Source organism: Vanessa atalanta, chromosome 14 (genome assembly GCF_905147765.1).
Source record: "Vanessa atalanta chromosome 14, ilVanAtal1.2, whole genome shotgun sequence".
Taxonomy (NCBI): domain Eukaryota; kingdom Metazoa; phylum Arthropoda; class Insecta; order Lepidoptera; family Nymphalidae; genus Vanessa; species Vanessa atalanta.
This window is the reverse complement of record NC_061884.1, coordinates 4,050,234-4,168,847: the sequence shown is the minus strand read 5'-3', so window position 1 is coordinate 4,168,847 and position 118,614 is coordinate 4,050,234. Positions and strand designations below refer to the sequence as shown.

The following is a 118,614-nucleotide window of genomic DNA, read 5'->3' as shown; positions in this document are numbered from 1 at the left end:
ACAATTGATTAAGTTTTTAAGTATATATAGATATTTAAACACAAAAATAGCACAAACGCCAATTAAAAAAAAGTTGTATAATATAAATATCAAAGTTCGTTTAAATATCTAATGAATGAATTAGTCTGTATGTAATAAGAGCACTTAAATCTTCGATAATAATCCAATGTTTGGTCCTGGATTTTCAAATCAAATTGAGTGGTACTATTATGGCAAAAACTCTTTGATTAAATTACGTATTCAAAAGTGAAAAAAAGTATTTAACGGTGTAACTTTTTAAATAATTTCAATGTTAAGGAGTAATTTTTATTAAAAAAAAATATTGTAAACAATATGCATCTTTAGAAATATAAAGATATATTATAAAAGTATTCGATGCCGTATTCCATTTTTTCTGAATATTGAATGTCTCAACATTTATTCAAAGAATTTTAGTAGATCAATCGATGAACTAACTCAACTCTACCCTTTGTCCTTTTATACTTTCCCGAAATATGACTTCCTCATAAAACCTCCACTTTCCCATCCACCAGTACCCGATGCGACGTCAAACGAACTCGGTAGTCTTAAAAGCCGGCCAATTATGGGCTAAAAGCACCTTCGGGCCGCGACGCGGTTTCGTTCTCTCATCAATTTTGTACGATACACTCTCTTAGCTCGGAAACTTTTCCTGTATAGAAAAATGCAGCATATAATTTCGTGTTCTCTGTTTACATTTGCGAGTTACATATTGAATAATTAAAATTATTTATATACATAGTAATATATAAAAAGATAAAAAAAAATGTATTTCAGGTGGTATAATAAAAGTTCTTCTAAATACTTTTTATTTCAACAATATTTATGTGGAATAAAATAGTTTCCGAATCTTGACCTCTCACTCTAATTTATATTTGAATGTAAATCCAGTAAGTCTTATCAAAATAAATCTTAAATTTGCAATAGATCGACTCAGACGTTTTATCAAAAAATTAATCAAAGTTTCAATTAATCAAATTATATTTATGAAAATTTTTCAAGTTTCATAAATATAATTTATATATAGTAATGCTTAATCTTCTAGAAATTACTTATATTAGATTCACATTTTTCATAATAGCGGCGTGAGTTTTCCGTCGTTTTTCATACTCAGGTAAGTGGCGTTGTGAATTATCTGACACTTTTCAAGATTAAATGAGCGGGAAAATGTTTTTCACCTTTTTCACATATTACGAGCACTCTATGGCAACACTTTACGCATTTTAGTGGTTGCGACGCTGTGATTCGTGGTATTTGTTACATATAGATACGAAGTAGGCGAGTCTCAATTTATATTTGGATGTATTTTCCTGTACAAATAGAATATATATATATTACACATTTATCCATGTTTTATATTATATGTATAAAACAAAACATGGATAAAATAATTTATATATAACTATATTTTGAAAAATGTCCTTAATTTACTAAAATACAGCTTGTCATCGATTTACAAAAAGTTTACAAATCAACAAAGTTTTCAATCACTGTACAAGAAAAAACAATATAATGAATAGTTATAATATATAATATCTATGTTATATCTATATATATGTGATACTTATGTTTGTATACTTATTTGAGACTGGGGTCATTCCTTTATTATTATTTATGTAACTCGCTATAACGACCAAATAAAAATAACAATATTTATATTTATTCGTTTCGTTTTATTCCGAAACATTTTCCATTACAGCGAGGCTTGAAACAAAAAGAACTTAAGAGCCACAAGCAAACCTTAAAAACTTCCTGACATGAAAGTTTAAAAGTGATCCGAGGGAGGCGAAGCGTTGCCTAGCAACCGCCCACCTCTAACACGGGTTACGCCACAAATCTCGGTCGCTGCCAGAAATACGAATATTTATTGTTTCATGCCAATTTCTATGTTACTTATTTTTCAGACGATAGCATTAAGATATATGTATTGATGAAAACTTGCATTAGATAATATTTAAAAAAAAATGCCTTCCCGTTTTTTCTTGTAGTAAAGGCTGTACGTACGTACGTTACGGTAGATCGATGAGTTGATCATAATAGAGCTCTGATCTTTAATATTATTTTATGGGTTCTGTAGTAGCTTTAAGTTCATATATAGAGCCTTTGAATGCACGTATTAATACGTATACCTATTCGTTAATTCTATTTGCGGCTTAAGCGCTGAAAACAGTATTTTCCTATTCGCGACGGCAAATGTTTGATTTATAAGGTCATCGATCTAATGTGTATAAAAAATATACATATTTTCATAAGATTAATCCATGCGATAGGAGGCCAACCAACTATCACGTTGTTTAAGTTTGAGACAATGTCAATGGGCTGTCTTTAGCGTGTTATTTTCTAATTTTATTATTATTTCGTTTATATTTGCATCAATTTGATCCTTATTTTCCCTTTATGAAGTATACGAGTTGATCCAGGTCGTAAGCTATACAAAGTTTCATTCAAATACAACTGGTGATTTCAGTGAGATACACAAACAAATAATATAATAAATAGCGTATGAACCCCTCGTTCGTCGCGGTATATATTAATTGCATGTATAGACGCGCTCTTGTATGCGAATAAATACAATACCCTAAATAAATAAAAGAACGAGAACTAGAAACGGCAAATTACTTTACTAAACTGCACTATAAAATCCGAGGCGACGTTAACTAGCTCCAATTTACGTCACACATACAAGACAAAAGGAATGTCCTGAGCGGTGAAGTCAATTAGCATGCAAATGTAAGAAAACGACCATTAGGGATGCCTTACGTACGGACCACGCAGCCCCCGATGTATTGATCATACGATCCCTCACACGCTTACATACGCCCGTCTCTTTTTAACTTCCCCACAACAGATCGCTATAAACATAAATATTTAAGTATTAAAACGACTTTTGTCTGAATCGTTTATCAGCAAAAAAATATCTTATATTAAGAGCCGTAAAAATATTTTCAGAATGGCTGCTGTAGTAGGCGTTTAAGCTGTTCTCCCTGCAAGGAAACCCCTTGTTGTGCCAGTAAATTCTGTTCCTATCTTTAAAGGAATAAAGATCTATTTCAGCGATGAGTTAAGAGAAAATGAATCGTATATCGTAATTTCAGAGGTTATTATCGATGAGAGAAGTAACGAACTGTTTTCAGTTGTTGACAAGTTTAAGTTTTGTAGAATCTACCTATCGTGTGTAAATAGCATCGCGAATTTTGTTATTGACATTATGTAATAAATTTGGTTGTGATAGTTTTGGTTATTTAACTATTCGACTATTCAGTTTGTGGGGCTATTTATGTTGCATTAGAATTTCGGAAAATCGTTTTATAGAAGAGCCTTTACAAGTTAGCCTTATTATGTATGTACAGTACTACTAGTTCTGCTATAGCCAAACAATAATGTTTGGCAACGTATTTCAAATCTAGAACTTAAGTGTATTCGTGTAGCAATATCGCTTTATTGGACCAAACATTTGGTTTGGTGTATTGGCAAATATTACAGACACGTTATCTACACATGAAGTAAACTTACAAATCGTTTTAACCAAAATATTTCCTTATATTTGTAGATCGAAACAAGTGGGCTTGCCTTACGCCAATATTTGCCGTATTGTATCTTAATTAACTAATAACTGATAGAATACTTATTTGCTCGCATTGTACGATTTGCTCCAAAATATGTACGTATCTATGCTGTTTATTGTATTTGTTTAAATTAAAGAAGTATATTAAAATAGAACTACTACCTGTATTTGGAAAAATATAAAATACTAGTTGTCGTCCGCGGCTTCGCTAGCTTCGCCTTTTAGGGGGTTTGTTATCATGTGCTAGGCAAAAAAGTAGCCTATAGTCCTTCCTTGGAGTTCAAGTTTGCTTCATACCAAATTTCATTCATTTTCGTTCATTGGTTTTTTAGTGAAAGAGCAACAGATAGACAGACAGAGTTTCTTTCACATTCATAATATTAGTAAAAGTTAAGCAGTATAGATTTCAAACACTCGAACAAGCTTCCCCAGTTCAATTGAAGGAATAAATGTTGAATACCTCACAATAAATGTTATATATACGACGATTGGTAGTCAAAACATTCTTTTTTTATGATATCGGTAGGCGGACGAGCGAATAGGTCACCTGATGGTAAGTAACTACCGCCCATAGACAATGGCGCTGTATGAAATATTAACCATTCCTTACATCACCAATGCGCCACCAACTTCGGGAACTAAGATGTTATGTCCTTTGTGCTAGTAGTTACACCGGCTCACTCACCTTCAAACCGGAACACAACAGTACTGAGTACTGCTGTTTGGCGGTAGAATATCTGATGATTATAGTATTATTTACATATATAAGTATATTAAGCATACGGGGAATTGTGAAATTTGCCATAGTTAGAGTTTCTATAGAAAATATTAAATTTGAATGCAATGCAATTAAAAGTTACACATAATATTTGTTAGTGATATATTTTATCATATAACTAGCTCGGATAGGTGTAATAATGGTCTATATACAACATTCAATTTTAAGAACAAACATAATTTTTTTTTCAGGCTAGGAATGTTGAAGTTCTCGGCTTATCTCTACTATATAAGATGCGTGTATTATACATATATGTAAATCTTCATCTTGAATTACTCTATTGATGCTTTTAGCTGTGTAGTTAAAAGGTCTAAGCATACAGTCGGCGAGAAGCGGCTTTATTTTATACTATGTAGAGAAGTAAAACATCCAAGGTTTACGTATATAAGGCCAATGATATATATGTCTTGCTAAACTTGGAAATCAACAAGACGGTTTATGATATTTCTTTTAAAATGTTTTATTGTAATAATGAGGTATCGTCCAACTGAGTCTAATTATTCCTATAATTATAATAATAAGGAGGAAAAGTTTGATTAGAGATTCATAATATGAAGGCTGTGCATACATTTTAAAATGATTTTTTTAAAAACTCATTCATGTAAAGGAATATAAAAATTGAATACAACCGAAACGACAATAAATAGTACTCACAAAATATCGCAGACAAAATTACTAGCGAGACCGCCTCAGCAAGACGAATACGTAAAATTAGATTATCTGTCGCCATTCGAATATGTTGATTCGCCGTTTCATACCCCTATCACATAAGAAATCTTTGGATATTTCCACACGTTCATACATTTATCTTTTTTTTCTATTTCATTTCTCTTTAGTAATATTTAATACATTCATCCGAATCAACAGCTCAAGTATTGATATAATGTCACGAATCTCGAGGTCCTGGGTTCAAACAATAGGTTAAATCGATAAAAAAATATTAGGTTATTCTGTCGAAAAAAAGTGTTGTAGTCGCCGTAGGTCCTGTGCCTGAATTATTTTCGATCGTGTCGGATTTGCCGTCCTATCGGATTATAAAACCTGTGTTTGTGCACATATTTGTGCACTAAATATAACGTAGTTGGCTGGAGCTATGTGGTTAGATATAGGTTCCAACTTATATCCAAAAACATAAGCAAATGGATTCGAATTAATAGGCATTGGTTCTGTTAGAAATATTAAGCATTCCTTAGATCGGCAATACGCAACCAACCTGGTTAACTAAGATATTGTGTCCGTCGGTCTTATAGTTACACTGGCTCACTCACTCTTCGAGCCGGAACACAACAATACAAAGTTTCGCTGTTTGACGGTAAAATGTCTGATGAGAGGGTGCTACTTACCCAAATGGGCTTGCTAACTACCACCACGTGATACACTGATGTGGTGAATTGTATAAGTCACATTCGGTGGTGACTTACATATATTTTAACCGAAGGTTAAAGGTTAAGGTTATAAGTTCGGTCAAGCAGTGCTGAATAAGTTATAAGAAAAGCTTTATAAGGAAAATTCCATCCAAGGAGGATACAAATTCGACACTTGTATATTTAGATAATATCATGGATGGGCCATTGTATCACCACCCATCATCACGTGGTGGTAGTGTGCATACGTGACATAGAAAGAACAGGTGCATATTAAACGAAGACTAAATAAGCCTCATAAACTTCGTTGGGCGAACACAGGTTAGTCCAACAGCCTTGAGGCTACTTTGTGTTTCTATTTCATACCGTGCTTAGCGATGCGGGTAATGTGCAAATTCATTCGGGTGAAATGTCACCATTGTGCTAACTGGCAATGAAGCAATAAGGTCCAAGTGTACTCCTTACTACACTAAAAATCAAATATATTTTTATATTCTATAGTTTAGATCTCTTATCATTGACCAGGCAATATTAACCAGATTTTCAAAAAAAAATTTTAGGAATCAATCATAAAAAGTAGAGCCGTGTGTTTTACAAATTGTTTGGTATTCAATTATTTTAGGTATTGGTAATGCCATCTATTGAGAGCAGAAAACATCACGTTAGATGTGAGTAAAAGACGGCTGAAAGTCATGCGCTGAAAATTATAAAACTCTTCAATCTAATTTATACTTTATGTTAAGGGATCAAAGTACATTTTAAATTCAATTATCTGCGCTTGCGCCGTAACATTGATTTCCAGTGGCATTTGACAGACGCACTGTTATTGAAAAGGGGTCAATGTTGAAGAAATATTATTTGTTATCGAAAATAAACGAAGGCCCCTAGTAATGTGAAAGAAATGAGAACTGAAGGTAAGAAATACTTTTATTAATTTAAAACCCATAATAATTAAAACTAAGCTTTAGAAAAATTACAAGGTTTTTGTACAATGATATATTTCCTTAAAACAATCTAGTATTTTTTAAGTATTGTAGTTAAACTGAGCTCATTTATATACCTTGCAACTGTTTAAATTTTAACGATTCATGCCGCTGAGATGCCCGATATAACAATTATACATCTATCAATAAAATTTTAAATGAATATTTCTGTTAATTAAAATGCGAATAGTGACTATTTCTCGCTCTATGTGCGAAATGTAACCAGAGCTTTGTGACGAATAAAGGAATTCGTGATCCGAGTATAGTATGCATTGTAATCGCATAGGATTAGGGTGTTATCGAGTGATAATATGGTGGGCTGGCGGCCGACTTTTATGTGCGAGACACACGAACTTTTACAAAGAGAAACATTTTTCTAATATTGCACTGATTAAAAATAAAATGTTTATTTTTATTTAGGTTGGTATCAAGGTATCATGAAATATTTATATAGGTTGGTATCATATTCAGAAATCACAAAAATGTTACCTTTATACACAAAGAGTAAATTCGACACAAATTTAATTTATTCCAACAGATATTTTATACAAAAGAGAATCCTTATGTTAAGAACGATCTGGAATCTATATCGTTGTTTTTAAATTATTCTTATGAGAATTCTATAAAACATTTTTATTCGTCGTTCTTCATACCCGTGTGTGTCGAATGTCAACGCTTGTGACGGACACCGTGACATACGGAGCGCACTTGTCACCGCGAGCGCATAATTTGTCCTCCATTACGGCTTCATTTTATACACTATACTCTATAATAAAGTAGGGTCCGATTAAAGACCAGTCTCGTCTTTCTACAGAACAACTGTTCAATTTGGTCGAGGGGACGAAAATAAATTATTCATTCGATGTATTGAAAGTAAATTGTAATATATTTTTTGAAAGGGTACTCTTAAGACACCTGTTTGTTGTTTGCTGAATTTACAGAAATATTATAGAACTGTTTTATATCGTTTTATACTTATTCAGAAGTTAATGCTCTTGAAAAAACAGCGACGCTGTTGACGAGGATTGGGTAGCCTTATGAGTTTTTTATTGAGATTCAACGTCGACTTTTGTTTGATGTACAGTGTAGTTTTTTCATTACCTGCCATCTTTTTAAATCCCGCTATTGAATATATGATGAAAAATGGAACGGACAGACAAAAATTAAAAATATACGGTTTTTCTTTTGATATTTTCTAAAATGAAACAAAATAATTTATCCAGTGGCTTATAATTATGCTATTTGTTTATAATAAACGCACAAACAACTTCATTAATAAATAATCACTACGTCAAAGAAAATGGTCGCAGAAAGTAATTAATACCAAATAAATCATAGATTTTTTGCTTCATTTTCTGGGCGCTGATAAATGAAATAGCCAGGGTACTTGTGAAATGAGGTGTGAATATTGCATCTCCGCGGGATGTATTCTACCCCGTGGACTGAGGCCCCAGGGGGGTGGGTCCCATCTGTCCGTCACCCCTACCCTTTATGCTCCGTAACAGTGCCCCTCAATTATACAGGTATAAGCTCCGATCTTGAATGTTGCTTTGTCAATTTATTTATCAATTGTCAAATTAATTGAGGACGTGTGGCGTTAGTTTTTGTATGTTTGTCGTAATCGTATATTAACAAGGTTTTATTTTATATATAATTTTGATTGAGGATATTAATTATGATAACTGATGATTTGATTCCCAAAGACATCTACTTGGGAAATTATATATTTTACGTAAAATTCTTTGCAACCAAATATTATAACCAGCTTGTAATATAGTCTTAATTTCGGAATAATGTACTTCATTGCATCCCAAGTAAATATTTACATTAAATACAAATATAACAAAATATATGGAAGAGCGATATTTTTTTACGCAACCTTACGGCTGAGGAAATGGTCTAATGGTCTACAAGTTTTACAGATAACATATTATTCTTATTGATTTCATCATGTTAAGGGTACAGGATTTTCCCGAAACCGAAAGACAAGTTTTATTAAAAAAAAAAAACACTATAATTTCAGCGTTTCTCATATTGATGTTAAATGGGCTAGCATCTTCCATGCGTCGGGGACCGCATCACCCGCACGGCCAACTACCAGTGGAACAGAAGCACCACCACTACAAGCCGAAATCTTCGGAGTCACTCACTAGGGACTCGCAACTGTTACACGATACTAAGTAATAGTAATTTCATTTATTTTGTAAATGAAGACAAATTATTATAATGAATTATGTATTTGTTAATCATATCTAAAATGACTCGCGTAATGATTTATGTTATTTTTTTCAGACATCTAGAGGAAGATAATATGGTGTTAACTCCTGAAGCCTTAGCCAAGATGTCACCGGAAGAATTAGAATTTCATTATTTTTCAGCTCACGATTATGATCGAAATTCTAAGCTGGATGGATTGGAAATGTTAAAGGTAACGGGATTATAAATATTAGAAGCATATCAAATAAAGGTTTAACGCTTAGTAAATAGCATGACAAGCTAAGCAGTAGTATTCAAATAGTCATATATTCAAATATGTTAAGAAATTGTCTTGAATTAGAGTTCAACCTTTTGTATGATAATTCCTGAGATAAATAATATAAATAGAAATAGAAATACCTCAGAACAAGAGTTGAATGAGCTCATCAGTTCATACGAGCTAATCGACAGTCAATTATCAAATTTAAGTTGGTACAACTTTGACAGTCTACATAAAATAAATAGTACTAGCATATATTATATTATCGAACGAGATTGTTATACTACGATGTATTTGACACCTCCTTGATGAGAAAAGTAGAATTTTCGAGAATACTACTGCTGTGGATTTTATTGTGGCTGTTATGATTTATTCTTGTATACATATTATATAACTTGTTTCATCACCTCGATACGGTACTGCTGGATCTAGTTCTCTTCTCTTGTTTATGAGCAATACATGTAGAAGGTGTTGAATGTTGATTTTATTCCACTACATTTTACGGTATATTAATGGATAAACATATGAGAGAAATAAAGTTTTATTAGTTGTTCCACCACTCATCAAATTATCAACACAAATAAAAAACTTTTTTTTTTTAAATATTTATATTTTTAGGCAGTATATCATACAATAGAACATGAAGCTCCCGATACTGACAATGATGACTCTATAGAACCGGAATCGAATAAGATTAATCTCTACATTGGTTCGTAAATGTCTTATTTTAAGTAATTAAAATATGAATAATTTTTATTTAGATAATTAATTCATTTAAAAACTGCATTCGAAAGCATAAGTAATATAAAATGTCTTGTCTTTGAATATATACTTATATATGTATGTATATGTTTTTGAACGATATATTGTTTTACAGCTCTTGTAGATAAGACGTTGGAATCGGATGACGGCGATAGGGATGGTTATATTTCATACTTAGAGTATCGCGCGGCTCGTCAAAACAGTTCAGCTGACAGAACTCCAAGAGTTATAGTATCTGGGAACTCTCCATCTTAACTTTGTAAGTAGAATGCATTCAGTCATTAGAATTCCTAAAATTCTACTGCTTGATAATAAGCACATGAAGGTGCAAAGAGGAAACATAAATGCAAATCATAGAAGAGATTCATCAAGGCACGAAAAATACTACTTTTGACATTTAACTAAAGGGAAAATATTTAATATTTTTAGTATATACGACATGGACGTACTATGAGACAGTATACAATAATAGCAATCTATTTTAATACTTGAAAGTCGTCATTAATTAATTTTTAGATTTTTTAGCTCGTCGAAATAAAACGGAACAAATGAAATAAATGCCGATCTTTATGCAAACGAAATCAAATGGAGATCACCATCGTATCAACATAGAAAATATTATTTTATTTATTTATATAATCGTTGGCAAAATATAATAAAATAAAGTTGAAGGGTACAGCGACAATTTAACATATGACTATAATTAAAACATAATACTTGACGTATGGATTCTTAAAATAAAATTCGTTTACAGAGTTTAAAATTTTTTGCAGGTCTAAGCTATAAAATAGTGCTATGCGCACTGGTAGCGCGTCTGACAAGGCAGCCCGCGTTCGCCCCATGTTGCAGCCTCTTTAATTCCGTTCGAAATGTCCTCGTAGGGCTCCAGGTCGATGCTGTTACTGTAATATATAAAACGAAATGAATTAAAGTAATTTTAAAAATATATCTATTTTTTAACTATAATGGTATTCATTACAACAATAAAAAACTATATAGTAGGATACCAAAGAAATATTTAAACAAATAAATTGCCTTCGGTATAGAATATTATACAAATATGAATTTTATACATTACTTATTGGAGATACAAACTCAGGTAGCACATAGAAGTACTATTTGCTCTATGAAAGTTGATACTTATTACTATAGTTGTGTACCATTGATAAAGATGTATGACTAATGTGTGTGAATTCTTAATGTTAATAGTTCTACATCCAAACATATATACCCTTGAAACAATTTAGTTCCCTGCAACAACAGTTCGGCGCCAGAAGCGTAGAGTGCTGCTTGATGTGGCTTCTGACAAGATAAGCGGTAGAGACACCCGTAATCCTGGCTCTGTTGTCCGGTGAGGTAGCTCAGGTACAACATAATTTCATCTTCAGTTAGATAGTTGGCATTTTTGTTTTCTAGGCAAAATAAGTAAACAAAAATAATAACAACTTCAATAACATTAAGAACTTATTATATCAACTATCTACAAAACCAGATTTTCTTATTGATAATGAGATAAAATGATTTCGTTAATCGCTGTCACGTTATGTAATTTTAATTGAATGCAAGATACTAAAACAAATGCTTGTTATAGTAAAATAAAAGTTACTAATGTTCCTCCATCGCCTGAAATTTGACTATGATGAAGAAAACAAATTAATTTACATAATTCAAACATTTTTTTTTTCTACAACAATTTCCAATTTTTCAGTATTTGTGTTTATTGAGAATACTAAATCCTACCATTTTTACTTACAAATACTATAATATACAAAGGAAATAGTTTGACTCACAGATATTACGTGTTACAGATATTGTCATACAAATATAAGTGTGTCTGGCTATTTAAATACGCAGAGGTTCTTTTTTTTGTATAGTGCACAGCTTTTAGTTATTATTCATTATTCTTATTTTAAAGCAGTTGGTCATTTAGGTGGTAAAGTCCACTGACGGTCAGATAATCCTTCTTAAATAGGATTACATTTAGGATACCCGATGGACATGACAAACGCATCACGTGCTATTGGATTTACTGTAAGTACCCTTAGTGACTATTAGTGAAAAAAAAACAGTAGTCACAATAGTTTGAAGGAAAATAGAACGAGTTGTAACGAAATAGTTCTCAAATTGCTGTCACAAATTGGTACGAATGGAAAAAAATATGTTGAAATTTCAAGGTGTCACGCGTTGGCAGATGCAGTGTTTAGAGAAGCGATGTTCTACCGTTTTGCGGTAGTTCCACTTCAATAAACCATTATGTGAGAGTAATTAAAAAAAAAATCGGTAAATTTTGTGAAATTATTGCTTCATGATTTTTTCTTTTTTTAATTGTAGCTAATTTATTCTTCCTCCCTGTTTATATTCCTCACTTAACGATAAAATAATATTTAAATTATATCGAATCGTATAAATATATCACGAAGCTCTTTAAAAATCGAGAATAAAAAATATTAAAAAAAATGTCTAAAAAATTACACATAGAAAGAAATTGGTAACGAATAAATTAACAGTTAATGATTACCTTCCAAGCTTCTTCCATAATGATTTCCTTTCCAAGCACCGGCTCCGAAGAAACCAGCCGCTAGTATCAATGCTTTGAGCACGATCAGTATCACCAGGTTAGTTAGGTTCAGACTAAGAACCTAAAAATGAATGAATTTAACGAATTGAAAACATTTTAAGACTATTTGATTACAAGATTTGTACTAGACGATTTTTCTCTAAAATCAAAGTCATTCATCGCAGTGTCATTAGTCATAGCAGACATTACTATTTTTTTTTAATTGGTAAAAATACATTTCAATGACAAAGTAAAGTAAGAGCCTGTAAGTGTCCCACTGCTGGGCAAGCGACTTTTGTCTTTATGAGTAGGTTTCGAGTTTATTCAATTACGGAGCACCGTTACATGTTTGATTAAATTTCATATGATACACGCCGTGCTCCTTTATTTTTACCACCAAGCATTAAACACAGAAATTAAGTTAATGAAAATTCAGCAATCCTCGCCTATATATTGTTTAATTATAAATAATAAATAGCTTAAAGATAGCTTCAATAATATTTTTACCAATATTATGAATAAAAAAGTAAAAAAGCTGTCTTATTTTCTTTTGTATAGTTTGTTCATCAATTAAGAAAATAATTTGGCAGACCTATTTGTGTTGGTAGTAAACAATCTATGCCTTACTTACTCATAAAATCTTCTTCCTTAAAGCAGTAAAATTTATTTACTTTTAAGAATGATTCATACAGTCCTTCGAAAAATATACCATTGAATTGTTTATGACTCACTCTTATAGTTTTGTTGAATCTTATCTCTGTCAAGCGTCATTGGAATGCGTGCAATTTGAAATTTTAAGTGCGATACGAACCTGCGACATGCAGTCAAAACCAACCTGGCTACTCCCCGTGGATCTGGCAATGAAGTCCTTAGCCAGGCTCGACACAACTTGACCTCCGGTCCCGCTTAGGAAGTTTCCAGCCGTATCAAGGAACGAAGATCTTGCGTAATTTGACGTATCGTTAGCATCAATGTCGTATCTATCGGCTGCGCTTTGACTCTTGAAATTTGATGCAGTCTCTTTGGGCAAAAACGCGCTCGAATCGTAGTTCTTTGGATACATCTTCTTCGCATATTGCGGCGATGAGTACGCCCCGGAATGTTCCGTGGAAGCGACAATAGGGATCAGCAGTAGTAAGTAGATAGCAACCATTTTGGGAGGCGGACGGAAGACAACTGGAAGGAAACAGGTAGTGTTCTTGTGCATTTTGCGTCGGTCTTTGTATTTCGCTATTTTATCTCTTCCAACTCTCTTTTGTTTATTGCACGCACGATGACATCCCTTAATGGAGCTATTGTTGTTGCGCTTAAGAGGTAGTTCTTTTTATCGTAAGAAAAATTCTATGAAATATTTCAATATAATGTTTGCTCTATAAGATATACTTTTTATTTTCTGCATGTTTTAAGAATTAGTCAAAGCCTTTCTTAACTGAATAGACCAGACTAGTCTATTAATAGTGATTTAAAAGCTTATTCTTTAGTTTTCTTAATTGTCAACGTTTTTTTAGTAATTTGTTTCATATGTTAGGGAATATTGGCGCTGCAGTTACTCCTTAAAATATTATATAGGATTTACTTAATTATATATAAGCTCATTGTTATAGGAAGGCACTAATGTCGACGACATGTCGATCTTGTCCCGTCATAGTTTCTTGTAATAGCAAAGTTATTTTGGTAATAAAGCTATGATATAATATTAAATTTCTTTGATATGTATTCTACGGTTCTTAACCATTATGCAATATTTTTACAATGTCATGTCCGTTACATAATTGATGGTTTGGAAGAAATGTCTTTTTTAGCAAATGGTCAGCCATTGTGCAACAATCTGTACCATGTATTTTGTATTCTTTGTTTTCGCCATAGTGTGCAATAAAGTATATTTAATCTGTATCACTACTAAGTACATGAATACACAGTTCTCCAGAGATATAATAACGTATTATTTGATTTGATGTCACATTGAGTTATTATTAAAGATGAATTAATATTTTTTGTACGTTGTGATTTTGTGTTGCGTTTTTTTTAAGTTCGTATTAATGGTTTTCAAAATAAGATTGTCGTATGTGTAGGTCTGAATAGAAAGTCTATGCTGTGAGCACACCAAATAGTAGAATTTTTATATATGTATTTTATATCTTTATTTGTTTTATTCTGGGAGGACAGAGGAGGAAATGGGTCCTGATTGTAAGTAGTCACCTTAACCTATACTTACTTAATATCATCATAAAAAAAGTTTGTAGAATAGAACTGTAACATACGAACACCAAGAAAATAATCAAAATGAATTTATTTGCTTTAAACATAATATACTTATTTATTGACTGTATTATGGTCATAGAAATATTTTAATTCGAATAGATGAAACATGAAAACGCTAAATCTTACTAATATTATAAATTTGAAAGTTTTTATGAACGGACGTTTATAACTCGATCACGCCCGAACGACTGAACGGACCCGAATGAAATTTGGCCCAGAGGTAGATTTTTGTCTAGAATATCACATACATACAATACTTTTTATCTCGTAAAATATACCTAAAACCTGCTCCCTACTCCTTTCTCTTTAACGCGGGCGCAGCCGCGCTTGGAACCTAGTATTATAAGGGTACAAGTCAGATATTCACCTATTGGAAATCTTAGAAGTACAATATCCCTTTCATTGAGTGAAAGTAAGGTTATTGTGACAAATTGACATAAAGAGACAATTTTCCTCTTGGTTGATTGTGAATATGAAAGACTAGCTCGGTCAAACGATCACACTATTCTAGGAGTAAATAAATTAAACTATAACAATACCGTATCAACTTAAAATAAATAAAAAGGTATCCTTGATGTGCTGTGGAATAGATACCTAAGAGAGGTACTCAATTTTTTTAAAATCTTTCCAGGTGATTCCATTGCAGAACAAATTTCTATAATATTATCTATTAAGGAATGACATGGCTTAGCATGCTATGTTTTAAATAACTTGTTTATTGTTATAAAGATATTGAAATAATTTTTTTTCAAAAATTAGTTGTGATTTACTTTTTCATGTTTATAATATTGTACCTTACAAAACTTATCTAACTTCTATCTACATATAAATCAATCTCGTGAACATAAAATTATTCGCTGATCTGCGTATTCAGTGTGCTGCTATGAATTTGGTTTAATTAAATCCGAAATTATGAAAAATCACAATAAAACTTCTTTCTTGTTATAATAACATTCGTTTTTGGTTAATATCAAGAAACTACTACTAGATAACTATTTACGATCGGCATTTTCCGCACCTAAATAAAATTAGATACGACGATAATGTGCGCCGCACTGAATGGGTTAAAACAATAAACGCTTAGACATACTCTGGCGAGCAAGTGGCACGTTATGTCATATTGTTATGATTATTATTATTATAATGATGCTTGTTCTACTTCCCTAAAAATAAATGCATTGTTCCGGTAACAACGCTCTTGCCTATGACGCGATTGCACGGTAGTAAAGTTTTTTATTGTATGTTCGATTTTCGAAATAAAATTATCATCAAAAATTAAAATATTTAATTGGTTCTGATAATTGACTAGATATAATCGCTTTATGTTTCTAATGTTCCTATCAAATAATAAGAAAAATGGGTAATCCATAATTAAAGATTATAAGCTATAGAATTGTGCCAGTCTATGTTTTAACATTTTAATTGATACATTTTATTTCAATGTTATTTCGACTCTGCTCTCTATCTCGACAACGGTCATATTAATACAATATTGCTTTAGACCAGTCAACAGTTTTAGTACTTTAATATTGGTGGTAGGGCTTTGTGCAAGCCCGTCTGGGTAGGTACCAGCCACTCATCAGATATTCTACCGCCAAATAACAGTACTCTGTATGTTGTGTTCCGGCTAGAAGGGTGAGTGAGCCAGTGTAATCACAGGCACAAGGGACATAACATCTTAGTTCCCGAGGTTGGTGGTGATGTAAGGAATGATTAAAATTTCTTACACCGTCTTTGTCTATGGGCGGTGGTGACCACTTACCATCAGGTGGCCCATATGCTCGTCCGCCAACCAATTACATAAAAAAATATATTTTACAAATTATCAAATTGTAAAACATATAATTTGATAAAAAATTATGTGCGTTCCTTGTACTTGGAATTTCACGGACACGAGATTCTATGAGAAATAAAGAATATTAAAAGATTTATATCGGTACAAGCTTTTAATAGAACTGATTAAAAAGGAATAAATGTTGAAAATTATAGTTTAAGAAATTTCCCTGACGTAATTAGATTGTAATCTATATAGTAAATACTAGCACCAAGAGTAAATGCAAAATAATTTTGAGTGATTCATACATACAATGATGTTCTAGTAAAATATCATTGGATTAATATATATATATTTCATATACTACCTTATTACTTAACGCTTATGACATAATTATTATTTATGAATGAATTACTTGTGCCTACACCAAAACCTTTCGTAATAATCAGAATCTACTATTAACTAATTATAGTCGGAAATTATGAACGTATTTCGCAAAAAAACGGTTTTCATTTTTAAAAGCTTTTATAATTTTATACCTTGAATAAGATCCAATATATTCGAATATTTTAAGTCGGTTGGCTTCTAGTCCAGTCATGATGTACAAAAAACAAGCCGAGAAAAGCAAATAAACCGAGAGAGCTGTTTTTTTTTATATTTTGTTTAGAAACGTTCGCGCACGATATCTCAATAAACATCAATAGTGGGTTAAAATATAAAGGATCTAAATTGTAGACCGTAAATTAAGCACTAAGAAGTATCTTATCATAATGCTCGTATCACTCACAACCGAGTTATGGCCAAAAAAAAAAAACAAAATTCACCCTTTTTTCAAGATGGCGGCGAACGCCCAAAAAATCGAGGTCGACGATTTCAGATTAAGTTTTTGTGAGCCAATAGCCATTCCTACAACATATACATAAATCAGCAGTCTCGGTTCATTTCCATTTTCAAATGTTTTTTTTTTATTCTGGCTTTTATTTGTGCCAAGAAGGCACAGATTATTTCGCCAATTTTCAAATGTTATAGACATTTGTAAGTGACTGGACTATTATTTGAACTTTATAAATTGGTTCTGTAACGTACCGCTAGATGACATTGTACACATTTCAATTCGAGAAACAGTGACATCTGTTAAAACCTTACTGTATTAAGTTAAAACCGTATAACCTAGATGGCGCTAAACAAAATTCGAAATTATTTAATAGTAAAAGGTTTGAGGCATAGATGTCGCTTTTATCTATTCGTAACCACAAAATAAGGTTAAAATTAGTTACCGTTTTTAGATTATTGAATCATTACGATTCAATACGCGGTTCAAATAACTACAATTATTACAAAATAAATAAAGTACATTTTTTTTGTGTATTTATAAATAAATTTAATTAACATTCCATATTATTTTTTAACTTCAACACATTTTCAATAAACTTCTTAATAAAAACACTTGTTTGTAATATAAAATTATTAATGTATTTTCATTCAAAGTTCACTTGAATGAAAAAGCTGCTCTACGAGTTTTTAAACTTTGGCCTCAGTTCTTGATAAGAGCAGACATTTTCAGTTTTCCACTTTTCATCTCTTCTCATAAATTATAAGCGTACCTAAGGCTAATTACTTTTCTCTAATGACGTCTCTGACAAACACGTCATTTATTAACTTATAAATAATTCAACTTCAACATTATTTGCCGCTATGTTGTTATTAAAAAAATATACAAATAAGTTGGTTTTAATATAACTTCTGGATAGAACTTAATAAATATTAAAGTATTTTTCAATAAAGCGAACTTTTAAATAAATTTTGTTATTTATTATATTATATTATATTAAATATATCAGCTATTGTGGCTTCTGATCAGTATTGGAAAAGTGTGACCATAGTCCACCATGCTGGTCGTGGACTATGGCCACCTGTGTTGGTTGAAGTTACTGAAGACATTACTTTGAACACTCGGAGGTGCGTAGCGTGTGTTCAAACTTTTGTATTGCAGGCCAACAGTCTCCACACTAGAATCATCTTGCTTCCCAATAAGTTATATATTTTTATCTATAATTTAAATATGCTTTATTATTATAAAATAACCTAAGCTTAAAAATATAATGATGGTAATGGATTTTCGTGACAAGCTAAATTTTACGCGGATGATATCGCGAATTCAGCTAGAACTTACGTACATATTTAAATATGGTAATTTTAATGTTTATTACATTTTGGTAAATAATATAGTTGTATATAATGGTTACCTATGTTTAAATGTTAGGTTTAGCATTCTTATCTTGTTATATATAAATATACATATATGTGTAGGTATACCATTGGCTGAAACGTTCTGAGTACCATATGCAAGCGGAAAGCAGGGTTTACAAGTTATATAAGATAAATATATTGTGAACTGCCGTTAATAGACCTATTTCATTAAAATTTTCGCGTAATGATGTCCTAGAACTAATATTGTGAATAGTTCTTTTCTGCAGAATCAATACAATTTCAATATCTGCGACATTACCCCATAACAACATTTCATATGACATAAAACTATGAAAATTACTAAAATCACTTGGCCTAGCGGTATAATGGCCTTAAAATAACATATATTTTACAAGTTGCAACACAAATTGCATAAAATATCTCTGCTCGGTCATTCCACTCTGTCGGTCGCAGTTCAATTGTTTTTTCGTAAGCATCGAGTCAAATGCAGCGTCTTTTCACTGAATCACTGAGGCTGTGAACGTGAGAGCGGTGAAATTGTTTTGGTAGCAAAAAGTGAAACCGGGCCTTGACCGTCACGACCGCAACGCTGTGGAGTCGCTTTGACTATTACTAATAGTTATGATAATAATTCATATTGTATACACTTTTAATTTAATGTTACGTACTTGCTTCATTATATTACTGTTTTTTTTTTAACATTTTGTGTCTCTCGTGTCTACATTAAATGTTATGTAATAAGTATGTTGAATTTTTACGATAACTTTGTGTATTGACAAAATTTGGGACGTTGATTGTTATCTATTATGTTCAAGTTTGAATTTCTAATAATGTAATGTGTTTTTTTTATTATTATTATGATTGTAACTTATTCTCTGATACAATAAATAATGATAATATTTATCGTGAAAAAAAATGATCATTATTTTTTGTATAAGTGTATAAATCATTACAAAATTTACAATAATGTCCTAATAATGTATACTTAATGATTTTATGTTTGTATAGAAAATCAACTCTATACATTCCTCTGTCCTCACCTCAGTAAAATGTTTAGGCAAATCGAGGAAAGTGCTTTGTTACTATTATAAAACGGGGGGCCATTACGCTTTCGAACTTTACGGCCGTGATGCAACCGCGCTCAACTACAGTAAGTGTGACGGATACGTAAGAAGTGAACTAGAAAAACTATAGATAATAGTAAACAGTTATACACGAGTTAAAGTCTAACTGTTGATACTACCGTAAGAGGAAATAGACGGGTTTTATTTATTGAAAATAAAAAGAAAAAGCACTTCGGTCTAACTACATCATATAATGAAATGATTACGGAACATTAACGGGATAGCATCTGAATTTTTTTCCAAACAGATTTTCAGTACATCTCTGATGTTACTATATGCATATATGTATTTTTATGAAAATAGGCATTTTTATAAAGCAGAAAAATTTTAACAAAAACCAAGATTTACAGGGATAGTAAAAATATGTATTGTCATCGATGCAATCTAATAAATCCGATTCTACTAATTCAATACATTAAGTATTTTTTTTTTTAAATATTTTTAATAAACAGATATTAAAACAGGTACCGTGAAAAAAATATGGCCTGTAAATGTAACTTTGTTCTTATTAGCACTTTTAAATTGTCGTATAACCAGCTAGAATCTTCGTAGGTACTCTTTTTCTCAAGTAAAATGCATCGTTAAAATAACTATATAAAATTAAATTAATTTGTCCTCAACTAATAAGAACTCCACTCTTTAATAAGCCATTATAATCAATGGGTCACTTGGCAGCAAGTGGTCGCCACTGGCCATAGACATTGGTGCTGTTGGAGGATTTAGCAATTCGTTGCTTGACTAATGCGCCACCAAACCATAGAACTAAGATGTCTGTTATGCCTGTACACTGGCCCAATCACCCTACAACTCGGAACACAAAAATGCTAAGAATTGCTATTTGGCGGTATAGTAGGTAATGAGTGGGTGGTACTTACCCAATTGTATATTTTTGTATTGTGTAATCACAATGTTTGGAAATAATATGAATATATAGTTCATTTAAATGAATATGGAAACAATACAATTTATCGATAATGACACCCAATTGTTTTGTTTGAAATCAACCGATGCATATAATATGTTTACATTGATAAAAGAAACGGAAGGCTTCCTTGCTATTGTATCGCTATACAATTTTCTTCTTCCTCTAAACTACTGTACTAAGAGTATGGTATTTCATATTTTGTCGTGTATAAGACAATAAAATTATAATTGCAGATTTTGTTAATTTGAACAGTACCAGTTTTTTAATAATAAGTAATTTAATAATTTAAAATTAAAAATGTAAATTCAACCACTTTTTCATAATAACAAAGCCACAGAAGTGAAATCAAAGAAATTGTCATCGAAACTAATTTTGTAAGTTTTAGAAAGCATAAAGGAACTGCGGGGCGTTAAATAAGAGAGTGCAGATAGAGAAAAGGTAGCACCGTGACCGGCTAGGAACAATAGTTACGTGGATTGAGTAATACATTTCTTTTACCAAGTATTTACGTGTAAAATGTATCCAACTTTTGGTTAATCCAAGTAATTGCAAATCCGAAATCACGTGTTTTTTGATCTCATCTCTCAATCCGGTGATTATGTTTTTCTGAAAAACCATGTGTTTCCGAAAATCGATTTTTAAATGTTTGTATACAAACGCAACTAGCGAATTATATTACACATCGTACGTATATATAAAGTACTTATATACTATTCCATATACGATATGGAAACGGAAAGAAAAATTATCTCGCGCCTCTGAATATCCTCCTTTGAAAAATGACCGCCGTTACTGACATCGGTTAGGAAGATAGGTACATATATACATATAATAGTAGATAAACAATATAAGCACTCAACCATTCTCTTAATCGGGTCTAATTTAAGCTAATTTAACTTTTGTCTCTTATGGTTAAAAGAAATAAAAAATATTTTTTGCTAGACTGATATGAATATATTTATTTAAGTTAAGTTATACTTAATAAAATTCATAAATGATTATTGTTTAGGTCAAGCAGCGGACGTTCTGTATAAAAATGAAAAAAAAAAGAACATATCTGGGTTATAAGCAGCATTTTCCGGTTATAAAAGGCTAATACGCTGCACGTACTTGTAATTATCTGGTATGTTAATAATAAATAATATCCTTGTCGCCTGTACCTTACAGCCGATAAATGTCACACTGATAAGTTTATTCCACCACCCTAATATAATGCGGTTTCGATAGGACGTCATCCGTTACACGGTTACATGGAAATTCACGCACTTGTTTCATTCACCGCGGAGCACTTTTCTTGCTCAGGTTTGAACTTGTAATTGTAGGTTTTGGCCACTGAGTCATTTCGTTCCAATTCGCGTAAACGAGCCCTTAAATGCATCGATTTATCAATTATTATAAGAAATATTAACATATATACTTGTTAAATCTACTATCACATATCAAAATATTATTGAGATAAAAAAAAATATCTAAATAATAGGACATTTACAATACCTATAAAATAAAATTAAAATAAACTTTTTTACGAACATACCCATACAAAATCACCTACTTTTTAAAATACAATGTTTGTATAAACATATCATTATAAAGAAATCGTACTTAATACTATAATCAACTTGTCTAGATTATCTTGATGGTCATGTCTACAGTATGATATTGTGATTTACCTAAATGTGATTTATGTTATTTTAATTTCATTTCAAAGTGAAAACGCATACGATATTATATTTATTTATATTCTCCCATATAGGTTTATGTCCATGTATTTACATCGAGATGGTTAATAAGTGGAGTTAGTATTCCTTTTCATAAGGAGGATATTTAAATTAAATTCATATACCTTTACCATTTAATTTACCATCTATTTACTTTTTTCCGGTTCTTCTCGATATAATCTCCATTCCTTTAGCAGCTTTACATTTAATACAATCTTGTAAAATGACGATTCAAAGGTGCGTTTGTATTTTGTATACGCTTTGTATTTGAGCGAACTATATTTTGACTTGGATTTATTAAAGGCAAAAACAAAAAGCAGCTGTTTCGGTTGAAAGCAGAATTGGCTAACTGACAAATGTTATGGTACAATATTGTACGATACCATCACCTTAAAAAGGTAAAAAAAATTTTATTTATATATAAGTTATAGTCTCCGAAACTAATGATTGAATTGTCTTTTTTCACTGGTCTGCTACATCGCGGTGTAAGAGTCAGATCGACGTATCTACATTTTCTCAATTTTACAGGAAATCAAAAATACTGTGAAAATTCCGCTATTTACACTTTACCAGCTTTTTAATACAGATAAAATACTAGTATGGGAAAAACACATTTTTTCTATGTATAGCCATACTATTAGAGCTTTAAAAAAAATAGTAATTATTTCTTTATATATGTTTACATAGACTCAATATATATATATTTAAAATTCGGTTGACATACGTTATTGTGGCCCTTAATTATTTTCAAACTTATGTTGTTATCAAACTTAAATACGTTATTTGTGAAGTTAAGTTATATTATGTCTATGTCATTGTAGTGATAAAATGAGTAATTAAATAGGCAATTAATCAATAATATTTATTTACTACTGAAATAAAATAGTACAATTTAAATAATAAAACCTGTAATCAGCATATCAGAGTTTAGTAAAATATTAATTATCTTCATCATCTGTTGTTGGAGTTCCAACTGAAAACCCTTTATAAAAATCATGGTATTGCGTTGGAATAATGCCTTGTCTGCATAAGTCTTGTAAATCGTCATACTTTTCACTAGAAATGGGTAAGGGTTTGTCATATGCATTTTTCAACACGATTTGTTCCACAGGTAGTCTTTTGCCTCTTCTGATAATTTTAATCATTTTAAAATCATCATCCTCCAGATCATATTTAAAATATATATGTTTATTGTCTTCTTTACGATATTGCAGCCATCTTATTTTTAACCAGTTGACAGCATTGCCATCACTGTCCACTTTAGCATTCTTAACTAATATAGTTTTTAGGTATTTAATGTCTACGAAGTCTTCTGTTCCCATTTCATGGACGTCATATGGATTTTTTCGAGAAGCTTTTCTTATAATTGTATAAAATCCAGATGGATGAAATAAAGGTATATTCTTCTTAGCCAGTTCAATAGTTGCATGGATGTTATCTGCTTCCATTTGACTGTGCCCAGGTTCAAAATACTTTTGGTTAATCTCTGGTATATTGAAAGCTTCAACGCAGTACAGTAGCAGTGCTGATATATATACATTACGACATTGGCTCGCACATGTATCTGACATAAATACAATTGGTTTACCATCAGCTTTGGTTTTCAGATATTTCAACAAACATGACCCGATTTCAACAGCCCCTTTTTTTCCAATACCTTCGTGCCAGCAATAACAGAAAACGTTACGCTTTTCTGTGTCAAAATCCAGCATAGTAAAGTTGTAAATTGCAATTCGCCGTTTGTAATAAATTAGCTTAGATGATGATGAAGGGCAATTACAAATGGCTTCCAAGTCATATTCAACGAAATGTATATCACCAGATTGTGCTAATATTTTTGCTTCATCACGATGTCGGCGTGCAGTAACTTTTCTTTTTATATGTTTTTCATATTCTTCTTTCTGCTTCTCTTTTTCTTCTGCGTTTGAATGTTGGAAAGTAAAACATTTATCACACAAATCTTTTCGTTGTCTATAGAAACCAATATTAAATTCTTTATTAAAAACCATACGGTAATAAGCTATGTCAACAGGTTCTCTTTGCTCTTCACAACATTTACTTATATAAAGCTCGTACATCTTGACTACATTCAAATCTTGGTCTATGAACTCTTTTTTGTATCTTTTCGGGAATAGTGTGCTGGCATTCGGGGAAATGATTTAATATGATCTCGTATGAACTGCCTGGTATCTTCAGACTTTTTATTATGAGGCACGTGTTTTCCCCGTCTATCAGCGTCAACAACATTAGTTTCAGTCAATTTTTTGAAACAAAATCTCACAAATGTTTCTGAGACACTCAATGTTGCTAAAAAGAATTTTTGACATACCTTTTCCTTTTCTGTGGCTCCACTTTTTTTAGAAAATATTTATTTGTCGCTGGCGTTTCCGATTTTGAAGACCAGGTATGACAGACTGAACCCCAGCAATATCGGTAGTATTCGTTTCTATGTTTGTATCAAGAGTATTACTAGAATGAGGAATGTTTTGGGTCATAATGTCATTTATTTGAACATTATTTCTTGTTTCTGAAATTGAAAAATCACTTGATGACAATATACATTCATCTGGCGCAGGCTCGCCACCATTGCTCGAATGTGATAAATACAAATCATCATTTAAATCAATAAGTGACACATTTTCCAATGTCAATAATTTTGTGGGTGACGGTCCAAGCTCGTCAAAAACAGAGAGAGAATCATTTTCTAATGTTGTCGTTAATCTACTAAAGGATGGTTGAGGACAAGGGCTTAAGCAATTGTTGATTTCTTCAACGGCAGCATTGCAAATGGTTTCGATTGAATGAGTTGGTTCCTGAGACAAAACGATACAAATATATTTAACTTTAAAAAAAATAATATCATTGCTGTAGGTATAGGTACTTAATATTGATTCTAATGAGTAAAATGGTTTGATTATATAATATTAATAAATTTAAATCGTAAATTACATACATTTTATAATAAAAATAATACAATATTATTATTAGTATTATTCGGTTTCAAACTCTTTTACACTAACCTTACGTACTTAGGAATCGAACCCTTACAACAGCACGCTTAATGCAAATTAATAAAAGTCAACACTAAAATATAGGTATAATATAGATAGATAACTCACCTGTTCAAAAATCTGATGGAATTCGTCGCGAACCTGAGATGGTTCTCTTCGTTTCAACGATTCTAAAATCTTCCAGTTTCTATTGTTTTTCTTCATTTTATTGAATCACAGTATTATTGTTACTTAAAATCACTATTACGAAGTAACAGCAAAAAAAGTAGTGTCCTAACTTCAAATCAGGGGGCTCCCCGCACTGCGTGTTTCTACTCGTTGAGACCTTACATCAACTTTTAAATGCCAAATTAACGTAAGTTTATATTTTGTCAATGGACTATAATACTAATCGAACAAAATAGTACTGCCACAAAAACGTAAATCGTAATACATCGTTTTGGCCATTGATTGTATTATTTATCTAACAAAAATGTTTGTGCCAATACAACGTAAATACACAAATGTTACTCTGGTTCTTTAAAATAAGCATCATTACAAAATTTTGTAATGACCAAAACAACGTATAAGCTTTTACGTTCTTATGGTTCGTATAATATTGCCAAACGAACTATATTCTAATCATAAAAACATTGTTTTTAGAAATACGTTCCTATAGCTCTAAAGAGGTAAGAAGATAATTAGAACTATTTAAACGGTATTCATAATACGTTTTTCTGGTTCCATTGAAAATTATTCTGAAGCTATTTAGTTTTTTTGGAATTTGATAAATATTGACTTTACCGTTACCTCGTTTTGGCAATTCATTAAGGACTATATTGTGAACCGTTTTATGAAATAAAACTTTTTTTGATTTTTTTGTAGATACGTTCATCTGGTTCTTATGCCGCGACATTATGTCTGCTAGAGGGTATAAATTATGTAAATATCATATAATTTGCTTTATTAATAAATTTCATCAGTGTGAAACCGGGGTGGAGTGCTAGTGAATTATATATAAGTATAGATAAATAGTTAATATAACGCTTCCCGTGTTTGTATACATTATGCCACTATCGCGAATTTAATATCCGCACGTGTAACATTAAATATTCATTTGTTCGTATTAAAAATAAAACTATTGTGTCAGTACGTTTGTATAAACCCAACGGAGAAAGTAGTAATAAAGCATTTTACGAATTACATCTTATGTAACTAAATCATAAACAAATTCCATTTGTTAAAAAAACCTATGCCTTTCGAATTGAATAGTTAATTCGTCACAAATTGAACTTTTGCATGTAGCCGTGTAATCTTGAAAGTAACCACGAACTATGTGAATGGTTCTCGGTTTTAATATAATTTAAACAACTTAAAACTCTTCCAGTTCACTATTTTAATCTCACTTCTGCTTCTCTCGACGTTTTCGCATAAATATTACCGAACATATTTTATATTTCACAAGTAAATAAGCGAACAATATATTTTTATATAGTATATAGGTGTGCTGTGTTAGATTGTACTCTTACGAGCTTAATACAATTCATCTATTGGTTTACGTTCATCAAGCTATTTTATTGAGATCTTAGCGTTAAATTATGAAACAAATAACCTACTAGATTTATCAATGAACGCACTTTCTCACTCGAAAGATATCTATAATAATTATTCAATTTGGACTGATAATAATTCTTGAGATTAAAGCATTCGCCATAACGACTCTCTGGTTTTAAAATATAACGGATAATATATTTTCTTAGTCTGATAATTATATGAATGAATATTTATTACTATTACCATTTCATACTTTTTTATCATTCCAAGCGATTTAACTTTTTTTATTCTTATTTGTTTATGCCTTGATATTAATAATTCTTATGTAAACTAATATTCGTATGTTAATAAAGTAATTATATATTTTTAAAATTCATCTTCTTGTTACTACAATTTTTGTTTATTATAAAATTTATCTCACTTTATTATAAATATGTGAATATGAAATGTGTCAATGTTTATCGCCTAACAAAGTTGCTTGTTTATAATTGGTATGCAAGTGCTGTTTATTTTCAAATAGCTGCGGCCTGCGAGATTGGCAGGTAAAATCACACAATTAGAGCGAAGTTGATCAAATGATAGGTTTATTGCGGGGAGAGAGCTGCACGCAGTAACTGCAATGACTATAGTTTTTTTTAATTCATCAATGCAATTACTATGAAACCAAAGGCTAAACTATTTTAAAATATAAAATAATATTTAATATAAATCGAATGGATTTCACTTTCGTTTAGAATGTTTGTTTTAACGTAACGTTATCAATTAGACTATTAAATATTTTGATATAATCGCTTAAAATAAATCATTTCAAATGTGAAAATAACATTAAAGCCTGTTTAGAAAATCAATAAATTCGAAATTCAAGCCTGTGAAACCTTTCAGTATTATTCGTTCTGAGAAAACATTGTACAAAATGAAAAACGTTTTCTCCGCGACTCAGGTCAGGGATCCGAGAGAGATGCGATAGTCAATTAAGATAAGCCGCTAGCAAACGACAGTCACAGTGCAATTATGTCGCTCATTCGTCGTGACCAAACTGAAATTACCATTGCATTAGAGAGCAGGGGAGGCGGTTATTGTGCATCTACTATCAAAACTATATCAGTAGAGTTTTGTTGCCGTCAGCGCTCAGTCTACACGCGCCTTGTCTGCGCGCTTACACGCGAACGAAAGAAAGTGAAATCTTTATAATGAAATTGATAGTGGTTCTACAAATTTGCTTTATTCATTTGACGCTTGGGAATCCAAATGACGAAATACGAAATAATGAAAATTTTAAAACATATCAGTTAGACGTTCCAGGAAAAGAACCGATTACGATCTTCGAATCTTCACCAATACGAGATGATATTCACAAAAAGTGGGATGTTACTGAAACGACATTAGATAATGATTCTGATATTAAAAATCTCATGACGCATTTAATGGACGATGTCCATGATAGTAGACCACGTTGCTATGGACCATCCTGTCAAGAAGGATTTATTGAGAATGAAGGACCTCAGGAAGATTTTGAAGATTATGTCATGGGGAATTCGGATAAATTAAAAGATTTCAGTGACTTCTCTAATGAGCGTTTGCAAGCTATAGCCGCATTAGCAGCAAAATTGAAAAAGCAAAAGGTGAAATCGGACCGTTTTTCTTCTACATCGAACCAAGAAGATGATAATGATGATAAAGTATTTACGTCATGGAATCGTCTCAAAGTAAAGCAACACAAGCATCCTTATGACGACAAAGATGGCTGGGTGACATTAGAACCTGTGGCTTGGTCTACGAGTAAAATATCGAAATGGAAACCAAATGTGAAAAAACAAAAGCCAAGTTACTGGAATGAAGACGAAGACACCAATTTTTCTAATGATGATCGATATACCCCTTACCAAGACATGGAGAGTAGCTACGTGTACCCACAAAAAAGACCAACTTTATCACGTCCCGGTTTCATTAATAATAAATTACATATACCACAAGAGTATGACACAGAACTACCCTCAAAACCATCTTGGATTAAAAATAAACCACAACAACAACAACAGCCAATGCAGACCTTCCAATCGACCTGGGCCACTGATGATAGCCGACGCCCCTACAGACCAAATTGCGATAAAGGTGAAGCTTACCCAAATGATGAATCAATGTATTACGGAATGTCAGATTCTGTCATGACTGATTCTCGTCCTTCTAATTTTCCATATGAATACGAAGCACTTCACCAGTCGTCGATGCAAAAGCGGCCACTACGAAGACCCACTCAAGTTGTTTACGCTGGTGAATCCGATATTGACAGTGATCGCTCATCGAGACCTCCAAACGGTGATGGCCAGTGGGTATTGCTATCAACCACGAAAGGATACAGACATAAAAAGCGACAAAGATCACTGGAAACACCTCATGATAAATCTGGTATTCCTTCAATAGTGTCACACCAAGCTGTAGCGCTTACTGTATTACCAGCTGATGATGCTTCTCAAGTAAATATGACTACGTCGCATGGAGGTTTATTGGAAGTCGAAAGAAGTTTTCAGACTGTAGAAGAATCTAAGAGGGATATGGATTTAAGAAACGATTTGGAAGTTGCCGCAAGTCAGTTAAGACCAGTTAAGACTAAAGTAATAAAAAAGAAAATATTTGGACACAAAAATCCGCTTGATAGTTCAACCGTTATGGCAGCTGTTGGTGCGGGTATGGTTCCTGCGACGATGGCTATGGTCGTGCCAATGATGCTTGGCAGACGTCGGAGACGAGATATCGACCTCAAGCACCAGAATTTGCATTTTGATAATATTGTGTATTGACATTAAGTCTTTAGGAATATTAATTTATTTATTGACATAGTTGTAAAGTAGAGGTATTAATGTCTGTGATTATTATTAGTATAGTTTTAATTTTGATGGACCTATTATTTAAACTATTATATTTCGTTCATATATTTAAATGATTTATTTCTGATTTTTCACCAATCATTTAGTTTGTTAATTTTTTTATTTTACATGCCGGTTAAATTTAATTGACTAAAATTCTGAATAGTTCCTTATATTTTTAACTGAAAATTTTCTTAGTTCATTTAGCCATAGATAATAGACAGAAACGCCGATAGAAAACTTTCATATTTATAAAATGTATCCAAGCATGATACACATATAATAACAATTTAATCGTAGTTGAAATTTGAAAGACTTTACTTGTCAAATTCACAAAAGTTTTGGTCTAATAATTTTTAAGTCGAAAGATTTTTTTTTAATATATGTAAATATAAATATATATCATTAGCTTGTGCTATTTTATATAGTGGTTATAATTTCTTAATTAAATTGCATTTAATTAAAATTTAATTATTTTACGCTTCGGAGAATCACTTTCGTTATACGGTAATATTTAATATATAGTAAAAGGCTAAATCTAGATTGTTTTATACGAAGCTATAGTCATATATAATACAAAGGTGATTTTTCTTTGTACGAAATAATAAAAAATTGCCTATCCCTAATTACTAACTTATTCAATAAATACATTTATGAGTAAATAAAGTATAGTATTCAACAATTTAACATCCTCGCATATATGTATTATTAAGAAAAATGGTTTCGAAAATCGCGTTCGCGTCCGTCTAAACTTGCGTATATTTATTAAAACTATTTTTTATTGTTATAGATTGAAAATAATTCATTGAAAAATATATCATCGTGCTCAATATTTATTAAGCAACGTATTTTAGGAATTAGTTTTACATGCTCACTAAAATAATGGAAAATAAATAAAAACTTATAACTTGCGCTCAAATTAAATCGCTTGGTTCAAATGCCAGTCAGTTGGCCGCGATGCCTTGTGAAGGACGGACTGCCTTTACATTACAAATAACTTTAGAACAGAGATTTCATAGATATTAATAATTATGTATAAAGCACATTTTTTTTATAAAATCTTATTTTTGTTTCGTATTCATTTGAATCGCGTTTAAATAATTTTGTGGGTATAGTAGCAGCTTGGAGTTACGAATTAGGTAGTATTGCTGTTGTTCTTGCACGCATTAACCACTATTTATACATTATCGTCATACTATCTATAAACTGATTTGACAGATCTATAAATATGGTATTCCTTTCTAACCTTATATGTAAGAGAGAAATAGCAATAGGCTTTTTTTTTGTTCAGCTTTAACCATCTGTTCTAACCCAACACCAACATAGTTAAAAAAAACAACAATTACTGAAACAAATCAAAAATTACTGACACAAATAACTTAATTATACCGAAATATACTTTTCAAGTACGTAAGTTACAAGCACTATTGAATCGTTTCTTTATTGAATTATACTAAATATGAACCTACCACCGTGACCGGTGAGAAATATACATATACATACATATTTTACCGAGAAGAACCGGCAAGAAACTCAGTAGATACTCTTTTCTAACACTCTAAATACAATTAAATCATGTTATACACTTGGTAATAGGGCTTTGTTTAGGATATTCTACCGCCAAACAGCTAAACTTAGTACTGTTGGTCCAGCTTGAAGTGTGCCAGTGTAACTGCAGGTAAGGGATATAAGATCCTATAGTTCTCAACGTTTGTGTCGCATTTGGTATGTAATGTTAATATTTCTTGCAGTGGGCCGTTGTGACGACGCGTTGAAAAAAAACCTAAATACAATTAAATTGATATAATATAGGGTATATTGACTGGTAGGCAACAAGTATTAACTCCACTCGTTTTTATCATCTATCTATATAGAAAGATAGATATTATTGAATTATCAAAGCCAAAAAACCAAACAAAAAACTTGAAAATTACTCTCTCTGGGCAAAAAGGGTTACATTAAAACACTCAACGCTTTAACAATAATCAAAAGATAATTTAATATAGTCTTATCATTAATAAGATAAATATTAAGATCTTATATAACTTATATAATATTAGTTATGTTTGCTTATAAATCATACATATGAAGTATGTAGAGATATAATTATTGTAACAAAAAATCTGTACAAGCATGAATATTCTCGGATGTTGATCGATCTGTCAAGGATTTTTGCCAAACACTTTAATCATACAATTTTATCGTTTCGAAGGTACTTGACTCGACTTTAAAATCCAATACTTTGGCATCAGCATTTCTCTCATCGTCCCATTCGATTTCAGCGCCTCCTCTAGTAGAGTATTGATTGGCAGAGTACTTTGGATGCAATACCCATAAGTCATATTTTATATGAATACTATAATATAATTTAATTTTAAATAGAACTCCGATAAATTTCCTGTATGAGTAAAAATCTACATACATAATTTCAGGCAATTGTTAAATAATATATTAGTACATTAAAAAACTTCTAATGCAAGTGGTACTAAGAATTTTTAAAACAGAACTATCAAAATCAAATTATTAAATCAGTAAATTTTTATATTTTATGTATAGTTTACTCCCTGTCTCCCCAGGACACTAAGGGCTCGTGGGCCCAGTTCAGAGCATCCTATACATTTACAAAGGATTGACATAAGGTCAAGCTCTGTGTGGTTAAGGGTATAGTGTTAAGCGGCCCTTGAAAGAAGGTTCAAAGATTTTAAATAATATCAATATCTTCCAGTTTCTGGGCGATGGTAGACTCTGCCGCTTTTCACAGCATCTATGAAATATTTAACGCCGAACAACGACGCCATCAAGATCACTGCAACGATTAAACATTCATATTAGATGTCATTATAATTATTAAAAATATACAATTATTTTATTACTGATAAAAATAAAAATATTGAAATAGAGTTTTATAAGTGTATTGAATTGGCAAGCTATCGCCTGTTAGAGATGTTAATTATATCGAACCGCATCGGCAATAGCCCAATAGTAACTCTGCTATAAAACTAACGTTTTATAAAATGGCAACGACAAATAAAATATTAAACGTCTTCTCTTCTACATATTGTTTATCGATAATGAAAATTATGTTCGTTTTTAATATATATTTTAAACATATTTTATATATTTACTGGCACAAATATTGTTTAAAAATATAAATAACAATCTTTGTATTAATACACTTTATACACATTTACAATATACATAAAATGTCATAACTAAAATTCCGTTATTTGTCGCATGACGTCACATAGAGTGAGAAGGGAACAAAATAACACAACTGGAATTCGCTGCGGTATTTCTATTTAATTGTAGCCGTTGAACTATAGAAAGTAGGCTATATGTTTGTAGAATTTATGATGTGACTATTATAATAAAAGAGGTGAGTTGTCACAGTGATTAGAACGCGTGCATCCACCAACCCGCATTTGAATAGCGTGGTGCTTTTATTTTAGCTTCAAAACTTTTCCTCAAAGAAAGTGGGGGCGTTAGCTCATACTGGGTCATTTACAGGCTGCTTGCTTTATTTATTTTTTATAGTACATTTAGGTGTTACTTGTGAGATGACGTCTGACAGAGAAGTATGGAAGAAGAAGACATGCTGCGCCGACCCCAAGTAAAATTGGGATAAGGGCAGGAGGATATAGTACATTTAGGTGTTAAAGAAGGTTGTTACGTGTTAAGTTTATTGGGAGATTTGAACACTTGTTGATTTCATAAATCGAGGAACATGAGGATAACAATAATCCTACGAAAAACCCGCTTCTTACTAGAGATAGATCTCATGATGGATTGGAAATGAGTTATTTGGCCATAACGCGTGTTGGCGTAAATTTAAGAAAATTTCCTCTAGCTTAATTTATTATATAACTATTCCATAATAAATTGCTAAGCGAAGGAGTACGAGGTGGAGCTAATAAAATAGGGCAGATATTTCTAATAAGGCGGTACGGGTAATAAATATATGACGTGAGAGATCCAACTATCAAAACTTTCCTGGTGGAACTACTAAATGATCCGACGATTAATATTAACCGTATAGACATAGCTGGTTTTACAGATTTATTTTAGCAGGTATATTTAAAAAGTTTTTATTGTTTTGGACTATGTATATCTAAAATAAAATATTGACCTTGGTTGAGGTTTTTAAATATATTAATAAATGTGCCATTTCATCCCCTATCAACTTAATAGACGCCGCCGTGTCGACAAGGTCATACATCAATAAAATAATGATGGAGGAATCTAGTCATAATATATTAAACTGTATATTTTTGAATAACTAACAATAAAAGTAATAATTCTTTGATTTATTTACCATCTGATACAGCTAGAACTCCCAGCATCCACCAATTTCTATTTAATGTCTCCCACGCGATCATAACAATAGTGAAGAAGATATGGATGAAGCTGTACACGAAGAAAGTCTTGATAGCTCTAAACCTCAACTGAAACAAACAAAGATTCTTTATTTAGTTTTAAAAAACATGTTTGTTACGAATTTATACTATCAACTGTTGTTTATGAATAATTTATTGTCTATATTTCGTTCACCACTACCTACAAATGTTGGGTTATTAATGTACACTATACATAGTTGTTCCCATAAAAAAAATTAAATTAAATTGTAGTGGTAACACTGATTATTTAACTGAGGCAACATTTATAAGAAATAATTACAATGAAAATTAAAAGATAAAAGTTATAAAATTTAACTTCCAATAAGAATTTAAAAATAACAAAACTATGATAGTAAATAACAATCATTTAAGGAATAAAAAAACCACTACATAAATTATATTTGTAACATTGTGTTAAGATTTAGTATAAATCTTATTTTATCCGATATTTACTCGAAAATGTCAATTTTAATTACCTTGTAAGCACCGATTGTAAATATTGTTGCAAACAGTGATAACAGGAATCCAATAGTTGCATATGTTACAAAATATGATACAACCATAATATAGTTTTTATTTTCAATGTTGCTCGAGTCCGTGTGATTATCATATAGGACCGTATATAGCTGGTATATTTCGAAGAGTAGTAAGGTTAAACCAAAGATCTGAAAACAGAAAATAAAATATTTAAGTTTGCCTCTTATATATAATCTATTTATACTGATACTAAGGGTTTATGTAGTTATTTGAAATTTTTAAAGGTCAATGAATCGTCAGCCATTACTAGTGGTAAATTTTTAGGTATCGTTACTTTTAATGACACTTATGAAAAAATATAGCAAATACGTGTATGGGATAGACTTTAATAAATTTTATCGTTTGATTTATTACGCGAAGAGTTTTAAATGATATAAATAGAATATGTTAGTTACAGTAAGTTTATTTTAAGGAGGTTTGACTGCTTTATAGGTTATTATGAATATATATAGTAGAATTCCATCTGATATATTTATATGTAAGCTTCCATACAACGTTTTCCTTCACCACCGCGCACGTGATTAATTATAAACATTAATTAAGCATATGAAAATTTAAAGGTGCTTGTTTGGATTTTAACTCGAAATCTTCGGTTCAAAGTCACGTGGTCTAACCACAGGACAATTGCGGCTTCTCGATTTTCTTTATCGAATCTCCTTTGAATTAACTCATAAACTAAGTCACTGCGTCACTTATCATTAGAATCTGAATATAATATAAATATAATAAATAAAACATGTATTTTGAATGTAATATAGAATTAAATTAGGTACTTACGATCACGATGTATCCAAACACGATGTTTCCCAGTCGAAGTGGAAAACAGAATAAAAATTTTCTAGACATATTCCGTCTTTTCGGGTTCTGGAAATGAGAAATATAAAAGAAATATTATGCCACTGCACTTTTAATTTCTTATTTATAAACAAGAATATGCTCCTAAAGAATTTATTTATACAAGAAACGAATAACTTTTGGGTCCTGTGATCGGTAAGTGAGATTTTTAGATGTACAGTTGTCTAAGCTAGGACTAAGATTATGGGACATTTAATTTAATAAGCTGACTGATATCATCACCCTAACACTGATCGCGTAATTTTTTGTTTATAGTATTTGTTTTTTCTATAAATATTTTACGCATAGTACACTTCTGTTACTTACAATTTCGAAACGATGCATTAAATTAGTTGCACTTTAAACTCCAAAATAAAAAAAGAAACAAACAGAAAAAAGTATTAAAATTAATCTAACAACACACCACGTGACACGACTCCCGTGTTCAGAACCGCTTTACAGTATGTTCAGGGGTTTAATGTTATCTACATGACCAGTGACCTTTAGCAAATCATTATTGACATTCACGTTAGGTCCCTTAAATACAAAAATCCGATTTTTATACGTACTATTTATACTTTTTGAAAATTTTCCGACAATGTGTTTCTTTAGTGCCAAATATAGCTATGTAGCTAAGTCTCGAACTATCGCTAGTCTTAGGTAGGTACCACCAATACAATATATAAAAAAAAAATGTTAACCTAATTAATATAACAGAGGTATTCATATTAGGTTAACTTGTTTCAGAGTTTACTTAAAAGAGCTAAAGTAAAAAAGATATTATCAAAATAAAATTAATTAGACGTGTTTTTCTGACGAACCGCGTTATTTTATTCGGCGCTGTACCAATAGGTAGTCTACATTTGCTAAAATTATGGGTAATACAGGAGAGCTTTTATATAAAAAAATATGATACAGGTTAATTTATGTGTAAATTTAATTTAATTTAATCAATATGCATTGGATTATAATTATTAAGCAAAAAATAATGTTGATTTAAGTGTCCTTAAAATTTTCAAACCACAATATATATTTTATTTTCATAAAAGTTAATTCAGAAATATTTTTTAGCATAGCTTAAGCGATGGATGGTCAGATTTAGTTAAAACAGACGTTCTCGGGTATCGCGTTATAAAGTAATCACACTAACATAATAATATAGATAATAATAAAACTCGATAAAGTTGTCGTTTACATCACAAAAAATGTGTTGTCGAACAAGATCAATTCATATTCAAATTATAATTTATTCAAATAGTCATACAATTGGCTACGGGTTCTGAGGAATGATCACAGATTATTCAGTCATATTTACGGCAAAAAACAAGCACATTCTACAATAAATTGAGACATATTCAACGTTTTTGTCTAAAAATATATTAGGTAATTACTTATACAAAGTACCGTACATAAGCCGGTTACCTTTTAAATCGTTGTAGTTTCAAAGTAAACTAATTCCTTGACGTCAAAAAATTATATAAATTACATAATACAAATGTGTTCATTGGTCACTTATATTTACACTAAGTATAATACATAAAGTTAAGAATAATTTTTTATGTGTATCTAAGCTTAAAAACATAGGTTCGAAGGCCATTGCAGGCAACTTTGTAGGCCTATTTTAAAAACGGGGTCTACAATGAAAAATCATAAGTATAACCTCAAGGTAGTACGTTGATGTTACAAAGATACGAAGAAAGTGAAAAAACCTTCTACTTTACCCATTACATGGAGGGGAAAGATATGACAAACTAGCTATGAGTGTGTGCGTGTGTGTGTGAGAGAGAGAGAGAGTGTAACGGCCAGAGATTACAAAACATTTGTTTACAATGAAAACAAAAATTTAAACAACAATATTTATGTATTGTATGGGGCTTTGTGCAAACCTGTCCGGTACTACCCACTCATCACATATTCTGTCGTCAAGCGGCAATACTTAGTAATGTTGTGGTCCGGCTTGATTGTGAGTGAGCCAGTGTTACTACAGGCACAAGGGACATAACATCTTAGTTTAGTTCCCAAGTTTGGTGGCGCATTGGCGAAGTAAGGGGTGGTTATTATTGCTAACGGCGCCAATGTCTATTGGCGGCGTTGGCCTCTTAACCTCAGGTGGCCCATTTGCCGGTCCGTCTATCTATTACAAAAAAAATGTGTGATCATATATTTTTTTTAATACTTCAAATAATGTAGTGTAAGTTCAGTTGAATAATATTCCTATATTTATTCAATTCGTGATGTTTATTGACATTAAAAATATAAACTATATTTGCTAAATTTTAGAACTAAATGTAAACATTTCCCTCATAGTTCTAAATATAAATTGAATAGAGATACGAGGTTTGTTCAAAAGGAAAGGTGAATTTTGATTTTTTTTTTAAAAGTATTTATTTATTCATCATTATCCATTTTGTCACCTTCAAAGTAATCCCCCTCAGATATACAGCACTTATGCCAGCGCTTCTTCCAATCCTCGAAGCACTTCTGAAATGCGTTTTTCGGTATGGCCATTAGCTCGTTCTTCGATTCCGACTTTGTCTCATCAATAGTAGCAAAACGCTTTCATTTAATTATTCTCTTCAGTTTTGGGAATAGAAAAAAGTTGCAGGGAGCCATATCTGGTGAATAAGGTGGTTGAGGCATGATTATGGTATTGTTTTTGGCCAAATAATCACGTGCAGTCATGAAGTGTGAGCTGGTGCATTATCGTGATGCAGAATCCATGATTTCTTTTTCCATAATTCCGATCGTTTGAGGCGAATTGCTTCACGTAAACGTTGCATAACTTCCTTGTAGTACTCCTTATTAACCGTACAACCTGTTTCCAAAACCATTTTCTTCACTGTTTCGATGGTTTCTTCATTTATTGACGTGATTGCAACTCCCGGACGCTCATCGTCTTCAGCATCTTCTCGGCCTTCTGTAAAGCGATTGTACCACTTATAAACACTTTTTTGTGACAAAGTAGACTCGCCAAATGCCACAGTCAACATTTTAAGTGCGTTGGAGCACTTTATTCCGTTTTTAACGCAAAATTTAATACAGATTCTTTGATCTATTTTTTTTTCAAAATTAAGAAATCGAAGAACACACAAAAACACTACTAACCTTTTCAGTTGTCAAAAACAAACACTAATCCAAAATGGCTGATAATGTCAACATATAAGAAACATATGTGTACCAACATAATAAAAAGAAAAAAACGATGATCGAGTGTACACTGCCCGAGAAAATTCAAAATTCACCTTTTCTTTTGAACAAACCTCGTATGTATGCATTGATCAATGTTAGTGTTCATTAAATAAACATTATCAAATAGGAATTACCTTAAATTAATAGTAGATTGATAATTATGATATTTTTTAATGACAATCAAATAAATACATTTTAAAAGTGGTAAAAAAAATAGCCTGAATACAATAATATTATTTTTAAAATTTTTTCAACTCGTTTGTATTTTGTATTTGACTTTGAATAAAATTTCAACAGAGAGGTAACTTAAAAAAAAATAGTAGGTCCTTAGTAGGGGCTAAAATTAATTTTATAATACACCTGTACGTTTTATGGTCAGCTGCGTTTGCCTTGACATTGTTTAAAAGGTCAATGGCTATGGTTTTTCTATATTAAAACCAGGCGTATTGATTAATACGAAGAACTTTTGCTAACTAATATTATTATTTTAGTAAATTGTTGAGAACATCCAATTGATATTAAATACGCTTTTGTTTGATTATATTGATTGTTTTTAATATTTATATTATTGATGAATCTTAAAAAATAACAATATAGAAGTCTCACTTACCTTATGGTGTTACAATTTAGAATATAATGTGTTTAAACACAAAATAAATAGAACATTAACTTATTTCACGTAGCACTTGGAACACACACAAAGGAAACATAACACACTTACAATTTGAAGTATTTACTTTGTATAAAAGAGTAAATTCGTTTAAACAATTTTTATATTTTATTTACTTTGCTCCTGCGCACGGTCTAACCTTAACGTCGGTTTGATCGAAACAGCGGGTTACGTCACGAAAGACGACAAGTCTTGCATCTCGCGATCTCGACTTGAATCGAGGACTCACATACATCGATCAAGGTCGGGGACGAATACTAGTCTGACTCAGTCTGTTTTTGTTTTAATGCCTCTAGAAAATGCCTTTATAAATTAAGTGAAATAAGATAAACTTCTAGAGAAAGATATTTCTGCACAATTTAAATTTACAAAATAATTAAAACATGTTACTGCTAAATACGTCCGTGCTATCGACTAACTGTCATTAAAAATAAAGTGATAATGTTTTCGTCGTTACCGCAGGTGTAAAGACTTCCAACGTATGAAATTGGAAAGCTTCAATATAATCTACTACAATTTGCATAAATATGGCTTCATTTAACGAACCCTTTTATTCCTAGTAAGGATTAAGCATTTTTGTAGCAGACTTAAAAAACGAGGGTTATTAAAAGCTAAATTGAACGGTAAAACAAGACGTATTTGGTATTCATATAGAATATTTGCGGATATATATTCTATTACTTGCTTTGGCATCTAATATATGACGAGTATATTTCTGTTAAATTAAAATACATTTACATTATTGTCCATATTTTTGAAAATTTGTTTATATGAAGCTAAAAATATAGCAATGCCTCACCATAGATTATATTTATCAGATGAGTACCCTCATTTTCATTATTAGTAATATTCCTTCTCAGCTCTATAATCTTCGCTCTTGGAGCCTCGTGAACGCAATAGAGGGTCATTAGATGACGTCATAACCGCCATTCCATTGATGATATGCCGTAAAGTAAATTAAAGGCTACACGATTATTGTACAGTAAAGGAACTATAGTGTGAAATTGCTTTATCATACATTTTTTGTGTAAACCTATGTAAGTCTAAATTATAATTAATATTACTTTTAGCTAAAGGCTTCAATATGTAAATTGATTAACATAAATACATTTTATGTGTAAATGCCCTCTGTATATTGAATAACCAGATCGAGTATTAAAGTAATATTATTTTAATATTAACAAATTACCTGTAAGACTTTATAATGACGTCTCATACTAGAATACACCGTATAGGATATTGTAAGTCTTTCTGCTTATTATTTTATTTCATATACCTTTTTTTAGAATTTCAACGGTTAATTAGTTAGCAATTGACATTTTGGAATAATTAATTAAAAAAAAAAAAATCGGTTGTTGTTGATGTGTAAAAAAAATGTGATATCTGTACTGAAATAAATAAAGTTTAGTACTAGTTTATAGTGTTACCAGATCCAAAAGTGGTTATAATATATCTGATCAATGGGAACTGGTTTAAAATTTATAAGAGGATTTTACGTACCTTGGACTGATACTGGTGAAGTAAAAGTAAAACAAACAATATACAAAAAATAAAAAAAATATATCATCCCTATTTCTAAGAAATACTAAAAATCCTTTTTAATTATTATAAACCATAGGTTTACAGCTTAAAGTGAGTTAATACCGCACGAATACTGGATAGAACTAGAGCCGTTGTACCGTAGCTTTATCTTTCAGCATTTGAGGTTTATATCAATTATAATATTCGCACATCGATAAACCGATTGAGTTCGAACTTTGTACAATTGTTTTTGGCACTTGTGTGAACGTTTTTGGCATTGATTCGCAAGCGTATTATGGTAGCGTACGTGTCTTACAAAACAATTAAAAAAGCCTTGCCAATCATGCGGTATTTAACTATTTATTATTATATATTTATTTGGTGTAGGGTTTTGTGCAGGCCCGTCTTGCAGCAGTAATACTTAATATTGATTTATACCGGTACGTAGGGGGGTAAGCCAGTGTAACCACAGGCACAAGGGACTTAACATATGTCTCCCAAAGTTGGCGGTGCATTGGCTAATGTCTATGGATGGAAGTGACCGCTAAACATCAGGTAGGTCATTTGCCCGTTTGCCTAACTATACCATTAAATATATAATTATCGATATTTGTAATATATTATTTTTATTTAAATTAAATATAACAAAGACAGACAGTACAAGTATTCCAATTGATGGCATTTATGTAATTCGAAGAGACATTGACTCTGAAATTATAATGTACTGTCGGAAAACGAGTACTTATATAATTCCTTGAGTTTATCAATATCATCAAAACAATGAATCGAAATTACAGCTGCTTATATGAAAACTACGGTCCGTAATCTTTTCTTAACTTAGTAAACAGATTAATAGTATTCCAAATGTCAAATTTGGGCATAAACTTAAAACATTCGTTACGCCTACTAGTGGCAAGAGTTTTATGTAGTTTAACTAGATAAAACTTTATTTAGACTTTGCACCAATATAGCAATAAGTTAACAAGATCGTAATAGCAGGAATACTTTCGATGTAAATTATGAAAGATTGTATAGCTTTCTAATGCGAATGCAACATATCTAGTTAGTGGTCTGACTCATGAGCTCCCAAGTGGTTCTTGAGTTAATTTTATATCGTGAAGATGATCATATTATCTTAAGATCTTTAATTAATTCAACCAACATAATATCATCTAACAACTAGAATATTGCCATTTAATCTAACTTGCCTGCTCTTCTGTATGACATAATTTGAAATGTTATAATTTTTAATTTGAATAATGATTTGTAGCGACAAATATTCTGTATGTTTTTTTTTTTCTTATTAAGTCTACTTTCAAAATTGTTTTAGTGACGTAACTGTGTCACCTTATTAAATATTCATGTCTTTAAAAAGCCCCCATATGTTCCAAACTTCATAAACAAGGATACGAAGGATGTGAATTTGTGGAAAGTTTCGTAAAAACTATATGAATGTAGACCTACTTAGATATTATTATCTATATAACATATTTTATACCAAGAAATATAATATGATTTTAATCGAATAATTTATAAAATTTACATAAGTAGACAAAACACATGAACACACGTTTTGCGAATAATATAAATGCCACAAAAATGTTCATGAGTTTTATTTAAAACTATTAAATAATAATCATTTTAACATAGTTACATATTTTTCTTCGATTCATATTCTTAAGTAGTTTGTCTATTACAGAAAACATATTAAAAACACACTAGAATATGATACTAGTGCGAACATGATTATATACATTGAAAACAAATTGATAACTTTATTACAATACAATATTGATTCATATTAAATAATAATATTGTTATTAGAAGTACCTTAGGTTAATAATCGCATTTATGATAATATTAATAGGTAGATTAATTAGTTTAAGATTGTGGAGCAGCAACCTCAGACAATTGTGTGGTAATGTGGGAAAAGCAGGGTCGTTCAACTTAGATGCTGCGAACGAGTTGCTTAGTTTAATAAAAACCAGTTAAGATCAAGTTCAACTTTCCATTATAGAGTTTCGTATGAGACTAAAAAGTTGATAGAAATTATATGTGACGGCTCTGTTGTGTTTGTACCTAACATGTATGATAAGCAGAATTTTATTAGCATACTATGGCGCAATGAAAATAAAATTACAAGGCCGAATTCGAGTGCGTTCAATAGGATACGTTTGTGACGTTTTACTTTTTCTCTTTTTTTTTTTGTTAGCGTGTTTGCTTTTGAGGTAATACTACCTATAGTCATCTTTGTTTAGCGTTTATTTTTTAAAAGAATATAAAATTATTATTAACCCAAAGAGCTCGGTAAGCATGATAATAGAATATCATAATCAGTTCTTCGACTACTCAAGAAAACACTGGTCTAAAAAATTTAAATTTTGTGTGCCTTTTAATTAAATACTATATACTGCTTTGAGGTTACTGAATACGAAAACATTAACATATTTTTTATATAGCTGTTCTTTTGAAAATATATCTAATATAGAAAATTTGACGTTAAAGTACCAAAACAATTTATTAATATATATTTTTATTTTTTACTTTTTATATAAAATTGAGATTTTCTCTTCTTTTTCATTTGTCTATTGTAATTGCTTTCCGATTCATTTATTTGAACCTAACGAACTTATTTTGCTGGAATCGTTCACCATGTTCATCACTTATTGACCGCTGTTATAAGGAAAAAAATCAAGGTAAGAATGAAGAAACAAAATTTTTAGAGACATATTACACACAAATTAATAATTTTGAAGGAGATTATTCACAAGTTTAAAATAATTTCCATTTATTTATTGCCCATAAACCAACTAACAAATACTCAAAAAACTTCCCATGCTTTTTTTCAAAGCTCTGTAAAATTGAATCAAAGGTTTTGGTTCTTTAGGATCTCCCTATTTTCAGGTCCGACAAAGATTCCTCCTTTTATTTTGGCGTCGCTTATTCGGGGTAATTTACTTCGCAGGTATTTGGATGCTTGAATTCTTGTTGAGAGCTTTCACAAAGTTTTTTCATTAGTCCCAATTCAATATGTAAAGCTGGTTGAAGATTTTTTTGGGAATTAACTAGAGAAAGGTGTTTGACGTTCTTTTCCTCAGGATTCAAGCTTAGTCTTGGATTTCAAACTTTTTTATTGTAAGATCTGGCCCAACAATCCCACTCACACAAAAACAACAATACTTGGTATAGCCCATTTGTTGTTGTATGAGCCCTGCCACCAAGTAATCCACTGTCCAATAACTGTTATTAAGCATCTTTGGTTAATATGGGTCGCCTTACCAGATATGTAGTAAAAGTTTTCTGCAATATTAACACATTCACGCGACATAATGGAAACTGTAGATATTTTACTAAAAATGTAAAAATAAAATGATGTCAATTTCACGTTTTAACCGGTAAACAACACACAGTCAGCGTGCAACAATCCAATAAATTTCCACGAGTAATCACAAAATATTAGGAATCATAATTATAGCGATAAATCTATCGCGCTACCCGCTATTATATTAAATGTGGTACAAATTAATAAGACGAGCTTTATCTTGAGCGAGTGAAATAATATCTATATAATTAAATTTCATGTAAAAGAAAAATTTGATGTAGACTAGTAAAATAAAAGTATAACTTTACTTTTTGTTACCCATGTGTTTTTTTACGTAATTTATGTCAACGTAGTTGGAGAGAGAGCTACATCTAATGTGCATTAAAATTGTTAATATTTATATTGTTTTAAATATTTGTTTTTCTTACTTTTTACTCTTAGCTCTTTTTTTGCGATAACCTCTCTGTTATCCGGACTCCGCTTACCCCGGTCGAAAAAATAATAATAGCTAATAGAGTTAAGCTAACATGCAAAGCTAACACCACTTAATGCGATTTACAAAGAAGACAATGGCTCGCTTACTTAAAGCAAGAACGGGCAGGGTTGAGGGCTTAAGAGGTCAAAGAGCCCTTCAGATGAGAGCTTGATGTTCAAAAGACCTAATACTATTTTCTTATTCAATATTAACTGATAATAAAAGTATGTTTGAAATATTTAATTTGACCTCAGGTGACCTTCTGAATGAAACTCGTTGATGCAAAGTAGTTCGAGCAAATACAGCTGCATGTTCATGTGCTTAATATGAGTTTGAAATTCATATTCATTAGTGATAAATGATAATATTGTTAAGAGACCTCGTCTCGTGAAATTGAATTTAATTTATTGGAAGATTGTTCAATTCAATTCAAATGGAGAAGACATGAATTAGATTGATCGGTACGGTTGAGATAAAAAACTCAATTAAATTTTGAAGACTAGTATAGTAGTAGTAATTTCCTTGTTAATCCTTAACCTAGAACAATACAAGCATTAAGATTTAATTATAGGGTAAATTAAAAGTATTCTAAACTATATATAATAAAATATGAGACTAAATAGGACTATTCACAGCTTAATTTTATTACATTTGATATATTTACATAAGAACGAACAAAATGGACTAAACACAAACGTCAACAAACATTCAACATTTATTGGGCGAGGGACTTTAGGAGGGATGTTGTAAATGGGATGAAATAATTTGGGACAAAGGAACAGGATATGGTATAGCGAGTGGTCACGAACTCTTATTTTTGCTAGATGAGTAGGTGTGCATGGATGGCCAAGAAAGAGACCCAACGGTCAGCGTGCCTGTGAAATGAAAACCAAAGTCGCCTCAGAATTGGATAGCAATCTTAGCATATGAGTCTGCCATCTCATTACCAGTAATACCTGAATGGTTAAGAATCCAAACCAGCAGAATTTGTAGACCTTGTTGATATAAGGAGAACAGGGCCTCTCAGATCATAAAAAATTATAAAAAGTTTTGATTTCCTACGAAAAGGATTTTCTTTAATGGCCAAAACACAGCTCAGTGAGTCACATAAAATAGTTGCTTATTTTATTTTGTGTGACTAGGCATACATTATAGCTTCCAATAAAGCAATGGCCTCATCGGAAAATATAGAGGTTTTAGTAGGGCATTTAAATAGAAGAGCTATTTTCAATTTAGGGATCCAACAGGCTGCGCCAACGCAGCCGGTCAGTGAGTGTTTAGAGGAATCAGTATGTATAGGGAGGTGATTTGGCCATTTTTGATGAAAAAATCTTTGAGTTAGACACTAGTACCAGGGGAACCTTTTATAAGACCGAGGTTTGTTATTTATATAGGAGGTTAATAAATAAGAGCTTTAAAGGAGAAGGAAAAAAGAGGATTAGAAGGAAAAGTGGTAAGGGGACGAGGAAGGTTTGTATACTTGAGGAAACTGTTTGTATATCTGAGGAATGAGGATGTCGGACTATCTGGGTTGCAAAGGTGGGATAGATTGTTTAATCTTATCAATAGAGGATGGGAAGATAGCTGTATCCATTTGATGACAATATGTAGAGGAGGTAATATGTTTTACTCAGTTATGTTTTGTTTTATTTATAATATTAGAGAATATACCCCGATGATAAAGGCATATTTAACACAAAGCAAAAACCATGTAAAACCATGTGAAGACGAATGGGTAGATAGTTAATCATATCGACGTTATTGATTGACTGTAAGGACGGAGATGATGGAGTGAGCAGAATTTTTATCTAATAACTTTATTACTTTATCAAAAATGAAATAAAGTGGGCGTTCGACTGCCTAAAGGGAGAAATTGGCGCCGCCTGACTTTTTGCTTTGGTACAAGTGAACATCTCACGCAAAACACTTATTTAAAAAATAAAGTTCTGCATTTTATTGCCCTTTGAATTATATATATTACATTTTATTATTTTATTAACAAAATATCTATATCAAATACATGACAATTATATTTCGTTCGGCACGCACGCACCTTGCACGGCAGACAATCCTGGTCTCAATAATAAAGACATTTCTAGTTCAATACAAAATGGGATAAAGATATATATTTTTTCATAATTGTGAGACGATGTATTATAAACGCAAAAATAGCACATGAAAACCCGTGGTAATTGCCGAGTTTTAACCTGCAATATTCAATGTCCTAAAATGTATATATTTTTTATACATATAGTACATGAGAATTAATACGATGATTGAGATACCGAGTAAATATTAATATATGTAGCCTTAATAAAAAACTCATTTTGTTAAGATAAACTCATACCAATATACCAAATCTTGGTCCATCGCCTCAAGGAAATGGAATGTTTACTCCACAACGAGATATTGAATCTCCGCAGCTTGAATATTTCTACGTGAACGATTTCATTTTACGGACGATTAGTTCATATTACTTCACGAAGCCCTTTTCTATTTATAGTTTTTTTTTTGTCTAATATATAGCAATTTTTTTTTAAATAAAAATTTTGATAATAACAATATAATAAAAATATTAATAAGAATATCAAGAATAAGGTCTTAATCCATAAATACTAAGTATGTTATTTTCTTCACATATGCACAATATACATTGTTAATAAATTGAGGAAGTATTCCTAAATAAGAAACAAACTAAGAGCAGAACACGAGCATGAAATATCGGATTGTGATATGCCATTTTGACTAGAGTAATTAAAATATATATAGGATAGACGTATCAAAATATATATCAGCGTAAGTCGGTTGTCAATATTTCACATGTGAGATACAAAGTGAATTCTTACAGAGTTGTACTTTAGAATAATAGTTTAATGGTTACAATGACCCTTTAAAATTTAAATATGATATAATCAGTATCGAATAAATCTCGATCTTTATGGTATGCTTCTTAGGGCATGCTCACGTGTTTTTTTCTTAAGTTTTATTCAAATATCTTACAAACAAATGTTTATTATAAAATAATAATAACCAATGAAACCAAGATACATAGTACTATATATTAGATAAACTCGTAGCTAACAACAGCGTTTTTCCATTTTCCCCCTTCAACCATAAACATTGATGTTTTCCTTTTTGTTGTCATTGCATTGCTTTACTTAAACACAGCAAAAGTATGTGTTGGTGGGATAACCGATGTTTGAATAACATAAACCCAGCCCGACTTACATACCCTCAAGTTATTTTCTGAATATCGTTTTGAGTAATGGTACAAACTTCGATAAAATATAACTTGAGTATATATAAACTTACTTTTAAGATTAGTTTTGTCAACATTGCTCGAAATATATATCAGGCGATTTTTTATTTTATTTGACTGAATAATATACCTTTGTCTATTTACTAATTTGCTGTAAAATAATTAAATAGAATGAATACTTTAATGTAAAGATCACGTATTCGTTATATTGAGAACTAGGGCTTAATTGATATGTAAGATTCGTTGCGTCGCCGGGAAATCAATCAGTGAGACGTGGTATGACTCATGATAAGAGTTTCATATTAGAATAATAACAATGGTAATTATTTTGTCATTACCAGGTGTGTTGCTAATAGTGAACTAGTTTTTTTCAGTTGCAGCAGCAGCAGAGTAGTTGCAGCATTTATTTTTTTACCAAATAAATAAATATATTATCGAAAATCTCCTCAAAAATAAAAATAAATAATATCAATATTTGTAGTAAAACGTTAATGGCAGTAGGTTGAGAATTATAGGAAAATGAAATATTAAATATGGTTACGCTCAACACAACCGCAATCTGTAAGTGAATATATGACATAATATATATATCTACATAAATGGCTGCTTTGTTCCGAATACGCTATTGGCTCTTAATATGTATAATTAAACAAATCACCTTGAACAATGATATAATAGTCTTCACAATTAAAAAAAAACAATATGTTTGATATATTATAAGAATATGAGTATTCCACACCCTGAAGTATCGAGTTACACTAGAGAGTATAACTCGATATTTCAGAGTGTGGAAGCACCGCATAATGTTCATCAATGTATTTAACGACTACTAAAGACGATGCTTGTAATGTTGACGAAGCAGAATATCGTGTAGCTTAGCATGTATTCAACGAGGACAATTAATTTGGTTGTCTAATTGAACAATATAAACTATATATACGGGTTTGTTAGATGAAAAGACATTTTTAGTGCTTTTTACTAGTGTTCCTCCTGTTTCCTGGTAAAATAAACTCTGCGATACCGTTATACACATCTATTTCTATCTCTATGCTTTTGACTGGTCTATACGAGCAAGCCCACAAAGGGAATCAACCACAATTGACACATCCATGTAGGAGACCAACAGCAGGTGATTGTACATTATTTATTGATTTCTAGCATTCATTACAGATGTGGTCTGTATTGAGATATCTATAGAAGAGAATGCTTATATAAAAGGAATTTATAAATTTTATATAAAATTTTTATGATTCTAAATCAAGGAGTACGACTTTCAGTTATATTCTTTATTCTCCAAACAATAAATAGAAAAAATATATTGGACCGCCTCGTTAGTCTACTGGCTACATATAAGGTTGCAGATTCGAGGACCTAGGTTCAAAGCTTTCTGTTTTTCATTTCAATAACTTTCTGGAGTTTGGAATTTGGAAATGTGTCCACTCACGTGCCTCGGAAAGCATGTTGAGCAGTACTCTTTTATCAAACTACGGTCTATTTAAAATAACATCAATTACTACTAAAACAAAAACTAGCTTATTAATATCATTGCGGATTTATAATAACATACAATAGTGACATAACGCTTATCTCTAAGGTTAAATCAGATGCACTGTTGAATAAATAGACCATTATAAATTCCAATGTTAAATATTCAGCGGTAGTTTTACTGCATCGCGTGAACTTACCCGTGGCCTTGTCTCTGATATATTTGGCAAAGCTTTACAGTCGATATTCTGACTCATCCTCAAGTTGTAACCCTGACTTTTTATTCAAAATACTTTCATCGTTATTTAATTTTATTTTTTAACATAATTTTTATTTTGGTGTTATCATGAAAGTAGATAAAACGAATGGATGTGACCATCTTTTTCAGACGTAATAAAACCAAAAAAAATAAAAGAAAAACATCTATATAATCTCTTTTGAAATTTAATTAAAGTACCTAAATTGTACTTTAAGAGACAAAAAAACTTACATTAATATGTACAATGTACTTATTTAAATGAAATGCTTTAAAAAATATGTAAAAAATGACTATGGCTAATGTTTAAATTAAATTTTAAAGTTCATAAGATTTACTTTCAAGTGGTTAACTCAACCAAAATTGTTAAAACATATATATATATTATATTTTTGATCTTTAATTCGAAGCTTTAGCGATAATAATTAAATGTGATGCCATTACGTTAAAATAAAAACTACTGGATGTATCGCTATGAAACGATGACCAATCGACGCAGGATTGTCCGTAGATATATATGTATATCTAGTGGGTTGGCTTAGTAGCGTAGTTAATGTTATATAAACAATTGAGGGTTTTCGAAACTGCTATTATATCAACCGTACAACACCATTCTATAGGTTAAGGCTGATTATTAGATCTCACGTAGTAATTAAGTAGTTTTATACAAGTAACAAATATTTTTCTTTCAAGTTTTTTTAAAGCTTGGCGATTTAGTAGTGATCGTGATAGGTTATTTCATAAATATTTTCTTGTAATTACATAAATGACGCAATATTCACTAAATTGTCCTTGAAAATATAGTACAAGTACAATATTCTGAACGCGTGCCAGATAGTTTTTCACGAGCAACGAAAGCCCTGTTTCGAAGACGCCACAATGACGCGGCGTCGCGGCGCCTCTGTCCTCTCATATAAAACCATTCTAGACATTCGAGTAAGCAATATCTCCTACATCCTTGCGATACTTTATTGTTCTTCATATAGATATTAAAAATAAATTAGTATTAGTTTTAATAATTCATGGAGATTAAACATAACGCTATTTTTCATTTTTATATGTATAAGTTTTTTTCTTTGTACGTAAATCATGCAAAAGCTACTGGATGTGTCGCTATGAAACGACACGGGATCGTCCCTAGATCGTTATATTCTATTAATTTTTAAATAAAAATGATTTTTTGTACGAATATCTTCTATGCTATCAAAATCATCGATGCAATTGTGATGGAACTTAGGTGAATTATTCTGCGTATGCCCGAGATGGTGACAATTTAAAAAAAAATGTATGCTCGTATACTTTAATAACGTTTTATTTCCAACCTTTTTACCCGTGCGAAGTCGGGACGAGTAGTAAGTAATAAAATTCAAAGTACCTAGCCATTCAGAGCCTTTCAGTCATTTTCTTCTAATGTATTCTGAAGTACATATCTCATTACTTTCAGTGCGCAATATTTATGCTTTAAATTATAAATGTTTTCTTTCTATATTAATACTTAAATGTTTTCTGAAAGCCCCTTATTTCAATTAAGAAGACTCTTCGGAGTTTATTGAAATTCAGATGCGAATGAACTATATATATACCATTAAAGTATACATAATGTAGAATTATATGATATATTCACTTACTATTTCTGTTCGTAGCAATAAACGTCTTTCTTATTATTATAGTCTATTAGTCTTGAAACGTTGAAATCGAAAATTACTATGAGCAAAGTTCAAAATTCTTTTTATTACGATTAGAGTAGAATTTAAAAGATACATATTGTTGAAGAGACTACAATAAGCATATACAGATCAAAATTACCAACAGCTACTTTACTAATCCTGTTCACGTGGAGTAATGACAATAATGCTAGCAACGGGAACTCCCGTCATTGTAATTCCAATCCTAAAAAGATCATAGGCTGCTTCATATGTTTTATGAAAACAATAAACTATCAAACCAAGCTTCAAGTATTTCAATTGCAAACGGCACAAAGATATGATTTGGTTATAGAGACGAATATTTGCGCCGCTTGTTCGGTTGATCATTTTCCGTTGCGGGTACGACCCTTAACATTGTTTCCCTGAAATGAGACGGGGCCAGCATAGAATGGTACGTATATAGTACGAATATATTACTATACGAACGTACGCTATCCCTTCTTGGAAATATCCATATATATAAATATAAAGGAATTGAATGATTTTTGTATAATTATGTTGAATAAATGAATTATAATTGAGGAGCCTATTATATTTATTTATAAATCCCGAAACGGAAGTTTTAGACTAAATAAGTAACTAATCGAGCGTGGTATATTTTACATGGTTATAATGTACGATTACATACTTAATATTATAATACAATATTAAATTATATTGTTATTATATATATATTTATAATCCAGTGATACTTGATGCTGATTAATGATAATTCTGACTTAAGACGTAGCACGGTAGAGTACTTACTTTATTCCTCAGACCTGGTATGGCTTTGATTCATCTAGCAGCCTTTAAAATAAAAGGAGAGGTCTCTTAACTTCTATAGAGACACGTGATATCACTTGATGCGGCGTGGTCACTAAATACTGTATTATGCGTTTTAGTATTTGCAATGTAAGTATTAAAAGAAGAAAAGATGTAGAGTAGCTATGGAAAATGATGTTAATGCTTTATATTCATTTAAATGTTTAATGTATAATAATGTCTTATACAAAAATATATATATATAAAGTATATATTATATATTAAATGATCAAAATGTTTTAATCTAATGCTATTTTCTAATACGTGGGCTTTTTGTCTAAGCCGTCTTTATTCGCCACGAGAGTTACCATTATAGTAAAGATTTATAAATGGTGTCTTGCTTACACTATCCTCGTCTCATCATATACAATTTTATTTACGGTTTTAAAAACCTTCGCAAGTATCAATTTTATTATAATTGTTTTAATTGCACTCACAACAAATCTTTCTTTGCATATTTATTATTGGTTATTAATTTACCTAATGGAATTTATTTTTATTTAATGAGAAACTAGCACAAGTTATTTATGTTTTATTATAGTTGTTGGTCACAGAGACCGATTAATTTCTACAGTTCAAACAACATCAAAGTTAACATTAGAGCCTGGAGGGCAAGTCATCGTCTTTTGAAAGTATTTTACAGGCATTTGGCTTTTCTATACATAAAAGCCGCTCCAGTTTTACTAACACAAAGATAAAGCTCTGCAATTTTCGTCATAATAAAAGACGAAATAGCTCATATAACAAAAATTGTGTAGCTAAAGGAACGTGGATTTGAAATAATATCGTTTTCAATTTAATCGCATACATATGCATAAAATAGTGCCTACATTTGTATATAAAAAACCTGGTCGCGATTTAATTAGCTCACAAGCTCGACTAATCTTACTTCTATTATTAATATAAAAGTTACTATAGATCTGTTCACTGACGAAAGTGCGCCCTCCACGCTAAATTATCTGTGTGGATTAATATACGTGATTACAAGATGTGTTAGTATGCGAGAGATGACTAATGTAAGAATAAACACAGCCAAAAATTAGGTAGGTGCAGCTGAACGTGGAAGCTTGTATACATAAAATTAATTCATGTATGTCAGATAAAATAAAATATTTAGGAGTCAATAAAAATAAAAACGTCTCCTTGTTTATCTACAGAACCCTCATAAATGATATTGCAGGTTAAAGGACAGTTAGTGCAAACAAGCGACTACAAAGGTTGTGTGGCCTTTGAGCCTCAATCGAAGCTCGCTTGTATCTATAAATTCACGGCACGAAATAGTAGATATCTTAAATCAGCTACAGTAAAACAACCGTTTAATTTTGTCTTTTTAATAGCTATAAAGTAAAGTGCTTTGGGATAAAAAAAAACATTAACTGTAAATCAATGCTCTATTTATGTGTTATTTCGTTATAAATAAAATAAAATACTTACAAAAAAGCAATTTGGTATATTTTGTAGGATGTAGTTTAGACGTAAAGTAATAAAATGTTGGCATTCCAAAGTTATACGAAATTATTTAATAAAATCATTTCAATTAATTCATAAAATCATAACAGTGATTAATATTTCTGACAATACTATGTTCTGTGCGAGAATGTGTTCACCACACTATTTAGCTTGTCAATGATCCTGTAACAAACTAGCAAACATTGTTTTCCACATATACTAAGGATTTTAAGTATTTTTTAAATTAAATGAGTGTAAAGTCGTCCTTACAAGCATACATAAAAATAATCTTGTCATTTTGGCACTTTTTAATGTTGGTCAGAGAAAAACAATAACATAATTCAAAAAAGCAGATAGCTTAGTCTGAACTAGCTGCTACTCCAACAGGGTTGCTACTATGAATAAATAAAAAATTGAAAAATTTGCAGCCTACAAGTGTCCTAGCCTACAAGTCAAGGTTTGGAGTATTCGGCATTGAAATAGCCGTATGAATTGATTCTACAAATACCACAACGCTATTTCAATGTCGAATATATCGAAAAACTGTTGTGGAATTAACTATAAAAATCTTCTCCTTGGGAGAAAATAAGGATTTCAGCTAAGCATAGATATTTTTGACATAAATATTTAGGAAAACCATTTAAAAGATCACAACTATTTCTCAAAAATCTTTAAAAGCTAAAAATGAAGTTTATAAAGGTGATGTTGGTCAGATCAATGGTGATCCAATACATTAACACACATTATACTTACTTAACACAAAATTCAAAGACAATCATCACCGAGACTTATCTTTCACCAATTTCTGCCATTTAACCAATTGATTTAGAAGTTAAGACGTGAAAGCATTACGAACAAATAAATAAATAAACTCATTTTCGCATTTATAATATTGATACGAATTTTTGAATACAGAGGCAACCCTTACGAAGCTAGCAGATTAATGCAACGAGACACGAGCATTTGAGCATTAACGTTATGGGATTCCACCTCGACTGTAATACCTCTAATTTGTTATTCCGACGAGATTTATTTTTAGATCCTTTCTTTTGTCTTCTTTTAAGCCTCTTTTTACTAAACATTGTCTGTAACATTGTCTAAAGAGAACCTTAATTCTGTTTATTATTATTGCTCTACAGTTCACGCTAATCTAATGGTTATGCTGAGTGGAACAAAAATGTTTGTATCGAGTATTGTTGTGATGGAAACCTCTTTTGACTGAAATCTATTTTGACTGATAAAATTATTGCTTTTATTCAAACAATGAAAAGAGATAATTCTTATTTTTCTTTGCTGAAGTGAATCTAATCCATAAAATTAAGCGTTTTATTTCTTCAAATTTTATGATTAATGCTAAAAGGTAAAAAATTAACCCAAGTTTCTCTTACTCTTGATAAACTCGACTTTCCGTAACATCTTTTTGTATCCGCACAAACTCGGCGCGTTTCAGAGTTGAATTATGAAATGTTTTCCCGGACAAAGGATGTTCTTTTACCATTTTTATGATACAAAATGAAATTTCTTTTTTTTTCATTATTTTTTTATAAAAAAAAACTGTATAAGCAAAGTGCTTCTGTGTTTTCTATATTTTAATACGAGCAGACCAGCGTTAGCGTGGTATTTGGATTTTAACATTTTGATCATTTATTATAGAATTAAACATTACTTGTGAGTAAAAAAAATATATGTGAAAAATTAATATACTTATCTAATTGTAGAACACATTTTCTCTACCTTTATTTTACTACTGATTGTATGTATCTTTACATACTGTATCCGTAGTAGTCATGATTTTAACGAGATTCGACCTTATTTTTCGTAAACTAATATAACTTGTACGCATGGCGACGACGACGACATACATTTTGATTAATTGGAATGAAAATATATAAATCATTAAATTTGTTTATATAAACAGACAATTCTTCTTTATAAAACTCTAACACTGACTACCTAACATTGGTTTTAACGAGCATTAAGGAAGGTGTAGCGCAGGAGTCAATTTGTATGGAAGATCGTCAATCAAAGATATACAAATATAAATTTTTGTCTACACTTCTATTTATAAAAGTAAAAAGTCAGTGTTAAAAATTTAGTATTTAAGTATTTTTACAGAAAAAAATTACTGACTACATACAATGTTACAAACATTTAATATTCAAAGGATCAGTTTTTGTGGAAAAAATGAAAGTACATTCATAAATAGAGTTTGCAGTTTCTATTTATCTAAATTTTGTATAAGTATCCCTAATACTGTGATTGGTTTTTAAAAAGGTTAAAATTATAATATAGGAGGGTTCTATCAGTCAAAGTAAGACCTATGCGTTGCTATAGTTACCAGACGCCGCAGTACTTCTGCCCGCCCTCCGCAGTAAGCTCCCGCATTTCATTCCGTACGGACATATTATTCGATGCGCTTCGAAGTCCCTCGATGTTATTTTAAATTTTATCAATAAAATATATTTAAAAAAAAATCTTTATGAATTAAAAAATATTGGTACATACTTTTTCGAATTAAAAAATATATTAATTGATTATTAGTTGCAATGTTTCAAACAGGACGCGTAAGTTTAAACGGTCGACTTTGGATGCAGTTGTTGTGTTATTCTGTGATGGTCCACAGTGTGCTGTGCTAGTGAGCCATGAGGCTTTTCTCCGTACATTTATTGTGTGTGTTCTCACAGCCATGACGTCACAGGAGCGTAACAACATTTTCTCCGACGATGACGAGGATTTGGTGAGATTTCGCGCTATGATTATGTAAGCAGGTGTATTAAGTTTTGGGTCCGGTCCAAGAGCCCGCTGTTACATAAACTACATCTGCAGTACTCGGTGGAGTTAATATTTTAATACATTAAGCTGATGCTGCGATTTTAGGATTGTATTTGAATAATTTTCAATACGTAAAAAAAATAAACCTCACTTTCTTTAGTCAGTTTAACTTCAAAACATTTATAAAAATGTTACCGTGATCGTTTAGTTTATAAAAATATTGAATACTTATTAATTTTAATATACACACATATTTCAGCTGTAAAAAAGTTAAGCAGGTAAATTGTTGACATTACTCATGAATGTGGTAAGATAGCTCAGCGGCTGGAACACGTGAATCTTAACAGAATTGCGGGTACAAATCCTCGGACCCTGAATTCTGTTCCAAGCTTTCTCAAGAGGAGAGAAAGAATGTTTATGGGCTTAACTTTACTGCTACATTAGCGATCCGTGCGAAGCGATCCGGGTGGCTTCGCACGGTTACAATTTATTAATAAAAAAAATATATGATATAAATATAATTTGCACTCGGAAATAAAGTTGCTTCCTACCAGCGAAAACAGTTTTGGAATTGGATCATTCGTTTCGGAAATTAACTACAACTTACAAACAAATTTTTGTTTATTTTTATTATTTCACGTTATTTCAAAAACTCACTGTTATTTTTGTACTCTTAGACACGATTACTAATGTCCTACAACGATTTCCATTTAATTTGTTTACCTATACAAATAACTGTCCTGAGCAGAAATCGAGTTTACGATTCTTGGAATATAGATTAACTGTCGCCGAACAGACGTCAGTCCATAAAATATTTAATAAATCAATAAAACCATAATGACATACGACCTACGTATTTGTAATAATAACACTAAGCGAATAAAGTATGAACTAAATGAAAATTAGTCTGAAAAAGATATAAGTATAACCTTTATAGACTTAGATTTTTTTTAATTCTAAATAATAAACATAAAATGTAATTTGATGGTGTATTGTATATTACGACCTGAAAGAATAATCGCCGATATTTAATTTTTGAAAATATTTAATTTATATTAAGGCAACGTACAGGTTCAAAACTCAAAATTATCTGTTCACCAATGATTTCTCAATAGAGCCATTGTTTCGGGTGATGAGTGTCTATTCGGTTACGTATTATCCAAAAACGTACGCTAAGATTCTAATTTGCGGATGCACTAATAGAATAAGGCTCCGTCAATGATGCACACCATAGGCTTGAAGTACTCGAAAAATATTTATTACAGAACGATTTTGATTTTTGTAAAACTGAATGATTTGAAGACGTCGTTACAAATGTGGACTTGTTGTTAAATATAATTTTTTTCCTTTTCTGGTGATTATCTGTACTAGTTGAGCACAAAATATTTTGCCAATGTCACGTGTATAATCATGATGAATTGTCGAGCAATCATTAATAATAATAAGATATGAGTATAATATCTATCACTCTAAGACTCTTCAGTCTTTGAAAAACTGGTTGAAATTAATCACTCGTTATTTACTAATATATAAATATATAATAATTTCCGCCATGCGTATCTTTTTAATTTGTTCGAAATGTGTGCCTATTATGTACTGTACTCGACTGCATAGAATAAGTAATTCTTTTGTAGCGCGTTACGAGAATATACGATTTTACAACAGGACCCAAGAAAGCGTACAAACGGCACTTAATTTTAAAGCAACGTTTGCGTGCAAAATCTTATTACACAGTTAATAAATTATAGCACACCTTGATAATAAATCATTTGCCTCCTTGATTTCACATCATATTAAATGAATTGAAATGATTGTACAGTATTATATGTTTGTCGAGAGTTTCTTTTGCCTCGTATCTTATGAAAAAAGGACGATTTCGATACCAATCCTAATTTGACCGACGCGTCGTAATATAATGAACATATAAAATTATTTTATTAATAGTTAAAAAAAATCCGCATAAAAGGTAAAGTGACTCGACGCCCATAAATGCAATTTTTACAGGCGTAACGGATGAACCTGTACGAAAAAAGTAATTCATTTCTAAAATCCGGATCCGGATTCCGATTTTACAATTTTCCGGATTTTGAAACTGGATTACTCTTTTAGTATAGGTATCTGTTGCGAGTGTAAAAAATGCATTTATTGGATTACATGCCACTTTGAGAAATTATATTTATAATTCATTTTGTGTTCAGCAAAGGGAAACGTGAGGAAGCACGTGACTGATGAAAATCTGCCACATTTGTATCTATTTCACCGTGGTGAGCAGCGTGGTGATATAATCTCTATTCTTAAAGAAGTGAGGAGGCTTTTGAACAGGAGATAAGATATATAATTGTGACTATCATTAAAATGAAATAAAACTATTTCAATATTTTGAAGTCAAATTGGCGGTAGATTCCTTGCACACGCTGCTAGAAGTCTATCCAATTTGAGAAGCTTATTTTGAACGAACAACGTAAACTTTCTGTTTAAGAAGCAACCTTGTTATGAAATATGAAATTGCCTTATTTTTAAGGGGTGTCCATAAAATATATTGATTAATTGAACAAACTTGGACCTGTCTTGAAAAGAAAAATTTCTTATCTGAAATGAATAATGAGATGGTGTGAGAGAGAGTATTGCCTGCCTCGTGGGTTTCGTACTTATCTTTTGAGAACCGGCTTTTGAATACTGGACCATTAAAAAAAGTATTGGTTTTTCTATCAAAAAAATCTTAGTACCCACCCGGAGTTTAAAAGTTGTCCGTGTTTACACTCAATGCAAACTTTCGTGCCTCGGAAAGAATATGAAGCCATTGCCCCTGCGCCAAGACTCTCCTATCGTGTCGGATTGATCCCGTCATAGGATATCATCATGACTCGAATAAATAAAATCGTAGATCCTATTAAATTATTATGATGTCTATAGTCCTTATGTGACCGTATTTTTTTATTAAAATGCCTCTACAGATATGTGGATCTGTATCTCGAGTTACCTTTTATTCTTAATTGTTCTTAGATTTGCTCCATGATGATCAACTAAAGAAGGTGTCAATAGACAACTGTAAGAACTCCTATAAGAATGGGCATTGATGTTACACACCATTATCATATCGAATTTTATGTAAAACCTCATTGTAAAAAAACATTGATGCTTGTCAATTTTGCTTTTTATTAAAAACATATTGTCCGATAAAAGTCATTTAACTCAATTCTAAAAAAAATATCGTTCGTAAGAAAACACTTACAGAAATCCGAATAGGTTGAAACAAACACGTTTGCGTGAGTAACTCCAATAAATACTATAAATACGAATGCTTCAATTGTTTGCACAAATACTTATATTCCAGTTATTTTTAGATAAATTCACTATTTTATGTTGATATTAAAGAAATAAAGAAATTGCTTCACCAGCATCGATCAGGACATTAATTAATTAAAAAAACAGGCTTGCTTCAATAAAACCTTAAAGCATGTAAATGAGTTATGATCTTCCATCACATTGGCATACTTACATAAGTTTAGGACATCATAATAAATGTATTAAAAAAGCGATAAAAAATATGGCTCTCTTTATGCAACATAAAACAGAATTTAAGGAGAATAATGCTGGACGAAAAATCCTCTCCAAGCACCTTGTAAAAATAAAAGTAATACTCAAGACCTTTGTGCCTTTTTACCTACGCACAAACAGTTAACATGCGAATGAAATTTAGACCTTATTGTAAATAAGACAGAGTTGGTTATGTAATAAAAATATTATGCTGTGGTCGTCATCACCCACGCTGTCGGCTTCAGCCCCTGTAATATTAACGCGCTAACTAAGGTACGGTCGGGTACGGAGTCGAGTGGTGAAGTTTGTAATACTTGCGTTTCGTCTATGCGGGGATCCTCAAAACTTTTTATGGCCAAATTAAATTTGCCAGCTACCAGCGAAATTTTCACAACAACAAAGTTGATATGTACTGAATATTTAATATTCGTAAACATGTTTTTATTATATTAAGCTTCAGCCTAATATGTTCAGCTTTATGTGTTAATATTTATTTATTCAAAAGTTTAAAACTTAACACGGTTTAATGTTTATCCAACGTTATTGGATGGATACTGGCCACAAAATATATCATATTTATAGGATCAGAGCGCAACGACTACAGCAAAATAAATGAATAAAAAAAGACACTACGTAGTCTAGAAGGTATTTTTTTATTTTTCTTTGATAGAGGTGCAAGTAAAAGCAACGCTTTAAAATTGTCATGTTGTGATTTTTATAAAAGTGTAAGTTATTTATTGATGCCAATAAAAAAGTAAAATGGCGGCCGTTAAGACAACAGCATTATGGCGATATAGTTGAAATTGTTTCATTAATAGCTATAAAGAACTGTTTGCCAACGACTATTTTTTTATTACTATTTCATTGTAGAATTGAATAATACATTTTTTTATCTTCCTTTTTTCTTTTATTGATAGTGTACGTGTTATTGTTTGCGTTTTCAGAGCGATATATTTTGTTTTTCGCTACAAAAAAATATTAAAGCGATCCCTCGAACAGGAAAAAGGAATAACATTAAAGATAAAAAAGGCATAAAATAAATGGGGGTTTTCTTACAACAAAACGCTTGCCTTTATCTATCAAAGTAGATATATTATACTGGCAGAAAATATAGGTTAGCTATGGTAAAAAAAGATGATATAGGTGTTTTTGTTTTTTTTTTTCTTAATTAAAAAGTAATATATTATTGTAAATATATTCGGTTAGGGAACTTTTTATATTTATTTTTTTTCGTTTTATGAATATTATTTATTAATTTTATTACGCGTTTCGTTTTCATATGGTATTCCGAGACCATGATTATCGTATAAAGATACAAAAATCTCGTTAAAAAACTTATAACGAACACATGAAATATTTAAAATTTTAAAACGTCAAAAGCACAATCCAAGTAGGATTTGAATGGAGATTAGTGCGTGGGTAACATATATGTACATATGTCAGCAAGCCGTGTCGTGGACGATAACTGATAATGATCGAGAAGAAAATAACTTGTCTTATAAAATCATTAATGTGCTCAGCAATTAGCTTAGCTAGCGATATAATTCGAAACGTCTATCGTATCTTCTTGATCTTCAAACTTTTAAAGAGAAAAGAAAGATTTCTACTGAAGATTGCATTTTTATAATTATTTATAACAAGTTATATTTTAAATGGTCGGTCATTAGATGCGGTTAAAAGGTTCCCGTCCGTAGCTAGTATTTGTTCAGTTTGCTCAGTTGGGGTATAGACTTGGGGGTCAGATTTTGTGTTACTGTTATTGCCAGATTTCTTCAATTTGGTAGAGTTAGGCAACACAGATCATCATAGATCTTATTATAAATAATATCACAAAATAATTCGAATAATAAATCAAATTATTTCGTAAAAATAACTATTTCAAGCGTACACGTATACCTATGACTCACTTTGAATTGCATTTTGCCTTGCAACAGATCCCTATCATAAATTTGGTTTTGCCAGCCAGCTTCGCTCCCGCCACAGTTAATAAAGGTTCGCCGTTAACGAATATCAAGGATGATATAACGTAAGTACCGCACGAACCTTAAGATTACAATATACCGCGCTATACTTAGAAATAAAATATAGATGTAACATGTTTATATTATATAATATTACAAAAGAGAAGGGCAAAGTATAATTAAAAATAACTTGGTTGTTTCTTCCAAATAAATTGTTCAACAAAGCGAGAGATCAATCTTTTGATTTAGTTTCCTTCTACAATTATTATTTAATAAATAAGTAGAAGTAGAAATAAATGTTTCTATTTTTGATTACAAAGATTTTTATGAAAATTACTAAATTTTTGAAAATGAGATATGTATTTATTACTTACGTGAAATGACGCACAGTCTTTACAATTTGTAGTTTACAAGAGTAGTTTGCGCTCTGCGATTCGTTCATGACGCCATTTTGTTTTCATTTGTCTCACTAAGGTAGCAGTGACGTCAAGCGACCATTGTTTAATTGAAAAAAAAAATGATATTAGGAGAAACTCTACTTATTATATACATATTTTAAACAATGATTTAGGTATTTTGTATGCCAGTTTTGCTTCAAATTAATTTATCAGAGAATATTGAATTCCCAAAAATGATCCGTATGTAATCATTATTACTCGGAATTAACCTTGCACATTGAAATATCAAAGTTTGCTTTACTTTTATTTATTTATTAAATATTAAGATATAAATTTTCGTCAAAAATATGAGTCAACTGGGTGCAAACAATAGCAAAGAATAATATAAAATAATTATTAAAAAAAAAAAAACTTTAATGAAAACGTTCACATTCAAAGTGACGTCATTCATATCTAAACAACGCAGACCTAAAATAGCTTAAGGATCTACTGAATAGGGTAGAACATTCCATCCAATGTTATAAAGCATGTATCATATGAACTTTTCGATTATCAGAGATAAAAAAATTGTTATGAATAATAAGAATATAAATTGTCATCTCATTCAGCTATACATTAAATGGATTCGACGAGATACTGCATATAATACTTTGCACCTTTCTATCTATAAAAGAACTAACAACAGTTCATATTTTTAAAACAAAGTCTTTTACAAACATAGCGATTCTACAGATACTTTACAAAATACTTTTTTCATTCACACGAGGTGAATTATAAAAAAATATGCATATGAAAATTCAGTGGTGCAAGTCCGGGTTTTAACCCGCAATCATCGTTTATGGTGCTAGTGTTCTAACCACTGGACAATCTAAGTTCATTATAAATGTACTCTAATAATTGTAACTAGCAGTTTTCATTCCATGAATTTTCCGGGATCAAAATCAAATCAAAAGCAAAATATAAACTATATCATGCAAAATATTCATGTTGATTCGTTGCTACGCGATAGAAGGAAAATTCAACAAACTTACTTTCTCGTTTGTAGAATTAGTAAAGATCAATCTATATTGAATAGCTATTATTTTTGCATGCGATATTTATTATTATTGATTAAAATCTATTTTTTTAATTCGGTTAATGCCAAAGGTCGATAACTATAGTAACGATATTTTTTTACTTTTTATTTCTTAGAATTATTTTTTTACCTCGTGTTCAATGTACAATTATTAAAATAGATTATGGATATATTTAAATAATGGTAACTGGTGGCAAGCGAGCAACATCGCTCATAGAATGGGCGCTCTAAAATATATTAATCATTCCTTACAAAATCTCGAAAACTAAGATGTTATGTTCCCGGTAGGATAAGCAATGAGTGGTTGGTTCTTATCCAGACGGACTTTAGCAAGGCCCTGCTACCAAGAAAATACAAGTTAGGTACATAAAAATATTATTAAAACCTAATTTAAAATATTGTTATCGAACTACCATATGCCCTGTATCATTCTATGATGTCACAAATAAACGAGGCGAACATTTTCCAATAGGCGAGCTAGAACAATAGTTCGGCTCATGCATGCCCGCACACATTCGCATTGGATGAACACGAAAACTTTAAAGTGCTGATGAAACAAGAACATCGTCGCTTCCACTCGGATGAAATATTCGATGGTTATGATTTTTTTTTTTGTGGTATTTTTTTTTAAATTATTTACTAATACTATTTACGCTAAGCAATAAAATTGCTGATAATACGTTAACAGTAATACAAAATTTACGTTGGAAAAAAGTATCGATAAAATAGTAGCGAGCTGTTCTATTAAAAGGTAAAAGGAACGTAATCCATCACCCATTTATTTGTTCAATGAAGAACGTAGCAAGATGAGAACTTATTATACCTACTCCATTTTAATTTCAGAGCTATGTACAATCATCTCCAGATTAAATATTTGAATAGATATTACTTCACTATCGTCATATACATCATATACGTCATAAACATATATGGATGTTCAGTTTTTGTCTTACAATGATTACCTTTTGTGCAAGTCGAAGTGATGAAATTATATTAGTGCTCAAATAAGTGAAAAAGTATTTATTTTTGAGCAAAAAATATCTTAAACTATTATATATTGCATTTTTTGTCCTCAATGCGTAAACCCGTTTTCACTTCATGTGAGATGTAGCGGTATTATGGCTCAACGGCGATGAGTGTCGGAATACCTACTGAAAAATCAGCAGTAACTACTTCGTTTCTTTGGAAATATTACGGGATCGCTTTTGCTTGCTACATCACAATCGGATACAAGGTTGTCATACATATACAAAGATATTTTTTTTTATTATTTTAACTGGCATGTGATTACATTTTTATAAATGTTGACTATAAAATAAGAGTTTTATGTTATTTGAACAGAAATATTAACTATTAATAATAAAATAAAACAAATCGAATTTACAATTAATAATAAATGTATTTAAAATAGGAAACTGTTCGCGTGTAATTTGGCTTATTATAAAATTAATCTGGTGTCATTGGGAATTTGGCTACTATTGATAAATTTCCAATTGCGGTTTAATCATTATTAAATGATTTATAGTGTTGTACAGTTAAAAAGGATTTCATAAATGTACGTACATTTTTTTTACGAAAGAATTTTAATAATATAATAAATAACGAATGAATAATACAATTTACTATACTTTATATATTATATTAAAAATGAAATGTTTCTTTTTGAGTGCTTGTATTTCAATCACGTTCAAGCAGCTAGAAGTATTTTATAACCCTTATCTGCTTATGGGGCTGATTCGGTTCACTAAAAAAACAGTCATAATTTCCACAATTATTATAATTACAGTCTTAATAAAGATTATGAAACTCGATTATATAATATGATAATATAAGAGTATATTTATATAATTGTGATATCTTGTGACATTCCCTAGTTTACATTACAAATTATTATGATTGAAAGTATTAGGGAGCATTATGCTTGAGGCTACATTGAAATGAGCTAACAGAAAAGTTTCATTCCTTGAATTTTATGAATTCTCGTAGAGTTAGTCTATTTATTAATTCTATAAAAATAAATTTGAATATATAAAATACAAAAAAGCTATTACGACTTAAATTATGAATGTAAATTCACTTTTATGTTAGTAAAATGTGTCCGATTTTTCACTTCGAAGATACAAACAAAATATTATTTTACAAGACATGTACTGAGACTTAAGGGTTCTGGATTTACGTCCGTCTAAAGAGACCTAATGATCCTATATGGTCGGTCCTTCGCTAAAGACGTCGTTAAAAAGGGAACACAATTGAAATAGTGGCTAAGTTTTACAACCTTTACGACTAAGTTTGTAAGGAATGTAATGAATTTGGATTTCGTCTTCGCATTTGTGGGCTATCTGATTTAGGCTGGCCTTCGTCTCCGCGTTTGCGGACTATCTGATTTAGGTTAATTTGTCCGAATATATGGATCAACTTGACTATAGAATACAAGGATAACGGCGTTCATATTTAAAAACGGGACAGAAATTGAGCTTATCATCAGGAATAATTAACTCTAATCTAATCCTAAAATTAAACTATTATACTTTTACTTCCCATTCATCATCAATCAAGTCAAGTCAGGATGCGATTGTTTTCATATCATTTGATAAAATTATATTTACTATGTTCATGACATACATACTTATGTTCAAACAAGGCCATAAAAGGGGATTTTTTACAAAATAGTTATTTTATTCGACTAAGCCAACATTATAGGGGACTTGAGGCACATTATCATAAATACAACAATGAATAAAATAAAATAAATAGAAACAATAGTGTGCCACAAACAATTATAACTTTTTGCGAACTTAGAACAAAACAAACGAGTAACTAAAAGTTTTTACGAGCATATAAATCGCCAAACAAGAGCGGATACGTAAAATACGCCACAAATCGTATAGGAAACTTGATAATACCGTATTTTTTTGGAGGAATAAGTTTGGAAGAGAATTTGTACGTTGTACGCAATCAAAATTATATATGTAGACTTTGTTTGGTCTTTTAAATAATAATGCATGTCCTGAGTACCGATTATTAAAATAGCAATTAGTTTATCTTTTAAATATATCAAGTGTATATTATTGTTACTTTTGTGGGTAGTATAGTGAGGAATTAACATTATTTGGCATATCATCTAAGTAATATATAAAAATATTTTATATTTTATAAAAGGTTAAGGTGTTCTTGTGATATTTTTCGTATAGGCACTTCTTGATCAAGACCAATTTTATATAAGTTAGAGTGAGACAAAAAATAAATAAATACATATAGTGAAAATATCGTTCAAGATGATTGATATTTTACGACAGAACCTCGATGAACTTCACGAAAAATAAAATGTTTCATGTGTTTGGTTTGAGTGATATCATTAAAAAAATTTAGAATGTATGTATTAACTTTTATAAATAAATATGAATAGTTTTGTAATAAATAAATTGAAATATGAATAGTTTTGTTTTGTAAGTATTTTCTTCTTTGGTAGACGCAGTAGTCTCTTTTTGTTTTTTTTTTTGTTATTACATGATGAGTTAGCCTGTAAGAGACTAGATTCTGCAACTAGATTCTTTGTATATCACGTTTGCTTACCTAATAATAAAAAAATACCTTGAATATATTTTACACAATTGGACTTAGCGCAAAATAAAAGCATAGCTTTTTTGGTGATCGTTTAATTTCCTACAAGATTTTTAAAATACGCTCATTAGTTAGAATGCAATAAAATTCTAAATTAAAAAAAAAAATATATTATTTGAATAGGAAATTAAAAAGTATGAAAAGGCAACTAATAATATAACGAGCTGAAGGATTTTCATTTTTACACATATGATATATTCATACTATACTATCTACGTGTTTATTAGTGGATCATATTTAATTAGATGGCCAAGAAAACTTTTTGTGTAGAGGGTATAATTGAAGTTGGTTGGCCTTTTTGAAGGCAGCCCCGACAAAAAAAGCAATATATATATATTACCATTTATCGCAAGAGCCTCGATGATGATCGAGATGGCCCAGTGGTTAGAACGCGTGCATCTTAACCGATGATTTCGGGTTCAAACCCAGGCATGCACCACAGAAATTTCATTTGCTTAATTTGTGTTTATAATTCTCGTGCTCGGCGGTGAAGGAAAACATCGTGAGGAAACCTGCATGTGTCTAATTTCAACGAAATTCTGCCACATGTGTATTCCGCCAACCCGCATTGGAGCAGCGTGGTGGAATATGCTCCAAACCTTCTCCTCAATGGAAGAGGAGGCCTTTATCCCAGCAGTGGGACATTTACAGGCTGCTAATGTAAATGATGTAATGATCGCAAGTAACTCTCCAATATAACATTTTGTTAATCTAAACCATACAAAAACATGTGTGTAATATAAGCATGCATTAAAATAAAAATAATATATAAATAATTTTTGAAATAGGTTAAAGTGGAAAACCATTACAGAACTTGTAAAAATAACTTTTTGGGACGAAAAAAAAAATTTCGCTTTGAAATATTTTAATCAATGTTTAATAGGAGGCTAAGATTATTTTATTATCTTTGTTAAGCCTTGACGTTTAGTAACCTAGTTTTCACACCGACTTCTATAGAATTTGTGATTCGTATTAAAACAGGACTATATTTTAAATAGTGTTTATACTACAAAGAGAATAAGTGATTTTCATAATATCTAACGCAAGGATAAGATTCTGTATAATAATCAATAAATTTGAACCATGCATTTAGTAGATATACGTAAGTTCTCTCTCTGGTTACTGTCTGAAATGATCACCTTGACGTACTTACCTTTTTCTTATTTTGTTTATCATCTTCATCAGATTTTATAACAGCAATCAGTAATAACAACAATTATACTTACTATAAAGTTATACCAAAGTACGATTCGTTTGTTTAGTTAGAATTAATCTTTACTAAGTAAGCGTGGGTTTTGTGCAAGCCCTTTGGGTAGATAGCATCTGCTCATCAGATATTCTACCGCGAAATAGTGGACTTTATTGATTTCTTTTAATTGTACTTCACTGACATACTCTGTTATTAAAACGGTGGATAAGAGTAACTACTGAGTTTCTTGCCAGTTCTTCTAGGTAGAATCTTCTTTCGAAGCCGACGGTAGATTTACATTTAATTCAATACTGTACATGACGATTAAAAAGTGCTTTAATAAGCCTACTTGAATAAAAAAAAAAATGTATTGTTATTTTTTATCAATATTTTCTAAATTATAAACATATAATGTAAGATTAATTCGTAACGAATAAGCTTTTGTCTTAATATCTAAAAGTAAAACATTCTTCTTTGTTGAAATTAAAACAAAGCAAAACGTAATAATCCATTTTTGCGTTGAAAATAAATGAAAACATCACGAATCCCTAGCGTCTTGACAGGATTATAATGAGAGCCTTAATTCAGTCTCCTGTAGACTCCCTAAATCACTTAAGTGTTTTATAAGGTAGAGAAATAAACAAAAAATAATTCCATTTGTACAAATTAAGACTGTAATGAAAATGTCTAGTTTTAATAACTTGCAAAAGGTTTCATTCGTGTTCATTCTTTGGTTATTTTTATCGAATCTCGAGATATAAAACAGTATCATTCAATCTTTATATTATTTTTACAGAAGATTCATTGATCTAGTGGCTAGTTTATTGTGGCTGCAGATGAGGGCGTAAGTTCAAATTCCGAGTCAAGCTTTAAAAAGGTTTTCTGTCAGGAAGTGTTCACTTGTCCGTGCGTTAGAAACTAAATCCGTAGGTCATAAAACTTACTTGAATTGAACTCTCTTCCGTCGTAACAGATTGCCAACCCAATCATCCGAGTAAAAGAAAAAAAAATAATAGCACCACCTGCTTTCTCTAATGGTTGTGCAGTATAATATCTCCAAGAGTTAACACAGTCTCCGTTTAAATTGGGTGGGAAAGGTAGCGGGTGCTATGCACAGATTGCAACTCGGGGGACCAAAGGAGGAAGATCGTCGTCGCTATGCCGGTGTCGTGCTGTCGACGGCTCTCTACGGGGCACTCGTTTGAGGACACAGACTATCGGGCTTTCCCTGGTGTAGGATTAAGATCCAAAGTTCGAAGCTGAGAGTGGCCATCCGCATAGTGCGAGGAGGAAGAGGTGCGATATCACCTTCGCTCCTGAGGAGAACTCTGTCGAGCCACGAGCGACGGGAGAGGCTGCGGATATGTTACATCAATATGATTCCACACTACTGATTTTTGAAATAATATACTTATAAAAACCGCAAAGCATTAGTCTATTAACGAATTAAAAAAATAACAATTAACCTATAACAAAGCCAATATTAAGTAACAAGAAAAAGAATGAATAGAGTTTTCTTTAATACCCATTAAGCGTTATTACTTAAGCATTACTACAGGTGGCATAATTTAATAAAAAAATAAAGTATAACGCCACGGGACACAAAGGTAAATGTCTGAAGGAGATTTTTGACATTGAACAATAATTATACCATTTAAAAAATACACGCATAAAATAGCTTATTAATCTTCTTTATCTTAAGTCGCTTTTTAAAGTTACTCGACTGCCATGTTACGCGATGGAGTTCCTACAGAAAAGCTTGCTGATGCTAATGTTATGTACATACATGCATGTTTGAATGACGTGTAGTTTAATATATAATATTCATACCCCGGTAAGGATTAATGAACGTTGCCATCGTTTCAGTCAAACGAGGCGAACCGTAATTACCGTGTATGTCGTAATTTATGACTACCAACCTTAATAGCGCCTTACATGAATAAAACGATAATAACATGAATATCATGACTAATATTTATATTTATAATGTGGTACATATATTTTTTTTATAAATCACGATTGTAATCACTAAGCAAGTATTCGTTTATTTTTTTCTAAATTTAATTCATCTATATGTATATAACATGAGTAAGGTACGGTTTTTCATGTTGTGACTTCCTAGGGTTGGCTGGTAGAGAATCGCATTAGCTATCTTTTTGTACAATAAAGCCTAAGAAATCAAGGAAGAAGCCGATTAATCAACAGCATGTTTGAACCCGCTTGGTCCTGAAAAATGAAATTCGAATTAAAGTTTCTTATTTGACTTAATTAAAAATAGTACGTGTTGAAAGTTTATATGAAATATTTCCTTTACTCCTTATTGCTTGAAAATTGAAAACTCTTTTCTGTAGGAAAAATCCTATAAGTGTTTAAGGATTTAATATATATTTCTAAGGAATGAAAAAGGATGACAAACGGTACAGCAAAGTAATATTCTACCAACATAACGTAAATTAGGATAACAAATGAAAAAAAAAACGAGGGATAATGGAAGTTTTGTGAAAGTTTACTTCAGTGACACGAAAACGCATCGTTCAATCTATACTTTATATATTATAATGAATATTGGAAACTTATTAATAAATACGATTTGTTAGAATTGCCCCGTTTGCCTCTTGATAGGAAACAATGTAGGGTCACGATGTAAGGGCCAAAGCCGCAGCGAATAATGAAAGATGAGGAAAACAATTTAGACCAATTTATTTGACCGACTGTAAATAAAATTACCATTTAGATTGTACGATTTCAGATATGTTATACAATGTTTGACGATATCGATTTTAAACTTTTAATCACAATAATATAAGTTTTATATGTGATAACAATAGTAGTAAACGCATCATATTAAGTAATTTTATCAGTGTCAATAATTATCAATTCCATGCATACGATAAACTCTAATTGTTTTGTATGTATAATCCCCACTTTGTAGGTAGGTTTTAGATGGAAGCGTTGATGGGAAAATAAGTGAATGAGCACATTGATGGACGGGCGTAAAGATAGACGGATTTATATGCAGTGTAGTGTAGGTGGATGTAGGGTGGATACGCTGATAAGTGGACTATATTCTTAAGAATGGGTAAATGGTTAAGTTATAGACTAGATAAACGACCCCTATCCACCCAGGATAAGTGAATGGATCGTTTGATTTTTGCGTGGATATTATTAATAATAACATAAGATTATATAATACGAAACATTGTGAGAAAACCTGCATGAGTCTAATTTCAATGAAATTCTGCCACATGTGTATAACACTTACTAATTAAGAGTACACTCATACCAATACGTGAAAATAATATATAATAAATAAATATATTGGTCTCAAGCGCGAAGCGTGTGTATATCTATACTCGTAAAACCTTATTCCATTCTATCGCAGGCGTAGCCGTGATTGGGAAAAAGCCAATAATTATTAATTTAATTATTAATAATTATTACCCATCAGATATTCTCTCAATAATACAGAAAAAAAAAATGCATACATCTCCATTTAAAAATAAACTCTCACTCTCACTGCCTCGATTATTACTCTGATTTTCAGTAGCCTACAAATGACAAAATCAAACAATCACGTACGCACCTATTATACAACTATATTTAATTTAATAAGCTTGTATAACTTCGACGTTGATCCAGCAACCAGCTTATAAAACTGCAGATCCTGAAGTCGCGAGTATAAATCAATAGGTCAATTAAACAAAAACTCCAAGTCGGGTAGGGCTCGGAAGTGATATATTGAGTTTTCCTGTCAATAAATTCTCACTAGAACATCTTAAAAGTTAGTACTGTTTACACTCTTGTCCCCGCAAGTACGTAAAGCCGTCGTGATATTTTGCCTATAACATATCGGATTACTGTTCCATCGGATTAAGCGAGAGGGAGTTGGGAGTGCGCTTGTTTACATACACAAAAATATCTCCTACCCTGTTGGCTAATTTCGTGTGACTGAAAACTATTCACTAGACATTATAATTATATTAAATAAGATATCGTAAGTATCTCCCTAGCTGGCAAAGATCTACTTAACTCTTAAGGAGAAGTTATAAAGCTAAAGTTGATACCAAGATACACGTACGTTTCAAAGTTTCTTCCAACCGATGCGCTTTCCATTCCAAAATATAATGTTCATTTACCTATATTTATTGAAATTGTGAATATCTTAATTGTGAATCCCGAGATTTCAAAATATATAAATCCATTTCATTTGGCGTTGAGTCGAGCTGTCGAGTAATCATTACATTTGCTATAAATGATAATTGAAACTGTTGAACAAATCAAACATAGCTGCGTATGTTATATCCATACTTATATCTTAATATCGACTTGTCTTGCCTCTTGTCTCTTGTCTATTATTATAAAAAGGTTTCGGAGTTTATAAAAAAATAAATTATCAGTTTTTTTTTAATTTATTTTCTAGCTCATTTTATAATGTATGAATCTTCTATTAGGTACTAGGAGCATTAACATAGTTAATTAAATAATTTTACAATTAATATTCTCCGTAAAATTTTATATACCGTAGATTAGGTATAATATGCCTCGCGAGATTGTAAAATATTCTTTGTATTGTGAATGAATACAAACAAACTTACAATAAAACTTATAAAATTTTGAGAGTTTATGATGTTTCGGTTGGGTTAATTTAGATTTTTTATTATTTAACTAAAATTTACTTCTATATAAATAATTTACCGAAAAAAATACATTTAATTATAAGCACTATATAAAGGTATTTAGGTACAAAGGATACTGCCATTGGCTGTATCTGCCACTGGAACCATATGGAACGAAAAATAAAATGATAAAACTGGAGAAATCGGATTAACTATACAATACTCATAATGAAAAAACAAGACGAGAGGGGAAATGACATGTCAATGACTTAAACAAACTAATTGGCGGACTTTTTTTAAAAAAAAGAGAAAATCCAACATCCATTGCTATAAAGCCCAAGAGTTGATTTGAAACAGTGATTAAAAGTACCATTCGATGGCAATAATGTAGATCAGACGTTCATTTGCCTTATATGTATGTATGAACTATTTGAACTCCGTGACGCCAATTTTAATTAAGTTTTTTATATAAAAAATGTGTATATGTATATTAAAAAAATGTGTATATATTTATAACGATTAAACTCTTCATAAATACAATTAAACCACTGATTTTTGGACCTAGACGAGTCAATATGAATTACTTTATATTACATTATGAATTACATTCTATTAATTACATAATATTCATTCAAACACTTGAATGGATGGACTTAAAATATTACAATGTATTTAAAATAATTTTCGTTAATACGATAATAAATATAATATTATATAAGATTCTATTAATATTATATAAATTTTATAAACATTATCAATATAATTTTGCCCTTTTCCGTAAATTCGGACGTGCCTCGACTCGAGGCGAAGTCATGATAGGCTGTCATCGTTGCATACGTGCCTCGTTTAGAAGTGTATCCGAGCGTGTTTGACTTGGTGCTCGTTCATTCGCGACCATTATGATTTTTATGTATCTTCTAAAAGCGGATCGCCGTGTGGGTGTTGTCTCGCTCGTCAAGGAATAGGGTAGCAGTCGGGCAACCTCTAATACGTAAGCACTGTTATACAGGACGTAACAGGTTATAATACTAAGCTTATTATTAAATAAAATATTTTTAAATTCATACTAAGAACCTTGACATATTCAAATATATAAGGTTATAGAAAAATATATTTTAATTGGGTTAGAGAAGTTCCACTATCATCATTTTGTGCGCCGTAATTGTTTAAATAACGCCGTTTAATTTACATGACATTTATTTAAAATTGAATCTAATATTTTCATAATAACCATTAAAAAAAACGAATGTGCAAAAGATATAATAGTACTCAAGTGAGTGCGTCAATCAGGTGCACTCAATCGAGTTCTCTTACTCTTAAAATCCAATGAGACGTCTCCGATTCGACGAGGTTAATTGAGGCGCAAGACATATTTTACTTGTCTTCCAAAGCACAAGTGTTAACACTGCCAACTCGCAATCTTTCGGACTGCTAATAATTATTACTATAGTGCTTTTTTTATTTTTACTATATAAACAAGGCGATCAAATTAATATTATGTTGGAATACAATTATCGCCTTAAGTGATTCACAGTATCACTACGATCCATGGTTATAAAATGAAAATACCTTTCTGAGATTTGTTTGTTTAACAAGTTAAAGGAAAATCCAAGAATGTATTACAAAGCTCGCCGCTCAAACTTTTCCCGCCTCACCTTCAAAGAAATAGCTCAGTGGAAAAATGACGTTTGTTGTTATTCTAACCACACGAAAATATCGTATATTTCTATCGTATTACAGGTGTATTCGGCTTAAAGGGTTTTTTGGTAACAAAGCATTTTAGCAGCGAGAGCTAAGAACTTGTTTGTATATTTGATTAATAATAAGTTGTAATTAATGAAAGTAAAATGTTCTTCTCCTTCAAAGATTGCTTTCTTAATATTTCATTCATAGAATAATTGTACCAAGATATAATATTGTACAGAATAATCTCGTTATTAAAGATGTTGTGTACAACAGTTTTATTTTAACATCTTTCCCGTTTTCTAATTAAAATTTCGATTCCGTCAGACTCGTTCGAAAATAAATGATGTAACAAAAGCAACGGTAATTCGGTTAGCATTTTCCTCACTTTTCCTCTTTTCAGGGATCGTGTTTGACCTCGTTTGAAGGGCGCCACGCCTATTGACATTTCGTAAAATTTACGTTCGAACTTTAGGAAGAGCCCTCGGAAAATTCAAAAGTGCTGAAGATTATTAAAATTATTGAAGGTGATCTAAATCATTGGTATACTATTTTAGATATTGGTAGACTATAGGTAAACCCGTACCGCTTATAATTAAATCGCTTGTAACTACAGACAGAATATACTAAGCCAAACTTCTGACACAACTCAGTGTGCAAATTAACACACATGTTACCATTATAATGGAATACTTATATTCAGTAAATATTTTGTACTCCATCTTAGTTCATTTTGTATTTTTTTTTTTTTTGATAATGATTTTATGCACATACTCGTACTCTTTGATAAAATCAAAATAATTTAAAGCTCTAGTAATCAAAACGTTGTATTTGAAATATATGAATATTACATTAATCTATGAGAGTAAAAAAACTTACTCACTATTTGATGTACGTACGTGCGTTAGACCTAAATCGTGTCTTATGGTCAATTCGCAGTTGTATGCCTCATAATCTTCTTCTTCACAGGTCAATATTCCTAGCAGTGTGATATACTACACTTAATATATATTATTTAAATAATGTTCTACTACTAAGTTTTATTTCTGCGTAGGTCAGCTATCAACTTGCTAGACAAACTGTCGATCAGATAAAGTGACTAACTTGGGAAACTTTTGAAAATGCCCGATTGAAGTTAATTAGATGTTTTGTTGAATAATAATTTCAGTAGATAAACACAATACGCTAATTTTAATAAAAAATATTGCTTGCAGCAGCGTTCGTAACAATTGCCAAAACTAACCATTCATCTGTCTATGCGTCTATCTATCTTATTCTATCTTTACTAACATTATATAAAGAGAAATTTTGTGAGTTTGTGAACTCGGAAAGTAAAGGCCGGAACCACAGCACTTTTTGAAAAAATCTTTCACTATTAGACATACCTATAATTTAAGGTTTAAAAAACAATAATTGCAGATAGACAAATTTCATTTAGATTTAGGTTCGTAAATAGCTTAATATGGTGCATATTACTTATAGATATAGACATCTTAATGCCTAATGCATCAATTATTATAGCGTAATACATAAAAAGGAGCGAGCGATTGCCTGTCGCACAGGCTTAAGTTTACTTTTTGACGCAAAGTTTGGATGCTTCGGACATATGATTTCTGAGTCATAGAAAATATACCGCTTTAGTTGGGTTTTGTTATTTATTTGATTTTGTTGATTGTTTTTCGTCATAATAAAGTCAGTTATTAGTCTATTCTTTTTAAAAAGTCTTTTTCACTTCTAGTCTGTGAGACATATATACTTTAGATGTTGCTAAATATTTATGTCTCATTGATTAATAAACAATACGTGATAAAATCCTTATTTCCCAATCGAAGTCGGGAAGGGTAGCTAGTTTAGTATAAATGGATATAGATGTTTGCGGTTTGGGAGTTGTGTTTTATGTCGGGTCCCTGACACGGGATATTCTTACTCACAATAATTTTATGAATATATTTATCCCTTATAAATAAAAAGGGAACGAAGGATAACTATATTATAGGGATGCTACTAAACAGTGGAGATTTATTTTTATATTAAATACCACCAAAACGATTATAATGATATTCTTAAGTAAACGAAAATAAATTAAAACAAATTTATTATATATATAAAAAGAATAAAGAAAGAACTTAAAAAATAGCAATGAAAATACAAAATAAAAAAGTAGACGGTGTATAATATTACTTTATATAGTAAGTAATTAGTAATAATACTAATAAGTATTTTGTTTACTAAAGAGCATATTTTAATAAAAAATACTTTATAATTTTTTACCTTTACTTTTACTTTTAATCTTGGTTTTAAACCTTTACTTATTGGTTGCAAATATATTATAATATAATACATTTATATATTCCACATTTTTGCCGAAAAATACCCTTAGTGTTCGCAATATTATTATTTTTAGACAATCCAGTTTCACGTACGTTGTTTATCGAGGAATCCTCGGCAACATTGTTTCGGCGCGTCCACTACATGATAGGAATCGTAGTATTCTTCCTATAACATGTAAGAGAATGTGAATATAACAGTGTAATATTGTACTTGTATTAAATTCATACATTTCTGATAGAAAGTCGTTTCTTATTTTCGCTAGATTATTCCTAACCCTCCCCATTCCTCCTCCTCCTTCACCGAATAGTTTCGTTATCTGAACCTCGAAAATCTTATTACGTAAAATGAGATAGCAGAAACTCAGTTCATACATTTATTTGTTTTTTTTTTTTTTTTTAAATTAGTATTATTTTTCTTTGAAATAATGTAGGTTCTTTTTTTCAATTCATATGTATGTAAAAATGGGACCAGACATCTTGAAATTTAAAAAAACTAACACACGACTCTTCATCGCGTTTAAAAAAAGAAAAGAAAAAAAATTACCTACACTACTATTTAAATTAGCTTACTCATAATTTCATCAGTTGAATGGTTAAGCTGTAAGCGTAAAGAGTAACAGACAGATAGTCTTGCATTGGCATCTACAATTTTAGTAAGAACAAAGCGTTCTGATTTTTTTATTTAATATGTGGAAAATTAACAGCATGTAAATTTTCCACTGCTGGGCTAAGGGATCCTCTCCCTTTGAAGGAGAAGGTTTGGAGCATATGTGGAATATGCTGCTTTGTTGGTGGATTCACATGTGGCAGAATTTCGTTGAAATTAGACACATGCAGGTTTCCTCACGAAGTTTTCCTTCACCGCCGAGCACGAGATAAATAATACACATAAATTAAGCATATGAAAAATCAGTGGATCTTGCCTGAGTTTGAATCCGCAATCTTCGCTTGAGATGCACGCGATCTAACCACTCAGCCATCTCGACGCTTTGGACACATATTGATCGTTAATAGTAGTTTAAATAAGCTACTATGTTATTCCTATGTTATATCAAAAAGAATAAAAAGAAATACAATAGAGGAAGACTTAATAACAACGTAATTTTATATATTTTAAAAGGCATTGACCCGAACAAGAAGAACTTATAATTTTGCAAGATTTAATCTTTCAAGATAGAAATTCTCTGCTGCGTTATTTACCACTTGTCTTGAAACGGCAGGTCTTATTTATTTAATACTTTATTGCACGACTCGATATATATTATACAAAACCGAGTTAAAAAAAATCTCTGCCAACAAGCCTTAGAAAGCTCAGGAAAGATCTTATGTATGGTATATTTATTTGTACAAAAAATACTCTTTATTTAAATACATACATAGAATATAAAAAAATACAATTTTGATATGAAATTAAATACTAAAAATAGTTGCTTGACTTGTCGTTTCATTGTGTCACGCGAAAGAGCTTTCGTTATTTGTTCTAAAATTTAAGGGTTGACAAAGAGAATGAGTCTAATGAACGAATGAGAAAAAAATGGTGGGAAATGTTGAGGAACAAGATAAATGTTTGGATAAATATTAAAAATAAAGAAGAATCGTATGGGTATTATGTATATAATATATAGCTATTATAAATATAGTAGAATATACGCAGTTCAGTATTCTTCAAAAAATTTACTAATTATTACATAAGAGAGCGCTATATTGTGAAGAGGCCGCCTCTTTAAACTGAAACCTTTCTTATCTAAATTGTATATTCAGTTCTATTGGTGACAATTTGGTGCTATAATTGTATACAATAAAGCTTAATTATACTGTATATTCAATATATATTATAATAATATAATATACATAAGTATGTTTTTATTGTTCACTTGCTACAAATAAAAATGTTTTAATTCGTTTAGAGCGGCAAAATACCTTGTATGTAATGTTACACTTAGCAGACGCCGAGTAACTTTACTAAAACAACGGAAAACATTTGTATTAAAGTACATCACTTTATTTTAATACAAACTGTTGCCCACGTAACTTACACATATATGCAACAAATATTAAAGAACTTTTTATACATTTTGTTCAGAATTTTTTTACAACTTTTTATTACATTGTTTTCAATTAAAAAAAAAAAGGAAATATTATTCATGTTTTGTTTTTTGGGATGTGCTTTGCAATGTCAATTAGTGTCCATAATGATTGTTATTGTGTTTTGATTACATTATACGATGTGACTAAAATTAATATACATATTTGTATGAGAAAAAAAATTATGACAGTATATATTCCATGCATGATAATCTGGTTGATATCTTTTTTTGTTGACGAAAAAATGGGTCACCTGATGGTAAGTGGTCCATGTCCATAGACATTGGAAAATTTTACAATATCTTACGGCGCCAACTTTTGGAACTAAAATGTTATGTCCCTTGTGCGTGTAGTTACACTGGCTCACTCACTATTCAAACCGGAACACAACACTACTAAGTATTACTGCTCAGTGGTAAAATTCATAATGTTCAGTTGATGGTACCTACCAAGCCCTACTACCAACTAAAATATATTGATAACTTAATCTGGTAAAAATAAACGTATAAAATAAAACATAATTCCATTAAAAAATAATACAATCATTTAATATAAAATTTAATTATAATTGGATGATTAATTATTTATGAATTGCTTCTTCTTATTTCGTTTGTCTGAGAACGACGAAAAATATTTTTATATTATTGAAAGAAAAAGGATATTTCTGATTTTATGGCCGACTAGCTAGCTCACTTACATATTGGGAATGCTTTGGAGGGTTGGGTTCCGACCATACTGGTTGAAAAGGCGCTGAGTGTTGATGAAATTTTATAGGTACTCTTAACATAAAAAAAATCTCTTTGTCGGCTCTTACGAGCCCCATGGGTTAGGAGAATGTGACTGCTTTATGCTTTAGGGGAAACTACATGGGAAAATTTTATTCATAGTTTTCGTTATAAAATAAATTTAATAAAATTAATTAAATATGAAACTAACGGACTGGCAGTAAGTACACTTTCCCATAAAATAGAAATTCAGTCGTTGTAAACCTTTTATACATTTAAAAGACTAAAACGTTATTAACAGTCTCAAAAATAACACACATTATATAAATATATATCGTATACTGTTTCGTTATATATTTATTTATGTTATATATCTTTTGTATTTTAAACATTACCCTTCTTTGCAAGTCTAATCTGACTACACACGAAGTTGCATGTAAGAGATCCTTATTAGTGATAAGACCGCTTTTGAACGCAATTGTGTTTTATATTTTCCGTAGAACTTGTTCTTTTCTATTTAAAAGACAAGAAGAAAGCAATTCTTCTTAACTATAATATAACTTTAAACATAAATTAACATTCAAATTTATCAAAGTAGGTATATTTTTAAACACTATAAATACCTAAACATGAAGTTGTTCATTCATTTGTTTGTATTGCTCGTCCACGTTAATTCATCCATTCACCGGCTTCATCACCAGGATCCATTCACACGTTTTGCTATCTCCCTACAAAATTATCTGCAACATGAGAGGTTTCAGTAACCAACATAACCTTTTTATCATAAGCCGATTACAATAAAACAACGAACAATGACGGTAAGATATACAAACTCTTTTTAGTGTTCCGTAACCAAAGGGCAAAAACGGGACCCTATTACTAAGACTTCGCTGTCTGTCCGTCCGCCTGTCTCTCACTAGGCAGTATCTCAAGAACTGTGATAGTAGTTGAAATTTTTACAGATTATGTAGTTCTGTTGCCACTATAACAAAAAATACTAAAAACAAAATAAAATAATGATTTAAGGGGGGCTCCCATACAGCAAACGAGATTATTTTACCCTTTTTTGCGCGATATCAATAATGGCAATAGGTACGCACTTGAAATATTCACAAAATACTCAGTTGTATTTTTACTTTAATAATAAATAATAAAATAAAATACATAAAAAATAAACAGTAATAATATTGGTACGGAACACTTCGTGCGCGAGTTCGATTCACACTTGGCTTTAACAGATTTGCTCGGATATGATGAGGGATATTGTGCATATGCGTGCTGTTATTGGACTCTGAGTTTTGTGTATATAAAATTTCTTAAAGATCGCTTGAGTAGTTATGACGAGAAAGCATTATAAAAAAAAAACAAACAATATCAATATATAACACTTTAGAAAAACACTTTTTAAATGGTCCAATTTAACCTGAAGTTTCTACATTAATTGTAAGTTAGCTGACATCCGCTTATAGCGAACTATTATTGGCGACCCTGACACGAATAGTTGCGGTCGATTTTGTTGATAACATGAGGTAAACGAAGGTCAGTACGAAGGATAACTATGACTATGTGGGAAATTCTATATAACGTATCAACGTGGACTGCGTTTTATGTGATATATTTATTTATATTCAACTTCTGTAAACCAAATATTACATGACATACATTTTTAAAAAAGGATGTTTTATCTTGTTTTTTTTTTTCATAATTTCGCTAATAACTTTAATCAAACTAAATGTTCATGAAGTAAATACATATTAAATTTCTTTCGCCGGTTCTTCTCAGGTCAGAGTATTTTCTTTTCCGAACTGGTGGTAGTTTTTAATTTGACAATCAATAAGTAAGCGTAATGCTTCTATATTTAATAAAGGAATTTCAGTTTGACTTTGAGTAATATTATCACAAAATTTGCTTATACAATTGCTACGATTTCTTATTCATATGCCACTGGCATTTTAAGACCGTGCTCATCTTTATGTAAGACGACTTGTGGGTAAGGACCTCCCATTCATGTTATTCCCAAGCCGCAATACTTTTATTGCTGTTTCGCTTTAAAGAGAGAGTAAGCCAATTTATTAGTAATAGTAGCAATATAGATACATCTTAGATCCCATGGATGTATCTCAGATTATAAAACGAAGCGCATATGGAGCACGCGGAACAATATAGTGGAGCAACTAAAGCGAATGCAAATCCAAAACGAATACAAATCCATAAATTCCCGATAATGCGAAACGTCATTTTGTTAATCCGTCATTCGTTTTATTTTCGTTTTATTAATATGCTTGATTATTCATTATTGACGCATTTATAAATTGTTAAATTCTACACACACAACCACGAATTTGTATTCGCCTTTGTTACTTACTTCTATTAGTTTCGCTCCATCTGTAACGTAACATTCCGCTTGTAAAAAATCTGTGATTATTTTAAAATACACTTCAGGCGTATCGTCAAAATAATATATTCGAGTATATATAGAAATTCCATCGTTATCTCAATCTTCCTGACTTAAATGCGAAAACATTGAACAAACAATTGTCGCCTGTGAGGGACGTCTAATTAAACTTTGCCTCTCGTGATATTTGCTTTGAATTGTCTTTAATCCGATATGCTGATAACTTAAATAAATAGAGAGGGATTAATTCAATTACATTAATTCGTTTCTTTGACCTAAAATTGTTCTCGTACTGTAATTAAACGACTTGAAACTGTTTATATCCTGAGTAACTTATGACCTTTTTATTTGATAAAATTTAAATATTGATAAATTTTGTAAAATATTCGATATTATTAAAATACATAGTTGTTCACTTCAAGAAAAGAACAAAAACAACAAGATATTCACGCTTGTCACGGCAATTGGTAAATTTAAATTAAGCCATAATTAAGCCATATTCAAATATAATTCTTATGTTTAATTAGTTAATACTTTTTAGAGTTAAAAAAAATTTCGCCATTTGTTAAAATAGATGATGTTAGTGTCGACATTTTATTCCATGAATCAATACAATACAATAATACATATTCCTAAAACATCAAGCGTATTAATTACGAATACGTCACTAATACTGTTAAAGGGAATTACGAAATTATGGATGTTATAAATAAATATTGGACAACATCACATACATTACTCTGATCCCAATGTAAGCAGCTAAAGCATTTGTGTTATGGAAATCAGAATTAACGACTGTACCACAAACACCCAGACCTAAGTCGTCGGAGTGGCGTACCCATGAAAACCGATGTACACACTACTCGACCACGGAGGTCGTCAGATAGAGGATGTTGAATAATATGACTTAAAAGCGCATTATTCCAATTAAATTGTCTATACCGACAATTGTACGTGCGTCATATTTGAACAAAGACATGTCACTGTGTACACCAATTGACCCGTACGGTGAATTTGCACAATAGATATATTGACACCAGTTACATGATCATAGTGAGCGTTACGTATACCTCTATTGTCTATTTATCGAAGAAGGAATAAACTTAAACAAAACTTAGATTAGCTCAGCTATATTGTTTACTAGTTGAATGATGTATCTTTTTTTACACACTATTTCACTAAACTACATATATTCATTTTAGTTTAGACTATTCATATTAAAACTTTCGACCAGATATCGCGTCAAATCGATGTCGATTTAGCTTTTGTCCTCTTGTGGTTGGAATAGACTATATGTATTTAAAATTACATTTTCAAAAATCTAAAATTCATAATATCTAATATTAAAACTAAAATTTATTACGGTATCAATTTTATATAAATCTTTCAGTAAATATTGTTTTCGCAAAATATATAAGTTTAGCCGCCCTAATTAAACGATCTTACGTCAATTTCTAAGGTCTATTGATAGGGAATGCTTGTCTTTGTAGTATAATTTTAAATGAACAAACATATTAATAAGTCCACATTCATTTATTTCTTTATAATTAAACGTAAGAAGCCAAAAGGGTTCAGTAGATCTTAATTGAAGATCGTGGGTCCAAATCCGGACTTCAACCGCTGAGTTTAATTTCCTTATTTTGTATTTATAATTTATCACGTGTTTGGTCTGAGAATAAAAACATCGTGAGCATATGTCGGATTGAATTCCGCTGTTTATGCTCTGATACAATCCGGACCAGCGTGATGGAATTACATTAACAGCCTGTAAATTTCCCACTGCTGGACTTACATTTGCTCAAGAAGGAAACGAAATATTTTCTTAAAACAAATAATGCTCAAGACACTGAGCTCGCGCGAGTTTTGTGGATTTATTCGCTTTCATTGTGATGTTAAAACAATGGCTTCTCGAAAGACTTTTAGTCGTTTTCTTAGAATACTTTAAGAATTTCTTGTCGACATGTGTCAAAAGTCTCGTTGAGATTGTTTTGTATAAAATGCCATCTTAATTTGTCGTCGAATGTTTATAATAATAATTAAGTCAAGTCACAACATAGTCAAAAATATTTTAAGAATTAATTCCAACATTTTTTTAGTTAGCTTTGAGAAGACGGAACTTCCTCAAGACACTTTAAAGGAACTTCCGTAGGCAAAAGCTTTTGAAGGCTCAAAAGTAATATAATAAAATTCTTTAAAAAAAAACTATACGCCGAGCACGAGATGAATTATAAACACAAATTAAGCACACGGAAATTCACTGGTGTTTGCCTGGGCTTGAACCCGCAATCATCGGTTAAGATGCACACGTTTTAACCACTGGGCCATCTCGGCTCTCATATGGAATAAGAACCAAAAATTCTCCATAACATATCTCAGTATAATATATCAAAAGTTAATTTAAAAAATAATTAAATTTGAGTCGTTTATTGGAGATTATATTACGTCTGTTTGTCAACGATACTGAAAATAATACTTTAAAACGATGCAGCTGCCCTTTCCCTGGCTAATGGATCGTGGATAAGCATCACGAGTTGAGCTTATACTTTTAGCTCTATGACCTTAATAGGTTATTCGTTAAATGTGACAAAATAAAATGTCAATGTTATTCAAACAATAACCATTCTGTTGTATACTGAATGCTCATCATACAACCTCGGTGGGTACATGGAACGCTAAATGCCATTATAATTAATTAACCAATAGCTAACAACAGAAAATATAAATCTGGAGAGATATAAATTTATGAACGATTATGAAACTTATATAGAAAATCATGTTTTTTTCATTAGTCTGTTTTGCTTTTAGAATCCGGCAAAACATTTTAATTTGGCGTTCATTAGTGTCAAATTTCAACATCCAATAAATACACTTAAATTATATACCTATATATAATATTAATATAACAACACATTGCCATTATCATTATTTTCTGTATCTTTCTGTGGCTTCCGAGCGATCGTGGGTAGGCGGGCGAGGAGAATCAAAACCACGTGTTTAAAATATAACAGTAATACAATCAGCACTTTCTGTATTATAATAAAGTAACGACGCTCCACCAGGCACGTCTTGCTTACACGATATGCAAATGCATTACACAAAAGAGCCTGAAGTTGCGTCAGAGTGAAGAAACGTCCAACTGCCCTATACCCCATGTTACTGTCAAAAATGTCATTATTACTTTTTTTCGTTTCTTGAGACTCTCAAAACACAGTGGCCCGTCAAATATAAAATAAAAAATTAATAACACGCGGTCTCCTGTTGCCGATATAAAAAAGGGTGTGAAGGTTCTATATTGAGGGTACTTTTGCGGAACTTTTTCATGTTAATCCATCAAGTTTGTAAATGTACGTGATTACATTTCATAAGTATCAAAAACTCAAATTTAATTCGCAAGTTCTTGTATTTTGTAAAAGTTGCGGATAATGATGCCGATTCAGAAAGAAATCTCAAAAAATCTACAAAGAAATATTGCTATCTCTTTCTCGTTTATGGAATTGAAAAGGATAACAAGTCTTATATTCGTGACAGTGTAGATATGTTTTTTAATATAAAACTTTTTATTTCAAATTGATACTCCTATTTTGCTTTTTTGAAAGATTTATTACAAGATCCTCATACCTTATCCACTCGTTGGTCTTGTGGCTAGATATAAGAACACAGATCACGAGGTTTTGGTTTCAATCCCAATTATTGGGTTTTTCTACAACAGTAACTAAATATTGGAAATCACGTAACCAAGCTCAACTTTTTCCAGTCGTGTTGGTTTTGCAGTCCCATTGGATTATGAGAGCGTGGAGCTAATACTTGTTGACTTCCAGGCAGGATGTATTGCATACATATAAGTATTTTTAAATGTTGAAAACTACTGAGTTTCTTGCCGGTTCTTCTCAGTAGAATCTGCATTCTGAACCGGTGGTAGCTTCACTTATACTAATATAGTTTGTTAAATGACAATTCAAAAGTGCTTGTAAAAACCTACTTGAATAAAGTATATTTTGGTTTGATTGGATTGAATAGAGAGCGTACCTGTGTTTGCAGACACTTTTGCACTATAATTCCTCCGTTGATGGCTGGTCTCCTTTCAGACCGGCCATCGTGACTTAAATCGGTTATAACGACATAATTATTTTAGTACATAGTTAAGTTTTAGTTTAGTTTTAGTATATAATTAAAAATAAACCATCACCCTGATTATTACATATTTGTTATGTTTTTATTGTTTTCTTTAGAGCATAAACATAAAAATTACGATTGTCACATAAAACGGGAGACGGATTAATATTATACTAAAACATTGTCTTAGAAACGCTGAATTTCTGGTATAAGTTTTATATATATTGGTTAAGTTTCAAAGTGGCACCGGTAACCGAGAAGTTATGTGGAAACCGGCTATCAGGGTATGGACATGTTACGCAGAGAAATGAGGACCATGTTGTGAGGAACGTCTGAAGCATGAACGTGGATGGATATAGAGGAAGGGGACGATTAAAGAAACGATGGATGGATTGTATGAAAGACGAAAGAATGTTGCTGGAAAGAATGTTACGAGTGAGATGGCGTCAGACAGAGAAGTATGGAAGAAGAAAACTTGCTGCGCCGACTTCAAATAAAATTGGGATAAGGATGATGAATTTGTTTAGTAATTTTTTTTTAATTAATCATTAAAAAATCATCTTCTAATTTATTAGTACGAGTAAAATCGTCGGCGGGCGTTGTAGCTTATAACATGTTTTACAATCAAGTACACTTCGATGGATTAGTTAATTAGTAGTAATGTTTAATAGTAGCCTATGACACTTGGGATCCATTTACTAATCAAACGAAATTAAAAGTAATTAGATCAGTGCCACTAATGCAAACCGCATTAAATAGAAGTAATAATTCAGAGTAAATTATAAAAAAATATTTCATAATTATGACCAGATTTTTTTCCAGATCGCATTTTTTTAAACTAGAGTAAATTATGCCACTGATTTTTTTTTATAAAGCCTTTAAATATCTTTCTGCTGGGCTGAGGCATCCTTTCCTTTTTAGAAATATTGGTGCTCATTCCACCATGTTGGTCATGGATACACATGTGGTAGGTTTTAATCCGATATATGCATGTTTCCTCGCGATGTTTCTACACTGATTTCGAGATGAATTATAAACACAAATTAAGCTCTAAATATTCAGTGGTGCTTGACCAGGTTGAACCCGTAATATTTGGTTGAAAATCACGTATTCTACCTAATGGATCATTTCGGTTTGCGTTATCAAATAAATATCGTTATCACAATTACCCGTCTGGTTAATTGCGCCACCAATAATGGAATTATGTTTTTGTTTCCAACAAATATTGCTTAGTTTATCTCATCTCATATATCGTAGTGTAAAGGGAAGAAAGCCTATTATGTAATGCTATTACGTGATCAGCTTATATACATTTTAACAACGTTATATTGACGTCCTCCAAAGCACTCAACATCCTAATTGCATACAAATATAAAATGTAACGAGGACGATTGTGTCTGGCAAATGCAGTGAAAATTCTCTTTTATTAAAAATAAGTAAGTGACTTAATCTAAAAAATTCAAATATTTATTAGGTATATTGCGATATTATAGAAATCACTTGCATCTAAATAGATAATATTTAAATTAGAGTTAATTATTAATGAAATATGTTTTTTAAAAATCACTTCATACCGACAAGAGTTAATCGTTGTATCACAGTTTTATTAGAAGCCGATAGAAAGTCGATATTATGGTACTATAGTACGACAGAACTTACATCTAGCATCAGCTAAATTCGTAAAACCGATCACATCCGAATTAAGTGACTTCGAAATCATCAATCTTTATTTATTTGTTGTACACAAACGTAATAATTTTAAACATCATATAACCAAATACATTCGCCAAATTGACGATTGGTTTTTTTTTTATTGTCGATGGTACATTTAAATTGTGTCGTACTATATGCGTTTGGTTCCAATATGTTATATATATTTGATATTAAATACATGAGTTAAAAATAAAACTTAAATTTTACTCTAATCATAAAATCAATGTTAATTTTGACACCCGATAATTTCAAAATCACATTGAAACACGTAATACAGTACGAGGTTAATATTTATTTACATACATAATTACAGAATTATTTTGATTTATAAAATAAGTATATAAAAATCAAAACTTAAAAAACGACTTCACTAAACATGATTGTGAACTAGACGAATTTCCCCGTTGAATCACAATTCCAATTTCCTGGGCGAAAAATGAGCCAGCCACATATGGAGGTGGAGGCAATAAGACCGGGTGTTATATCTTTTAGAAATGTTTATGCACTATGATTTCCAGGTGTTGTTCGAATCCAAACGGCAAATATAGTTTGGGATTTTTGCCCCGTTTGTTCGCTTCAGCATTATATGCTTTTAACATTATTTTCTCATAAGAGACTATTTATTTAACACATGTAACTCAAAGAAACTATTTTAAGACCATCGAGTCTGTAATCATCTTGACTAATTGCAAATGGTTCAATAAGAACAGGAACGTCAATGGTGTCAATGACCTTTTTAATACATACTACATTTATTGAATTTTGTAATACCAATTAAGTACCTAAAAATATAGCTTGATTTATAAATCTACGTCCATATTTATGAATAACTTATATAGCACATAGCTATAGAATCTCGAAATAGATGAAACGGTCCATGTATTATCGGAACACTTTGTTTTTCTCTATCATCATTTCAAAATAATAAATTAATTAAAAAAAAAAAAAAATTAAATGTAAAGAGAATTAATAAATAACGATAGAACAAAGTTGACAACGGATTAGTATATAACAGTGTTGCGTAAAGTTTTTAAAGTTTTGGTAATTTGGTACAAATCTAATTATTAATAATGTGTTATTTGAAAATGCTATCGTAATTCATCACAATTCTATTTTGTTAATCTTGATGATTTTGAAGGATTATTTAACAATAACAAGGTTCGGTTTATCTAAACCCGAATTTAAATCACTGTAAAGGAAGTTTGATCTAAGAAAATTCTTTTATATTCCTTATTTATGTATTAATAGTTTATTCGATTCATCGATTTTCATCAACAATTCTCTTATTGGAGAGGGTTTTACTTACATTACTGCTATAGTCCAAATGCTGCATAAATCTCATGTGTATTCTTTCGATTCGCTGAACATAGATATCATAATGATTTCATAAATAATCATATTCTAGCTTCTAGTCCTGGATTTCCTCATGTAGAATAAGGTAGGAAGACAAACGTATATTATAAAGAAAACTCTTCCTTTTTTGGACTATGCGTACGGTCTATGTGCGCATAGAAGACTAATATATGAATATTTTTGCGTTAGGCTCTCTCATCGGGATTTACTTGTCCAAAGTGTAATGTAACATTACACGCCCAACATGTCATTTTACAAATAGTGACGTTACATTAGCGAATGGAAAGAATAGAGCATAACACTTTAACAACTACTGACCCGAATGCAGGTGAATACTCAAAGACAAATCTTAGTTTGTTATATTACAGGAGCGCTCTTAGGAAGCAAGATGCAGCTAGTAATTAATAATATACATAAAGTTGTTAATATCCATCTCCTACAAGGTTTTAAAATAAATCAATCGATGTGGAATATAATATACCTAGCAAAGTTGGTACGTGAAGTACGCATTTATATGGGCTATTTGTAATAACTAACATCGGGCAACTAAACTTAACTCTATATTACAAGCAACGTTGCTAAATTACCGCGTGGTGGTACAAACTTGTAGCAAAATTGTAGTGTAATTTAATGTTTAACAAACTGAAGTTTATAAGTGATATAAGTTAGTAAGTAGACAATTTGTAAAGTAATATTTTTTTTACTAAAACACTTTTCGAATTCGGAGTTGCATTAAAAACATACCTTAGAAACGACAAAAACGATTCATACGTATATGATTTATTTTATATAAAACTTGACAAGACGACGTCTTGATTGTATCTAATATTACACTGTACATTTTTTTGTACAGAAGAATAATAAGGGTCAAACTAAAAACAAAAATGAACGGAATGTATTGATTGACCAAATGTATTTTTTAAAACAAGAGTCTTTTATAACTTTTATGTAGCGAAATATAATGATAGAGCTACAGTGACTACACTTTTTGTTAAAATAACATTTACATTTCCTATCCATTTCGTTGTCTACTATACCCTACATCCTACTCTCAACTCCAATCCATAGAATGTTTCGCTGTTATCATTTGAAATATGAAAAAAAATAGTTAACAATTGTATTATTTAACTCCATATTGTGTGACACATCCTAGCTCGATTTTTTTAAATTAAACATCATCTTGTAATTAGCAACTAATAAATTCTCGTCCTCAATTTCATCTTCGAGTAACGTTCACTTCGATAACCGTATTCAAAACAAAAACTTCCTTTGACAGTAACAGAAAATCGTTTCGTAGCTTTGTTCTCGTATGATTGAAAAAATAACATACAAGTTTTTAGATCGTAACGAAAAGCGATTGTAGTTTTTTACAAACGCCATGAGCATATAAATAATTGTATTTATTTATTGAAACAAAGCTATTTATCCAAGCCCCGCTCTGTACTAATTGCGACGTGAAAAAACTGTGCCCTTGTATAAAAAACGCTTTGTTCTGTATGGTCTCTGCCCACACTTTTAAATCTCATTTGACTCTCTTAGACGTATGCATGTTTAACTAATTTGTGTTTATATCGTTTTTTTTTTTATATAAACCTTAAATATACTAATTGGACATTATATTCAATTTAGGGCATTTTTTTATTATAAACATGTAACATACAAAGTATTTTAACTAATGCAACAGATAATATTTACGATTGAATAAGGAGTTAAGTATAAAAAACCCAAGAGCTCAATGAAAAAAGACGCGCTTAGCATAAAGTTGTATGTTCAAACTCAAGCTAAGACAATAAGTTTTTATGTACTTCATTTGTGTTTTGAATAAATAATCTCGTTCTTTTACTCGGTGTTAGGGCTGTGTGTAAGCCCTTTTGCTTAGTACTCTCTCACCAAATATTCGGTAGAAATTTCTGTAATACAGAAATACTTTGAATTGTTATGTTCCAGTGTGAAGGGTGTGCGAGCCAGTATAACTACAGGCACAAGGGAAAGAACATCTTAGTTCCCACGCTTGGTGGCTAATATTTCTTAATGCGCCATTTCAATGGACAGTGGTGACTACTTACCATCACTTAGCTTATTTTATCGGTCCTATAAAATATTAAAATATTATTTCTTGAAGCATGATTCAAAACCCCAATACGATACTACATTTTTCAAAAGTTTATTGTCAATCGTCATTATAAATAGACCTAGTTTTAACAACCTATTGTAGGTTGGTAAAACTTGCCAACCTGAAATTTTGCCGCGGAGGTTACGCTCGGAAATGTATCTTTTGTTTGAATGCACGAAAATGAGAACAAAGGGGAATTTAAATTGGGCCATCATGAATTTTGGTTAACTAGAATTGCTAAGCGTCTTTTCACACACTGAAATTTTGCTAGCTTTTCAAAAGACACTAATTGGCGTTGGGTTATAGCATGAATATTATAAATATAAAAATATGTCTCGTTTAAAAGATTCTATACTTTTCAAAGAGTCAGATATCTGAATGAAGTTTTTAAGTAATTCCTGTAATAGAAAAGCAGAAATTAAAGCGATGGTACCGAATATCATAACAAATTTTAAAATCTATATAAATTTTGGAAAAGATCCAAACCTTCTTAAGTAAAGGAGCTCAATCATGTGGTGTTTACAGGCAGTTCCTTCTTTAATACAAATGTTTATTTATAAAAAACAAGAAGTGCTTCAGACGAGCGAACATATACGAATACGTTATTAAATATACGTCAATCTTATTTATACAATAAGACAAATAAAAATGTAAACAAAAACATTAAGTACCTCCATGCTGTCGTGATTGCTTTTTTAAATAATTCGGTTCAATTTCCATATTCAGTTATAAGCCTCGTTTAATAAGCTTCTGTTATATGTACAACGTATAACGTATCGTGTACCGCCTTTTATTCCAGTATTCCGTTAAATTCAATTAATCACTGATAAATAAATAGCTTTGTAACAGTTGTACAGGTTCAATGTATAGAAAACTTTGAACATGAGCTATTAGAATAATCCCTTAATATATTATAATAATTTTGAAATGTTTATGTTGTTAAAATATATGACTTATTGTCTGGAAATTACAATTTTAGTTCTATGTTCTGTACTAAATCATCTGATAGGCGTTGGTCTAATTATCAGTTAATGAGGTCGAAGAACCCAAAGACCTGGCTTAAAATCCCCGGTCGTTTCAATAAAAGCTATTGGGATTTCTCTTTTAACGAATTCTCATTAGCAGCCCGGAGTCAGTGAGTTGGCAAGGGTTATCCTGACTCGGCCGTGTCAGATTGTCGTCCCTTAGTATGAGGTTAAGCTAATAGAGAGTGTACCTATCTTCATTATCTCTTGCGCATTTAGTTAGTTAAATTTAAGCGTATTAAATAAATAAACTAACATCAATATCAAGCTGGGAATTTGGACTCGGAAACTTGTATCTGCTTTGATTCTTCCTCATGCAATTTTTGGAACCTAAGTCTTGGTGCTAGTCTAACTTCCACAGATCATCTTAAAGGTTCAATTATTTAATTCGGTTTAATGTGTACAATATTTTTATAATAACGAAGACTTTTTTGTTTTATATAACGGCAAATTGCGATAAAGCACATTTATTTTCGTGTGAAACAATTCATGCATCAACAAAATGTTGTTTTTGGTTAACCCTAAATATATTTTGCGGCGTTTATAAAAATAAAGACTATAAATATTCGTATAAAATGTATCGCAATAAATCAGACGAAATGAATGATTTGCCTCAAAATTTTGTTTAAATATAAAATTTTATTATTTAAACCTTATTATATTAAAAGCGTTTTTTTTTGTTTTGTTGTGGGGATGAACCTTTATTTATTTCACGCACAAAACACTGAAAGGGTTTGAATGAGAATTGGGACAAAAATCTTTGAAAAACCTGTCGTTTAGGCCTCTTATCTCACAGCTACCTCACCTGCCTCCCCTAACACGTAGGTGTTGCCGCGAGCAGATGCAAGTTTTTCGTAAAAATATGGAATTTAAATAAAATATTTTTATCATTAATAAATTTAATCAAGGCTTTGTTTATAAATAGCTGCTGGATTACGATTTTGAAGCCTTTTGAATCACGCAGCGAACAGGTCAAAGCAAGTTGTGGGAGACATTTTATTAAAACTCTCTTCTCTTGCATGACAATATTTCAGTACCGAGAATATGATTTATTTCATACTGTAACAGCAATTTCACGAATATATTTGCTTTATATAGAATAGGAGCATTTCTCGGCATTATTACTTAAATAACGATAATAGGGCCTTGTACGAGCTCACCTAGATACCTAACAACCACTTATTAGTTATTAAGCGAACAAATAATAATACTTTGTATTGCTGAGTTAAGGTATACAGGATGAGTAAGCCAAACGGCAAAATGCGTTTATTACAGCTATATTTTTTAAGGGTTCTTGTCAATAGCGGATGAATGTTTAAATCTTTATAATATTATAATTAATTTCCGCTTCTGCCTTCCTATTATATTAAAAAAACATCAAATTAAAACTAATTTATCATCATTTATATATACAATTTCCTAAAAAGGAATCATATATTATCCGAACTTCTTACTATTTAAAGAAAAAAAAAACGTAAAAACCTATTTTATAGCAGATAAAAATTTCATGTGTTTGACTGGAGTTCCTTCGTCTGAAGGCAATCCAGGGTAATCTTAATCATGCTTAACATAAAATGCAACGCCATCGGAAACGAACCATCCGAACTGTGATGGAGGTGCCTTCGAGAGTATATTGATACATATTTTGGAAGTTGTATCATATATAAACATTTCTTAAAATGCGTTTTTTTTTTAGCATTAGCAGCCCGAAAATGTCCCACTGCTGGGATAAAGGCCTCATCTCCTTTGAGGAGGTTTGGAGCATATTCCACCACGCTGCTCCAATGCGGGTTGGCGGAATACACATGTGGCAAAATTTCGTTGAAATTAGACACATGCAGGTTTCCTCACGATGTTTTCCTTCACTGCCGAGCACGAGATGAATTATAAACACAAATTAAGCACATGAAATTTCAGTGGTGCCTGTTGGGTTTGAACCCGAAATCATCGGTTAAGATGCACGCGTTCTAACCACTGGGCCATCTCGACTCTCAAAATGCGTATTCTACGAATAATTGTATGTAACGAGAATTCACATCACGAAATAAACTTAACTATCGAATAAAACAAGGTTAAATTAACATCAAGCATTGAATTTAATAGACTATAGTTTAACCTGCGTTTAACGAATAGATAAAGGGGATCCCATTACGCATTAATTGGATCCCAATTAGACATGATTTATAAAAGAACAATTATCAAACTAAACGTGAACGGCATTATATATGTATATAAATGTTGTTAAGATGCTGATGAGTGAAATAAGGCTGACTTCTTTTTTAGAATTTCAAATCAATGATGAAAGAAAGAGAAAAATATATGTTTATGAAAACGTTTATAAGTAAGGTCATAATTTATTTGAAAGTTTTCGTTATTTCAATAATAATTTAACTAATATTATAAATGCGAAGTTTGGATGGATGTTTGTTACTCAATCGCGCCACAATTACGCTGTAATGGATTATAGTCAGGAATAACTCATAGGTTACTTTTTATTCAGGAAAAATATACCTAACATCTACACCTAACTGTGAAAACTATATTTTGATTAAATTTCCTTGAAATATAACCGTTTTTTTAAATTTCTGAATGCGGACGTGCATATGAGCCAGCTGAAAGGTGGTGGTCTATTCATTACATTGCCAATGCGCCACTAACCGTGGGAACTAAGACGTTATGTTATGTACCTTATGCCTGTTACACTAGCTCACTAGACCGAAACACAACAAACACCAAGTAAAAAGTAAAAATTTCTGTGTTGCAAATTACACAGCAGACTAGGTAGTTTTCCGCGTGGGATTGCCAATCAAATATGAAATGATGCCGGAATGCTTGTCGACGGTATTTATAAAGGGTCACGACTTATACAGTTTTTATTTTTAAGTGGTAGCAGTTTTTATGGTACACAATGTGACAATATAGGAATTTTTCACGTTTCGAAATGAATAACGGACGTATTATCAAAATTATTTATTTGCAGAGCTGTAGGTATATTTTCGACATTGATTTTGAGTTCAATCACAATATAAAATTCTGTTAAATTATAAAACATACATATCTTGCTAACATTTAAAACATTTTTAAACCTTTTAATTTTACAGCAATTTAATAAAGTTAAGGCTGTATAGTTTAATTTTTGTTGTATGATATCCAATCTAGCAAATTGAGTCGTGAAGTTATTCTCCAAAATAATCAAATAATGACTAATTTTTCATCCTTAAGTTTCATCGTTTGTTAATCGATTATCGAACTATTAATCTAAAGTTTAAAATTTAATTTTTATATCATTTGCCTTTATATTTATAAACTAGTCTTAGATTTTTGATTTCATTATAACTAAATTAATTAGAATACAAAAATATATAACCATATATGAACGAAATGAATTAAATCCTTTGCACAACAGACAATATAAAAAACTCTAAAATCTTATAAAAGCACCTGTTTACACCGACTAGTGAGATTTCACACTCCAACTAAGCCCTAACCAATTCCATTGAGCAGTCAAAAAGGAATGCAATGAGTGCTCCTGATGAATCACAACGCCAGAGCGGTTCATCTCGAAATATGGACGTTTTTAATCCATAGAGTTTTGTGATACAAAAAATTGTGAAATTCTTGTAGGAACGTTTGTCTGATTGGGAAGAAAATTGCATGAAGAACTCGTTATTAAACATCTAATATACTGCGTTATACACCTAACCTACTTTGCCCGTATCTTCTATTCATGTTTCTTTAACAATATTATATATTTTTTTAATGATAGTAATGTCCACTTTAGATTCTTTACGTTGAACAGAAATAGCATTTAATCTAGAACTTAACGCAAATGCCAAGCATTTATTGGTTGGTTTGCTACATCACAAATATAGGTACTTATGTGATGCATACGTTCTTACTTATTGACGTTTGACTCTGTCATATTTATATAAATTTCAACCTCATTTCTTACATTATGCGCATATGTTACTAGTAGGATAATCTTTTTGCTTACCTTTCGCAAGTAATTGGAAAACCTATAGAACATTCAGGTGTTTTACAGAATATTTTTAAATGTAAGTAACGATAACGATACGAAATTAAGTAAATTAAGCGAAAAATACACGTAAATAAAGAACAGTCGAAAAGTCTTCTGAATCAGATAATCTCAAGAAATTACAAAGGAATGATATTACACTATCATTTTTCATATAAGTATCTATAAACATTTTTATGATAAGTCTGATATTATACGTTGAACATAAAAATACATGTCATTACCGATATTCCTGGGAACGTCACTATGTGATATTTTCTAAGAGTGATATTTTCTTTCGTTAGCTGATTTTACAAAGCTCTGACAAGGAATAAAATAAAATATATGGAATTCAAAGTAAAAGTAGCCAATGGTTCGTTGTTAAACTGTGGAGCTAAATTGTTTTTTCTTGCCTCAATCGTTGAATACGTAACACACGAGTCATTACGATAGGTAGGGATTACTGCTGGCCTGCCTACGTAACACCCAATCATTAATATTCTATCACGAAACATCAATATCTCATACGAGTAATCCAGTGTTATCAGAAGAACAAAAGATATAAATCTTAGGTAACACAATTTCGTCGTTTGGTTTATATGTCCATAAAATCAGGTTGGATAGTTATGGATAAATATTTTCAACGATGTCAATTAAATAAACATGTTTGATATAAGTTCAGTCGGTTTCCACTTATAAAATAATAATAGATAAAATCTCGTTAATCTCTTGTAATCTTAAAATTTACTTCTCTGATTTAAATTTAATCTGTTTGAATATTGTTCGAGTCTAGATAAACGCTTTGTTAATCTTCAAACAATGAATTGTATTATTTGATATTTGTCTGGACAAAACTTAAACTTAATACTCTGTTGCGACAGAATTACAGCATTATATTAAATACAATTGGAACATTAAATTAAATTAAATACGAATATTGACTATTACAAAATGGAGTAGTGGAGATATAAACTGTAGTTAAAAAGTTTGTTGATTTCATTCCTTGCGACTTTGTTCGTTTGAAGGTTGTATATGAAAATACATAGGTTTGAACAATCTATTTTACACAGAATAATTATGATGAAACTTCCAGTCTTGAAATAGTTTTCACTCCCTTTATCCGATAGTATCTCATACGATTGAAATAAGATCAGTGACGACGTGTAGTACCTACTTACCGCATACTTTCAGAAGTGCGTGAGAGTAAACATTGCCAACTTCTAAACGGTTATTGACGAAATTTTATTGACACAAAAAAACCAAATTGTTTTTTTATCCTACTTGTTATTTATTCAGAAGAAATTAAAATTTGTAACCTTATATATAACTAGCCACTAACGAGCCAACTTAGTCGGGTGAGATAAAATCAGTTCGATCAAGTTCAGTGGTCTATTTAATTCATGACTCAGCTTGCCGAGATTCTAACCTGAATCAACCTTTGATTTGGTTATACATCTTTACATATTACAAAGAGTCCTCTCGTCGCGTCTGTACTCGTTACAGTAAAAACTACCGAACGGACTTTTGTTCCGTTTTCACTAATGGACAGAGTGCTTCATTCATTAAGGTTGTCTGTAAATTGGCTGAAATATGACGATAATTGTTGAAGTTGTCAGCAGAAAATATGGCAGTTGATAGAGATGTATGATATAAATGTTTTATGTGGCATTATTCTACCCTTTCAAAGCTGGGACTGCTAGCTAGTATTATATATGTATACGTAATAGCCTATATTAGTTCTACTTCATCATGTCTGATTAAAATTCAAACAATATTTTCTGAATTCTAAAATATATACACGAAACATATTTAATTTTTTTTTTAATATATTAAATTAATATTGGACATTAGAAATCATGACAAATTTAAACTATTTATAGTTTTCTGTATTGATTAAAGATGATTATGTAAATCTATAACTTGATTAAATGATTAAATGATAATATTAAAAATGTTTCCTGAACCTATTTATCAAAGCGTTGAATTAAATTACTTATTTCCAAGCAATATTAAATTTTTAACCCTCTCAACTCATTTTCTGTTAATTTGACTGGACGATGCAATATATAAAAAAGTAATTAGAAATAAAATTGTTCGGAAAGTGTAAAATCTAAATGTTTGATAAAAGAAAACTCTCTCAAAAGTAATTTACTCTCTAATCTCTCAACGTCGCTTTTGATAAAACGTTTTTTGTCTCGAAAACTCCAACGGACTGAAAAATATTTGTCTCTAGAGAATCGTAGGTCACATTATTAGGGGTGTGTAAACAGGGCCTGGTCTATACGATTCGTTTTGCGCGGCCTATGTCAACTTATTACGTAGACAGCGTAAACATACCTTTAGTTCACAGCCCGGGAAAAGTTATTTAGGCATCTATTGGATGATAAAATATTGATTGAATCCCTTAATAAAAATATTCCATTTCGGGTTTTTTATTTAGTAGTCATGGAATATCGTTTACATATTTCGGCTTAGGTTTTAAACCAGAATAAGCGAATGGAACGTTCTTAATTAATTTAGTAAGAATAAGTTTTATTTTGACAACATTTTAAGCTACAATACTTCATCGCTGTAAGCAATAAGTTTCTTAAAGTTTTGTTTTCTTTAATTTCTTTGTTTGGTTACTATAAGTCATTCGTTCTTTACATGTTGTCCAATAAAGTATAATAAATATACCTAAGTTATGAGTTGGTATTAAAAAAGTTTTTTGTATAATATATTTTTTTCTTTATACAGCGCCCTCGACAACAAAGTATCGGTGGCGTGCTGAGACGAGAAGGAAACTGGAAGTGCTTTCTCCTCACGCTGATGATCGTCGGCTGTCTGGCCTCTGTAACTTGGTGCAGCACTGCTGAAATCGACAGAGAACTTATTGATTTAAATACGTGAGTATACATCTCGTTAATTTTTTTTTTTTCAAAAATGTTTACATACAATTTTAATTACTCTGGGTCCCAAAACCTTTGACTTGACCGTCAAAATAGAATATAATATACGCTTAGTAGAAACTAATTAGGAATTATTTAAATTACTAGTTAATACTTATGTATTACACAAGTTCCTAGTTTTCCAAGTTTGTAGTTCCGGCTTGCGAAAGTTGATTAGTGGAAGTAGATCTCCGCCTTTAATGTTAACATCCGCCTTTGATTTATTTTTACTGGAAATTTATTATAATATAACGAACCATTTTATATCGGGGTTAGTTTTGTGACTGTGAAACACATTAACATTTAATTTTAACACACAAGTCTTGCGTTGGTAAGAATTTTAGCGGATTTACTAAAAAAAAAACATTGTAGTCTCCAACATTGAAATTTCTTATGTATTGATATATTGTATTAAATTTTATATCGCTATTTTAACTACAAAAAAGTACAGGTGTTTATTATTTTCTTAAGTCACATATTACTCTGAGAAAGATTTCTATATTTGGATACAATATGACGCCACTATGCCTCTCCCTCTCTAAGAAAGAGTACTCGGTGTCACTCTCATAAATATCATAATATTTTAAGAGGTAAGTTTTCTTTGTTCATAATTTCCGATTTCACGAAAAAATATTGTTGTTCGATTGATATGGAACTTTCAAATTAGTTTAGTATATAATATTTGTTATATATTACTGTTGAATCAGAAATACCAATTATGCATAAAATTACTAAATTGCAACACATCCGTAGTAAATTTATATATTCCATTTTTGAACCAGTCTAGGCTTTACAAAGAGAAAATATATGGCCTTTCTGATTGCCGCCACGAGCGTTTCATTTTTAAATACGACTATACTATTTTGTTTTCAACAAATATTTGTTGATTGCATTTTGAAATAAATATTAAATATTCGTGTTTTTATATTTAATTTTCTATTTGAGTGGCTACTGTCACCAAGATTTTTTTTTTATTTGAGCGTCATTCACGTGAAAACTATTAAACGTATCTAGTATATAACGTACGAAACTGTAATAGTTATAGCTAACGAAAAATTTAATTACACGAAAAATAAACTTGACATTTAATAATATTTTATGAATATTTTTTGGAATGAATGTTCATGTGGGCTAATTAGTTTGAATTGTGGAAAATACCAACAGAACTTTTATTAATCGGGCCCGTGGTACGTTCCTTCTTAGTCTACTTAAAATGATTATACTATGAGGATTTATAAATTATTTTATATACTTAAAACTAAATTAGCCGTAATAACAGTCAATATAAATCGATACGATATAATTAGCATTAGCAGCCCGTAAATGTCCCACTGCTGGGATAAAGGGATATAATAATTATACGATATAATAATTTGCCACCTTTTAACTTTTAATTTAATAATATCAACCGCACAGGAATATTTCTAGAACAAAAGCTGTTAATAGTTAAAATTACATCTACAAAAGAATCTTAACACAACCAATTTTAAAATCAAAATGGCAACTTTTTTATTGTCCTTTACCCGACCTTAGATTTCCACGTCATAACTAATTATAATGAATATAACAGGATTATGAAATAAATATTATATTTCGAACTATTATATACTAAAACAGTAAGGATGGAAAGATTGCTTAGTTCGATAGTTATTGTATGATTGAATGTTTGATAATTTGCACTTAGTCAAACTTGTACCTCACGATGGATTATATCAAAATGAAAGTATTTGGTATAAGATTTTTTTTTTTTTTTAATTTAAAAGAGAAGCGGTCGGTCTACATACAGTTAAACATAAAACGTAATCAAGTCATTCTTAGTAATTGACGATAGCACGCTGAGTTGGAAAACTAGACTGACTTAAGTACGCTATTATACTGCAGTAGACTACGTGCAGTGCAGCCTGCAGGAACGTACAGCTAGAAAGCTAAAGCACTACTTAAAAATTGCTCTTTCATTTCATTAAACCTTTACAAATAACTGCTATTTTATCTTTAACAGAATAATCATTTAATAAGGGTTTTTATTTAGAACTAGCAGTGCCCGCGACTACGTGCGCGTTTGTTAACAAAAAAATTATTGTTGTAGCCTAAGTTACTCCTTATTACATCAGATATCTGCCCCTTAAAGTCCCATCAAATTCGGTCCAGCCGTTTTAGAGATTAGCCGGAACAAACAGTTAGACAGAGTCAAACAAAAATTGAAATAAAAATGTTATTTAGGTATATGTATCGTGTATATGTATACACGACATATTCATTTGATAAGAAGCGGCTATTTTAATATTACAAACAGTCACTCTAATTTTATTATATGTATAGAAGAGTATTAGTAGAGTAGGGCTGGCAATTGCTTTAAATATTTTCTACATCAATTATCCAATATGAATCTGCTACTTTTCGTTACATTGTTACAAAATTATACCTACTAAGTTTCAACCAAATTTGCAATTGTCAATTGAGCAAGCAATCCTTTTAATAGGAGAGGATTTGCACTTTTAATTAATTTTGTTATAAAAACAGTGTCAATGCCCTCAGCTCACATTTTTAATTAAGAGACATGGAGATATTTTAAGAATTTAAATGAATAATAATGTAATATAATACGTATTTCACCAAGAAAGCTTTCGCTCCCGAGATTTTTATATTATTTAAAAATATATATATAAAATCCCATAATTAACGATATATTACTTGTCTAAATTACTAGAAATTAATGGCTATTTTATCTATAGATATAGTTGAAATTTACTAAATAATATATTTTATGAAAACCTTTTTTCATTTGTTTATTGTATTGTATAAAAACAATATATAAAATCTGGCTTCTTTTTACTTTAATGTAAATATTTTGAAAATTAACAAATCTACAAAATACGAAATAGACTGAGATACAAATAAAATTTCATCCTTTACAATAATATTAAGATTACTTTTAGAATTTTATTTTGATCGTATTTTTTGTTCGTTTAAAACATTCAAAAACAAAGCATGGGATAATAGAATAATGAAAAAGGAATATCCTATACAAACAAACTACATAAGAACCCATAAATGGAAACTCTTCAATTATTTATATTATATCAATTTATACAGATATAGTTTTGCAAGTGTGTATGTATGTAATAGTTATGTGAAGCATGTAATTGTGAAGTTACACGTAATATAGGTATTTGATATTGTAGGCCAAGATACTTATACGATTTTTATTAAACAATGTATAAGTGAGATTATAGTGGGTGAAACGTTTTAAAAAGAGTGATATTTCTTTTATAACTTCGGAATCAAAATCAACACGTCTTACATCGGGTTACGTTCTATGACAGCTGTCTAGTGTCACCATACTTAAAAAATAAAATCCTCTAGTAAGGAGGTGTAACATTAAAAAATTAACCTAACTATATTAGTATACGACATATATACAGTGTATTATATATAACCAGTGTATTTTATATACAGTGTATTATCGCATTCTAAGTAACGAAAAAATAGTTGTTGTAGCTTATTTCCAAATTCAAAATCCTCTTGAATATAACTGAGCCTAATGGGTTAGTTTTTAATTACAAAGCTTGACTAATGGCGTCTACTGTCTAATCAACTAACAGTTTTATGTCCATCAGGTACCCAATAAAGAGGACAGTACGGGAGTCCCCCTGCGATGTCGGCTACGCTTACATTCCAATTGCCTTCGTTCTGCTGCTGTATTTGGTGTATTTGGTCGAGTGTTATCATAGCACAGCGAGGATACAGCTAGCACGACGTGTGGATGTAACCGCAGTGAGCGCACGAGTCCATGCGATGAGGAACGCCAACCCGAGAGTCTGGTAATAACGTGTCACTTTATATAATACAACTATTTAAATGCTAGACATTTGTCGTACTTCCACTGAAGGCTTACAACTTAGCGTAGTTTCACAGTTGAACGATACAAGTTATAATTATTATTGTAAACGTATTGTTATACAAAAGTGACTTTTTATATTCGTGATGGACGTTATGATAAATGTTTAACATTAAATAATTATTAAAACTGATGTACGATCTCTTGAACTAAACCTGTTTTAATTTCTTCTTATCATAAAACTATAACAAACCATAAATTTAGTAGTTTAACTAGTATATGATATATACGCAAACGGCCTCACGAAAGACATAAAAACATTATAATAATAGTGATTATCTTAAAGAACCCTTTTTTAAATAATCTTTAAAACCAGCATTAAATATTAGTAACAAAATCTATTTATAACAAGGAGTACCAAAAGTTCGATTCAAGTCACTTATCGTACAATTGTTTCACACTTAAACTAATGTATAACACAATTTAATGTTCTAACTTCGATTTGACATATGGTTCAACGAGTTAAAGTTTAACGTGAATACTGTAGCTAGAAACTTCGCCCTTCCCTCCCACACAACACCCTGAGGTTCTGTTTAAAATTCATTATTCTCAACCATAGCCATAATTTACTCTTGCACGCCCCAAAGCTATAAATAATGCGATTAATGTTGTGATAAAAGTAAAAATTGTATTCCCAAAGCTATTGTACTTGAACATTTATATAGTTTCTATAAATAATTACGATTATTTGATGAGGATTTGATATGACTTATAGTAAAACTCCGATGTTCTTATTTTAAATTATTTTATTGATCGACGATATCGTTCAGTTGGAATAAAAGGAAGTCTGATTGCCCAAAAGCTTAACCAGCCAGTATTTTTTTAGGCTTAGAAGAAATTTATCAGTAGCTTATTAAACATCTCGATATCGAAAAAGAAGAAGAAACTAAAAATAAGTTATTTAACAAACAAAATATGTAATTAAATATTAATTCCCATAATATCTGATAAGGTACTTACTATAAAATTAAAAGTTATTTATAAAATAACTTCTAGTATTCTGAATATGTTATATTTTTACAAATAACCTAAAGGTTAAAGGTTACCTTACTGGAATCCTTTTTGCTACACATAGGAAGCTTTAAAAATCGAATAGCTTGACTGATTAAAAAATATGAAAGGACGGCTGAGCTGTGGATAGGAACTGAAAGTAGAAATGAATCGTTCGAACGTAGTACAGATAGACTTATTATCACACAAAATAATAGTCGGAAATATCTACGTTTCCGAAACGAAAGAGTTAGCACGAAAGTTAGAACTACCTAAATACCGTTAGATTATAATCTATCTTCGTAGCATACTCCTTAAATAAATTTTAAATAAATTTAACGTATTATTTTTCGGTAGATTATATCATCTATCAAAGTAAATTTCAGTAAAATTATACAAACTCTAACCTAACCGAAATATTATGAACTATCAAAATTGTTTATGTTTTATTGTAAATTGAATAACCGTTTACAATCTTTCGACAGTTTACAATTGCGCGAGATAGACTATAATCTAACGGTATTTAAAATTTTAGGGTGATATATTCACATACAAAAATCTGTAATAAAAGTCTATGTCAAAGATTTTAATGGTTAAACTTATCAAGTTTTATAATATTACGTTTCAGTCTATATGAGAGACTCGAATTTAATACACCTTGTATGCTTCTCACGTATTGGAGTCTGAAATGGATAAATGATGATAGGTCAAAATCAAACATTTATGAATCGTACATCGCCTTTATTTGATGTAAATTTCAATTATAGCCGAGATGGTCAAGTGAAGAAGTCAACAAGAAATTAATCATACTAATACATTTAAAATTCAGATAAAATAGAAAACTCTTGTAAAAAATTAAATATTCTTAGACCCTGTAAATATAAATTTCTGGCTATAAGTCGTGCTCAGCGGTGAAGAAACACCACGTGAAGAAACCTACAGGCGTTTAATTTCAATGAAATTCTACCACTTTTGTATTCACCAACCCGCATTTAAGCAGCGTGGTGAAATGAGCTTCCAAATCTTCTTCTCAAAAGGGGAAGAGGCCTTAGTCCAGTGGAATAGCCACTAAAATGTTCTTTGTGCCTTAAACTAACTTACTCATATATACGTTATATACAAGGTTATAATAAATTTATCTTGATGTCTGACTCGAAGAAATCGGCTTTCTATTTTATGAAAAAGGTAAACTTGTTAATATTTGATACCAGGTTAGTCTAGTCTTTTACAAAAATATTCATTCAGATTGTAATCGTAATATTTGGTATAATCTTAGAAGGCTCGTTGAATTTCGTTTAAAAATTTCCTCGTATCTATTTAAACATACAACCTTGTTGATCTAGCCACGACATCTATTTAACTTTATAAAAATAATGCTATCCAAATATTTGTTACAATGATGATAAATATTTAAATGGGTTGGATCTTATATATCTTTACATTACATATATAAGATCTACATAAAAACGAGTCAAGAATTCATAAGCAACAGAAATCTCAGATTGTGCTGTTTCGCCATTTGTTTTTAGGTATAATAGATTACTTTTTGCTAATTATAGTATTATGTCATATATATTTTATGTTATAGAGAAAAAAAAACTAACAATCACACAGTACCAGTAGGTACTTATAATACCAACTTTGAAGTGTGGATCACTTAGGATCAGGAAGACTATTTTCACATTGGCCTCAATATAACAACAAAGCCTTTATTTTTTTATATCAATTAAAACAACGAGGGAAGGCAATTCAGGCAGCTGAAATAAAAAGTGACCTCGTGTCAAAACGTTAAACTGACACTTTGAATTCTGAAACAATACATCAAGTAATTAAGCCTTTTGTCCCTTGTTTGAAAAAATATCGCACATAGCCATTGAAATATTTCATCCTGGCAAAGGGAAGTAGGACAAAAAATTATATAAGGTATCATCCAGTTTGCTTGCTCTCAAAACTCTTTTCATATTTTTTTACAATTAATTTTTTTTTTCGAATTTAACAACATTTTTTTATTATTTTTTGTTTTTAGAGTAATAACATAATGTTGTTTTTAACCTACTGTACACATGTACTTCATGTACTAAACGTTTTTAAAGTTGAAACTACGATCATGTACACAGTTTAAAATTTCAACCCAACTTTAAAGATAGTACGTAAGTTGTATGGCGCTCACTCGTATTACTCCGGGTCGGGCCATTAAAAAGCTATTGGGTTTTTCTGTTAAGAAATTCTCAGTTTACACTCTCGTGCCTTGGAGGTCACGTAAAGCCGGTTCTGTGCCCAAACACATTCCGGTGGTATCGGATTGGCCGACACATCGAATTATGTGAGTGAGGGATGATAAAGAGTGTACGTACTCGTAAGAGTAAGAGTGACTATAATATTTTCTATACTAGATTGTCTCATAGCGCCTGTGCTGCTGTGGACAATATTGGTATAGGCAGACATTATCATTTCTATAATTCGTCACATAAAAGCTTATGGATTATATATATATGTTTATGTTAGTATTCAAATTTGTGCAAATGTTTCATTTATTTAAAAGATAATAGAATATAAAGTTTTAGAGGACAATGTCATAGTGAGCGTGTTTTCACGTAGAACGTAACATTACATCATTTTTTTCATTACTAGGTGGAAAGCTATTTGCTACCACTACGTGCGTCGAAAGCGGCAAGTCACGCGATACCGCAATGGCGACGCTTACACTACGACCCAGGTAAGGGTAGAAATGCCACATGAGCTTGCAAATGTTCGTTGGAAAAAAGAGCATCGCCTCACAATTTTGCAAATGTCAATCTATATAGATATGATAGGAGCTTCATCATTCAATATATTATTTTAACCGAATGATGAAATGATCACTAAAAATTAGGACACCTGTCCTGAGAATTCGGTAAAACTTTTTGGGAAATTGTGGCAAAGTAAAAATAAAATAATCGTTTCTTTATGTACAACAAAGAACATAAATTGTTATGGTTTTCTTCTACATATAACATGGTAACCAACTCTCCATATACATATCTTGAGTTTATCTCCGAAAACTCAGCCAAAGCAATATATTTTTATGGATTAATCATATCATTTCAATGCCTCAACTTTGCTCTTAGTATGAACATCAGAATTCAGCGCCCTTCCCTCAGAAACTCGTTATCATTCCGATCGATACACTTTACATACATTGAAACAAACGGAAGGGAGAAAGCCATTTGTCATTGCGATCGTAAAGTGAAATACTGAAATGCACAGACGCATTTTTTACAGTTCATTACCCTCAAACACGAAACCACAGATTAAATAAAGCTCCATAAATATATTACATATCATTCCTAAATAGATATTTAACCTAGCAAAAGTTTTTTAAATATGGCATTTGTGTAAATGAAAATTAATTATTTAATAACGTTTTTATCATGTACATCACTGATGAATTTAAGGGTGCTCTACAACTGTGATCCGCTTAACAAGGAATTTAATTGACATTTAAATTGAGTGGTTTTGTCCTCAACGATATATTTTATATGCATTTAATATTAATATTCCTAATTTAAGAGCATTGTATAATAATTTTGTGTTATAAATAAAAACAGAGCACTTCAATTAAACATTAGTGAAAATATCTTGAGTTAAAACTTTTCAATATTACGTATACAAATCATTGACTGAGCTTGTTACTAAAACCATACAGTTTTTCACATCGTTTGACGTTTATATTTAGTCTTATACTCTTTGGATCGTTGGGTAAAATTGTATGCTTACTATTATTGTAACTTTTACCTTCCTCAATGATTAAATTTAAAACTGATCATTGGAAACGATCTTATATTTTCTGAGATGGATGAAAGATATATATTATAATTTTATTTTCAGGTATACTACGAACGAGTAAATACGCATAGCGCAAGTACGTCATTTGCACATGCCTGTTGTGGCCAACGTGATGCTTCGCGGAATTTAGTTCTAGATTCGAAAACCCCCATCACAAAGGTCCGCTTCAGCAAAGGATTCGCTTTCGCGAACATTGAGGCTGCCAGTGGTAAATGAAACGACAATGACTGTGTTTTATATTTAAATTTTTAAAATCATACAAATTGATTTTATAGTTAATTTTAAGAGGATTAGGATTTTCAAATCCCGGATTCAACTAAGCTGCAAATAAATGGTGGTCATTAATAAAATCCTACGATGGCTTAGGGTATTGTTGGAAACAAAAGAATGTTACAAGACAAGGACGATCAAAAAGGACATTTTTCCTCATTGCTTCTGAATTTAAATTAATATATCTATATAAATTTATTCAAATATGTATTTTTTTCAATTATTCTATATTTAAATAAAAATATATCCACAAAACATTGCAAACAGATGTTACAAAGAATGACTCCGTATTTTGAAATTCAATACAGCCATACGTTCAAAAGTACTGTTTCCAAGAGAGCTTATATTGTATGCCGTAGTTACTTTTGAATTCAAAGAAAAAGCAATTTAAAACAAATTATTTGAGAGGGTTTAAAGATTAAAGGATAATTGGAACCATTATATTTTTTATAAAATCGGTCTTTTGTTACAGAATTTGAAGACCAAAGGTCAAGATTTTTTGCAGAACATGAAAGGTTCGACGACTTCATGGAAATGCGTGAGGGATTAGATTTAATAGGTGTTAGTTCTTTTAGGGAGTACATGGTAGCATATAGGTGAGTTGATAATAGGTTATACAACTTCTCTTTATAGTTTAGATAAATGTTTTAACGGTTCGTTTTATTTTTTAAGGGAAGCTGATCGTTGTCCTTGGTATTCATCTCAACTTCTTTTTTGGACACTTTCCTGTCTTCTTCTCTCTTGGCCTCTAAGAATTGTTATAGAATGTAATACGGCATATGTCCATTATACGGTAAGTACCTAGATGAAGGATAACTATGCCCATGCTTGCTAATAAAACTACTACTCAAAAAAATCAATATGGTTTATATTTACAGATAACAAAAATATTTGGCACGAACTACGAATTAGACCCTAGTCGACAATTAGATTTAGATACACATTTATCTGACACTTTACCGCCAGTCCCTGCAACAAATTACTCGTGGGCACTGGCTGATGAGCAAAGCGCCGTCTTATGTGCTGCTTCCAGACCTCCACGTACTCTTCCACTTTCACATGCATCTACTGTGGATAGTCTCGAACTATTTGCAGCCATCCGAGGCAACTGTGCAATTGTACCGTCATACTCAGAAGCTATGCGCATCGATGCTGCTCTAAGAGAAGACCCAGCGGAAAATGCATCTAACGCAGGTGTTCTTATTGACATTGAAGGTGAACCAAGAACTAACAGGCCTGCTATAAAAGCAGCATCTTTCGATGAACCAACAAGGAGACCACGAGTTACGATAGCTGGAACTCATTCAAGTCATAACATTGCTGGTAGCTCTAGATCTCATGAAGCTAAACAGCAGAATAGAAGATCTTGGGCAGGTGTGTTAACATCTGCTAGAAGCGCCAGACAAATTCTGGATGACTTAACAAATAATCCTGTCACTTACGAACCTATACCAGAATCACAAGTAAGAAGAAACGGAGAAAATACTTTATATTTCTCTAGGGAATTGTCACCGACGTGTTCAAGAGATCCATTTGGGGGTCGTGCTCAAACTACGCCCACGGATGAACCACCATCATATGAAGAAGCTTTAAAGTTACCTGCCTTAAAGAAGTTAACAAGATCCATAACAGGCACGGATTTAGCTGGACCTAGGAGAGCATTTTTAAAGGATGTATTAGCAAATAGAAGATCATGTTTGGAAGGTGTTGGTGTACTGGCAGGTGCTAAAGTTGTTAGATTGCCATATAGTGAGTCAGGCGAAGAAACGCCTCTATAGCGCTGCTGTGTTAGTTTTACTGACTTTTTATGGTGCAATAAAATGTTAATATAAATACTCGAGATACTCGTCTAAGAAGTATAGTTAGAATCCATACAAAGTGAGATACCAGTCTAGTTAAATTTAATACTTTCGTTAGGTTATAATATATGCTTCGGAATTGCAACGCGCTTTAAGCTTGCCCGTTTATACATAACTGTAATTACACGGTAGCTTCAAAATTTAATGGAATTGATTTTTTTTCTACAATAATTTATATGCCAGATACATTTAATATAGTCGTTAATTTCTACAATACTGGAAGTCGGAATATATAGAATATTGAACTGCGACAGAATAAGTAAAATTTATCTGTAAGTATAATCTATGAATCCTAACGTTCTGCTTAATGTATAATCTAGATTTGTTTTTAATGTATTCAATAAAACAGGTTGTGAAGTAAAAGATAAACTTTAAGCCAATAACTATATAGTTTAATCTGCATAGATTTAATTTTTAACATCAAATTCGAAAATAATTTATTATTTTTCTTAAACATGTAACAATTTTCCCATTCATACTGTTTATTTATTCATTTAGACTTTAATAAAATACTTTGTAACATGTAATATATTAAATGTAGCTATAATTGCTTATAAAAATTGTATATTATATAAAAGTAATTTTAAGGCAGTGCCTTGTATTACCATTTAAATATAACATGCTGTCTTCGTATGCTTAGTGTAATAATGTGTAATTTTACACATATTTATTGCAATTGTAATAGAAAAATGTATTAAAATTATCTTATTTTCAAAAAAAATCTTGTCTCAGTTTGTACTTTTTTGAGTAATGTTTTGAAAGAAACTGTTTTAGGAAACTGCTTCGTTATTTTCTGACAAGCAGAATACAAAAAAATAAAAATAAAGTAATCTACAAAAAAACATGTAATTTTTAATAAAATTTACTTTTAATTACGAGCTCAGCTAACCTAATTAGCACATAATCTAAATAACAAATAACTACCCATTCGATTTTCAAACATAACTGATATTATTAGTAACAGATAATATAATAATGTAATTACCAGAAAAATAGAAACACTGTTAGAAAAATAAACATATAAACGTACATACAAAGCGTATAATCACATGAAAAAGGTTAGTTTTCTTAGTTTATAACTTCGACTTCTTGGGTATACACGAACATTACACAGTTCACTGACGTTTAGGAATAAATTTCAAAATCTGTATGTACATACATTGCCAAAAGTGATATTAATATTAAACGTGTAAAGAATGTTCTGGAAAACATAAAGTTCAATTATGTTAGAGTAAAAAACAGCGTTTTATATGTTAGATGAAACAAATCGCTGCTGTTGTAATATAAAATTGAAATATAGCTTGTAAATACGTATGAGTATAAATAGAGTTTGTTAAGTGCCAAGAAAAAAAATGAGGAAATAAAAAAGTATTCATAAAATAAAGTAAAATGTAATGTCAATTAAACAAAAACTATTTTGTTTTGTTTAAAATTCCGACTCGTTCTTATTAGGTACTTTAGGAAAATCATAAATTTAAACCTCCATTTTGTTCGTACATGCATTTCATAATCTAAGAATGGTTTAGTTCAATTTACATATTACGCGTGTTTTAGAAAGTTTTATACGGAAGTTCAAGAATAGTTTCAAAACTACCAGCTGCTATTGTTAGTCCCTACTTCTAGGATTATTTAAAATGATTCACTATTTATATTTTAACATATAAATTTGTAGATCTAGATTGCCGTTTTGCCGTAAGTTTTGATTATTTGACCAAAAACTTGAATTTATAACATACTCTTTAAACACTAGCTAACCTCATCTCCCTATATGTAATAAAATGTATACATTTCTTTTATGATGTGTGAATCAACTGTAATAGAATTTCATAATATTTTTTCTTTGAATTTTATAAAATCAAATTATTAAATTAATTAAATTATTCATTTTTCCATCCAATTATACTAACAAAAGGTGTTGATTTATTTCATTAATGTCTCTTATTTAATTATTACATTTAGCAAAATAAATTTCGTTATAATTTTTTCCGTTTCATATTTAAATCTGGATTTAATATTGACTGTTGTGCTAGCTTTTGTCAGATACGCGAACGTGAGTCACGGAGACCAATTTTTGCTTATCTAGTATCAATTTATCTAGTAGAATTGATCAACGCTGAACATCGCGAAAGTTGTTAATAATGCAAATAGTTTTGTAAAACATTGCAGTATATTCATGTGTAAACAAAGATGAAAAGTTTTATTTTTATAATTATTTTTAATGTAAAATAATATAAGATGTATTCAGAATAGTATACATTTTAAACTTAAGTCCTAAAATGCTTGAATATATTTTATCCCAAGCGAGCGATAAAATATACAATTATTTCTTTGTTCATATTATTATTCGGGTACACCTTGAAAGTGTCTTTAGAATGTATACTTTTAAATAAAACGCTTTTATATATTGTATTCCAATCAACAATTAGGTAATGTAAATTAAATTATAAGATAGTTACGCTATAAATAAAATATTTTTGATTGTAAAGTCCGGGCGTACAAGAAAACTTTATTATTTTCAATAAACATTACAAATGTTATAATCTTTTTATTGTAAAAACCTTAGTATTATTAAAAAGTTGAATATAATAACGAAATGTTTAATGCAGGGAACTATACTCAATCTTATAGATCATATAAACACGAAAAAAGGTATTTTTATAATACATACATACATATTCAAATACAATCAGCTTTCGTGGGTTAGAATATCTGCACAACACGATTAAATTATGTTTTTATTTTATCTCATCTCTGAAGACTGTGTGGTAAATGCTTTGGGGAAAACTCTGTTAGTCCAAATATAAGCTCCAAATATTTTCTCTGACTATTACATTAATTTTACTGACTCAAAAAAAAAAACTGCACGGTATACTGAAGCTATTTTATTACGTTTGAGTAATTCTCTTGTCGAGCATCGATCAGTCAGCACTAAAATATTCTTTATTCAAATAGTGTTTTCTTAATAGAAAACCGCATCAAACAATTTAAACAGCATTATACAATAAATTCGACTAAAACTAATATATATAATATACACGGCGTTGTAAAGCAACAAAACCAGAATTTAGGTAATATAGCAATTAAGATTAATAAAATAAATGTTAACAATATGGAAATTAGAAATTATATTATAATAAACATAATTGCACACTACGACTGTATTGATCTATTCAAATCTTGCTAATTTTATTAAAATAATTAATTCTTACCAGCACTAATGAATTTACATGTTACAGAATTAAATTAAATGTTGACTGTTGTTGGTACTCTTCCCTTATCAGCTTTATCACTTTATTTTTCTGCGTATATAATGCAGAAAAATAATATCCAAGATTATTTTACCTATAGAACTAGCCGTGTGTCCCAAAGGACTGGCATCTGTAATATCTAAGAAAGTATTCCACTTATCACAAATGTTTAGTTTTTGGATAAACTACTCTAGTATAGTATGGGCCTTTTTTCGTTGACAAATAAAAGCTTAAAATACCACGGAACTCTTACATACAAATAAAAACTTTTGTACTTAACCCCTTAAGGGGTTTAGTTTCATAAAACGCTGATACTTATTGACCTTTTGCATTAGCATTTGCATTAGCGAATTTTCATTAATTTCATCATTGCATGTAAATTTTCCCACTGCTGGGCTAAAGGCCTCCTCTCCCTTTGAGGAGAAGGTTTGGAGCATATTCCACCACGCTGCTCCAATGCGGGTTGGCGGAATACACATGTGGCAGAATTTCGTTGAAATTAGACTCATACAGGTTTCCTCACGATGTTTTCCTTCACCGCCGAGCACGAGATGAATTATAAACACAAATTAAGCACATGAAATTTCAGTGGTGCCTGCCTGGGTTTGAACCCGAAATCATCGGTTAAGATGCACGTGTTCTAACCACTGGGCCATCTGACCTTTATTTATAACAAAAACCTATACTTACACTAATTAACATATTCCTAACTTAAACAATTTGGAAGTAAGGTTAAGTCTTTGAAAATGTTTTCTTCGAACTCAAATGCAAAAATCTATACTACTAGATGTACCAGATCTCGCTCTATCCAGATCTGTTCTGTTTCAGTCTGTACGACTGTGTGTGTTTAATCAGTTTCTGAGTTTTATTAATATACATTTTTGTAATAACATTTCGTCGAAAGTATATGAGAATTGTGAAGAAGTAATTCAATTCCATTTTATCAGTAAAAGAAAATAGTGTACTGCACATTCAACGAAAATTGCGTCGCAACATTTTCCTTGTTTCGTTATTGTATAAAGATTTATAAGTCGGACCCTTGTCGCTCGTCGTCGATAACTCAATCATTTGAAACCCTTCAATGATGATTTAATAACGTACTATAATTTCAACGATAACAATAGTTAATATCTTCTTTCACGGGTAATTTTTTTTTAAGTTTTTTTTCCAACGAATAAAAAAAATATTACATCAATGATACTCATCTTTCCTATTGTGACTCCAACGATTTTCAATTAATTTAAAAACTAACGATAAAATTTGTAACAAATTAAATGTATTCCATAACTTTAAAAAAGATATAAAAAGTCGAGTGATAAGATTTGAAAGAGTTTTTAATAATAAAATCAGTATCTCATTATCTTGGCCCTCATATTTGCGGTATAAAAATATAACCTCTATAAACACGGTTTACAAAAAAAGGAAAGGAAAAGATATTTTTAATTCCCTGTGCGATGTTAAATGACAGTACTGTAATAACCGTATATGACACGTTGGTTTTGAACTGATAGTAAATACACAATTCCCTTTATAAATATTGACATTATAATGTCAGCTGTAGTTTTTCCAGTGTAGTCTGGCCGGGGCCTGTCAATGATTCCTCCTGAATGAAATCCAATGCTATTTTTTATCTATAAAGTATAGGTATGAGGTGTCACTATTTCTGTAGACATTATGGAGACCTGAAAATTTATATAAAGTTTTTTTTTTGTAATGTATAAACATTAGCATATAAGACATTATCTCAAATATAAGCAACATATTTTAATACTGCATCATTGTTCTAGTGGCCAGGTATAATGCCGCAGATCCTGAGGTCCTGGGTTCAAACCCCGGGTCAGCCGATTAAGAGCTTTTTATTTTGTAACGAAAATTTATCAGTAACAGTCCGGAGTATAGAATTTGGAATTATGTACACTCACACGGACCCTTGCCACGGAAAACTTCTACACCAGTTAGTTCTGTTCCTGAACTCTCGGACGGATTTGCCGTCCCATCGAATTATGAGAGTGAGAGAATATTTGTGTGTGCGCACTTGTGCAATATATGTAATATATCCTGCGTTGGCTGGTCTTGGTCAAGACGATATCCTCATTATTGTAATACTATATATTTAATGTCCATCCTGTAACTATAAACTGAAACAATAAGACAATTTCATGTATATCGTATTATGAGCTTAGACGTGAATTGGCTTAAAACAATATATCTCTTTATTATATATTGTGGTGTGACGGTAAGTGGAGACCTTGGACACTCAGATGTTATTTTCTTTTTCCCTATAGTTACACTGCCTCACTCACATTTGAAGCTGGAATATGACAATACTAAGTAAAACTTAGTATTATCGTATTGACGGTAGAGTATATGATGAGTGGTGGACCTGCCGAGACGGGCTTGCACCGAGACCTAGTAAATGTTTGATCTCTCATTAGTATGATGCCCTTTAATATGAAGATAACCCAAGGGAACTAAGATATCATATACCTTTGGTTATAACTACAATGACTCACTCGTCCTTAAAGTATTAACTTTTAATAATTTTTATTTATATGTACTAGTTCTGTAAATCAGAGACGTACGGGTCTCATACATTACCATTATGTATAGATGCTTAATTGCTTAGGCTTAGTAAATGTAGTTTTGTTCTTCTTTTTTCCTTCTATTTTCTAAAGAAGCAATGTAACAACTTACATATAGACGAATGACTTTCGACCGCTATCTTAAAACAAATTGAGATACACAATTTAGCTAAGTACTTTTTGAAATAACTTACATTTCTCGGCTATTACTCCTCGCTATGCATTAAACTATGTGGAAACTATCGATAATATTAATCACTAGACGTCTAGACAACTCGTGCGTAATATATAACTCGCGGGGAAACTATGTTTGGTATGTGTTATTAATTTTCCGAGACGTTATAAAATATTCATATCAGAACCCTCATACTGACGGTTATATAAATACTTTTCGATTTACTAATTAATAAATTTAAATATCATGATAAGAAAGTTTTGATTAATATTATTTTATTTTGTGATTATTACTCGATAAAACATTACGTATTTTATAAAAATAATGTGGTATTTCCATTCGTTGATTTCCATGCAGCATAACTAATAATTGAATTGTATTTAATAATTTACGTAATTTAATTCGAACCCGTACCATTAAATACTATTAAATCTTGTAGAATGACGATTTAAAAATGATAGCAATAGACTTCTGAAGAATTAATCCCAAAAGTTGTGGGATTATAATGAGTAAAACGTTTAAAAAGAGTGATATTTCTTTAATAATTTCTCAATCTTTCGCACTGCCTTATGATCGTAAAAATAGTCGTGCAGTTCCGCCAAGTATTCTTCTTCCATAAGCAAGCTTCTCAATCTTGGACCATTCTATGACATCACAAATTATTTAATTGGATTGATTTTACATTTCATATAAGCATCATTATATTATTAAGTATCTACAATATTGTGCTAAATATTTTTTAACTTTAGACATCAAACTCGCTAACTTTTTAGAAATAAAGCGATAACTCCTATTTAGTGAATTTCAGTGTAACATAGCGGGTAGGCTTTCCAGTATCCAAATTGAAAGCATTTGTTATTGACAGCTCCGTTGTGTATTTTGGAATTGGGTTGTTTGTCCGGAACAAGGTATAAATTGTTTTACGCGCTAAATTGTACACAACCGAGGGCTTCATAGTATGGACGTATAGACAAAACAGGTTTTTACTGATGATATTCAAAACATTTGGGAAATCATTTAGTTTATCATTTATTTCATCTCATAGCTGAAATAATAATTATGCTATCATGACTTTTTAAATTTTGATTGTTTTTAAATAAAGCAATTACGCTTCGTATTGATTATATCACAACTTGGAGTTCACCCTAAAGTTCAAGTTTTTTTTGTGATTATTATTTATGCCAAGAGGGCACAGATTATTTCACCAATTATCATACAGTCATATATTTAAAAAGACGATTCATGACATTTTTTTTAATTAATTATATGCCTACCTACTTAAATTATACAAATATTTTTATTGTATATATGCCTTTCGATCACGACATACATAGTCATCGTTTTGGAAATAAAAGGCGGATAAATGTAACGTTTATATGTTAAAGTTTTTATACGCGTTTGGTTAGTCAACGTAAAAATACATCTAGTATTATAGTATTCCCCATAGCAGTGTCAAACGAATGTATACTTCTATAATTTGTATGATAAAAAGAATGAACCCGTTGTCTACGTCCATGTATTTTAGCCGTATTCTCATATTGTTATAACATTACGCCATCTAATATTTTATTTGAATAAATGATCCATAAAAAAATGTAAGATCTACGTGATTATACAAAACAAAACATATACAATCATAGCATATTATAAAACCTTTTAATACGAATTCTTATAATAACGCTAAATTCGAATAAAATAGTAATTAAGATGGGCGCAAGGGTAATTATAGAGATTTCGTTTTTGGAGCCAAATATTCAACAACTCAAATCATATACAGAGACAAAGAAAAGTGCCTTGAGAAAACTTTGAACATATGGAAAATATATAATACAACACTTTTTTTTATGTCAGCAATAAGGCAAACGTTTGACGTGACCGGCTTCCATATTCAAAGAACGATTCGTTTTTCTTACAATGCACGAGCAAACCAATAAAACCATTTCGCAGTTTCAGTTTAAAGTTTCAGTATCGCATTGTATACGTGTATGTGTACTTGGTGGTAGGGCTTTGTGCAAGCCCGTCTGGATAGGTATCACTCACTCATCAGATATTGCTATATATATGTATATATCATTATCTACACGCGGTAGTGACCGCTGGCGCTGTAAGAATTATTAATCATTCCTTAGATAGCCAATGAGCCAACGTTGGGAGCTAAGATTTTATGTCCCTTGTGGCAGTAGTCACACTGGCTTACTCATCCTTGAAGTTGGAAAAAACAATACTAAGTTTTGCAATTAGGCGATAGAATCAAAATGACTTAATATATGTTTAGAAGATATTACATTAGGCTAG

At 30.9% G+C, this 118,614-nt stretch overlaps 6 protein-coding genes across 9 annotated transcripts; 3 read left to right on the top strand and 3 right to left on the bottom strand.

Annotated features, from left to right (window-relative positions):
• Window positions 1-6,539: 6,539 nt before the first annotated feature.
• On the top strand, window positions 6,540-11,427 carry LOC125068756 (multiple coagulation factor deficiency protein 2 homolog). The gene is made up of 7 exons (XM_047678059.1): window positions 6,540-6,639; window positions 8,732-8,888; window positions 9,001-9,136; window positions 9,803-9,893; window positions 10,062-10,205; window positions 10,720-10,877; window positions 11,194-11,427. The coding sequence occupies exons 1-5, from the start codon at window positions 6,627-6,629 to the stop codon at window positions 10,199-10,201; spliced, it is 537 nt and encodes a 178-aa protein (XP_047534015.1). The 5' UTR covers window positions 6,540-6,626; the 3' UTR covers window positions 10,202-10,205; window positions 10,720-10,877; window positions 11,194-11,427.
• Window positions 10,684-13,667, bottom strand: LOC125068754. Of its 2 annotated transcripts, none has more exons than XM_047678056.1 (4): window positions 13,315-13,667; window positions 12,465-12,585; window positions 11,178-11,358; window positions 10,684-10,848 (listed from the first exon to the last, which is right to left on the bottom strand). In XM_047678056.1, exons 1-4 carry the CDS (start codon window positions 13,654-13,656, stop codon window positions 10,740-10,742), a joined length of 753 nt encoding a protein of 250 aa, XP_047534012.1. In that variant the 5' UTR covers window positions 13,657-13,667; the 3' UTR covers window positions 10,684-10,739. The 2 variants fall into 2 exon arrangements, with proteins under 2 accessions (XP_047534012.1, XP_047534014.1); XM_047678058.1 differs by having other exon boundaries at window positions 13,339-13,667.
• An 11,207-nt stretch (window positions 13,668-24,874) lies between these two features.
• Window positions 24,875-25,732, bottom strand: LOC125068975. Its single transcript, XM_047678381.1, has 2 exons — window positions 25,637-25,732; window positions 24,875-25,330 (listed from the first exon to the last, which is right to left on the bottom strand). Exons 1-2 carry the CDS (start codon window positions 25,730-25,732, stop codon window positions 24,875-24,877), a joined length of 552 nt encoding a protein of 183 aa, XP_047534337.1.
• A 2,519-nt stretch (window positions 25,733-28,251) lies between these two features.
• LOC125068974 lies at window positions 28,252-29,859 on the top strand. The gene has a single exon (XM_047678380.1). It carries the CDS (start codon window positions 28,252-28,254, stop codon window positions 29,857-29,859), a length of 1,608 nt encoding a protein of 535 aa, XP_047534336.1.
• A 2,059-nt stretch (window positions 29,860-31,918) lies between these two features.
• On the bottom strand, window positions 31,919-39,861 carry LOC125068690. 3 transcript variants are annotated; one of them, XM_047677969.1, is made up of 5 exons: window positions 39,490-39,861; window positions 35,634-35,720; window positions 34,796-34,984; window positions 34,238-34,367; window positions 31,919-32,731 (listed from the first exon to the last, which is right to left on the bottom strand). In XM_047677969.1, exons 2-5 carry the CDS (start codon window positions 35,700-35,702, stop codon window positions 32,637-32,639), a joined length of 483 nt encoding a protein of 160 aa, XP_047533925.1. In that variant the 5' UTR covers window positions 35,703-35,720; window positions 39,490-39,861; the 3' UTR covers window positions 31,919-32,636. The 3 variants fall into 3 exon arrangements, with proteins under 3 accessions (XP_047533925.1, XP_047533926.1, XP_047533923.1); XM_047677970.1 differs by lacking the exon at window positions 39,490-39,861 and adding an exon at window positions 37,412-37,430; XM_047677967.1 differs by lacking the exon at window positions 39,490-39,861 and adding an exon at window positions 36,018-36,172.
• Window positions 39,862-56,392: 16,531 nt separating this feature from the next.
• Window positions 56,393-110,409, top strand: LOC125068801 (transmembrane protein 151B-like). Its single transcript, XM_047678117.1, has 8 exons — window positions 56,393-56,563; window positions 99,282-99,430; window positions 103,090-103,293; window positions 106,992-107,076; window positions 108,228-108,393; window positions 108,928-109,051; window positions 109,128-109,248; window positions 109,334-110,409. Exons 1-8 carry the CDS (start codon window positions 56,513-56,515, stop codon window positions 110,231-110,233), a joined length of 1,800 nt encoding a protein of 599 aa, XP_047534073.1. The 5' UTR covers window positions 56,393-56,512; the 3' UTR covers window positions 110,234-110,409.
• The last annotated feature ends 8,205 nt before the right edge of the window (window positions 110,410-118,614 follow it).

Bases quoted from the DNA above. Each gene is read 5' to 3' on its own strand.
- LOC125068756 (XM_047678059.1), top strand. The intron at 8,889-9,000 runs GTAATAGTAATT...TATTTTTTTCAG, and splicing joins CAACTGTTACACGATACTAA to ACATCTAGAGGAAGATAATA. The intron at 9,137-9,802 runs GTAACGGGATTA...TTATATTTTTAG, and splicing joins ATGGATTGGAAATGTTAAAG to GCAGTATATCATACAATAGA.
- LOC125068754 (XM_047678056.1), bottom strand. From the start codon at position 13,656: ATGGTTGCTATCTACTTACTACTGCTGATCCCTATTGTCGCTTCCACG. The intron at 12,586-13,314 runs GTTCGTATCGCA...ATTCATTTTTAG, and splicing joins GTTTTGACTGCATGTCGCAG to GTTCTTAGTCTGAACCTAAC. The intron at 11,359-12,464 runs GTAATCATTAAC...TATTTTGCCTAG, and splicing joins TTATGGAAGAAGCTTGGAAG to AAAACAAAAATGCCAACTAT.
- LOC125068975 (XM_047678381.1), bottom strand. From the start codon at position 25,732: ATGAAGAAAAACAATAGAAACTGGAAGATTTTAGAATCGTTGAAACGA. The intron at 25,331-25,636 runs GTGAGTTATCTA...GTTTTGTCTCAG, and splicing joins TCCATCAGATTTTTGAACAG to GAACCAACTCATTCAATCGA.
- LOC125068974 (XM_047678380.1), top strand. From the start codon at position 28,252: ATGAAATTGATAGTGGTTCTACAAATTTGCTTTATTCATTTGACGCTT.
- LOC125068690 (XM_047677967.1), bottom strand. The intron at 34,985-35,633 runs GTAAGTACCTAA...TTCTGTTTTCAG, and splicing joins TGTTTGGATACATCGTGATC to ATCTTTGGTTTAACCTTACT. The intron at 32,732-34,237 runs GTAAATAAATCA...TAATCGTTGCAG, and splicing joins AGTTCTAGCTGTATCAGATG to TGATCTTGATGGCGTCGTTG.
- LOC125068801 (XM_047678117.1), top strand. From the start codon at position 56,513: ATGACGTCACAGGAGCGTAACAACATTTTCTCCGACGATGACGAGGAT. The intron at 56,564-99,281 runs GTGAGATTTCGC...TTCTTTATACAG, and splicing joins CCGACGATGACGAGGATTTG to CGCCCTCGACAACAAAGTAT. The intron at 109,249-109,333 runs GTAAGTACCTAG...TTATATTTACAG, and splicing joins CGGCATATGTCCATTATACG to ATAACAAAAATATTTGGCAC.